The 114,338-nt window shown below is 38.9% G+C and overlaps 9 protein-coding genes across 22 annotated transcripts; 2 read left to right on the top strand and 7 right to left on the bottom strand.

The window, feature by feature from the left end:
- Positions 1 to 18,215: 18,215 nt before the first annotated feature.
- Positions 18,216 to 25,666, bottom strand: kcns3b (potassium voltage-gated channel, delayed-rectifier, subfamily S, member 3b). 3 transcript variants are annotated; one of them, XM_037751558.1, is made up of 4 exons: positions 25,636 to 25,666; positions 23,901 to 24,012; positions 20,836 to 21,107; positions 18,216 to 20,343 (listed from the first exon to the last, which is right to left on the bottom strand). In XM_037751558.1, the coding sequence occupies exon 4, from the start codon at positions 20,337 to 20,339 to the stop codon at positions 18,840 to 18,842; it is 1,500 nt and encodes a 499-aa protein (XP_037607486.1). In that variant the 5' UTR covers positions 20,340 to 20,343; positions 20,836 to 21,107; positions 23,901 to 24,012; positions 25,636 to 25,666; the 3' UTR covers positions 18,216 to 18,839. The 3 variants fall into 3 exon arrangements, with proteins under 3 accessions (XP_037607486.1, XP_037607485.1, XP_037607487.1); XM_037751557.1 differs by lacking the exon at positions 25,636 to 25,666 and having other exon boundaries at positions 23,901 to 24,038; XM_037751559.1 differs by lacking the exon at positions 25,636 to 25,666 and having other exon boundaries at positions 20,836 to 20,999; positions 23,901 to 24,036.
- On the top strand, positions 23,987 to 33,603 carry LOC119477470. The gene is made up of 21 exons (XM_037751556.1): positions 23,987 to 24,123; positions 24,201 to 24,259; positions 24,330 to 24,416; positions 24,491 to 24,612; positions 24,947 to 25,090; positions 26,218 to 26,313; positions 26,400 to 26,570; positions 26,831 to 26,933; positions 27,090 to 27,310; positions 28,617 to 28,773; positions 28,846 to 29,057; positions 29,144 to 29,258; positions 29,346 to 29,545; positions 29,946 to 30,060; positions 30,141 to 30,310; positions 30,389 to 30,483; positions 31,246 to 31,376; positions 32,501 to 32,690; positions 32,811 to 32,952; positions 33,033 to 33,129; positions 33,501 to 33,603. The coding sequence occupies exons 1-21, from the start codon at positions 24,101 to 24,103 to the stop codon at positions 33,569 to 33,571; spliced, it is 2,721 nt and encodes a 906-aa protein (XP_037607484.1). The 5' UTR covers positions 23,987 to 24,100; the 3' UTR covers positions 33,572 to 33,603.
- Positions 33,604 to 35,224: 1,621 nt separating this feature from the next.
- On the bottom strand, positions 35,225 to 42,603 carry zpax1 (zona pellucida protein AX 1). The gene is made up of 21 exons (XM_037751563.1): positions 42,448 to 42,603; positions 42,289 to 42,365; positions 42,115 to 42,210; positions 41,898 to 42,022; positions 40,415 to 40,558; positions 40,273 to 40,338; positions 40,022 to 40,186; positions 39,843 to 39,939; positions 39,552 to 39,769; positions 39,317 to 39,473; positions 39,034 to 39,242; positions 38,825 to 38,942; positions 38,030 to 38,229; positions 37,844 to 37,958; positions 37,595 to 37,764; positions 37,411 to 37,520; positions 37,194 to 37,324; positions 35,964 to 36,153; positions 35,624 to 35,765; positions 35,413 to 35,542; positions 35,225 to 35,324 (listed from the first exon to the last, which is right to left on the bottom strand). The coding sequence occupies exons 1-21, from the start codon at positions 42,465 to 42,467 to the stop codon at positions 35,227 to 35,229; spliced, it is 2,778 nt and encodes a 925-aa protein (XP_037607491.1). The 5' UTR covers positions 42,468 to 42,603; the 3' UTR covers positions 35,225 to 35,226.
- A 1,521-nt stretch (positions 42,604 to 44,124) lies between these two features.
- ttc32 (tetratricopeptide repeat domain 32) lies at positions 44,125 to 46,532 on the bottom strand. Its single transcript, XM_037751564.1, has 3 exons — positions 46,364 to 46,532; positions 45,972 to 46,138; positions 44,125 to 44,720 (listed from the first exon to the last, which is right to left on the bottom strand). Exons 1-3 carry the CDS (start codon positions 46,477 to 46,479, stop codon positions 44,593 to 44,595), a joined length of 411 nt encoding a protein of 136 aa, XP_037607492.1. The 5' UTR covers positions 46,480 to 46,532; the 3' UTR covers positions 44,125 to 44,592.
- A 5,629-nt stretch (positions 46,533 to 52,161) lies between these two features.
- On the bottom strand, positions 52,162 to 60,279 carry matn3a (matrilin 3a). Its single transcript, XM_037751037.1, has 6 exons — positions 60,053 to 60,279; positions 55,086 to 55,661; positions 53,620 to 53,745; positions 53,074 to 53,175; positions 52,828 to 52,901; positions 52,162 to 52,734 (listed from the first exon to the last, which is right to left on the bottom strand). Exons 1-5 carry the CDS (start codon positions 60,219 to 60,221, stop codon positions 52,846 to 52,848), a joined length of 1,029 nt encoding a protein of 342 aa, XP_037606965.1. The 5' UTR covers positions 60,222 to 60,279; the 3' UTR covers positions 52,162 to 52,734; positions 52,828 to 52,845.
- Positions 60,280 to 61,305: 1,026 nt separating this feature from the next.
- On the bottom strand, positions 61,306 to 72,056 carry laptm4a (lysosomal protein transmembrane 4 alpha). The gene is made up of 7 exons (XM_037751001.1): positions 71,792 to 72,056; positions 68,278 to 68,398; positions 65,817 to 65,893; positions 64,606 to 64,728; positions 64,020 to 64,115; positions 63,664 to 63,762; positions 61,306 to 62,247 (listed from the first exon to the last, which is right to left on the bottom strand). Exons 1-7 carry the CDS (start codon positions 71,918 to 71,920, stop codon positions 62,173 to 62,175), a joined length of 720 nt encoding a protein of 239 aa, XP_037606929.1. The 5' UTR covers positions 71,921 to 72,056; the 3' UTR covers positions 61,306 to 62,172.
- A 1,367-nt stretch (positions 72,057 to 73,423) lies between these two features.
- Positions 73,424 to 79,488, bottom strand: LOC119476583 (syndecan-3-like). The gene is made up of 5 exons (XM_037749969.1): positions 79,342 to 79,488; positions 77,806 to 77,890; positions 75,424 to 75,503; positions 75,228 to 75,324; positions 73,424 to 75,136 (listed from the first exon to the last, which is right to left on the bottom strand). Exons 1-5 carry the CDS (start codon positions 79,405 to 79,407, stop codon positions 75,036 to 75,038), a joined length of 429 nt encoding a protein of 142 aa, XP_037605897.1. The 5' UTR covers positions 79,408 to 79,488; the 3' UTR covers positions 73,424 to 75,035.
- A 1,118-nt stretch (positions 79,489 to 80,606) lies between these two features.
- Positions 80,607 to 105,878, bottom strand: pum2 (pumilio RNA-binding family member 2). 12 transcript variants are annotated; one of them, XM_037751014.1, is made up of 23 exons: positions 105,717 to 105,878; positions 101,568 to 101,931; positions 96,969 to 97,037; positions 95,844 to 95,949; positions 95,502 to 95,593; positions 95,242 to 95,414; positions 93,646 to 93,934; positions 93,424 to 93,517; positions 93,170 to 93,277; positions 92,882 to 93,027; positions 90,864 to 91,005; positions 89,818 to 89,958; positions 89,371 to 89,685; positions 89,048 to 89,275; positions 88,611 to 88,902; positions 88,377 to 88,506; positions 88,124 to 88,258; positions 87,875 to 88,012; positions 86,932 to 87,057; positions 86,603 to 86,674; positions 85,465 to 85,586; positions 84,301 to 84,493; positions 80,607 to 83,037 (listed from the first exon to the last, which is right to left on the bottom strand). In XM_037751014.1, the coding sequence occupies exons 2-23, from the start codon at positions 101,916 to 101,918 to the stop codon at positions 82,906 to 82,908; spliced, it is 3,594 nt and encodes a 1,197-aa protein (XP_037606942.1). In that variant the 5' UTR covers positions 101,919 to 101,931; positions 105,717 to 105,878; the 3' UTR covers positions 80,607 to 82,905. The 12 variants fall into 12 exon arrangements, with proteins under 12 accessions (XP_037606942.1, XP_037606934.1, XP_037606935.1 ...); XM_037751006.1 differs by having other exon boundaries at positions 95,502 to 95,689; positions 105,717 to 105,877; XM_037751007.1 differs by having other exon boundaries at positions 88,130 to 88,258; positions 95,502 to 95,689; positions 105,717 to 105,877.
- A 2,805-nt stretch (positions 105,879 to 108,683) lies between these two features.
- On the top strand, positions 108,684 to 113,921 carry LOC119477128 (rho-related GTP-binding protein RhoB-like). The gene is made up of 2 exons (XM_037751019.1): positions 108,684 to 109,633; positions 110,331 to 113,921. The coding sequence occupies exon 1, from the start codon at positions 108,959 to 108,961 to the stop codon at positions 109,547 to 109,549; it is 591 nt and encodes a 196-aa protein (XP_037606947.1). The 5' UTR covers positions 108,684 to 108,958; the 3' UTR covers positions 109,550 to 109,633; positions 110,331 to 113,921.
- The last annotated feature ends 417 nt before the right edge of the window (positions 113,922 to 114,338 follow it).

The following is a 114,338-nucleotide window of genomic DNA, read 5'->3' as shown; positions in this document are numbered from 1 at the left end:
ACTATTAAACTAGTAGTTTACGCTACAAGTATATAACTAATAGTATACTTATAAGTTACACTTGTAGTATAGTTCATATTATAGTTGCAGTACAAAATAAAACTTGGATGTAAACTAGTTGTGTACTCAAAGTTTACTACTCTTACATTTAAAATATACTTTTATAAACTAAAAAGTAGGCCAATTCAGTCCCAAGAATTATTGAAGTAGTATACTTACAAGTATACTACTAGTACAGTGATATTAGTACACTTATAAAGTATACTTGGGAATATACTTGAACTGTACTTAAGTTTGCTTCATAAAATAAACTTGAAGTATACTTCAGGGGAGAGGAGCATTCAATCATCTTGTTTAAGCTTAATAGTCCTGATCCTCGTATAATTAGCATCTGTTTGATATTGATTTCATATCGCAACGATTTCTTTCAGCGGTAAAAGGTCGTTAATGCAAATAAAACTGTGCAAATAAACGTGTCTGTTTGAATGTGTTAAACTCTCCGTCTTACCTCATTTTAAACAATATTTGTAGAGTAGAAAATATGATAAATCATCTAAAACAAACAAACGCTCCCCTGGACTCACAGCTAATGTACATAAACCACATCAGCATGTTTCCTTCAGCACCAGGACGTTCCCTTCAAACCCCTGAGCCAACGGTTTTTAAAGATTGGCCAACGTCCTGCTCCATCTCGCCGTGATCCATCACCAGATCTGATGGATACTGAATCCGTCATCCATCATAAAGTCATCAACATGCAGCCTTCTCCTCTCAGAGGGGAGGAGATGTGATGCTGGCTGCTCTGATTTATCTCTGTGATTCACTGTATTCTCTGCTCGCCCTGCGTTCGCCTGTCTCACCTACACCCGCCCTCCCCCCGACCACCGACCACCACCACCACCGCCACCGCCACCGCCACCATGATTAAACAGCCTTCCTGCATCCAGGCGTGATGGAGTGTCGGCCTACATCAGCCCTGGGACGTAAACTGGAGGATGGGTCCTGATTTGTTGAGATCAGGAATCCTTCAGCAGCGTGGCGTTGGGATCGATCCAGGCGTGCAGCCAGAGCGCCATTAGTGAACGAGCTGAGAGCTGCATGATGAGGAACCAGTTTCTCAGAGGGGTTTTCCTCAGTTTCACATCAGTCATTTAAGGATAAGTTTCAGCATTAAATCATACATTAATGATATGACATATATATAGGCAGGTTCTGAAATGAACTTGTGGCAACTATGCACTGAATGAAGGAATAATATCTTAGATCTGATGTCATTCAATGTTCAATATATTTTACGGAAAACACATTATATGCACGGTAAATTACAGTGTTCGAGTTACACCGTAGCTTCCAGGGAAGCCCTATTTTTCGGGGGGTGGAAGGTTACTGTACACTGTACTGTACTTTGTTATTGTAAGCTGCCCACCGGCTGCTAACAGGTAACGTTACTAACTCTCATCTTGTTGATTACAACACAGATTTGTTGTTCATATTGTCGCATTATCGGGTATGCATAATAGGTTGCATCCCCTCGGGTTAAATAGTAGCGTTATGCTTTTGAGCGCTTTTTTTCTCTTCACCATGGCTCCGGTCCCAAACAAACTGAAACATGATACAGCATGTGAATGCCGTTGCGTCATTTTGCATATGGAACTGTCGGAAGGCGACATCAATACAAAGCATCAAAACAGAGGAATCGATAGTCATGGAGGCATGAGATGCCAAGGAATCGGACAACTAGGAACCCGTTCTTTAATCCCATCACTAGCGTTTCCCTATCTGCCAAAGTGGTGGATGGCCTGACGATTTTATCCACCACTGTCAACAATTTACCCACATTTGGCGAGTGCCAATTTCAGACCCTGTATATAGGTATGTACATATATATTGCCCTTTTCACCTGTATTATTAAAGGGGAACATTACTCGTTTAGGAGCTTAAACTGCATTTTATCTCTGTCATGTGGGATCATAGACTGTAAATATTAAGAAGTGGATGTAGTCACCGTGTCGTTGCCCATTGGTTTGTAGACTGCAGTTTTGAAGGCATTTTGACCGTTGCCATCTTGTTTTTTTGCAGCCAGAAGTGACACGAGAGGATGGAGCTAAGTACAGCCGAACGCTGAATAAGACATTTTTAGGCGACAAAAATATTACAATTAACTTTCATGAAGTGAAAACACACTGTGAAAGGGTTAAAGTTGTAACAAGAAAACGGACCCGGACAACGCCGTGGTGGTGACCTGTCAATCACAAGGTAGCCCCGCCCAAAGCACACCCTGCTTTATGGTCTATCTGACTCTAAATGGGACCATAATATAGTAAATGAACATCATGCTGTATTGAAGAAGACTTAAAACTAGCGATTGAGACCATAAACTCATGTTTACAATGTTTACTGAGGTAATAAATCAAGTGAGAAGTAGGCTCATTTTCTCATAGACTTCTATACAATCAGACTTCTTTTTGCAACCAGAGGAGTCGCCCCCTGCTGGCTGTTAGAGAATGCAAGTTGAAGGCACTAAAGCATTGTAGACTCTGACTAAGACGTCCTTCCTGTTTCTCTGAAGGTTTCACGGTTCAGACGACATCTTTATTGTGACTGGAGGAGCGTCAATACATAAAACATGAAACGCCTCTTTCACAGAACACGATCCTGGCTCAGACGACAGTTTCTCACCTTACTTTTGGAAAATAAACGTCAGCGTTTCTCACATCACTTCAGTGTTTCAAGGACAACAACTTGAATTTATCAAGTTTACAACTTTACAGCACAACTTTTGTGTTTCCATCTAGTTTCTGTCTTGACTTTATCGGACTAAAATCAATAAAGCACACACAAAGTCCTAATTTGCAGTTTCCACCCATAATAGCAGAGAGTAATTTGACAGCAGTGATTTACTGACGGACCCACATTCTCCTCATAGCCCTGCTTCGTTTCTTCATTTGACACATTTATATGCAGAAATGAAGATGACACCACATAAATCTTCTTTTAGTTATGCTTCATTGTACGTTAAATCAATATGAACATTTTCTCTGGTGCCAGGGAACTGATCTAAATCAGACTTATTGTCTCCTGTAATGACCGCACAGAAAGCTGTTATTTCAGTCTCTGCTCAGCGGCCACGTTTAGCACCCGGCGTGTTATTAGACAAAGCGATCGCTCTGTCCGAGAGAGAGCTTTCTCTGTTTACATATTCAGGTAAATATGCTGTCGCTGTCCATTACACAGACACACTCTTGCTCAGCTCTCTGGGCTCTTATTTAAATTGGACTGACAACTCCAATAACGTCCATATCTGGGCTCCAACATAAACAATCGCGCTCATTGTCCGCAGCCACGAGGATTTTTGTGCTGTAACAGTGTATGGATTTTGGAAACATATTATGTCATACACTATTGATGTCATGAGGATGAAGTGGAGACTGTTCTGAGTAATCCTCCTCACACCGTCTTCAACTGAGCTGATTAAATGCATGAAGAAGTTCACTGAATAATAATAATAATATGCAGCAGTAGGTTGGTTGGTACTGCAATAAAACCATGAGGTTATATTCCTGCCAGCAAATATATAAAATCATGGGTGGAACATTGTCATCGCTGCCTGTCCTTGTGCATTTCAGTAGACTGTCTTCTGCATTTTATAGACCAGAGGAACTAAGATGAATTGATTAAATCAATCAAGAGAATGTAAATCAATAGTCTGCTGACTAAAATGAAGAAGTTAGTTGCTTCCATATTCAGGCTATATCTTCAGAAAATGCAGCATCCCCCAAATTAACTGATAAATCACTTCCCCCCCAAAATAACTTTATGGATCATCAGACCAGAGCAGCAGTCCAGGATGCTTCATTTTAAATGACATTACTGTTTTCAGTTATCTTATATTTAAAGGAGCAGTTTGCAGGATTTGGCGGCATCTAGTGGTGTGGTTGCAAATTGCAACCGACTGAATACCCCTCTGCTCACTCTTCCCTTTTCTAAGACTGCGGTAACGCCAAAGTTAAAGTGATAATAACGCGTTAACGCAAATTCATTTTAATGCTACTAATTTCTTTAACGCATTAACGCAACTTGCAATTTTAGGATTATAGCGGGCTCAGTTTTAAAGCTAGAGAGAAGATACTGGTATCATCTGAAACTAGACAAACTAATAAATCAATTGGTTCCAAGAAGAACGCTACAAAATTACACCAAATTTTGGCGAGGAAAAACTGTAATGGTCATTTTCAAAGGCGTCCCTTGACCTCTGACCTCCAGATATGTGAATGTAAATGGGTTCTATGGGTACCCACGAGTCTCCCCTTTACAGACATGCCCACTTTATGATAATCACATGCAGTTTGGAGCAAGTCATAGTCAAGTCAGCACACTGACACACTGACAGCTGTTGTTGCCTGTTGGGCTGCAGTTTGCCATGTTATGATTTGAGCATATGTTTTATGCTAAATGCAGTACCTGTGAGGGTTTCTGGACAATATTTGTCATTGTTTTGTGTTGTTAATTGATTTCCAATAATAAATATATACATACATTTGCATAAAGCAGCATATTTGTCCACTCCCATGTTGATAAGAGTATTAAATACTTGACAGATCTACCGTTAAGGTACATTTTGAACAGACAAAAACGTGCGATTAATTTGCGATCAAGTTGGTTTCACAAGCGTGTCGGAGAACTACGGTGGCCTTAACGTAAAAACGTGAATGTCTCTCTGTAGGGTCAGTGTTTGGTTTGTCTGAACAGGCGGACTCCATGAAGCGGACCTGCTCCCTATGTAGAGTTGAAGGGTTCATTCTAAGCTAACGAAAACACAATTATTCTTACTTTTAGGTGATGATACACGAATGAAAACATAGTTATGAATATTATATTCCATTTCTGCTGATAGATCCCCTGAAATGTTACACACTGGTCCTTTAAAGATAAAATCTCCTCAAATGAAACAAATAATAAATGCCCACAGGTAAACTAGATGTACTTTCACCTCTGCGAATAAGATTTGAAGCGTCATCAATCATCCGTGAAAAATATAATTCACAGATCAATTATCCAGGAGGTTATTTCAGGTTAATCAAAGCAATCACTGGGGCACAATGAGGCTCAGCAATACAGCAGCCAGTTACTCACTGAATTATGTCCTCAGAGCTTTGTTAAGTGCTTCTGGTATCAAAGTCGATTTCCATTTTAATGTTAGAATGACAACGTATAACAAACGCTGCTTGTGACTGATATAATACACTGAAGCCTGATATGGATGAAGACACTTTGAGAGCTCGTTGTGTCATAACAGTCAGCGAAGAACAACATAGAGAAAGAGCTGGAGACCAACCTGCCCCCAATCTTTGACATAAATGGAGACAACATTTCTCCAGGTTCACATTGTTACTGTGTGATTTATAGATTATCTTTATTTACTCAACGACAGAAGCATTTTTTGTGGCTTTTTTCACAAAATCCACACATCTGTCATCACTTTATCACATCCAGTGGTGGAATGTAACTACTCAAGTACTGTACTTAAGTACAATTTTGAGGTACTTAGCTGGAGTATTTACATTTTATGCGACTTTATACTTCTACTCCACTACATTTTGGAGGCAAATATTGTATTTTTCACTCCACTACATTATTACCTTACATTACACTACAGCTTTAGTTACTTGTTACTTTGCAGATTTAGATAATTAATACAAAAATATAAATCAAGTAATAAATTATGATGTATTGTTATAGGTTAAGCTACCCATACATGTATAAATTAATTAAAACCAGCTCTACCTTTACCAGCTGCAACATTAAAGCGATGAACACATTAATGCATGAATAATCATAAAATGAGGATTGGAGTTAAACAAAATAAATAAATAAATAATGTCGATAAAGGTCAACTAAAGGGATGTAAATATGGCCTTTTTTTTTTTGGTCTTTTTTTGGTCTGTAAAATAGAATAGATAATTGTGTAAGCGAATGTGTCTAAGTGTATATCTATATGTATGCGCGTGTGGATGTAGACATATGTATATACTGTATGTATATATATCTATATATGAGGTTGGTTGTATGTATATAAATATGAATATGTATGTATATGAATATTAACTTATCTCTTGACACTGCACTATTACAACGGGTAGTACTCTTATTTATTATTATTATTTTTTTTTATACAGTATATGTTGTTGCTGCTGTCTGTATGTCCCTTTTACAAGTAGGTGTATGTATTTAACCTTAAATTAAAAAATTAAAAAATTAAAAAATTAAAAAAAAAAATTTAAATATTAAAAAATTTAAAAATAAATAAATAAATAAATAAATAAATAAATAAATAAATAAATAAATAATCATAATCCAGTATTATAATATATGTGATTCTTTATAATGAGTACTTTTACTTTTGGTACTTTAAGTACGTTTTGATGATAATACTTTTGTACTTTTACTTAGTACGAGTACGATTTTGAATGCAGGACTTTTACTTATAACACACTGTAGTATTGCTTTTACTTAAAGGTTCTCAATATGATATTCAGAGCAGAGGGATTGCCTCCATGTGGCTCTCAACATGGCGACTGCTAGCAGCTAACGGCGCTAACAGCACAAACAGTGCAAACAATAGCAACAGTGCTGTCAGAGCTAACAGTGTTTACCTGAAGGGGAGCCGGAGGGTGGGCGTTACGCTTCTGCGACGATGCCGTGGGTCGGGCCAGCGCCATATAAGTGCAGTGGAGAGCGGCATGCACGCCGGCCCGACTATGTAAACAAAGCACAAAAAATCTCAGATTACAACACACACAGAGGGAGAGTGACTTCATTCTCTACTCAGGGAGACATTATTCTATTCTATTCTATTCTATATCTTTACATAGAAAATAGTTGTTTGATGCTATTTTAATGCTCTGGATATCATATAGAGAACCTTTAAGTACTGAGGATAGATAGATAGATAGATAGATCCTTTAATGTGTCTCTCCTTTTCCATTTTTAGAGCATTTCTGCGAGGACCGAGGGCAGTGGTCGTAACATCAGCATCATTCATATTAACTTTACAAGACGGACGTTACCATCAATCTGTTTAATCACATTCACGTTCCTTCTACAACTGCCAAAAACTCTCCACAGCCATCCTTCTAGAGACGCTGCAGTAGAGACAAAACACACAAGATCTCAATGAATCGAATTAGAAAGATTACACCGTGTTGCACAACAGTAACGAAATAGAATTCAACAGAGGTGCAGATTCTCATTGATTTTTAATTACTGACATTTATTGATGCTCTGAAAGGCTGAGTGGGCACAACTGTATTGCACATGCACTACATGGCACAGGCGGTTAACATCAGAGGACTGAAATCTGCAGTGGAGGTTAAAAAAAGGACATGCTGAAGTAACTTTCAGGTCCAGCCCTGATGGGGTTTATGGATGCATGAATGCATTTTATCATTATAGGCTAAAAGTAATTGAATCATACATCTAACTGCTGTAGGTAGACTCCAGAACACTGCGTTTGAATTTACTTTTTCACTCATGAATCAGGAGTGCAGCAGCTGCTTTTCAGGATTTAATGGTAAGAGCTTTTTTTATACAAAACTGAATGACCTCTAACGATCTGAGGGAAATTTTGTTAGTCCAGTTAGAGTCCAGTGGGACTTCAGCGGCCTCCCAGTACACTGATGTTGTCTACGCGAACCAAGAGTCAAAACATTTTTTAAATAGTCAAATGTAAACAACATTTTAGAAATGGAAAAGTAACCTATAGAGTCAGAAATCAAGAACATTTACAACAGTGGAATAAATTATTAAATACGAGGATCATAATTAAACAATAAGGATTTAGGAGTTAATCTCCTTTTTAGTATATGTTGATGAAGTATACGCACCATCATACCACTACCTTCTTTATTTAATTATTTAATTTTTTTCTTGTTTTGATTTTTTTTTTTATCCTTTAAATCATTTCTTTGTTTTTATTCCTGTTAATATTATTTTTTTACTTCTCTATTTTTCAAATTTGCTATTAATATTGCTTTTTCACTATAAAATATATAAACATTGTAGGAATGATATGAACAACATCATAAGTAAGCAAATGCAAATATATGTTAATCTGCACTTTTTCCATAAAATATAAAAACAAAAAAAGACATCAAACCAAAATTTACCTCAGAATTAACAGATTTTTTTTCTGCATAACAAGTACTTTTACTTTTGATACTTCAAGTTAATGCTGTTAATACTTTTATACTTTTCTTTAAGTAGGATTTTGAATGCAGGACTTTTACTTGTTGACTATTTTGTTGTATACTGTGAATGGTTATTTTGTTCTAGCATGTGGCATTTTTTTTAAGCTGTTTATATGTTATTAGATTTTTTTTGCTATAAAGTTACATTAAAACACCCCACTAGTATAACATTGTATAGTTTATCCCAGTATAGTTTTAAGTGCCTTAAACTTGCATTCTTTCTAACAGCCAGCAGGGGGCGACTCCTCTGAAGGTACCAATTATGCCAAAGTATGCATAATGCATGCAACAGTACGTACTTTGTAAGGGCAGCTGCAGTATGTACTAGAAGTAAAAAGAAAAAGTATGCGATTTGGAACGTGGCCCAAGATGGTGACGGACAATATGTCGAACTCGAGGCTTCAAAACAGCCGTCCACAAACCAACGGGTGACGTCACGGTGACTACGTCCACTTCTGATATACAGTCTATGGTTTTATCCAGTACTGTTTATACAAGTTCACACTTGTTTCCAGTAAAAACTTCTGTCTTTACTGGAAGTGTGTTTAACTCATGCAGCTACATGCACAGTGAGTATTTGAGTCTGTCCATGTGGTGCTTTGCAGAACATGTTTTTCATGTCTTTCCCCGGCCCATCCCTCTGCTCTTCATTCCCCCTCTCTCTCTCTCTTCTCATCCTCCCTTCCTCTGATTCATTAGCAGGACTCGGAGCCCTCCTGCCCTCTTTTACTGCCTCCATTAAATCCTTGCTCTCTCCATTGCAACTCTCCATGGATAGCGAGTGCGTCCGTTCATCATCCCGACTAAGAGCCACGGCCACGTCTACATTTTTCATCCTATCCACTTTATCGTTACTTAGGCCCAGCCCAGCTCAGCTCAGCTCAGCCCAGTTCAGCCCAGCTCAGCACTCTGTCACGCTGGGAACACATTAATGAAATGTAAATTAAATTCATATAATGCTTGTGAGCTGGTGATTAACACTAGGAGAGGTACAGTAAAGATATATCTTTACCTGCTTCAGAGAAAACTGAAATAAAATATATTTATTCATGAATACACACTGTTTGACTAAAGTAAATAACAAAGTGGGGCTACAGCTAATAACATGCCTCATAAACATTAATTGAGAAGGAGTTAATGTGCATTATTACCAAGTTAATTTAAACTGTTAGTGGTGGGAGACGAATAAAGCTTTAAAGTTAAATGCTGCTGGCGGGTCAGTCGTTATAAACTCACGCTGTGCAGCCGAACATTGTTCAAACTTCTAATTCTAGTGAAGATCCCAAAGTTTCCAAAGATACCAAACATGTCAGGCTGCACAAACATACAATAAATGATAAGTGCTTCTGTAGATGTGAGCACTACGGTGTCGCCTTACTGCTTGTATGCTGCGGTGTTTTAAGCTCTACAACAACCTTGCAGTATTTAGGCTGCAACCTCACGTAACCTGTCCAAACAAACTGGAATCGAATCTGCCTGCAGAGGCAAACACCACAGCGGTCCCAGAGGAGCGGACGCTGTGCTGGTGGTGAACTGGAGTCTTGTTGAGAGCAGAGGACTGAGGTCAGGTTATGTAGAGGCCCTCGGAGACGGATTCCAACACATGGGACGCTGGATTATCTGCTTATCTCGGCCTTCATAATTGCTGAGGGCATGACTGATAATGGTGGACAATAGGCATGGAGGGTAATTGAGATGCTTCGGTCTGCTCTTGTTCTTAATGGGATCGGTCACACTGCAGCGTCCAAGGTGAGGTGAAGGTCCAATATATATTATCTTTGTGTAACATTAAGATAAGTGGGTCAATGTGCTTTTCATCCAGGGGCGAGCCCACTGCGGGAGATAATAATGGAGAATGATTTAAAGTGGCTTCAGGAGGGGGTTTCCTGATGATGTAGTTGAGGCGAAAACCATGTAACGGCAACATTCCTGGTTTGATTCTGGCTGGGGGACATTTGATGAAATCTGCACTAGTTATAGAGGCTATATGTAAGAATCAGAAATCACTTGTTAACAGCGACACCTGTGGCCGTTAAGTCAACGACAGTCAGCGTCCTGTTGCTCGCGCTTGTGCTCGCACTACGTAGACGCAAGCCAGCATCGGTCAAAACAGCGAGGCGACACGATTGACAGCTAAAACCACAACATCACTCTATATTTGACCTGCTTGGCAGTAATGTTAGCCGACCAGACGAAGGTCTCTCCATGAATCCAAGGCCCGGCCGATATTGATCCTAGTTTTCCCCCCGACGTCGGTCACATTCCTGTTTTGTCAGAAGGGCTTCACGAGATATAACTTTGTTTTTTTGGTGCTTCCGTGGAGTTTGTGTTGGAGTCTGAGTTGTGGTGGGGGCTGGTCGTTTGTTGGTGTTAGCGGACTCTATTTGTAACCAAACGTTAGATATGGTTGCACACTGTTAGCCCTGTAGCTGAGCTGAAGAGAGTAAAGGCACTCGGAAGCGTGCATGACGTCACATGAGGCGGATAGAGGAAGCCCAGAAAGTCGCAGAAGGTCTAGTTTTTCAGGTTAATAAAAAACAATAAAAAAATGTTACATGTGTAAAAACTTACATACAGTTCCTTTAATAGGGGTGTAAATCACGAGTTTCATCACAACGATATATCAGATTTTTTGGGCAATGATACGATATTTGCTGATATCACAAAGTCTGCCACGATACGATTTAGATTTGATTCAACTCAGGGGTCTGCGATCGGTATGAGACAATAATTATATTTCCATTTAACACAATCAATTACATTCATATAAACTCACAAAAAGAAACTAAAATATGATTTGACAATATTATTACTTGGCTCTGTAGGAAGGAGGTAAGCTTGAACGGAAATGGTGACACAGACGTGCCATGGGATTTTTCAAAATAAAGGCGTATCTTAAAGATGATGTGTATTGAAGTTTTCATTTTGCATCGATGTTATTGGATCGTTGGTCATTGAATCGATATATATCGATCGATTGCTGTATCTTTACACCCCTACTTATTAATAAAACAAAAAAAAAGAAACCCCAAAAAGTTAAAAAAAAAGAAAACAGGTTCCAGAAGTATAATATGTCAATCTTATGTTAGATTCACATCTAACATAAAGAAACACACATAGACTCACCAAACACTGCTAACCATTTTATGCTGCCAATAGTTTTATGGACCCCACAAAAATGAACATTAAATAAATAAATACTGCATGTTTTTTACCTATTAATAAGCCACATCAAAGACACATTTCTATAAGTTTGGAATGGAAAATAAAGTTTTTCTGAATCTGAAATGAAATGAAGAGCAGGCGTGTTAAAGGACGACTACAGCGGCTCGTTCGTAATAAAAGTTAATAGAATTAATATGAAAAAGGGTTATGTGCCCGACTGAATTACAGCAGATTTATAGCATGCTGCCCAGCCAAAAACTCAACCTCTTCCAGAGTAATAAGAGATTATGGACGTGTATGATCATAATATCCATATAAAAACCTGCATGAGGGGGAAAAGCAGGACCCAAATATAAACAAAGTGGTTCCTTTGTTATATCTGACCAGAGCTGAAACCACACAGCTTCTGGTAATGGCCGAGTGAAAGTGATCTGGCTGTACTCTGCGGTGAGCTCTACCATGTAATGACTCCGGTCAAAACATTACAAATTATCTTATAAGCTAATGGAGATATTAAAAACGTTTCTCCCAGCTGGGGTCTCTTCACTCCTTTTGACTTTTTGACTGCAAGGAAAAACCAAAACGTTCGTCTTTTCTTCTTCTTTCCAGACAGGCGTCACAGAATCATGTTCCAGTGGACGTAGTCACTATGACGTCACCCTTTAGTTTGAAGCCTCGAGTTTGTTATTTTGGCTGCCACTATTTAGTTTTTTTGCAACCAGAAGTGACACGAGAGGGCGGAGCTAAGTATGTTTTTAGATGATGGACGGAAAAGATGACGGTCGAGATCTGTAGCGCGCTGACTTTGATCTTTAACGTCGGATGGCGGTGTGTCCGGCCTCCCTGGTCGAGCTTTTGCTGTGAGGTTTCCGCCCGGAGCCGCTCCGCCGTGCACACCGGCCATGACCGCTCGGTCCTCCTCATGGCGATTACCACATTAACGGTATGGTTCCTTTATAGCATTGGGTTTAAATTTGAAATATTGCCAATAGGCGCTTTTCGTTTTCGCTTCGACACCAAATCCTCCGCCATCGTCTCGTCCCGTGTGTGTTAAATCTGACTCCTGCTGCTCTGAGCTGAGACTCCGTACGGAGCAGACACTTTCACTTTCAGTTTGTAGCGTCCGTCGTCCTACTAGAAAGAGCGCTAGTCGTTGATCCCAATTTTCGTAGTGGCCAAACGGCAGTACTACAACTTCCGTGTCCGTCACGTGATGCCATTGGGCCCAAAATGACTTTTTCCCATAGACTTACATTTGGAAAGAGACGTCTTTAACTCAGCGGATAATTTTTTTTTTTAGGTAAATCATGTTCCCAGTACGAACACTTGAATAGTCCTTATTTAAATCATTAGGTCCTAAAAGTTGTAAAACGCACTAATAGCCAAATCCAGAGTTATTTCCTTTCCTCCGTTCATGTGAATGAGACCCAGACCGTGGCGACAGCGTGACGTTGGGACCTCGTGACCGAGCCATGTGACCGAGCGGACGCTACTTCGCCTGCTCTATGGGCCCAATGGATGCGGAGATCGTCGAAAGATCAGGGTACTTTTCCAGACGGAAAGTCAAGGCCATTTTTGCATCACGCGCCACTGAGACACTTTCATAGGAATAGGAAGAGAACAGGAGCCCGTCTCCAACGCTGTATCCAGTTCTCTTTATACATCCATGATTGATAACACAGCACTGATACGCCTAAATTAACTAAATGGGTTTTATTTTTGTAAAAAAAATAATGTAATGGATATGTTTTATAGAGGCTGATGCCCAGAAATGTAAGAAAATCCAGGCAGAGGGCTGCAGCGTCTCTGCAGATAGAGACACCGCCACACACTTCTAGTGCGTCATAAGTGATGATTGATAGGGATTATTTTTGTATTAGTCGATAAATTGTTTTATTTTCTACTCATTCTGCCTTTAACAACGTGGCTAAGTTTAAATGTAAGAGCTGGTTCCAGCAGATTTTCACACAACATAAACCCCCCTTTTCCATTTCTGCACATTCATCACCGCAGTGACCTTTTCCTTCTCCTGTGAGGTAGAGGGACAAACGCCGGCACAGACCCTGAGGCTTTATGTAATATACAAGTTCATACTCTGAAAACAAATGTCAGGTTTTTCATAGAAAGATTTATGTTTTCTCTTCAAAAAGTTGAAGTGCACCAGCCCGGCTGAGTCTGACGGGCTGACGTGTTGCAACTCTCTCTCATCTTTTCTCTGCAGTGACTTCTGTTTAACATTGAGACTCTGCAGAGGTATCCCCTCCTGACTCCACTGTAAGCTGAGAAACATCTCTGTCGGTATGCTGCGCACACACAACTCACTTCAAATCAGCATCAAAGCGGCCGGCGGTTACAAACAGAAATCTCAAAGAGAGAAGAAAAATAAATAAAAAGTATTGATTTGTTTTTACTAAACTGACCACAGTCTTTCTTTTGACAGGAGTTCGATTGTTTAGTGACGCCTTTTATCCCGGTGGTTTAATGCTCCAGTGCATCCAATCAGCTCGGATTAGGTCGTCATTTGACCCAGCAGAAGTATTATGGGAACCAACCTCAATGTAACAACGGTTGTTGATTCATTTAAAGAAAGCCTAAAGGGGAAGTTTGAAGCTCAACTCACCTTGTCAGCTCTGCAACGCTGACATTTGTGCTGACACACTCACTGTGACCTTTACAGGTAATGACTTTTTTTTTTGCTTTACATTAACAACACCGTTCCTCCCCCGTTCCTCCCCCGTTCCACCCCTCTCCATGCAATGTATATCATGTTGCCTTTATACATTAACTTAACCCTTTTTGAGTTAGTAAATTAAATATATAGTGACTTTATGACACTATCTATTACTCCCATTTTTGTTTATTGCAACCATAGACTGTAAAATGTAAAAAACTAAATTGTATTTTTAGTAGATGTAAATGTACCTTCCACTACTGACTGTAGCAACTATAAATAAATACCCTCATAAAACACCAAACTCTGTGTAAGTCAGATGAGAGACACCAGCTGCTGTGGGAAATACAAGACGCGCATCCTGACACAAGTTCAATAAGTGAATGCATTTCTGCTGGCGGCAAAGTGACGGGATATTGAAACCCACTTCTCCCTCTACAGAACCCACGAAGCCGGGAGTAATGGTGAGGAACGCACAACCATCATTATCCGACGCCGGCGGTGCTGCTGGACTGCTGCGATGGATTCTTCAACAAAAAACACTGAAACTCAAAGTAGAAATCAATTGATGTCTTTCTTCTATTAAACTCACATCCTGTACCCAACATGTGTTAGTATTCTCTCTTTACAGCTTTCCACATTGTTAAATTAGTCTTCTATTCTCACAGGGGTGTTCAATTATACTGATTTTAAAAACATCACGTAGGGCGAATCTGGATTTTATCCAATTGGCTGTGAAGTAAGCATGGAAGGCTGTCGTCACAGCGATGTGTTTGCCGTCAAACTGAACACACGTGGGTCAAGTGCAGGTTAACATTTCACCATCTTTGCTACGCTATGCCCAACAGAGTCACCGCAAAGTCACAAACTATGCAGATCTAGACTGAATATGATGGAAACTACCACAAAGAAAAAGAAATGCGACTACAACAAAGACTACTTATAAGCGGGTGAAACCGATGGAGGGTGATACACGGTTCACGTCGTGCGGCTCAAAAAGAGACGTGCCGATCTCTGGATGCATTCAGGCAAAGCACAGAGATGTTACAAGATAAGGGACAGAATAGAAATGCTTATTATTTAGGTTAAATAGACATGATATCAAAATGTGAAACTACCTCTCAGCCTTGTTAACGTGTCCCACATTCTCCCACACAAACACTCTCTTTGTCCCACATTTGGTTTGTTGGGATCTGGTCACCCTCACATCACTTAAAGTGCCAGTTATGCATCCATTATCATTTAATTGCACCCACAGTTCATTTTTATTCTTCTGTTTACACAATAAGCCAGCAATACCTCAAATATACATAAATATATCCCCTCATTATCTCCATTTATTTGTTATCGCAGTGGTTCACAACCCTTTTTGGTGTTTACACAAGCTTTGAGCAGCTCAACCAACGAGTGACTTTTCATTTTCAAGAGATGAAAATATTGACTTTTTTTTAAATGGCAAGAATTAGAGATAAATCAACATCATTTTGTAAAATAAAACACCATTTGTCAGATTTTTCTTTTGACAGAAATATTGACAAATATATCCAGTTTTATGTGTCATCATTTTCAAGTGTCATTATAGCAGCAGTAATGACCATCAGATGCATCAAATGTCATTTAATGGCGCCCATAGTTCATTTTTATATTATTAGATTATTATTCCAGTGGTTCACAACCTTTTAGGTGTTCAAACAAGCTTTGAGCAATTAAAAAAAAAGAGTGATTTTTAATTTTCAAGGGATGAAAAAATAGATTTTGTTGTTGTTGTTGTTTTAAAGAGCAGGAATTAGAGAAAAATCAACATCATTTTGTGTAATAAAACACCATTTGTCAGGTTTTTCTTGTGACAGAAATATATCCAGTTTAATTCAGCCACTGTCATGCATTGTATTGTATGTATTGTATGTGTAGCATGAACTGTGCAGTGTTTCTGTATGTATAATTATTATTGGAAATCAATGCTTCTCTGAATCAATACTGTGTGTTTGTCATTATGATAAACAAAGTGTTGATTAAGCAATATGCTAATAAACAGTGATGCACACCTGATAGACAACAGGAAGCCCAGAAACTCATTTACTAACAGATAATCAGAGTAATGGGCTTATTAGTTCTGGTTAGTTAGTCTTTAATTGAACCTCTTAAACTCCTCTAGTCAGGTTCACATTCACACAGGCTACTTTATGAACATTTTAACATAATTATCTCATTAGAAACGCTGTTTGGTCAATAAAAGTAAATAAAAAAGCGTTTTTATGCTGCTTGAGGTGTTTTTTGTTTTTGTCAAACAATAGTTGATGAGCTCAATGTGTTGTAGAAACACCTTTTTAACAGTTTAAATTCTGACATTTAACTCACATGACTCATCTTCTTATTGAATATCCCTGTAACGTGTGAAAGCTCGTGTTCGTCTGCAGACATCATGAAACATGAAACATGAACAATACCAGCTGAGATGAAAGAACTTCTTCTTCTACTGTGTTTATTGGTGTAGCCTACAGCGCCACCTTCTGACCAGACTGTGCAGTAGCTGGTGATGGGCGATACCAAACGGTTTTAATGCTATACAAATACTTTTTGTTATAATTTTAACGATACCGATTCTGGTAATTTTTTTAAATGGGTATGTGTCTCTTCAAAAATAATGGTTATGAAAAAAAAAAAGATAATTACATGCGGTGCCTTCGGTGGGGGTCGTGTTTACCGTGTTCACGAGAAGAGTCCATATGTACTACGAAGTATTAGGGCCACATTGAGGGGAAAAAAAAAAATCTGAGATTTCGAGAATAAAGTCATAATATAATGAGAAAAAAAGTCGTTATTTAATGAGAATAAAGTTATACTATTTAAAAAAAAAAAAAACTGTTGTAATATAACGAGAATAAAGTCATAACTTTACGAGAAAAAGGTCGTAATATTACGAGAATAAAGTCATAATATAACGAGAATAAAGTCATAACTTTATGAGAAAAAAAGTCGAAATATTATGAGAATAAAGTCATAACTTTACGAGAAAAAGGTCGTAATATTACGAGAATAAAGTCATAACTTTACAAGAAAAAATTTCGTAATATTATGAGAGTACAGTCGTAACTTAACGAGAATAAAGTCAATACTTTACGAGAAAAAAGTCCTAGTTTAATGAGAATAAAGTCATACTATTTCAAGAAAAAAAGTCGTAATATTACGAGAATTAAGTCATAATATAACGAGAATAAAGTCATAACTTTATGAGAAAAAAAGTCGAAATATTATGAGAATAAAGTCATAACTTTACGAGAAAAAATTTCGTAATATTATGAGTACAGTCGTAACTTAACGAGAATAAAGTCAATACTTTACGAGAAAAAAGTCCTAGTTTAATGAGAATAAAGTCATACTATTTCAAGAAAAAAAGTCGTAATATTACGAGAATTAAGTCATAACTTTACGAGGAAAAAAGTAATTTCCTCCTCCACAAAAGAGGCAATTTCCCCATCAGGTCTGTGTGGTTCTTTCTTTGGAATAAACGCAGTTTCTTGCACAACCTTTTGAGTTTTCACTTTCACGTTCCAGTCAGCTGTTTATTTGTGTTCCGCGTTCACAATGTTCAGTTTCATTTTCACTGTACAAACGTCATTAAGGTCATTTTAAGCCCAACCATGTAGTTCTTTCCTAAACCTAACTATAGTGGTTTTGTTGCCAAAAATAAAGTGACGCCAAGCTGGCAGGACAAAGCGGCCGTATGTGACGAGTTGGGATGAGAACGTGTTGCCCATTTACTATCATTTTAACATGTTTCATTTACTTTACTTAAATCCTAAAATAAACGTAGAGTGTTTCAGCTCTGAGAGTAGAAGCTTCCGGTCAGCTGCATGAACACCGCTGAATCCCCCGTAGAGAAAAGATCTTGAACATCTCTCGCTCTAGTAGGACAGCAGCTCATCCAACCGGAGATTATGACAGGCGACAGGAAATCAATGCTTTCAGGAGCAGAAAAGAGTGAAGAAGAAAGAAAGAAGTTTCCTCGGTGCATTTCACCACTGAAGAAAAGAAACCGTTGATGATTTCTATTTAGATTTTAGAGAAGTGAGGAACATATGGTGAGTGATTAGTATAATTTACTGTATGTCGTGTCACAAAGGAGGATTTCATCTGATTCACTGAGTTTTATTTCATGTCCATAGGAGTTTCCCCCCAGCATGCCAAAACTGTCCAAGAGAGAAGTTTCATAACAATAACCTGGTTTATCAGTGCTTGTGTGGCCTCTCTTGTTATATTGCATAATTCTACACATTACTCCTCTTTCAAAGATGCATTTATTTCTGTTCATGCAGACTGCGTAACATCAGTCAACTTAGAGATCTACAATACCATTTTGAGACATCAAACAGTGTTGTTTGTCATTCTAGACTTTCGCCGAAATCCTCAGTCTGAACTTTCAACGAGCAGACGAATCAATACAGGGCATTACTTTGAGAGAAAAGAAAACATTAACATTATGGCCTCCTACATGCATCATCGCCGTTTTCTCAAGCAGAAAATGGGCTTTCAAAACCTCCGAGCAAGGCTCAGATAATTCCCTTTAGAGTTCCCGGGGTTTTAGCAACGCCGTATATTTCACAAGCTATTCTCCCTTGTAGAAAAAAATAAATAAATAAATCGGTGCCACGATATTTCTCTGTCAAATTGCAGGAGGAAGACAACGCCGAGAGAGAGGCCGGGTCGGTGATGGAGCAGCCCTGAGAGGCATTAAACGGAGCGACACTCTCATTCTCTCATTTTGCAGCCCCATTTTCACAAGTGTCATTATCGTACACCTCTATATCCTGCAGACTGGAGGCGTCTGTGTCGTCCCCAGCGCTGCTCACACTGTTCCTGAAGGCGATGCTGCCTATAAAGGGATACACACTTCCTGTGAACAGGTCTCTGAGGTTATAATACGGGAGCTCTGGGTCTTGTCGTTCAGGTTTCGGGATGCACTGCGCCTCCAATGCTTTGTTTCTTTGGTAGTACTTTGAAAACTTATTGAAGATGATGGTGATGGGCAGAGCCACCACTAAGAGTCCACAGACGATACACAAGGTGGCCACTATCTTCCCCGCCAGCGTTACCGGGCAGGTGTCACCGTAACCGACCGTGGTCATGGTGATGGTGGCCCACCACCAGCCTGACGGGATGGTGTCCAACTCAGAGTTCTCCCCTTCCTTCTCCGCGAAGTAGATGAGGACGGAAAAGATGGAGATCCCCACCGAGAGGAAGAGGAGGAGCAGGCCCACCTCGTTGTAGCTGTGGCGGACGGTGGCGCCCAGCGCTCGCAAACCAATGGAGTGGCGAGCCAGTTTGAGGATTCGGAGAACCCTCATGAGGCGCAGGACCTGCACCACCTTTCCCACGTTTTCCAAGTCCTCGTTCTCCTCCGCCACCTCCTCGTCGGCGGTCTCCAGAGCCAACGTGGCGTAAAATGGCAAAATGGAGGCGATGTCGATGATGTTTAAAGGGTTGCCGAGGAACTTCTTGCAGGAGGGCGCGACAATCAGTCGGATGATGAACTCGGCGGAGAAGCCGGCGATGCAGATCTCCTCCAGGACGGCAAGGACGGGGTTCTCGATGGGTTTCTCGTTTTCGTCCACCTGCTGATAATCGGGCATGCTGTGGACGCACATGGCGATGATGGAGGTCAGCACCAAGCCGAGGGACGCCACGGCGATGATCTTCGAGCCTCTCGAGTGACCCGGATCCTCCAGCCGGAGCCAGACGTAGCTCCTCACTTCTGCACACCAGGCGCCCTTGAACTTGGCGAGGTCTTTATCGATAGCGGAGAGCTCCTCGAAGGACGAGTCAAAGCTCGGCTCCTGCTGGTCGTCGCTCCTGATGTCCCAGTCCCGGTCGTCGATGTACTCCTTCCTCTCGTGGTACCAGTAGCTGCAGCAGGGGCTCAGGTAGTGCTCCTGGATCCCCCAGTACTCGATCTCCTGGCTGAAAGAGAACACGCACACCTCCTCCATCATGTGGATGCGTCCCGTGTGGTAGAAGTTTAGCACGCAGAGGAAGACGCTGGGGTTCCTGTCGAAGTAGAACTCCTTCTTGGACGGGCTGTAGTCGTCGCACAGCTCCAGGATCGACGCCTCGTTCTGGCAGCATAGCAGGCGAGCGAGGCGCGTGTGCGGGAAGCGGAGCAGCATGTCCGGATCCACTTGGTGTTGAACCCCTCCCACGTTGAGATGGACCTGGTCCTCCTCATTCCCCCGCCGGTGGAGGATTTGCCCATACCCCATGGTCCTGATGAAACAAACAGAGTCATTAGAAATGACAGTTTAACAGATTGGTTTTACGCCCCACAAGCATGTGGAAGATTGTGGTACATTTCTGTGGAGGGATGTCTATCAAGACATATTTGATGCACTGTTTGTAGAGCACATTAGTCCTCTGGAGGAGAGAAGAAAAAAATCAATAGGCTACAACACACACAGGAAATGGTTTTGAGCTGGAGTGAGTGAAGAGGCGCGAGGTGCTGTCACTTCTTCCAGGGCTCAAGTACCACGATTATCACCAGGAGAATCAGATTACAGAGCGGACTATAGGAGACTAATTCAGAGGAAATGAGAGGCAACGAGTTGAACCCACGCAGCATTTCAAGCACTGTTTTCCTGCATGTTAGATGTTGTTTACGTGCACACTCAGGCATGAAACCAGGATTTGTTTTCCCCCCACCAAATCCTTTTTACAAATACTTTTAATTTGATTCAAACTGAATGTAAAGCTGAGACGTACCTGTATTTAGAGCCTTTCTTTCCATGAAAATAACTTTTATCCGGGTGGTTTACATTCTTGTAAAGTGCAGCAGATGGTGGGGTCGGTGGAGGGAGTGCTGGTGCTGCAGCTTCACGGACGGGACAAGAAGAGCTGGAGGCGGGACAGAGGAGGCAGTTTGTTCCCTTTTACAGGAAAACAGGGGAGGGGCGAGAGAGGAGGAGAGGAGAGGAGGAGGAGAGGAGGAGAGGAAAGGGAGGGAGGGAGGGAGAAGGACCGCACACATATAGGAACTGGAAAAAAAAACATGGTCGATTTTATGGCATTTTACTAATCATATCACGGTGTGCTTACAGCCTGTTATCCCTAAAGGAAGCCGTAGTTCTCTGAGGCCTATTTAATCTCTGAGATTGATCATAAGATTACAGGACTTTATTTTAACCCTCTGAAACCCACAATAGACCCGTTTTTGTCTTTTTAAGGGGGTCTTTAGGGGAAGATAGCAGGTTAAGAGTAGATGTCACATAGAAGTGGTGTACATCATCTGAAAGCTGGGAACCTGGAGATTAATTTGAGATGCAGCTCAGCACTGTGTGTCAAGTTGTTCTAGTCAGAAATTAATTAATGTATAAGAGTCTAGAACATGATGATTGAAGTATATGATGGTCATTCCCATGCTCTATTATGTCTCATAAGTTGTTGCAGCAATTTTTGGGTTGATACCATTTGTTTCACAGATTTGGTGCTAAATTTAACAATTTTTTACCACTCGAGAATTGATAAAAATGATCAAGAATCCCTCCAAAATACCACATTAAGACACCAAGACCTTGAGGAACACCATAGAAAAAGCCATGCTCAGATTTGGGATCAAAAGCTTTTGACATTTGGAGATTTCTGCAAGAATTGCATTTTTCGGCGATTCGATGACGAGCACTTCTGTTGTGTAAACTGCTCAGAAACCCCCTTATTGTCAACCTAGCTAGGAAAGCCATCCATCCTCTGAATGCTCTAGGTCTCTAGTTTGTGGTTGTAAAGTTTCATGAGGCTGTGATTATCCTAGAGGTCACCACAGGTCATTTTATACAGTGAGGTAAAAAAAAAGAAATGGTCTCACTACAATGAAATGGCTCCCATGGGGACTAACATCATCACACATGAATACAGTTGGGCTCATTCACAAGAGTCTCAGCTTTACAGTGATACCCAATTTATGTAATTCAAAGACTGTTTAGGGACCCCAGTATGCAAAAATATTGCATGTGATTATCATAAAGTGGGCATGTCTGTAAAGGGGAGACTCGTGGGTACCCACAGAACCCATTTTCATTCACATATCTGGAGGTCGGAGGTCAAGGGACCCCTTTGAAAATGGACATGACAGTTTTTCCTCGCCAAAATTTAATCCAAATGTGAAGCGTTATTTAACCTCCTTCATGACTAGCTGTCATGACATGTTTGGAACCGATGGATTCCTTTCTAGCTTCACATGATGTCAGTATCTTCCCTCCAGCTCTAAACCTGCTCCAGCCTCTTAAAGAGAGCACCTGCAGTCATTTTTTACACATGTTTAATGTTTCAACAGGCAGCTCAACCACAGCTGGTCTGCAGCAGCTGGAGGGAGTGAAGTCGAAGTAAAAAAATCACGCTGTGACATTTCGATCCTCTGTGAGAAAGCACTGCCGGCAGGCTAACTGCCAAAGCAGGCAGTTAACACTGTATTTGGCAGCAAAGGGGGGAAACTCAACATACCTTTATAGTGGCAGCAGATTAAAATAAAAAAAATGATTGGTTGTCGTTGCACTCTCAACAGTTTGATAATTTGTTATCTAAATGTGGAGAGTTTTTTCCATCTGTGTCACAGCCTGGCTGAGCTGAGCGGGTTTCTATCCATCATTTTATTACCTTAATAAAAACATTCTCAGTATCTCACAGATGTGCTGCTCATAGCATAAAACCAGCTCCTAAACACACCAACCCTGGCAGGGTGTTGTGGACTATCTAAGTCCTACTCCTAAAATGAATGTGGTGTTTTAACATCAGGGTTTAACACACATTTGTGCAACTTTCCTGTACATGGTTTGTTAAACCACTTGAACCCAAGACCCCCCTGCACCGGGCGGCAACCAGAGACATACTGTAGTTACCAAATCTCTATCTTTTTGAAGATATGAACGTTATATAGAGCTCCAGGGATGATGTATTGCATCATCAGTGTGCTGACTTGACTATGACTTGCCCCAAACTGCATGCGATTATCATAAAATGGGCATGTCTGTAAAGGGGAGACTCGTGGGTACCCAGAGAACCCATTTACATTCACTGATCTGGAGGTCAGAGGTCAAGGGACCCCTTTGAAAATGGCCATGACAATTTTTCCTCACCAACATTGATCGCAAGTTTGGAGCGTTATTTAGCCTCCTTTCTCGACAAGCTAGTTCAGAGGGTTGTAGCGGGCTCAGATTTAAAGCCAGTGAAGATACTGGCATCATATGAAACTAAAAAACATAAGGAATCCATCGGTACCAACCATGTCATACTAGCTTGTAGCAAAGGAGGTTAAATAACACTCCAGACTTTTGCTAAATCTTGGCCATTTTCAAAGGGGTCCCTTGACCTCTGACCTCCAGATATGTGAATGTAAATGGGTTCTATGGGTACCCACGAGTCTCCCCTTTACAGACATGCCCACTTTATGATAATCACATGCAGTTTGGGGCAAGTCATAGTCAAGTCAGCACACTGACACACTGACAGCTGTTGTTGCCTGTTGGGCTGCAGTTTGACATGTTATGATTTGAGCATATTGTTTTATGCTAAATGCAGTACCTGTGAGGGTTTCTGGACAATATCTGTCATTGTTTTGTGTTGTTAATTGATTTACAATAATAAATATATACATACATTTGCATAAAGCAGCATATTTGTCACCTCCCATGTTAAGAGGATTAAATACTTGACAAATCTCCCTTTAAGGTTCATTTTGAACAGATAAAAAATTTGCGTTTAATTCAATCAATTGATTAAAATATTTAAGGGATTAAGTGAGCTAGGTCAATCATCCTCTTTGCAGTGTTGAGACTCACCTCAGATCAGATTATCAGACTCTGGTCCACACCGTCCCAATCAGGCTGTAATAGAATCCACCTCTGTGGTTGTATTTGTTGAGCAGGAAACCTCCCTCAACCTGCCTGAAGCCTGGAGAGGGAATCCCACAAACACAAAGTTCATTAAAAAACTGCAAAAACAGGAACTCTACGGTCACCAGTTCCTCACCTCTTATATCATGGGTCGTTTAGTTGGATTGGGGTTCGTAGTTTTGTTCATTGCTTTCACAAATTTTGGATTTTTCTGGCTACTTTTAAAAACTATTCCCTCTCTTTCAGGTTGTTTATTCTCCTGATAGCAGCTGTAAACACAGAAGCTCAAAAGAAACCATCTATAAGTACGTTTTTGTCCATTTTTTTAATGTGATTTTAATCATGCAGTTTACTAATATAAATGTTTAATCCCAGATATCAACTCAAAATGCCTGGGCAACATCATGCGTGTGGATGTCGGTCCACTTGGAGGAAATCTTCTTGAAGTGTCTGCTGTCATCAGTAAGCTTTGACATTGTTGGACTTTCTCTCACTTTATTCTTTCTTCTAATTGTCCTCTCTTTCTCCCTCCTCAGATAACTCTGCGATCCTCCTCACACCAAGTTTAGCTTCTCAGTGTGGCTTCAGTTTGAAGATGGACCAGCTGGGCAACGCCGTGATTTATTCCTCACTTCAAAACTGTTTTGCTCAAAATGTGGTAAAAAAAAATAAAGACTGGAGATGTGATTTCTTTTTTTTTGCAGAGCGGCACCAGATGTGTTTGTTTTTGTTGGGCTGTCCTCCAAAGAAATTTGTAGTCGACTAACACTCTTTTAATCGACAGATGTGTCAAACTGAGTTTCTCCACAAAGAAGCACCACTTTAAATCTCGTGTTTACCAAAGATGTGCTCTTAAGTTTCTTGGAAATGAATCACTCGGCATGAAGAAAAGCATAGAAAAACAACTGATTGATTAAATAAATCTTAGTCGACTAAGAGGGGGGCAGCCCTAGTTTTTGATGTTGTCTTTATTTCCGTGTGTTTGTTTTTAGGGCGATGAATCATTCACAACTACATTAAATATCCGTCTACACGGGAACCGGATGGTTGAAGACGAGCTGTACCAGGTGGCTGAAACCTGCCGCCACACTGCCTGGGCCTCCAGGGAGATTATCTGTGATCGCAACTACATGGAGGCAAGTGAACGCAGCACCGGGGTCATGTTCCGGTCTCTATTATAATAATAACTTTATTTATAGAGCACCTTTTAAAAACAAGATTAGAAAGTGCTTTACAATAAAAGCATGATAAAAGTAATTAACATCCAGAACTTAAAACAAGATAAAATCATATAACAATGCACCATCAGTTAAGAAAAAGCCATAATATAGAAGTGAGTCTTAAGACGAGATTTAAAGGACGATCCTGAGTTTGCCCTGCCAGAGGATCTCAAGCATCGATCAGGCTCATACAGAGTCAGCAAATCACAGATATACTGTAGGCAGGAACCAGACCATTCAAGGCTTTAAAAACAAGCAGTCAAATCTTAAAATCAGTTCTTAAACTCACAAGTAACCAGTGAAGGGCAGCAAGGATTGATGTGATGTGATTGCTTCTCTTAGTACTTGTTAAAAGCCTGGCAGCAGCGTTTTGTATCAACTGCAGTCTTTGGATGTTCTGCCTGCTGATACTAGAATAAAGTGCATTGCAATAATCAAGTCTGGAGGAGATATACACTCACCGGCCACTTTATTAGGTACACCTTGCTAGTACCGGGTGTTCTTCTGCTGCTGTAGCCCATCTGCTTCAAGGTTGGACGTGTTGTGCGTTCAGAGATGGTATTCTGCATACCTTGGTTGTAACGAGTGGTTATTTGAGTTACTGTTGCCTTTCTATCATCTCCAACCACTCTGCCCATTCTCCTCTGACCTCTGACATCAACAAGGCATTTCCGTCCACACAACTGCAACTCACTGGATGTTTTCTCTTGTTCGGACCATTCTCTGTAAACCCTAGAGATGGTTGTGCGTGAAAATCCCAGTAGATCAGCAGTTTTTGAAATACTCAGACCAGCCCGTCTGGCACCAACAACCATGCCACGTTCAAACTCACTTAAATCCCCTTTCTTCCCCATTCTGATGCTCGGTTTGAACTTCAGCAAGTCGTCTTCACCACGTCTAGATGACGTAATGCATTGAGTTGCTGCCATGTGATTGGCTGATTAGCTATTTGTGTTAGCAAGCAATTGGCGTGCCTAATAAAGTGTTCGGTGAGTGTATATACATGTATGATAATTGGCTTTATGTTCTGGCCTCATTTCTAGGTGTCTGTGAGGAAAGCAGCTCCAGATGATTACGTCCTTCCTCAACATCCCATCTCAGAGCAAATTAAGTTTGGTGATCCTCGCCGAGCTGCCGAGGTCAGATGAGCTAACTGAGCCCTTTTTATTTAATAATCTGTGAAGATATTTTTCTGTATTTAACGTCTTGATATTTTGCATCACAGAAACAGCCGATAGACGCAGGACTCACAATCACAAGACTGGTGTTCTTCACTCCGGAGGAGAGGATGATGAAGGTGACGGAGGCCCAGAGGAGTGGTTACGGGATCACAAACACTCCCACGAGGCTGGTTCTGAGAAGCCCGAAGACTTCACCTGAAACGTACACCCAGAATGTAAGTGGGATAACTCACTACTTGCTTACACTTGCTGCTGGGAGGCTATTGGATTTAGAATAAATAAAGTAATCACACTGCCTTTTAAATGGATTACTTTGTCTGAAATCCAGTTGGCACAGTTAAATACAATAGTAGGCTACTTTATTTGATTTATATCCTCCATTATGTTGAATTACCTGCTTCCTTAGGAGGTTTGTTACAACAGTATGCATTAAATGGACTAAACATAGCATTTATATACACATCTCACCCCTCAGGTAGCAGGCGTTCCCATGACGGTGCTCAAAACCTCGACAATATTTGAAAAGAAGTGGCTGACGACTCACATCGATGCAGGAGCTGCGTGCCCAATACTGGAGGGTAAGTTTAGAGATCTATAGGCAGGGCCACAGCTACCACTCAGCTCATGTCTTTAGTGTTTTCTCTGGGAATTTGGAGCTCTTGCTGTTGGAAATTTACACATTTACTACCGTTAAATGTGTCCCTGTTGGGTCTTTCCTTATTTTTTGTGTACAGGAAGTGTTTCCTTCACGCCAGACTTGATCAGCTGGTTCCTGCCGAGGCACGTCGACCCTCTGATTTCCTCCCAACAGTTCAAACTGTTGGAGGTTCACGTGGGCGTCGACGGCGAGAGGCTGGACGCCGCGGAGATGGCTGCCAGACGATACTCCCTGTCTGTCACCGACTTACACGTCGTCGTTGAAATTCCTGTTGGGGCCGTCGGAGGTCACTTTAAGGTCACATTTACTTTTATTTATATATGAATGAAGGAGGTTTTCATTATTGACATGCATACAACTATGTCCAGCCTGCATGGGCTTACAATCAGTGGTGTAGTGGAGGGTATATTGAGTATACCCGCGTCTTTTTCTGGCGGTTTACAGTATACCCTATCAGCCAAAAAGCCACTGGAATATATAGGACAATATACCCACTTCCTCCTCGGTAACCTATAGGCTACCATCTATGTGCACCCACCTCATCACCGACCACGACACCGCTGCATACAAGATATCGTAAATTCAAAAAAGCCCGACTCATGGATACATTTTCAAAAATACTACAAACTCCAAAAATAAACAGGACAGTTTCAAAAACTTTCAGATTTGCAGACCTTCAATTTCTACAACTAAAATCATACATTTCTGATATAGTAGTGGAGAAATCAACGTAAATACTCCATAATTAAATAGTCCATCTTGACGTCTTTTTCAGGCTTTTGAGACTACGTTAAAGAAGCAAACAACCGCTCCAATTTTTCATTAGTGCACCAGAATATTTCAGTGTTTTTGTCGAGCCATTTCATGGAAAAATAACCCGCCTTAAATCATCTTAGTACGTACAGTACAAAAGATAATAAGACTTACTTTCCACTTCTCCCAAATTACACAGCTCTTGTGAATATGTTTGGCTTCTAGTTGAGCACGATTCAGGCCCAAATTTGTTTAATATGCATATATGTCCTTTTAATTTGGGTTACTGAAAAAACATTCTCATCCCAGCTCCTCATATACTGATAATTTTTCAGTCGCGGTAAACACTTGCTTATAATGTTATGAATCAAACAAAAACTCTTGCGTAGGTTTAGGCAACAAAACCACTTAGTTAGGTTTAAAACTACCACGTTTGTACAGAGCAAATGTGACTTGATGTTGTGAACACAGGACACGAACGAACAGCTGATTGTAAAGTGAAACTTAACGCACGGGACATGAACAGCGGTCTCCTGGATGAAAGCCCTGAGTTTGTTGGACCCATCCACCTCTCCTCCCGCCCGCCCTCCGTCTTTTCGCTTTTTAAACTACATCACCACGCTCGCGGCACACTTTCCCTGAGCGTTTACTGTTGCCGCGGATGGGTTTACATTGTAGTTAATGGGATGCCCGGTGCATTTCATATGTACAGTCGCTAAAGGGTGCCTTGTGTGGCGGTATCGAACGCCAATGGCCGTGACAAAGCGTCGTTATTTGACGCCCTGGGAATGAGAACATGAAGATAATGTTTTTGTGAGACGACCTGACGGAGGATGTTTGATTGTTGCAGAGTCATGTTGAGGACGGTCAGTACCTCACTACGTATACGATAGAGCCGATGCTCGAGTTGCTCTGGACTGAAGATGCCACTCACGAGGACACGAGATACAAAGTCCTCCTCCCCGTCACGACGCCGTTACTCTCTCAACCTCCTCAACTTATCGACAGTAAGTCTTATTATTTTGGTTCTCTGTGTTTTTTAAATATTTTGCCTTCATTCCTCTTTATTTTCGTCACAGACTCTGTTCTCGAGGAGCAGATATTTAAGGTGCTGCTCGGGCCCTTCGGCTCTGACGTGGCTCTAATGAACATCACCTTCCCCTCGGAGGTTTTGTCCGTGGCGGACTGCCACGTCAGAGGCTTTAACGTCCTGGAGCACGCGTCCCCAGACAGCAGCTCGAAGGTCTTCACACTTGAAGTGCCCTTCACGGACCGTGTTGTACTGCAAATGGTGAGCTTTACTCTCAACTTGGGAAATGAAATGCAAAAAAATAAACTGTGTTTTGTTTTAATCTCCGTCTCTGTATTTCCCAACAGAAAGAAACGGGGATTACAGTCTACTCTCTTCATCTGACCTTTGGTTTGCTGGTGCTGCCAGAGTTCGCTCCATTTTCTCACACTGCTCATCTGGAGGCTAGAATAGTAGACATTGGTCTGTACTGGTGGATAATGATGGATTCATTCATAACAAAATGGGCAAACTTCTGTCATCATTTGTATTTTTTTTTTCTCTCTGCAGTTCCTCCCTCCGTCTCTGGTGGCTGCGATCATCAGAACTACTATATCCTGGTGAAATACGGGACCCCCGGCTTCAGCTTTCAGACTGTAGTGGGACAACGAACGTTGACCTCAAGTCTGGCTCAGCAGTACGGCTTCAAGGACAACGGGACACACTTCAGTTTTACAGTCCCGTTTAATGCCCCTGATGTTGTGATCGCGGTACGATCAGAATCTGATCTTTTTTAAAGGAACAGTGTGTAACATTTCAGGGGATCTATATATATATTCAAGCTCCTCCGTTCACTTGTATTTGTTTACAGGCCAGTCTTGCCTGGTCCAATATGGTACCCATGTTGACGTACGATCCAGGAGTCAATGCGGCGTCTATGTATACAATATATGTCTATGGTTACCTCAGTCTTGGAAAGGGAAGAGTGAGAGGAGAGGTACTCAGCTGGTTGCAATCTGCAACCACACCACTAGATACCACCAAATCCTACACACTGTCCCTTTTAACCGAAGTAATAAATGTGCAGGGGTTTATCTTGGTGACGTTTATTATAGAGATTATCCTCCTCCATTAACTTTTTTTAATATTTTATTTCTGACAACTTGTCAGGCTGTTGAGTCGTCGTCCATCAGGAGCCGACTCGATGTGGCTCTGAGGAATCCGGAGACCAACAAAAATATCAAAGAATTCTCCGTGACCTGCAAATTCTTCTCAAAACTGACCGGTTAGTTTGAGAAAATAACATTTATAATGTCGGACAAAAACACCCAACACATACTGATGATTGATCCTCCTCTCTTTCAGAGTGTTTCTCTAATGGAACCATTACGGCTCTGGCTATGAAGCTGGAGTCGGTTCCCGGTCTGAACACCAGTCAGCTCACCCTCAGAGACCCCAGCTGTGGTCCGTCCTACAGCAACGACCGCTACGCTTATTTCGTTTTCACTGGGAGCTCCTGTGGGACGACCAGAAAGGTAGCACGCTGCTGAATACTTCCCTGGTTGCAGACTGTTAACACTGAAACCTGAAACATTTCCTTTACTTTGTTGTAGTTTTTGCCGAACATGATGCTGTATGAAAATGAAATCTCTCTGCCAGATGAACTTGTGTTGAAAAGGGAATCAAAGACGGACGATCCGGAGTATGAGTGAGTGTCTTAGAACTTAAAAACACATCGAGCTGAAAGGAGTCAGTCGTTAAACAATTAATCTCTTGTCAATTCATCTTCTAAGTCATTTTTCAAGCAAAGTGCCAAATATTCCCTCATCCTCAGCGTCTCTAATGTGAGCTAAGATGATGAAGATAAATCAAGATGTCACTTTGGACATTTTTTCACCATTTTGTGACATTTTATAGACAAAAACTATAAATCCACCCGATTCCACTGTTATCAGTGTTTTTTTGCCTAAACTTAAAGAAGCCTTTTGGTTTGTGTTCGTAAACATGACGTTTCATTCAGTTTTACAGGTTAGAAAGTGTTGCTTTTAAGTTTCACTTTCACTTTTATAACGTAGAAGATGTAGTAGGCCCCTATTGACCCACATCTATGGGGCTTATAGCGACTGATAACGCCTATTTAATGGCCTGACGACAAATGTCGGCAGATTAATTGGTAATAAAAATTGTTATTTGCAGCCCTAAAAGCACACGTATGTCACTAAATTTCAAACGAATTACAGTTACTTTAGTAGAAGCTGCACATGCAACAGACTTAAAACATATGGATGGATATTAAATAAAGTGTAATCCATTTTTTAAAATGTAAACGGGTACCATCACAGATGTCAAACAGGGTCAATAGCAAAACAGAAGACTTATGTTTTGTGAAATGGTTATTTTTTAACACTTTCTCTACCACTACACTGACTAATTTAAGTCTTATTTCATGGGTTGTCCCTTTATTTTTCAGGCTAAAGGTTTGTTGTTATTTTGACATCAACACAAACCGCACTGTGGCCTTCAACACCAGACCTCGCCGGAGTGAACCGTACGCTGAGAATGCACGAGGCGAGCTGCAAGTAGAAATGAGACTTGCTTTGGGTAAGAAAAGTTCTGAATGTACTGTATTCTCATTATGTTTCTCAACATTATGAATGCTTTTGAGCCATAAAATCACAGTCTCAAAGCCAGAAACTGGGGAAAACACGGAGAGCTTTATAGATAATGAAAAGAGACATGGACCAGATTGTCATTAACCTGCACAACGGAGGCTTTTAGGGTTTGTCGTGTAACTGCCGTGGTCCTAAAGTGGTGAACTAGTGGCGTCCTCTAAAGTCAGGAGGCAATCCCACAGATTGGATCTGGAGCTAATCGAGCTGGTCAAAGTAATTGGACTACTGACGAAGTTAATTGATGCTTCTTTAAACCTCATCTTCTTAATGACCAAATTGGCAAGTGGAACGATGAGGACGATCAAGTTAAATTTACTCACTCATCTGTATTTTACACCTGGAGGTTCTGTGTATGTACAGGCCGTTTCTATTAGAATGATTAGTTGTCAACTATTACATTAATCCCCACTATGTTGCTAATTGATTAGTTGGTTTGAGTGCATTTATTTTAAGAAAAGAAAGGCTAATTTCTCTGATTGCAGCTTCTTAAATGTGAATATTTTCTGGTTTCTTTCCTCCTCTATGACAGTAAACTGAATATCTTTGAGTTGTGGACAAAATAAGACATCTGAGGATGTCATCTTGGGCTTTGGGAAACACTGATCTACATTTTATAGACCAAACAACTAATCGATTAATAGAGAAAATAAACAAAAGATTAATCAACAATGACAATAATCATTAGTTGGAGAACCAATTCCTGTCTGAAATAATAATAACAAGTAAGAGGTAATGTAATGTATGTGTAATCTATTACATAGCTACTTACTGAAGAAATCAATAATTTGATACAAAAACAGTCTGCCAGAGTCCAACATTAGAACTGCGCCCATAGCAACGGTCTGTTATACCTAGCAACGGATTGTTATACGTAGCAACGGTCTGTTATCCATAGCAACAGCCTGTTATCCATAGCAAAGGTCTGTTATACATATCAACGGTCCGCTATAAAGAAATAACGGACCGCAGAACGCCATGATTGACCAATCAGAATCGAGTATTCAACAAAGCCGTGTAATAATTTAGGTTACCACATTTCGTCTCTTCACTTAGACGACTCCTACAGCGCCTTTCACAGAGTTGAGGATTATCCCGTCGTAAAGTACCTACAACAGCCGGTGTACTTTGAGGTGGAGCTGATGAGGTTTAGAAACCCAGAAGTATCACTGGAGCTGGTGTCCTGCTGGGCGACGCTGGAGGACGACAGGAAGTCCCTCCCCAGATGGGACCTCATCATTAACGGGTAACCTCTTAATCTTGGCCTGCTGGGACGTTGGCAAACTAAAACATGGGCATTTCTCTCTTTATGCAGATTTGGACATCTTTACCCAATTTTAAACTGTATTTGTATTTATTTGGTCAGCTGTGCGAACCCAAAGGACCCGCACCAGGTGATCTTCCATCCTGTTCTACCTGATGTCAGAGTTCAGCATCCTTCTAACTTCAAGCGCTTTGAGGTGCCGATGTTTGCCTTCGCCAAAGACAAAGATAACTTGAGTCGCCAGGTAACTAAAGCTATAAGAATAAATACTCTGCTGCTCCTTTTATTAATCACAATAACCATAAATGTGTTAATGTCTTGTAGGTGTTTGTCCACTGTGACGTGGAGGTCTGTGACGCCAGAAATCCAGTGGGTAGAGCGTGTAATGTGCAGTGTTCAAACCAGGACGACAGGATAAAAGGTTTGACCTCTCACACACTGATATCATGTAAGCGATAACGTACAGCGAGGTGGTCATTGTTGCGAAATAAACCCTTCGCGTCGGGTCTTGCATCGCCCTGTTGGGGTTTATTTCACAATAATGACCCGCTAGCTGTACATTATCCTGCTTATTACATGCCTACTTACTTAAGAAATCAATAATTTGACACAAACGGTCCGCCAGAGTCCGACATCCGAACTGCATCCATAGCAACGGTTTGTTATACATAGCAATGGTTTGTTATAAAGAAATGATAAACTGTAGAACACCGTGATTAATCAATCATAATTGTTGTTCTCCGATTGGGGAAACGTGTTTAATCTAATCTAGTGTCTGTTTTTCTTTCACAGGTCAAAAACGTGCCGTTTCAGATGGCCACAGTTTCAAACACGTGTCATCAGGACCCATACTTATAAACTAATAAAATCCTAATACATTTTTTTAAAGAACTCACACTTGCATCGTTTTCTTGGAAATATAACCCTAGATATATTTTTGTTTTTCCAGCTGCAACTGTCTTTTTATGGTTAGGATGAACTAAAAACTTGCTCTGTTGCCTCGAGTGTTAGTTGAAGACGCCTCTGTGTGTGTCTGAACATTAATCTAGATTAATCTGAATGAACGGGTACAAAGTGGATTCATTTCAGTGGATTCTTTTAAAGACTCACCTGTTCAGACAGGTTTGAGTAGCCTGTATGTACCAGGCTTGCATTTGTGTACTTTTCTCTATGCATTGTTTTATTTAGTCATTCATTAATCACATGGCCTCATTTTTATGAGTTATTTCTTGTATGTTTTGCATAATAATCTTTTAAAGCACTTTGATGCATGTCTGTGAAAAGTGCTATATAAAAATACATTTCACTTACAAACAAATGACAGCAGATGACTGTCTCAGTAACTACATACATGACTAAAAGTCAAACAAGATGCAGCTGAAAATAGTCTATATGCTTTAGATAAACGTTGAGGAATTCCTGCAACACACAGCTAGCTGATCAATTTAGAATAATGACAATGGTGGGTTTGTTTTTGTTCTTTAAACATGCGGTCGGTCACAATGTTTCAGGGTTGTAACGTATCGATTGGACTCAAACCTGGAGGAAGGTGTTCTATACTGAGCAACACTTCAGACATTAGGCAGAAAACCAGGAGAGTTTTATGCAAATGTTTGTTCCGTGGAATAAAATCATCACTGCATCTGTTCTAAAGTGCTCCTGCTTTGCTTCAGTTAACTTGAGTTGGTTATTTCCTAACAATCAACACTGTTTAGAGATTACTTGTTATAAATGAAAATGTATTAGTGTGCAAAATGTGTATGCTAATTTTGGACTTCCGGCAGGACTTTACTTTACATGAAACCACATTTCAGAGTCAAAGTGCATGGGACATTTTAGTTTAGCTCAAGAAGGCAAACTGTAGGTCAAATCTCCTTTAAAAAAAAAAAAAAACACCTCCAAAATTAGTTTAAAGTTATATAAAAGACGGCACATGGGCCACTACAGGGAATCGATGTCATAGCAACAGTCTAAATAAACAATTCCTTCATGCAGCTCCCAAGTGAATTTTTCTGCAGCCAATCTGCAATCTCCCAAAAAAGGAGCAGGAATGCCATTATAGTTATTTATCATTATAGTGTTTATTTTACTCCATTTTGTTTATTCAACATTTTATTGCTGATCATTCTGTTATTCTATTTTAATACAATCTGCTTATTTTGTGTAGTTTCATAATTGTTATTTATTCATCTTTTATTATCTTAAATACCCATCTTTTATTGTTTTCTTATTCAATGAACTTTGATATTGGTTGTTTTGGTGTGCATTAGTCTCTAAATCCATTTCTAACATTCTACATTTTTGTCAATCATCTGTACAGCACTTTGAATTGTATTCAACTTGTTTGAAAGGTGTTATATAAATAAAGTTTGATATTGCAGACGTCAAGTATACTAAAATATCACAGCAGTAACTACAGTATGATCTGTGTAATGCAGGTTGGAAAGCAAAGGATGGATTCAAAGCTTTTATACCAAAAGGATCTTTAAGGTAAAGAAAAGATTCTGGACAAGAAGTTCTAAGAAATGTGTTTATTGGAGGTTTGATCAGCTGTTAATAGAAGAATAGGCCCCGTGGAGATCCGCCTCTGGAGGGTGGAGTCTGGACTTCTTCGCTCTGGAAACAAGTATAGGTCACCAACTGCACATGTAGATTTAATGACGTAACAAAGTTTGTCTAGACTTATAAATGTGGTCGCACTTACCCCGTTTTACTCCTTTTATCCCTTGATGTCTGGAGTTACTCAGGTCTGCAGGTTGCACACACTGACCTCTGCAGGAACCGTCCGCTTGGCTGTTTGTGTCACAAATCACTGCGTCACAGTGGACGTAAATCTGTGGACGGACAGAAGGAGTCATCACGCTGGGCTACATGCAGCTGTACCGCGTCATTTGGATGTACGGGTCCCGTTTTACCTCGTCTTTCAGAACCTCATCCTCTTTAGTGAAGGTGAACATCTTCATGGAGAAGCGTTTGACGTGAGACGGGACTAAAACTCTGGCGTCGCTCACGACAGGATGGAACATCGTCACGTAGCGGTCGTCACGATTCTCACAGCTAGTGGAGGAACAAAACATTAAAACTTTGAATGCATTATAGCAGCCTTTAAACTCATGAAATATGGAAGTATTTCTGAACAACAATCTCATTCAACAGGACAATAAAAAACATTTAAATCTAGTGGAAGTAAACCTCATTTTTGAGATTGCTTTCTATAAACTGAAGGTGGTAATTTGTTTTATGCTGTCCCATTACCTGTCCACAATGATGTCCCAGCTGGGCAGAGACGTCCGGTCTTCATGAAGCGTGGCCCAACAGTTCTCCACGATGAGCTCCAACTGTGGGTCAGTAGACTCCATCAGCTCCACCTCAAAATACAGAGGCTGCCGAAGATATTTCACTACGGGATAATCTTCTGCTTGGTAGAAGAGATCGTAGACTGAATCTGGAGGAGAAGAGACATTTGTGTATTAATGCGTTTTGTATGCAAAAAAACAAAAATAAGACGAGGCGTGTTGCAGGAATGAGAGCTAAAAAACAGAAATGAGTTAGCATTTCTGCACTTCCGGTTCCCTCGTCTCCAAGTCAGAGGGTTTTTAGTAAGGATGCACCATTTATCGGCTGAACATCTTTCGCTTCGTTGACTGAAATCGGTAAATAAGGGGACATTCACCGATGGCAGGGGCTGATTTGTATGTGTTGTCTTGCATTCATTTTGTGCTAAATGTTGCGTTAGCTGCTGAATTAATAACATTCAATTTAAGTTTCACAAAATGTTTTTTGTTGGGCTATGAAACTACTGAAAAAAAAAATTCCTCTCATTGAGTAGGTAGTTGTAAACAAGCTGAAGGGGCTTTTGAAGCAGTTAAAGGTTATATTAAAGCTTGTTTCATAAATTTGTACTCAGTCAAGATATGAATGAAGGGCTGAATGACCGTTCAGTTATTTTTTTATAATGAAGCTGTCTTTGTTTCCCTGCACCAAAGGGGCAATAAATAAAAACATCTGTATCGGTTAATTTTTATTTTAAACATCGGTACATAATTTTGCAACCGGAGCATCCCTAGTTTTTAGTTGGTGGTCTGTGGTTAATGCAAGTTTGAGATTAACGTTTTGTTCTACCACACAATACGTCAGTTAATATCCCACTCGTGAATTTTGAAGCTTTTACATGGTAGGCGGTTGCTAAATGTAAAAGTGGTGGTGATGTGAAGTCATGTGACTGTGGTGTAGTTCGTTCATAGCCCAACATTAACTTTTTACTTCTGGCGATTGCATTTACACTCTTATCGTTAATTTGTGGAGATTATCTTGCTGAACAAAACGTGTAAGTATCATAAACGTTTCTTTGCCACAGAGATTATTTTCTGCAGTAATCCAAAACCTAATGGAAAAATCCCATTGGCTTTTTGTCAAGGGAACCAGGGCGATGATAACTTCCTGGTTGGTCAGCAGCACTCCATATTTAGCAAAACTCAGCCTTACCGTGGGCGAGCCTCATCTGCACCATCAGCTGCCCTGAACCGATCTCTGCTGACGGGTCATAGCGTCTTTGTTTAGAGCTGAACGCAACAGTCTGAGTCTCATTGACCACATAGAAGCAGGAAACCGTTTGCCTATAGAAGAGAAAAACAAACATTGAAGGCGTTAAACCTCAAATCACTCGAAGCTACAGGATAAAAGATTGGACGAGTCCTTCTACCTGTACTCAGGATCAATCGGTGACGTGTAAGCGACTCCTTTGTTGTCGCTGTAGTCGTTGTTGTAATACAGGCGAATCTCATTTTCATACAGCATGTAGTGCTCAAAGAACTAGAAACAAACAAAGACCGGAGGCGTTAAAACATTTAACAAAAGCACTTTTCTAGATTGAAGCTTACGCTTACTGTTCTGGTGGTCCCACAGGAGTCAACGCTGAAGGAGAAATAAGCGAAGCGGTCGTCGCTGAACGTCGGTTTGCAGGTCTGGTCCCTTAGAGTCAGCCTGCTGGGGATGAGGTTGACCAGCGACTCCACCTTCACAGCCACAGCGCTCATCGTTCCATTGGGGTAGCACTCTGAAGGTAGAGGAGGTGATGGATGAAGAGAACATGTCCTTCTAATAAACAGAGCAGCAGAACAATGTTAACGTCTTACTGGTGGTTGCTAAGGGGAAGTTGCAGGCGAGGTAGAGATCAGCCAGCACCCAGTTGTTGTTGGGATCCAACAGAAGCAGGTCAACTCGGGCTCGGATCGAATCAGCCGTGATCAGCTGTGGAGACAGAACGTGAAGTCATCCAGCGCTGATTATTTACGGAGACATTTGGTGGTTTCCCGACAAACCTCGAACGCTGCGTCTTTGGTGGCGTGCGACATTACGAGGCTGAAGTGTGTGCCGTTTTCCTGGACATGGTACTCCTCGGCCATCTCGGGCGTCAGCTCTTGAGGTCCAACGAAGGTCTGGAAGTTGCGGCCTTGACTCCCGAAGGTCACGCTGATGTAAAACTGGTTCTGGTCGCAGGTGCCAGTGACGGTGGGCAGCACTAAAAAGCAGAGAAAACTGTAGCTTTTCCTCCCATATGTTTGAGGTGGGGTAGTCTTGTTCCCTTTTGTATGAAAAGGTTAAATTCATCGAGATTTAAATAAAGGTTGAAAAAAAAAAAAAATTGTTGCATCTTCAAATTGCAATTAGGACAAAGTGCAGGACACTTTGTTAGATAATACAATGTATTATACGGACACTTTTCAGAGCAGCTGTGACTCAGAAGTAGAGCGGGGTTGTCCACCAATCGGAAGGTCGGCGGTTCGATGTCCACATCTCAAAGTGTCCTTGAGCAAGACACTTAACCCCAAATTGCTCCCGAAGGCTGAGCCATCGGTGTGTGAATGAGTATTTAGATCAGATCCTGATGAGCAGGCGGCACCTTGCGTGACAGCCTCTGAACGGCTGAATGCTGACATGTCGTCTAAAGTGCTTTGAGTGGTCTGAAGACTAGAAAGTCGATGTATGAATGCAAGTACATTTACCATTTTCATGCATGGGGATGTGAAGGTCATGGGGACAGTAAAGGCACCGTTTCAGCAGAACGGCCCCATAAACGAGATTTATTGTCAAAAGCAAAATCCAGATGATCTCACCGACATCCTGCAGAGACGCCTGCAGCTCCGCTGGGTGGGCGAACGGAGTCTCTTCAGGCAGGATGACGAACCCAAAGACCACAGGGAGGAAGTAGGTCGTAACCAAACGTTCAGGATTCTGTAGATTTATAAAAAATAAAAAAAAAGCTTAGTCACGTCACAGAAAACACGTCAGAGCAAACGAGCCGGTACCGAGTGACATCACATACATGTTTGAGGACGACGTCGTCATCGAAGGGCACTTGTAGAGAGAAGCTCTTGGTTCCGTTGGAGAAGCCGTGCTCCTGGATGGTGAAGCCTCTGGCTTTGCTCTCCTCCACAGTGAGAACACCGGTGGGGAAGGTGATGTTCCTCAGCTCCACATCCTGAAGGAAGGAACCCACGAGAACGCTGAACACCCGGGCCTCTGGGATGCTATCTGAGAACAGGAAGTGGCAGGTTTATAACTTTTATCTCCATGAGTTATACATCTGAAAGTAAAATGGGACTTACTGTCTTGGACGTGTGGAGGTCGAGGCATTAGCGGCGTGGTGATGGGGAACAGAACCTTGTATCTGGTCTCATCCTGCGTGTCATCGACCCTCCACAGCACCTCCAGCATGGGCTCCACGACGTAGGTGAAGTGGTACTGGTAATCTGGGGCATGGCTCTGCAAGTTATTCATGACGTTTTAATAAAACATGCAAATGGGACCGGTTACATCTTGCATTTCTAATCTTCCCCCGACCTTGTAGTAACCATCGGGCGAGCCCACTGGGATCTCCGTGACGATGTGGAAGTCCGTGGTGGACAGCCTGTACCCCCGCGCGGCCATCTGAGACCCGTCCAGCCTCCGCCCGTTGATGCCCATGTGCATTTCTAGGATTTTAAAGCTGCCGTCGACCAGCGGGGTCACGCGGCGAGGTACGTACCAAGAGATCACGTCGCTGGTGAAGAGGACGCCACCTGATAAAGGATAACTTTGTTGGCATAACTGTGCAACAACTTAATGAAATCCACTTGATAGAGTGAGACTCACCTGTGGGACAAGCAGCCGCCAAGTTGACCACAGTCAGACCGTGTGGGGCCTTGTAGTAAGCGCTCACCCTGAACACCTCCATGGGGACGCCACCCACCTAAGAGAGGTCAAAGATGCCATTTATAAAAAAAAGGGAGGAGAATGAATAAAGAGTGGAGATGTGGTTGTGTGTTGCTTACATCCTCTGAATAAGTCTCTGCTGTGTTGTACGGGCTTCGCACAACCAGACGGCTCGAGGTCGTCATGGCGCCGTAGCCGGCTTGCTCGGCCTCCCTCAGCACCATGACGACTGGTTCTGGGGTGTAAAAGGTCATCTTCCAGATACTGTGAGCTCCACCAGACGCCTATAAAAAGGAAGGAAGAAAATCTATTGAATGGGATGCCAAATTATGCAATGGGTGAAATCAAGTCAACTGTATTAACGGCATACGTCAGGAACGGAGTTCTCCGTCTGTCCCTTCGCTTCAGCATCAGGTGTAGCCATGTGATGCGACACCTTAAACAGAAAGTAGTGGTTTCATAATTTGTTACCAAACACACAGAAGTAGAACGATCGATGTAAAGTGACTCACTTCCATGTAGTTCCTGTCGCAGAGAATCTCTCTGGAGGCCCACCGAGCGTAGCTGCACGTCTGCGTCACATCGTGACTGACCACGTCTGATGGACTGTGGCCGTACAGTCGGAGTTTCAAGCCAACGTTAAATGTTGCATCTTCCTACAAATTAAGCAACAAAAAAAATGCATGAAGACAGGAGTATTTTGGCATTAATGGAGTCAACGGAGCTGAAATGAAGCACAATTTGTTTATGCAAAAACTACAAACAGTCTCAAAATGCAAAGTTAATTAAAGTATATTTGTCCATTACTAGTAAAAATCTCATAACAGACCGACTTTACTGTCTTTCAGAGGTTGTAGTAGCTAGAGTGAAGATACTGGTATCATATGAAACTAGAATACATCAGTACCAACCATGTCATGTTAAATAATGCTACAAAGTTGGGCTAAATTTTGGTGAGGAAAAGTTGCCATGGCCATTTTCAAAGAGCTCCCCTTGACCTCTGACCTCAAGATATGTGAATGAAAATGGGTTCTCACTGTGTGGAAGTGACTGGGATCATTCTTTTATGTGTAGGACATCAGGCTTGACTTAATCATTGTTTTCCTAACTTTGTAAAACAAAATGCAGCAAATAAACTAGGGCTGCACCTATCGATTATTTTTATTGTCGATTATTTTCTAAATGAATCGATTAGTTGTTTGGTCTATAAAATATCAGAAAATGGTGAAAAATGTGTTTCCCAAAGCCCAAGATGACATCCTCAAATGTCTCGTTTTGTCCACAAAACAAAGATATTCAGTTTACTGTCAGAGGAGTAAAGAAACCAGAAAATATTCACATTTAAGAAGCTGGAATCAGAGAATTTTTGGATTTTTTTTTTTTAAATTTTCAAATCTGTTATCAAAATAGTTGCCGATTAATCGTTTAAATTGATAAATACATAAATTTACTGAATTCATTCTAATTTAATTATTAAAATAATAAATCCTGCACCAGCAACTTGGTAAAAAAACCTTCAAAATTAAGTGTGAACCTTTTAAATGCAGCAACAAATTGGTCAAAAATTAAACAGGAAATCAAATTAGAGTAAATCATGTAAATGGTATATAAACATAGAATTGAACTGAATAGATTGGCCTCATTGTCACCGATATCAGTATCAGAGCATCCCTAGTTTCATACACATCTAAAAGCAGAAGATCCCGTCAGATTAGGTGTCCATGATGTGAAAAAGTTTGTGAACCACCGTCCTGTGAGATGTGCGTCTACAGAGGGTGGTGAAAAGCAGATAACTGCAGAATGACGACACAGATTGGAGGTTTGATTTAAGGTTTCAGGGAAGCACATAAAAATGGGAACGACTGTCTGCCTGTTTGATCAGTCTCCGGAGAATAAATTAAGGGGATCGTACTGAGTGCTTTCTCACTGGAAAGAAAAAAAAAAAAAAAAAAAAAAAAAAAAAAAAAATCACAGTAAAATCCAGAGAAAACATACTTTGTTGTCCACATAGCAGCCCATCAGAGACGTGTAGATCCTGGTGTTGCCCCACGGGTCAGACTCCATGCTGTATCCACACTGAGCAGCCAGGCTGGGTGTTAACACAACATGCTGCGTGCCATCTGGGAGAGGAAACAGAAAGACAAACATGACAGGGATGTCTTCTCCCAGTGATGAACCAACCGTGCTCATCATTAGCTGATTTTATACTCACTGACAGCCTCCACCTCCAGCTGGTTTCCCACTGCTAGAGCCTTGTCCAACGACAGCCTCATGAGATTACCAACACAGTCTGACCTTAAACCACTGCCTGGTGAAAGAAAAAGGCTTGTGAGGAAGAGAGTAAACTTGAAAAAAAAGAAGTGATTTCATGTGAATGAAGGCTTACTTGACTGCAAATTAGGCTTCATATTTGGCCTTGCTTGACCCAAGAGGATTACTGCAGCCATCAAGCTCCATAACAAACTAAAAACACACAATGTAGAGATGTTAAAATGAGCAGCAAGAAGTCTTTAAGATGAAAAAAAGAAACAGGATATAAACGTACATGTTGTCAAGCATCTGCATGTTGCAGTCTGAGCGCAGCCAAACAAAAAAAACTACAGAATCAGCCCCAGCACACCCCCGACAAGAAACCAACTCTGACTGCTTTCCTGAGCCGTCACCAGCTGGGTTATATATCAATCAGTGCCAAAGCACAGCTGAGGAGCATTAGTGATTCTGCACCCAGCTCACATGCAGTGGGAGAGCTCGATATATGCCTCTGTTTCTCATGAATAGACAGGAAAATGTGTACAAGTGAAGGATAAATACACATTAATCAGCAGTGTGATAAAATATAATTTATTGTTCACTCTTTACAAACATATATACATTTGTGTTTGGTATCATAAATATATATATTTTTAATTATTCAAGAAATCCAAAGTGTCAAAAAAAGGAGGACTTTCCTTAAAACCATACTTAAAGGGGACCTATTATGCTTATCTATTATGTTCTATCGTTATTGTGCATGTAAAAGGTCTGAAAAGTTACAAAGCCCAAAGTCCACGCCAAAGGGAGTTAAACCCGTTCCCAACGTCCCCTGAGGCCTTCAGCCCTGACCCCTCAGGGACTTGACTGACATCACCTGGTAAATAGCGTGGAGTGTGAGAGGTTAAAGGGGCTTGACATTGTAAATATATTAATGGGACAGCACTTTGCTGCGACATATCACGTTACCTTGACGACGCCAATTGTGGGTTTTTATTTTACGTTTTTTACCGTCTGATTTTAACGTCCTCCAGGCTCTTATCTTACGAGACGAGAGGTAACTGTCAAAAAATCTATTTACTTGTTTTTGTCAAACTCCATTAATCAAAATGAAAAGAACTGGTTGATGACTAAACCATCAATGTGTGTAATATCGTCTAATGCTGCATTCCTCTGATTTCATGTGTTTTTATGTATCATCTTAAATCCTTAATGTTTCTGTGTAAATTTAAATATACCTGGCTGAACACCCATGTTCCGTCCTCTTTGTTTACCTTTTTTTTCCCCACCTTCAGGCTTCCCCTGGTAACCCTGTGTTCAACATCACAATGTTATGAATTGTGGGTAATTCCCCTCAGGCAAAGTCTGCAGAAATGAGGACTTACAAAAAGTGTTCATAAAGGGCACAAAATGTCTGCAGAGAGAGCGTTCAAAAACTTGACGATTTGACAGTGGGACAGCTCTAAACCCTCGCAGACTTTGCGAAAACGCGCCTCAGAGTCTCTGAGTCTGTGAGTGTGGACGTTTGGATTGGGCCTTACCCTACCCCCCTTTCTTCTGTAACATGGTGATGTCACCAAGTAACACATCTGCACAATACCACCTAGTTTGGCACGCAGTAAAACAAAGCTAGTTAGAGCTGGAGTAAAGTCTGGAGAGTTTGGTTCGGTTGACAAATCAGAGCAGACTGGGCTTTTCAGGAGCTCAAACAGAGCGTTTCAGACAGAGGGTGAAAAGAGGTGCTGCAGAACAGCCGGTATGAGTAAAATCCAGCATTTTTTTAACATTAAAGCATGAAAACATGTTCTAATAGAAACCCAAAATACAAGTATGCACCTGAAAATGAGCACAACAGGTCCTCTTTAAAACACAAAACAAGTCTTTCCTCTGCAGCTGACGGACTCCTCCTTATTACTGTACACCAACAATTGATTATGGTTTGTTTTTAGTTACAAACGCTCATCTCAGTGTCTTCAAGAAGGTGCACTAACATTTATTACTGACAGTAAAAACCCAAGCTCATCGTTTTACCTGCTGCGCCCGGGTCGATTAGTCTGCGCTGTCCACTCACAGACTTACACAATGATATGCTTTCATTTAGGAGGCCGTTACAACTGGAAGAGCCTCGAGTTAGTGCAGAAGAAGGATCTATCAATGCTCTGCTTACATAAAAAATCCATTGAAGCGTTGCGTCTGATCCAGCGGGATGTCTTCTTCCTGTCATGTGTTCAAATGTTTGATTCTCAGAAGGTTGCTTTATGTTGCTCACTTTTAGGTTTATCTTCATGCTCACATCTCTAAATATACTGTTCATCTTCAGATCAAATGACATCTTCATTTGTTATATGACAACTGTACAGAAATGTAAGAAAATTGACGACACATATTTTATTTTTCCACCGGATTTCAGGATGTATGTACTCTGTAGTTTATGGAACAGTCAGTATCCTCTGTTTATCTTGTGCTGCTGGTCCAGAAGGGTCTGTTGCAGGCTCACTTTGGCATCTTCAAAATCTGGATTGAGCTTTAACGCTTGCTGGAAGTCCCTCTTGGCATCGTCATAAAAACCTGTAAGATAATAAAAAATGTACATACATAATCAGTTTATGATTTGTAGTGTGCTGCCTAGCTGGCTTGTTCGGAGTCAGCAGTTTTATTTACTGGGCAGCATTAGTGCTATGAGCGAGTCCACAGCTCCATCTGGTGTTTTAAAGAAGAACAACACAACAAACTGACTCCACACACACATACAGCATCAACCCACATAATGTTGTCATCATGCCATATAGCCTACAGTAGGTTAATACTGAAACTATTGTCCATCTGTTCTGGAAATGTACCCGTAAACTGTGGAAAGATATTTGTAGGTTTATCTTGGAAACAAATTATGTGTGAATTTTAACTTCTACTGGAAATTTTTTTTTTTTTTTTTTAAGGTTCAACACAATTTAATAAAGTTTTTTGTAAGCAATCTCATTATCATTGTTGCAAAGTTTTACATTCATAAATGTAAATTTGCAAGAGCAAAACCTGACTTTAGTGTTTTCAAGAAAGAAATGGAACAATATATATTAAGACAAAGGTGAGACTGTGCTCCCAATTTAATGTTTTTACTTAAATTACTATTTATTTATTTATTTATATTGACCCCTGGCATGTTTTATGTTACTTGATTTTATTGAATTTTATTTTTATTAATTTTTATCCCATCATTTCCTTTAAATGTATTTAGGGCTGTCAAAGTTTTTTTTTATATCAGTATAAATACTTTTACATTATATATTATATAAAAGTATATATATTTTATATTATATATTTTTTATATATGTATGAAACAATAATAATATAAAACTTATTATAAAAATCTTAATTGAAAGTAAATAAACATACAACATGAAGTTAAAATGATATGTATTTACAATCAAAATATAATGTAGTAAATTAATAAAATAATTAAATAAATAAAGTAAATTAAGGTGAAATAAATAAAATAATAATTAAACTGAAATTTAATTTACTATAAATTCCTCCTTGAATACATTTTTATTTCACTTTGGACTTTTTTTTTAATTATTTTGTCCAAAAAGGACAAAATATTGAAACACATCATACATTTTACATTTATTTTGAAGCAGAGCAAAAGTCACTCATGTTGCTCTGTCAAGCTTAATGATGATTATGATGATTATGATGATGATGATGTACTTTTGATAATAAAGTGCCTTTATTACTATATATATATATATATATATATTATATATATTCATATATATATATATATATTATATATATATATATATATATTATGTATATTCTTACCCAGTCTATAGTGGATGAGTCCTCTGTTGTAGAAAGGGGTTTCAAACCGGATGTCAGTCTGTATGGCGGAAGTGAAGTCCTCTACTGCTTCATGGAAATCAACCCGGAAGTACTTTATCTGTCCGCGGTTGTTGTAAGCTGTCGCCAAATTACCAGCTTCACATCCTCTGTGGACATAAAACACCGTTAACGTTTAATAATATAACAATTAATGCAACTAAATGACACCAAACAGAAAGAAACAGAGTTAACGTTAGCTAACAGTTACTAGTCACAGATATTTGACAGGGGACAGAATACGGTGTAACACAACAGAATATTATGTAACACCAGCTCGACTACAGTAGCTGACAGTTAGCTCGTTTTATCTCTAAAAAGGAAACAAACAGTACCTGGACTGTGAGCAGGACGAGATAAACTTCGTGTACAGTTCTTCTGCCTGTTTGAAGTTCTGTTTTTTATACTCAGAGTGAGCATATTGAAGTATTTGGTGATTATCTTCCTCCATCGGTTGAAGCTGTCAAGGTTTGTTGTGGTTTTCTAAATCCGGATATGACGTCACTCAAGATAACGTCCAATCATGTTTTAGTGCGTCTCAAGTGGGCGTGGCTTGTATGTATATATAATAATACAATAAAAATACAATTTACAAAAACAAATATACAAAAAAAATATATAAAATATAAAAACATAAAAAACATAAAAATATATAAAAAAAATAAAAAATATAAAAAATATAAAAATAAAAAATATATAAAAAATATATATATATATACAAAAAAATATGAAAACAAATACAATAAAAATACAATATTAAATATATTAATATATACATATATATTAATATATTAAATATATTAATATATACATATATATTAATATATTTAATATTGTAAAGGAAATATTGTTTTTCCCTTTTGCATTTCATACAACATTTCACTTTGGTTTTACCTACTTATATTATATATTATTAATACTCTATATTTATATGCTAATATTAATTTTAAAATAAAATATTAACACAGATGCATCTTTTGCTATATATATAATTTCAAATTTTTCGTTAAATTTATAAATGTATTTATACTATTCGATCTATAACTTTATTTATAAATTTAATATAATGTTTAATATAACATTTGATATAATATATAATATAACATTTTATAAAATATAAAATGTATAACTTTATTTATAATATTCGATTTATAACTTTATTTATAAGTGTAATATAACATTTAATACAAAATTTTATATAATATAAAATTTTATAAAATATAAAATTTATAATTTTATAATTTAAAATTTAAAACTTTATTTATAATAGATTTATAAATGTATTGTGTTATACATTTTTCGTTAAATTTATAACAATAACCAGTATGCTGGCTTTTATTAATATGTTGTACACCACTTGTTGCTATATATATATAATATATTATTTTTTTTTATTTTTACAATGTATATATGTATTTTGCTACATATAATGAGCATCTTTGGATTTTTTTCATTATTATTTAAGATAGTGAGTTTTCATATCGGATGGAAAGGTTGGTTGACCTATTGTGCAAGTAAAAAGATGGACAATGGATGGATATTTCCCGTTAGATAACCCAAAATAATATGTGGTGATTGAAATCTCAGAACCATAAAATCATAAATCAGTTCTCCACTGAGGATTGCTGATTTGTGATGTTTAAATCAAAGGTTTTTTTTTGTAACAGCAGGTGGCAGACTTGACTCATATCTCACTGAAACAAGGCAGTGAAGTCAGTCAGTGGCTCACTATGTGGATTCATATTATCCTAATGATGTAGCAGTGGGGGTGTTTCATTTCAACGCAGAGAATGTGACCCTCACAGCCTCAAACATCTGTCCCACCAGTCTCAGGACAGTGTGGACACTCGCTGCAGTAAATACACAACAAGGAGGCAACCCATAAGCAAACTGGTGAGAGATTCTCAGGCCATCTCGCAGGTGAAGAAGTCAACTGCCTCGGTGAAAAATGACACCTTAAGGAAGCAGAGGTCGCTCAGTAGCCGTGCACTTCCCTTTGACGGCCCATTAATCTCCAGACTGTGTGGACGAGTTAAAACACATCAAACGGAGACAAGTTTGACCCAGAGGCCGCTGGCTGTTGACACTGCTGAGAAAATGGCAATAACACGCAAACCTGTGGAAATGTAGGTTAGCTGTAGGCCATTACATCACATAAATCACAGAGTTTCTGTACCCCAAAAACCAAGAAGTCCCCAACAAAAAGACGTTTATTCAAATGTGCTATTAGTAAACTTCTTTTGAACCTAAAATAAGAGTATATGCTTTCAGATTACTTTTTATTTATTTATTTATTTGTTTACTTTGTAAGTTGAAGTGCAATACACGATTACTTTTTATGTACTTATCAGAGATAAACTCAACAAAATACTTGTCTTATACTAACAAGTATACAGAAAGGTCCAAGTATACTTGGCTTATACTGAAAAGTATATTTGGCTAAGTACTATAAGTTCACTTAAAGAAATTCTTACAAGTATACTTGCAGTAAAAACTATTAAACTAGTAGTTTACTGAGAGTATACTTTAAAGTGTACTTTCATAAACAAAAACAATATAGTTATATACAAGTATATAACTAGTAAGCTAACAGTATAAGTTCACCTGTAGTATAGTTCATATTATAGTTGCAGTGCAAAATACATCTTGGATGTGAACTGTGTGCCAATTTAGTCCCAAGAAGTATTGAAGAGGTGCACTTACAAGTATACTTATTGCATAAATTATACTTGGGAATAAACTTAAAGTATACTTAAGTTTACTTCATGAAATAAACTTGAAGTATACTTCAAAAACTGAGGAAGTAGACGTCTCAGAATTCATTAATAACGAGACTCAAGTGTTTTTTCTTGCTTTCAAATGTAACAGGATTACCTGGTTTCTCTGTGTTCGTCATTAGAGGTCAGATTTGTTTATTAGAGGTCACCTAAAACTCCACGGAGCCATGGAAAGTCTTGTTTTGGGTTTATTTTGGCAGCCTGCACACCTGAAGCAAAGACTGTCAGCTCTTCTGGCTCTTGGTCCTAAATGTTGCTGTTTGCTGAGAGAATTAACACAAAGTATAAAAGTCCACTTTGGTCTGGCAGAACTGGGACACACATCCATCACACTCACCTTCATCCTCTTCACTGACGGACACACAGCGCCACCACACTGCTCTGTTATCACTACACTTCACTACTCTCAACCTGTCTCAACCAGAGACTATATGTCAGTGTCAGTTTGGTTCACCCACATTACACTTTAAAAACAGAATCAATGATTTATTTGTTACAGTAAGAAGATAATTCCTGCTACATCTGTTCTCTGTTTGATTTGGAGGTCCACTCATGAGCTTTTTCCAGAGCTTTCAACCACATTTAGTTCAATAGATGGAGTTGGTGATTACAGTACTATTTCCAAGATCAAAAAAGGACTCAATACTCATTAAAAACATACTTGAAACAGAATATTTACATTTTCTATTTTTATTTAAAAAAAATTGCGGACCAAAACCACCGGTCTGGGACTGTTTTATTATTATTATTATTATTATTATTATTATTATTATTATTATTGTTATTGTTGTTGTTATTATTATTATTATTATTATTGTTATTATTATTATTGTTATCATTATTATTATTATTATCATTATTATTATTATTATTATTATTATTATTATTATTATTATTATTAGCTACCGCAGGATATTGTTTAGAAGTATTTATAAAACAGCAGAAGTACAAGTACAAGAACAAAAACAAAAAAGAAAAAGAGGAAGAAGAGAGAGAGAGAAATAGATTGTGGGTTATTTTGTTATTTTGAGTTTTCGTATTGAGATGTTGTAGAGAGGAATCAGCTCTGGATGAACTGCTGTTAAAAAGGTGTTATTGAATGGAGTCCTTTACGGTTGATGTGAGCTTTTATTTTAAATATTTTAAAGTCTATATTTGTCAGGCTCTTAATTTTCTCTGGAGACAAATTTATCTTTTTATTCTTAACAAAAATATGTTGTAATTATTTGCAAGTGAAACAAACTGCAAACAAACCAGGGCATTTAAAAATCAATAAGATATTTTCAATACAATTATTCAAAGTACATACAGTGACAGGTTTCTTTGGAGCTCATGTTTGCGCCAAAATGAATGCAGTAAAATATATATTTTATCTGCTTTACTAAACACAGTCATTTTGTTTTATCTCTTTTCTCATGATGTTGTACATTTTGATAATATATTAGCAATGTATTAGTGTCAAAATATCATAAGTATTCAATCATTAGAAGCTTCATATTTAGTGTACAAAAAATGTATTAATGTCATAATGTCCTACAGCGAAGGAATAATAAACGTTAAAGCCACAAGTTCACTGGTATTCCCCTTTTTTTTGTCCAACCAAATATGTTTATTTTAAACATCCTCAGTCCGTTTCTCAGCGTAGACATTAGTGAGGATTGTTAGATTGTTCATTGTAAAGCGTTACAGGGGGGGAAACATATGAAATGTGTCCTTTATGACCCTTAAAAAACACAATTATCAGTGAAACAAAACTCTGTTAAACTGTTTTGAGAAAACTCAAGTTTGTCTTCTGGACAGCGACGCTCTGCAGCGAACTTTATGTGTCTCTTCCACCTCTCAGAGGCGTGTGAGTCTCATTCATCTTCCTCTGAAACAGCGGCGGGCTCACCTCCCTGACCGCCCGTGTGTGTGGTGACCATGAAAGCCATGAAATATCGAACAAACATAAAACAGCTGTCTGGTTAGAGGACGGCAGGAGCGGATCCAAACCAGACTAGAGGTAAACGTTGGCATGTTTACTCTCTGACGGAGCAGACAGAGGAGCTCTGTTGTCAGCGCTGGTTCAGGCAAACAGGCCGACTCCGTCCAGAGGTCACACGATGACCTCCGTCTGTTGTCGTTTTGGCAACGCTGAAGGTGTAAAAAACACATGATGGTGATACAAAACCAGATGGTGGTGTAGGAAAGCTGTTAAAATGATTAATGTCCAAACTAAGTTATCAATTTAATCAAAATAAAAGCTCTGCTCAGTCATGTGGAGATTATAATCCATCTTTATTTAGTATGTTTAGTGACTGAATGTGTGTTTCAGAGTAAAAAGGGTTCGGGGTTAAAGGAAGTGATCTTCCTCTGACCTCCGACCTCCGACCTCCGAGCGCTTTGACTGTTTTTGTGAAGTAAATTATAACACATTGTTAATAGAAATGTCAGAGCTCAACCATCATGTTTACCTTTCTATATTGACACAGAAATACATACATGTGCCATGAAATGTACAGTTATATAAGAGAGACGGATATAATGGCTCTTTTGTATTAACACAAACATGTTTTATTCATGCCAAATACTTCATAATACAGACTGAAATACCTCCGTTAAGTTTTCATAAAGATACAATGTGGGATTTATCATAATCATATTTTTTTATTGGAGGGAATTTATTAAGAGAATTTGACTTGAATTATTAGAACTCATCATAAATCAAAATAATGTTTTTGTCCTCACAAGAAAATGCATGTTTTAAATGCTTGATAGTAGTTAATGTAATAATACTGCAATACTGTCATTTCTTATTTTTATATTTAACACACTTAATAGATTCCACTGTTCAGCATTTTTTATTTTATTTTTTGCACTGTGATTATATGCTATATATATATATCTTAATGAAAATATTTGTATATATTTAATATTTCTGATATTCTCATCTTCTTATTTTTAATTTTAGTACTTATATTTCTTTACATATATTTTGTTTATATTGTAGTATGTTACATACTCCTTTATTTCTATTTTCTTACATTCCTTATGTTTAAACGATAGCAACTGTAACACTCCAATACTATATATATATATATATATATATATAAATATATATTTATATATATAAATAAATAAATATATATATATATATAAATATAATATATATATATAAATATATATATATTATACTTTATTGATCCCCGGGGAAATTAACCAATTGAAATTTATCCTGTGTGCTAAGCACTATGACACTATGTACAATATACAGTCAAAATAAAAGTAGAGTAGAGTGCTACGTAAAATATACAATAATAGAAAAATAGAAAGAAAGAGCTTAAGAACTCAAAAAGACAACAGAGTGCACAACAACCTCCTTTGTTATTATTTTATTTGTCAGCTTGGTTACATTTATAATTCTTAGCAAACATTATAAATCTCATAACATTCACAGACTCAGGAGATTAACATTTTATCATCCATAACACATGATACAACTTGTAATAATAGTTAAACTGCTGTAACAGATTATATAATAAAGAAAATATGCAAAAATATCTAATATAGGAAACATTTTACTGGTAAATTTTTCAATTAAAATCTGTTACTGATTAAATCCAATTTGACATTTTCATAAAAAATACTATATACAATATGCAACTTTGTACAAACAGAATGTAAAACACACTTAATACAGTACAGGAGAAACAATGGAAATAATACTTGTTTTCTCTGGTTATTATACATTAGCTTATAAAATAAAGTAGCTTTAACTGCGGTTTCAAACATAGCGTTTAATGCCCATATTCAACAGTAGATATTTAACAGTAACTTGAGGGATGTTGGTTTATGAGTCACAGCTTCACTCCATCTGTGGTTGAAGTCCAGCAGTTGTGGACGACAGGAAGGACATGTCCATGTCCAGGAAGTAAAGCGGTGAGCTGTCTCTGCAGAACGTAAATAAACTAAAGGTCAAACCGTGAGATGAGTGGGAGGCTTTTTACTACAAATCACCTCCAGAAAAACACAGCTGTCAATACCTACCGCTGCGTCCAGCTTTAAACACGGCCCACCGTGTTCTCCAGACGCTCCATCCTCCCAGACACATCGGCCAGTGAACTCAGTCAAGGAAACTCATTTACAGGCTCAATTAAATGATGAAAACATATACAAGACAAATTATATTACAGTAACAACACCAGCAGGGAGAAATAACGAGCAGAGAAACGTGCTGCCGGGAGAGTTTATAATAAAACGTCTCCCATCTGAAACAACAGGAAGGATATGTTTGGCGGTGAGCAGCTGGATGGCGGCCTGCGTCTGCTTCTGGAAAGCCAGCCTGGCTTCACATTTACACGGATCCTCCACCACCACCACCGCCTTCACCTCTTCACCGGGAGAAAGAAAAATACCCATCAGTGTAACAGTAGAGTCATGTAGAGAGTGAAACACACAATACCACCATCTCTCTCTCACACTTTTTACAACTAGGCTGAACAAAGCACACTTTCTAAAATATTCTACAATATTAATTTACCATTTTGCCAAAACAATAATGCAATTATAGTGAATAAATTCTATAATATTACCCGATAATTGTCCAACAACATATGCTACAATCATCAGTGAATTATAGAGTCAGGAATTATGCACCAGTTGGTTGCGATGTTGTGAAGCTCTGCTTAAAGACATTCTGCACATTGCTTTTAAAGCTCTTACACATATATACTTTTAGCAGCATTAAAGGGATAGTTTAATATCTATAATATAGATTTAATTTCACAGCAAAAAGTCACATTTGCTGCAGGAATCCACACACAGTATGTTCTTACGTTTCAGGGAACATGTTTTCTTGTCCGCATTCAAGATATAAGCGTCCCGGCACTGGCAGTAAAACGAGGCATTGCTGTTGACACATACGTGTTCGCAGTCATGTCCCATGGCACACGGGTCCAGACCTGGAACAAGCCGGGATTAAAGGGATGGCCAGGGATGGTACAGTTTCATGTGCTAGCAGACAGTATACTACAGGTAGGTGATGGGTAAGGTAGTGTTCTGCAGATTGCAAAAATCTAATGTTGACAGAAAGAAGTAAAATAAACTATTTTTTACAGCTATTTCGGATTGACTTTTTTGCTTTTACGAGTTAAAAAAATGATATTCTTGTGTGTTTGTACTTGACCACAAAACTTCAATCCGTTCATACACCTTCACCACATCTCAGCCAAGGTCATTTGCGAACTGCTCAGGTTCACTGTGTGTTGGACAACCCAGGTAAAATCACAGAACCCTGAAGTACGACAGTAATCACAGTTACATGGACAAATAACTTCAGAAGTACCAGGAGGGACATCAGACAGTAACATCAGACAGGAACACAAGGAAACATTTACAGCAGAACCGCATTTGTCCAAATCTTTGAAGTTAAAATCTAACAATTCAAATTAATTATGTTTCTGATTAGTGACATTTGTGAAAATTTAAAAACAATTGGTACTTTTTGGAATTCATATGCACCCAGACAAGTGCAATATGTGGTTATTTCATTTCAGAATAAATCCAAATCATATTTAAATGTGCAGCGTGTACGATCTGGCGGTATCTAGCGGTGAGGTGAGGAGAATTGTACGAACTGAAGCCTCTCTCGTGTGCCAAGCGGGTGTTGGAGAGCTACGGTGGCCGACGTGATAACGCAAACGGTGCGTAGAGTGTGTGTGTACGTGGGAAGTGAGTGGTGAAGCAAGAGAGAGAGAGTGGTGGCAACGAGAGTGACTGACGTTATCGACTCCGGCCCAAGTAGAAAAAGTGGTTTGTCCGTTCTGGGCTACTGTAGAAACATGTATTGTTGCATTAGTTTGGACGCCGTCTTCTCCAGATTGGTTTGAAAAAGTGAGGTTCTACTGTGCATTTAAATTATTTTAAATAAATACGGATACATTCAGAGCACCACAATGATGCCTTGACTGCAAACAATTTACTAAAGATCACCATATATATAAACAGTTTTTGCTTTTAAAAAAAGAAGCTGAAAGTTTCAGGCTTTGCGGCCCAAAAACTTTACTCTGGTTTAATGTGGCGACTACAAGCAGGTTCTAGTGCCGACATCTGCAGTCCACGTGGGGGTTCAGAGCATCTGGTGTCTTTCCTCGTGATTTCAGAGTTTAGAACTCAACACTAACACAGTAAATGATCCATAACGTGCAGTAAACCCCCGTAGACTGAAGGTGCCCCTTACTGAGGAACTAGAACCGGGGTTAGTGGTGGGATAGAAAGGGTCTCGCAGGTGTCTTCGTCCTACCGCACAGCGTCTGCCTGAACTTGGAGGTGAGCTTCTCGATAACGCCGTAGGTCTCCACGTAGAACACGTGGTCCTCCAGAGGGATGCTCGCCATCAGCTGCAGGGAGCGCATGTCGGCCCGGTCCACCCCGACGGCGTAGATCTCTATGCCCGAGGCCCGAGCCGTGGCGGACACCTCCTCCACCTGGTCCTGGGGCCTTCCGTCCGTCACGATGATGGCCACCTTGGTGATCTTCCTGGAGCGAGGCCGGGCTCCGGACTGCTCGGTGAAGGCCTCGTTCACCGCCGTCTTGATGGCGAGGCCCGTCATGGTGCCGGCCGCCAGGGGCTCGATGCGGGAGATGGCTTTCTTCATGTCGGGCTTGTTGAAGTGGCTCTTGAGGAAGAACTCGATCTTGACCGTGCTGGCGTAGTTGACCACGGCCACCCTGGTGACGTCAGAGCCGACGTCCAGCGTGTCGACCATGTCGGCCAGGAATATCTTGACCTTCTCGAACTCGCCGGGGCGCACGCTGCGAGAGCTGTCGATGATAAAGACCAGGTCCATGGTGCGGCTCCCGCACTGGGAGTCTGTCTCTGGTGATCAACCAAACCACGGCACCGTTAACAACCCAGTTCATCACTCAGAGACACGCTCAGGCGTGTTGGTTAAACGTCACAGTGACAACAAAACACAGGACACGTTGGGATACACAACACTCGTTCCCATGGCAACAAAAGGAAACGGTTGTGCATCACTGAAGTGGTAAAACTGATGAAATGATGAAGTATGAAATAAAACATATTATATCATTTCAGTGTTTCAACAATCCATCAGAGACTCATCACAGGACGGATCCTTTCATTTCATTCCCCTGAATGAAAATGATGCTCGATGTCCAGACACATAAGACAGTAATGAGACAGTGTTAGGGGACCTGCCTGTCCAAACACAAACACACATATACTAAACACATATTTCTGCAGTTTAGCGTCAGATCCTCGGTGCTTTTTCAAAGCAAAAATACTGACTCTGCTTTTACACTGAGCAAAAAATATAAACGCTTTTGTTTTTGCTCCCATTTTCACGAGTTGAAATAAAAGATTGAAGTCTTTTTTCTCTGCTCACAAAAGTCTTATTTCTCTCTGTGTAATAATGATGCTGTTTAATCAGTGTCTTGATATGCCAGACCTGTTGGTGCAACTGCTCACTAACACGGATTTAAACAAAATTTGTGGACAAAATTTGAGAGGAATAAGCCTTTTGTGTGCATGGAAGAAGTCTTTTATTTGAACTTGTGAAAAATGAGAGCAAAAACAAAAGTGTTGTATTTATATTTTTTTGTTCAGTGTGTATATGGAAAAGAAAGACACCCATTCTAGCTCTTATTTTAAACCTCAAATACATATTTAAGAAATGGCCTGCTTTTTTCTTTTAGCTTTAAGTTTACAGACATCTTAGTCGTGGTCATAAATTCAAATATAGCTGCAGAAGTAAAAAGAAATGGCAAATTCAGTCTGTTTAGAAGGCTACTTATTTTATCTCCTACCACTAATATATATATATATATATATATATATATATTTAAATTCAACTGTATCACTTTTAAATTAATCTGCTTTAAAGGAATAGTTCGGGAACTTATTTGCTTTCTTGCTGAGAGTGAGATGAAAAGATCAACACCACTCTTACTGTCTGTACATATGAAGCTGCAGCCGGCAGCCGCTCCAACACAAAGACTGGAGACACGTCATTCATTTACAATAATCACATATGACACGCAAAAAACAGAACGAGAGGCATGAGAGAGATTGAACTTCTCCATTTAAAACAACTAGGCTAGATTCCCCGTTTTTTTGAATGCCTGATATAAAGGCAGCGTTTCCACATGAAGTTGATTTGGATGAAATGTTGTTTAGCGGTGCAGGTAGGTGGATGTTGTTACCTGTGGACAGAGCTGGGCTAGCTGTTTCCAGTCTTTATGCTAAGCTAAGCTAACAGTCCGCTGACAGTAGCCTTATATTTAAAGGGACAGTGTGTAGGATTTGGTGGCATCTAGTGGTGTGGTTGCAGATTGCAACCAACTGAGTACCCCTCCGCTCACTCCTCTCTTTCCAAGACTGCGGTAACGTGAGCCACCGAGCGCAAAACCGTGGTAACGCCGTTCACCTCTCTCAGATGTCATCCTTACCGTAATAACACGACTTTAGGAGCAACGGAAGTCAGACGGCAGCTGGCGGTACCGCGGTTTTGCCCTCTGCGGCTCATGTTTCCGTGTCGGAGAACTGCGGTGGCCTTCAGGTAACGTAAAAACGTGACAGTCTCTCTCTAGAGCCAGAGGTTGGTTTGTCCGTTCTGGGCTATTGTAGAAACATGGCGGACTCTGTGAAGAGAAACCCGCTACCTATGTAGATATGAAGGACTCATTCTAAGCTAACTGATTATACACTAATGAAAACATAGTTGTGAATATTATATTCCAGAGTGGTATCGACCTTCTCGTCTCATACTCAGCAAGAAAAAGAATAAGCTTCACAAAATGTTGAATTATTCCTTTAACTAAAATGACCTCTGTGATGTTTAAGTGGAGTTTCTATTATAATATCTTTAATAACCAAACAGATCTGACCTGGAAAGCATTGAGGGTTTGGGTTGGAAAGCCAATTCTACCTGTCTCCACAGGACTGACGCTGGTGATGGAGCCGCTTTGGGTACTGACCGGTAGCGTCACCGGAGCGCTGGTCTCCACCGGCGGCTCAGCGGTCACCACCACTGGCAGGACGGGCGTCACCGGAGCCACTGTAGTCGCCGGCAGAGTCGGCAGCACCGCTGGCTCTGGTAGAGCTGGAGGGGCGGTAGGGAGGTGCACCACTGTCGGTACTGTTGGGTCTGACTTTGTTGGGCATGGACCTTTCAGTGTGTGAGGGAATGGGCCTTTGAGCCCGTGGTGGGGATGGTGAGCTACCGGTGGAGACAGACCTTTGTATATGTGGTGCATTTGTGGCCCTTTGACTCTGTGGTGATAGGGCGGCACGGGGGCCGAGGGCCTGTGGTAAGTCAGCGGAGGAGACAGAGGAAGAGGTCGGTACAGTACCGGTGGAGGGATCCATGGTGGCTGGTAGTGGTAGTGATACCCTCCTCTATACGTGTAGTCACTGCTGTGAACTACAGAAGTGATAGAGAACATTAGTAGGGTGAAAGTACAGGAAAGCTGTGTAAAGTACGTTAAATATACAACAACAGACAAACAGAGACATTATTAGTTGAAGCGTGAGTGTTAAATTCAGACATCTGGGATGTTTACAACAAGCTGCAGTTATTTATCATGTACTTGTGAAACACCCAGTCGACAATTATACATGTCATGCATGTTGTTAAACTGCTGGTTACATTACATTTAGGAATATTTTATTTTCTTTTTACAAAAATTACAATTTTAAAATGTAATCTGCAAAAAATAACAATTTACATTATAAAATAATTTTAATATTTTTTATGTAAATAACTCCTAACTGGTCACGAGAGATTCAAAACATCTAATGTGAAATGTAATGTCAAGTACTATACTTAAGTACAGTATTAAGGTACTTTGGTACTAGTTTGTGCTACTACTACATCTGAGAGGGAAATATTGTACTTCTTACTCCACTACATTAATTTGACAGCTATAGTTAAAATATAAAATTTTAAACGCAAAATCAATGATGACCAACTACTGCATTAAAATACTGCAAATAATCTGATATACTTTATAATAATACTACACTCATAGAGGCTATTTTTCTGCATAAATAAAATACCTGCTGATAATAATAAACTTCTGTACTTTTACTGAAGTACAATTTTGAATGCAGGAGTTTTAATTGTAAAAGTGTTTTTCAGGTGTGGAAGAAGTATTCAGATCTTGTACTTTGGTAAAAGTTGCAAAACAAAAATGTAAAAAATACTCACTCTAGTTATTAGTTACTTTGCAAAATAACATTTTTACACACAAAAACAATAACAACCAAATACTACATTAAAATACTGCTTAGAAATACTGCGAATAATCTGATATACTGTATAATAATACGACACTAATAGGGATAATTTAAAAAGTAACTTTTTGCTGATAATTTTACCGAAGTAAGTGTCTTCATTTGAAACCAGTAACCACAGCTGTCAAAGAAACTAGTGGAGTAAAAAGTACAATATCTCTGAAATGTAATGAAGTATAAGTATAAAGTAACGCAGGCCTACAAGTACCTCACATTTGTACTTGAAGTAAAAAAAAAAGGCTAAATGTAGTTAATTGGTTTTAATACTACTATCCCTTACAAAGAAAGAAGTTTATTCAAGTGTGCTATTAGTATACTTCTTTAAACTTAAAATAAGAGAGTATACTTTCAGTTTACTTTTTATGTACTTATTAGAGATATACTTAACAAAATTATACTTTTCATACTGAAAAGTTTATGAAAAAGTATATTTGGCTAAGTACTATAAGTTCACTTAAAGAAAACACTTACAAGTATACTTGCAGTAAAAACTATTAGAGAGTATACTTTAAAGTGTACTTTCATAAACTACAAAGTGGGCTACAAGTATAGAACTAGTAAACTAAAAGTATACATATAAATTCACTTGTAGTTCACATTATAGTTGCAGTACAAAATACAACTAGTTGTGTACTTAAAGTTTACTACTCTTACATTTAAAGTATATTTTTATAAACTAAAAGTGGGACAATTTAGTCCTGAGAAGTATTAAAGTAGTACACTTACAAGTATACTACTAGTACATTGATATTAGTATACTTATTACATAAAGTATACTTGAACTATACTTAAGTTTACTTCATAAAATAAACTTATTTTCTGTAAGGGATATTTCTACGTTTACTTAAATGAAATAAGATATACGTCTTCCACCAGTACTACGTATAATAGTACTATCATAGTACTTTCAGTAACAAAGTATTTTGGAGAGAAGTCTGAGTAGAACTCACTGGCTGGGTTCAGGGTCCTGAACGGAGGTCTTCCGTTGGTTCTGGTCTGAGCGAAGCTCTGAGCGGCGAGCAGCTGAGGAGCCGTCTCACTGAGGTGATGGTATGTGGCCAGAACATCAGCCAGCAGCAGCGAGACGCAGGACAGGACGCTCCAGAGGACAGACTTCATCGTTATCTGCAGGCTGAGTCCTCCGCTGGTCTGTCCGGGGCTCCGTCTCAGTCTCAGAGGGTCCTGCTCGGCTCAGCGGGGGTCTGACCGCCTCCACGGTCCGACACGTCAAACTCTCTGCCCAATCCAGAGGTGGGACGTGACCTCCGGGTCAACGTGAAGGACGGTATGGAGGACGGTATAGAAAACAACTCAAATATTATCTGTCCTGATCTGCACAATGTGGAGGAGACTTATAACGGTCCCGCTTATATCCATATATGTGTTTTCACCTCTACAAATCCAATCTGCTTCAGAATCAGCCAGCATTTCACTGATTTTTACGCATTTTATAGGTCAGGATTCCTTCAAATGCACTTTACACTGCCAAAAGAAGATTTATTTTCTTCTCCCTGCTCTTTTCGGTCATGAAATGTGTAAATAGAGTTGTGTTTTCATTGTGAATCTTTTTTCTTTATTGTGCACTAGCATAAGCGGAACAAATACAAATGATATGAACTAATTTGACTTGTCATATTTGAATTATTAAGTGAACAATTTAATAATACTTATATATACATTTTTATTTATTTTTATTTTGTTGTCTTGCACACCGCCAGGAAATTTATTGAACCAAAAATAGTCAAATTAAAACAAATATTAAGTCTAAAAATACTGAAATCAGCTTATAAAATTTGCAATCACAGAATGTAAACTGTTCCAAGTAATTAAACCCAAACAAATTCACTACAGAAATAAATTAATAAAGTTTGTGATAAGGAGTTAAAGGTTATCAGAAGTTATGGATGAGCTTGTAATATAGTTCAAGTAACACTTGGCGATCTTCTATTTCTATCAGTTAAAGGTCCCATATCCCGCTCATTTTCAGACACTTGTATTTTATCTAAAAAAAATAAAATATTTTTTAGCAATGCATTGTATTTAATAAGCTTATCATATGCTTTTCTTTAAAATGTAAAATCTTAATTTGTAACCACAGCTGTCAAATAAAGGAGTGGAGTTCTGACAGCTGTTTGCCATTAATCTTTCTTTTGAATTTACTTCAGCATGTGTGACGTGAACAAAAGAGTCATGGAGATCTAAATGTTCTGAAACGTTTATTGAAGTCAAATGTATTTCCACTAGGATAAAATCATATTACCAGTAAAGAAATGGGGGGGCGGGGGGGAGGCTGTTGATAAGCATGCAACTACTAATGTTCACAAGACTAGCCGTTTGCTCCAGATGTCGGGTGAGAAAGAAGCAGAGGAAATGATCCATCATCAGAGCCCTCTGCTCTCTTTCTCTCAGTCTGTCTCTCAGTCTCAGCTGGAAACTCTTCACTAGCGAGTGATGAAATGTCAGGAGGGGGGGGGGGGTGAACTGAACCACAGCAAAGCTAAATAAATAACAGACGAAAAAGTGCTACAGACTCCAGATGGAATAGTCTAGATCTTAATAATTAGGGGGGAAAAGTAACACAATAATCCAACAATAAGAGCTATAATAAGTGGATTGTCATCATTTTTTTTTTTACACTTCATATATCAATCTATATATAGGATGGTGCTGGATCGATGAGCATTTCAAGCAATTTAATTTTCACATGTATCCCTTTACTAAGACATAAAAAAGGCCAGAAGGGGGAGGGAGGGTGGGCTGGTAGCTTCCAGTGCTTTTCAAACATCACATTCACTCATTCATCTCAGTCAGATTTCAGTCTTTCCCACCTTTCTCTCTCTCCTCTCTCTCTCTATCTCTCACCTCTAGGATGCTCTATAGACGCTCTGTAGGACTACAGAGGGGGGTGGGGGGTTGAACAAAACAAGTCAGTGGCCTTACACATACACAGAAGGGGTGAAAGGGTTAGTGAGGGAAGGTAGGAATGCATATGGTGGTGTGTGCATGTGTTTGTGTGTGTATATGTGTGTATATGTGTGTGTGCATGTGTTTTGGCAACAAGGGCTGGTGTTTAGGCGGGCATGTAAGGGGGAGGTGGCTCCTTCTCCGGCATCTTCATTGCCATCTCATAAGTTGGCAGGATGTACTGATGGAGAAAGAAAGAAACAACATAAAGGCCAGTAGGTATACTGCTGTGCTGTGGAGGCAGCTGTATGATAAGAACACATGTCACGTGTGCTATATTGGAGTCCAAGACAATCGTATCGTATAAATTAGGGCTGTCAAAGTTAACGCGATAATAACGCATTAATGCAACATGCGCTTTTTAGGTTGTAGCAGCTCGGTTTTTAAGCTAGAGTGAAGATACTGGTATCATATGAAACTACAAGCCTAAAGAATCCATTGTCCATGTATATCATACAATCCATGTCATACTAGCTTGTCAGTAAGGAGGCTAAAGAACGCTCCAAACTTGTGCTAAATTCTGGTGAGGAAAAACTGTCATGGCCATTTTCAAAGGGGTCCCTTGACCTCTGACCTCCAGATGTGTGAATGTAAATGGGTTCTATGGGTACCCACGAGTCTCCCCTTTACAGACATGCCCACTTTATGATAATCACATGCAGTTTGGGGCAAGTCATAGTCAAGTCAGCACACTGACACACTGACAGCTGTTGTTGTCTGTTGGGCTGCAGTTTGCCATGTTATGATTGGAGCATATTGTTTAATGCTAAATGCAGTACCTGTGAGGGTTTCTGGACAATATCTGTCATTGTTTTGTGTTGTTAATTGATTTAAAATAATAATAATATATGCATACATTTGCATAAAGCAGCATATTTGTCCACTCTCATGTTGATAAGAGGATTAAATACTTGACAAATCTCCCTTTAAGGTACATTCTGAACAGATAAAACATGTGTGATTAATTTGCGATTAATGGTGATTAAATAAAGATTGACAGCCCTAGGATAAATATTTACAAAATAATATATAACATTAAAGGTTCAACATAAAACAGTGATGTTTCTGAGCAAAGAACTACAGGACGGAGTCCAGAACAAATTTCCGTACGGGGACATTAAAAGTATATCTTATGATTAATCGATTAGTCAGTCGAATATGTCTGCAACCATTTCGATTAATTGTCAGGAGTAATTTTCTGAGCAGAAAAGGAGAAAATGAACTAGTTTTAGCTTCTCAAATGTGAATGTTTGCTGGTTTTCTTTTGCCTCTGTTAGTAAATGTGTTGGTTTTCAGGCTTTGGGAAATTGTGATAGACATTTAAAAAAATATTAAACATTAACTGATGAATTGACAAAATAAAATAATTATTTTTGGTAAAAAACGTAATCTTAATTTGTGTATTTCTAAATGTAGCTGTACCCCTGACATGGTAAATAACTCTTATGAACAGACACTGTCCTCTTGTGTGTGGGCGGCACGCCACCTGCTGGCTTAACGTAAGCATTACATACGGCTGCATCTGATAGTGTGTTTTTGTGACTACTCATGAAATCCATAACGGTCAATCAGAGATGAACTCAGGAGGGTTTCATACCTGGGGAGGAGTCTCGAAGGCCGGGTAGACAGCGATCTCTGGCATGTTCCTGTTGTTGATGTACTTGTAGCAGTTCCACACACAGTTGATCAGGTACGACTGGAGAGCAAAGATAAGATTGTGAATTTTATGGTCAATAAACACTTTCATCCCCTCACCTTGTTAAACCACAATGTCTCTTTAATGTAAATAGGACAACCACGTCTTACCTCTTTACTGAATCCACAGACATGAAATCAATATACATTTTCTCATCTTACCGTATTAGATCAGTTTGCTTTAGAATGATATGTATTAAATGAACCAACACGCTGAATAAAGCAGATTTAACTGTGAATAATAACCAATAACTTCACCTTGAGGATGATGAGGAAGGCGAAGAAGACAAGCACGAAGAGCAGCAGGCAGCTGGAGTCCAGAGAGAGGAGGTTATCCTTGTACGGGAAATCCGGCTGAGGACGAGGAGAACAGACGTCAGATAATCAATAAGACCTTTTTTTACACTTATTCAGCTCGCATCACCGTCAACGCTACCACACAATCCATAGAAAACAGCAACCTTACAAGATCTTGAGGCATTTTGTAACAGTAAAATAATATAGGTGCGTCAGTATATAATAAAAAAATGAGATCAAGTAGTTTTTTAAATGTTTCTATTTGATCTTTCCTGAAGAAATTACACAAAATACAATGAATGCAATGTAAACAGACGAGTTTATCCGTTGACGGTTTCCCACATTTTTCTCCTGTTTCTATGAACGTGGAATCAAATGTCAACAGTCTCCTCTCCACATCGCCCAGCCCTAGTTATAAACACTGTATTCTGTTGTCAGGATACTTTGTTGTAAAATAAACATGGGAGCGGTGGTACGATTGAGTCATAATGTCAACAGGATCAGACTGTGTGAGACTGGTGAGTCTTGTGAGACTGGTGGCACTGACCAGCTGGTCCAGGTAGTCCTTGATCCTGGGTAGGTAGGTGAGAGAGCTGATGGCCACCAGGCAGCTCAGAGCAAAGTCAAACAGCTGGTAGCAGAAAAACGGGATGAGCCAACCGTCACGATGCTGAGGGGAACGAAAAGTCACGTTATGAACAAAGTCATCAATTAGACGGATCCTGAAAGGACCATGTTGCATTTTTTCCAACCTTCTCCGCACACTTGTCTTAAATTAACATCCAGTATCCAGCAGGTAGGCTCTACTGCCCTTTACACATTCAACAGATGAGGATGCATTCACAGCCTGAGCACAGTCACAAACACTACAGTTTGTGACAGTCTGTTCTATTTCTGATTTTAAACTTGGTTTTCTCGGCTTAAATTAAAGTTTTCCTGGATTGAGAACATGTTCCCTTCGGGCTCAGGCTGTGGCTGCATCCTCAGACGTGGTTTGGGGTAGATGAAAAGAGCCTGACTACAGAGACAGGGAGTGCTGACATGGCTCTCCCTGTAACAAACACATAGAGAAGATTCAAAATCAGCAAATTGGTCCTTTAACTGGGTCACTTTACATGAACCTCTACAGGCATTTTTCTATGAAAGAACAGTTTACTCCTACTTCACTCTCCATTCCTACATTACGTAGCAAAGTACTGAACATCTTTGGTGTATTATGATCACGGTTCAATACATTGAGGGTATTTAATCGGGACACTACAGCTCTGCACCGCCACAACTGTATTGGAGAAAAGGGTTTCTACTGCGGTCGTCTGGGAGCGTGTACTTGCAAAGCTAGACCACAACTCTTGCACAGACTGCCGGCATGCACGGCCTGCAGACGTGTGTCACGCTTTATCTGTGCAGGCATCCCAACTAGCAGCTTTTATGCGGGGCCACGTCAAAAAGGCTGTCAAACCTGTCAGTCCTGATGCCATCAGGCAGGCCTGTGAGGTGAAGATGACAGGCAGTGAGAACATAGCACTGAACGCTACACTCCCACTGAAGCAGGATCCTTTTCAACATCCGGCTAAAATGTACTGGAGTAAAAAACAACAACTTACCTCTTAACTCTGGTGCTATTATTATACAACTTGAAAGCAATGTTTTTTTTTATGCATGCACATTCTGGGATTACATATTAGCATAAGAAACCATGACAGCGCTTTAAATTGAAGTGTCAAAAGAGAATTAAAAATATCCACGGGGCAGACTTACAGTAATGGCTCCATACACCATCATGGCACTGATAGTGAGCATCAGCAGAGAGATGGCAAATCCAACGCAGGCATTCTCTGTAGCAGGAAAAAGTGAGAATAAATTAATTATTGACCAAATACAGGGATTTATTACAATTACATTTCGCCATAATCATTAATGTATATATCAGTGAGTGTGGGTGGAGGTATGTTCGCCTGCTCTCTTTGAAGCAGCGGTGATTTACATCGAGTGTAAGTGAACCGTCTCCAGGGCTTCTTCTCTTTCCAGCTAACTGTGTTTTAAAGGCCAGCTCTGGGGAGCATTAAACCTCTCCCTCTCAGCAGCGGAGTGACGGTAAATACACAATGAAACTCAGCCTGGGATAATTAAAAGGGCTGCCTTTCATATCCTCTTCTCTCTCCATCACTCAGTCTCTCGCTTCCTCAAACTCCTTCTGCCTGTTGCACTGAAGAAACGATGCTGGTGAGAAAGCTGCTGCAGCAATGCGGTCTGGAGACGTTTCTTTGTTATTCAGCAGCAGAGCAACTTGAATATTTATGTACGAAACTGTCAGAGGACTGTCTGTCCGGAGCTTCAATTAAAGTTATAGAAAACTAAATTTCGCTTTTGTTTTTTGCTTTGACACCAAATCTTCCGCCATCGTTTTGTCTGTCAAATCTGTCTTGTCCCGTTTGTGTTGGAAATCTGACTCCTGCTGCTCTGAGCGGAGGAGACACTTTCACTTTCGGTGTGTGCCCGACCACAGTGTAACAACGACTACCTCAGCAAGCCTAACTGCAGCCAGAGAATATTTGTCATTTTGTAGATACAAATACGACTTAATCCAAAGTAAAAACCAGAGACCATTGTCACAGGTTATCTCTATATTAGTTAAATAACTTTTAAACATGGCCTGGAATAAAATGAGTGCAGCCTGATGAAGCAGCATTAATACGCTAACATTGCCTCTGCGGGCTGTGGACAACCTCCACTGCTCCGTGTGCTGGCATGTCCCTGCTGTGGGAAGGTCAACCCACCACGGTTGTTTCCCCGTCCTCTCCTGCTGAGTCACCGTTTCAGAAAAATGAAGAGGCCTTCGCCGAGCCAAATCAACAACACAACCGCCAGCTAGAGAGAGAAAGCACCCTGGTAGTCCTGCCAGCCCTGTCCCTGGCACACATAAATACAAACACCTTGGACGAACAGAAATCCTTGAGGAAATACGAAGGAACGACACCGCACCAATAACAACACTCAGACAACATGAGCACAGCACAGCAGTGCTCTGTTGTCCTCGTTAGTTGTTTTGTTTTACAGTCAGTGGGGAGTTGAGCTCCCTGTGAAAGATGAATCACATGTTCAACCTCGGCGTAACAGCAGCTCATCTGTTAGCAGCTAAACACGTCTAAATCAGTGATGTTTCAGTCGGCAGGTCTTCTTCACCCGAACACAGTGGAATTAAAAGGCCTACTATGACAGAATGTGTTTGATGTAGGGGAGTAACGATTCATCTACTACATCGATGAATCGATTTACATTCCTACGATCCAACTACATCGATAGGTATTCGGCAAGTTGTCCTTCACGGGGGACGTATATCGATCTAAAATTGATTTGCAAGGTAAATAATCAATTGTATCGATACTAAGAATTTGCACCTTGTATTAAAGCACCACAAACTTTATATGGAAGTATGTCTTAGCACTTTTAATAGTAAAGAAATGTTCTCTCCCTGTGTATGACGTCATCGACATGCGCCAGCAGAAAGACGACAACAAAACAAAGGATGGCGAGGAAGAGCTAGACGAGCGAGACATTTTCAAGCCACATTTGAGGTCCAGCGTGTGGAAACATTTTGGCTTTGGCAAAAAAGGGAGATGTCCTTGATAAATCTCTCGCAGTTTGTAGAATATGCAAAGACGCCATACACTTTATTTTTTCTTAAATATTATTGCTCTACTGTTTATACTGAAAATGAGAACAGAAGCAGCAGGTTAAACCACTGTTCATTTAACTTGAATAGAAGTTGGTTTATTTTCTTTTCTGTTAAATATTGCACCGCCTTGTATCTTGAGAACTGAAGCAGCGGGTCCTGAAGTTGCACTTTTTTATTATTTTCAAATAAAAGGTGTATGTATTTGCCATTAATCGTTGTGTTTACTTGTTTATATCCATAATTAATTTATCCCTGATTCCCTTACAAGAAAAGCTTTGAGGAATCCTGACCTGCACCGTCCAGTATCCAGCTATCTATTTCACAGTCACACTGATTGAATTTTTGGCAAAAAAAAAAGTTACTGTATTGATTCAGATGAGCCAAATATCGCCATTGAATGGTATCTGAACCATGGAAAGTGCGTATCATTGCACAAACGTATTGTTACACCCTTAGTTTGATGTGTAAATGCTTAACTTAAAAAACTGTCTACATGTCTTTATAAAGCAGTTTGTTAGCCCACATGTCGATTTCACTGCTTACCAGACATCCTGTCGGAGGCAAAGTAATGGTCGATGACCTCGTACTGCAAGTCAATAGTGGGCACGTTCTCCGGGTGGGTCACAGCTACAGTCAGCAGGATGCCCATCAACAGATTGACGACCTGAGGAGAGGAAGGAGGAAACAGAAAGAAGGTTTTTAAAAGAACTCTAGCAGTACTTCTGCACGTCTTAACACATAACGCTTATAAATTGTTTATCCTTTAGTTAACATAATTCATATTGTGGGGAAGTCAACTTGCCAAGACGTGGATGAGATAGCAACATTACAGTGAACAATTTATCACCCTTTTTTTGGTCAAGTTTACTTTATCATCATGTGTATGTTCTATTTTTCGGCAACTCCAGAAGACATGTGCATGATTTGCGTCAGTATGGCCACATTGTCTCCAGCATGTTTGTTGCGTTAGAATTTGCTTGCTTTGTAAATGTATTTTCATAATAAAGTAAATAATAAAACAAAAATCACAATGGCTGGCACTATGCACATAACCAAGAGATTCAAGATTCACTTTATTATCATTTCACTGAGTATTTGCATACACAGAAGGAAACGAAATATTGTCTCTCCCAGCTCCCGTCAGTGCATTAAAAAGGATAGAATAAAGAAGTATTAAAATTAACATACCTAAAAATAACAATAAAAAAATAAAATAAGTAAATGTTTCAGACACAATTTCACCCAATTTGCAGTCATACACCCCATTTGTAGTTGTGTTTAGCAGCAGAGAAAAGTGCATTTATGTCCATAGTAAAGTGCTGATTGCATTACTTTTCCAAAAATTGTCTTTGACATGTAACTAGCTTTAAAAACTGTTTCTGTGTTAATGCTGGGGGGTTGGATGTGAGTGTGTGTATGTGGGGAGGGGACAGTCCATTTACTGTCTTTACGTCCCCTGACCTCTCATCTCTAACTGTAACACTATATATGGTTGTTGTATGAGATTTTCAGTTTCCGTGTGTTGCATCAGTTTTTGAGAGTGCTAAATCATGTGATAGCAGTGATTTCATGGAAATTCAGAGGAACATGGCTCATGTGTTTTACGTGAGTCAAGTACTGTCCAGATGGCCAAAAAAAACTCAGAGGATTTCAAAACACAACCAAAACCAGGAACATCTGTTAAATGACGTGATGAAACGAGAGGGGATTAATTCAGCTGTGAGTTAAATGAGTGAGTGCTGTAAAATGTGTCGAGGGCAGAACGATAGCTAACGTTAGCAAAAAGTGAACCATTTACTACAGAAATACAGTTCTTTGATTTTAACTACACATGTAATCAAAATGACCTCATGTAACATAAATAAGATTAAAACAAGAGTCCCCTTTTAGCAAATTATGTTACTGTGCAGGGTCTGAAATTAAGTTTTTTCCTCACCTGCCACTGTGGTAGGTCACTGAACATTTCTACCGGCCACTCAATTTATTTGTCTGCCACTCCTGAAATCTACGTAGAACGCTTTAGAATAGTAAACACCGAGTCAGTGGTACCAGACACTAGAAATATGGAATATATTATGTAACCTTAATCTAATCCCTGACTATTTTTAACTCAGGAATTGCCTTTTGAAAATAATATTTTTCTTAATATAAGGAAGTCCTATCTGCCATGGTGGTAGACAGGGTGACGTGATATATAGGTATTGGCAATAACTATGATAATATTGTATAAATAATTCAACGCCTCTTAAATAATTTTATATATACAGTTATGTTTACAAACTCTCTCTACCTCCCTACACTTGGGTGTACTGTAATTAATTTGCCAAAAAAAAATAAACAAAACGCACAATAAACAAAGTTAAAGAAGAATTTGATTGGCAGCTTTTTTATTTTTTTATTTTCTATAGATATCTGAATAATACCATTATCATAAATTATATTGTGTTGTGAAAATCTGATATTGTGTCATCCTGAGTGGCAGGGGACCTGGAATTCTTACCTGCCACAGCCAACATTTACCCTGTATTTGGCAGGTGCTAATTAGTGTGAATGCTGGAAGCTTTCACAACATATGTTATTCTACAGTTTATTTTGTATTTTTCGTCAGACCACTTTTTTTGCAACGCAACTCGTTCCACATTTTTCAACATAGAAACTCCATTCAAATGATGACACATGATGGCTATTACTTTTCTCATTCATAACTTTCATATTTTCAGAATTATTAACCATAATTCATCATTGTAATGAATGGAAGACATGTCCAGAATTTAAACATTTTCAAGCATTTTCAAAACTTCACTGCTCATTCATACTTTCACCTAGAAACTCCATTCAAACTGCAAAATGTTCCACATCTTCCGTAGATGCTGGCTTTTATTCAACTTTCATTCATCTCATTTGTACTTTTTTAATATTTAACTTTGTTTGAAGCTTGGTAAAATTCCCCTTTTTGTATGTTAACAGGAAACTAGGGATTCACCTAGTTTTGTCAAAATAAAAGCCCCAGAAGGTAACAGGGAATTCAGAACTATCTATTTATAACGCTTCAGCTGCTTTTCATGCAATTACAACTGTTATTTACTGATTCATAATCTTGCAATGCAGTTTCGTGTCAGCTATTCAAAAACCTTAAAATGTTCCACATCTTTCATACACTATTGGTATTATTCAACTCTTCAATGATTCCATTCCCACTTTTCCATCTATTCCTACTACTTCATCTTCTTCTCACAACATTTAAGCCAGCATTACAGCTCTTCAGCAACCAGCATTCACACAACCAGCATTCACAGCATTCACACAACCAGCATTCACAGCATTCACACAACCAGCATTCACAGCATTCACACAACCAGCATTCACAGCATTCACACAACCAGCATTCACAGCATTGACACAACCAGCATTCACAGCATTCACAGCATTGACACAACCAGCATTCACAGCATTCACACAACCAGCATTCACAGCATTCACACAACCAGCATTCACAGCATTCACACAACCAGCATTCACAGCATTCACAGCATTGACACAACCAGCATTCACAGCATTCGCCTTTTCTGGTTTCATTCCTTCATAGTCCAGCTGGTTAACATGTGACAGCCTTTACGTTAGCATGTTACTCAACCTAACGTGAAGTGTCACATCTTTTAAACCTTCAGAACTCACTCAGGTGCTGTTCAACAACATTAATCTGCTATTTGTTGTCTTTGTAACAGTTTAATAACAGCATTTTCAAAGGTTGAGTGAGTTGTATTGACAGAAATGCTTTAAGTTAGCTTGTCCAGCTACCTAGCCCTAAGTGACAGGATGCTAATGCTAGTTAACGTCAACACGACATCTAATTAACTGTTAAATTGTGTTAAAAGTGGCGCGTAGCTAACATTAGAGTTACTAACAACACTCATAATAAGTGTAGTGATGTATTCTGGTTGATATTCATTATGTAACGAGCTACTAAAGAGAACTAAACACAGTTTATCAGCAGTGCTAGTTAGCTTAGCATTAGCTTAGCATTAGCATCAGCCCTTCCGTCCTCCATGCTACGCACCATGTACCACGTCCCCAGGATGATGGTCCCTGTCCGGACATGACAGCAGCCGCAGCACCTGGTGGTGTACAGTCTGTCTCGACTCGGTTTAAAGTGATGCATGTCCTCCACGAGGGTGGGAAGAAACATCTGGATAGCTGGACGAGGAGGAGAGAGGTCTGAGGTCTGCTCAGCATCAACAGACAGTCAGGAGGAGAACAGACAGACGGACACCGAGGAGGAACCGAGGAGGAACGCCCACCGCCCACCACTTCCCCTGCTGACAGCTGTGCGGGGACACGCCGGGGATGAAAACAAACGCTCTGAAAGGGGCCGGAAAAGGCGGGGCTTAAGAGGGTTTAACTTTGACTGACAGGAGTTTTAAACCAATGGGCGTGAAGGAATTCAGAGCACAACCAATAGGATTCAGGCAATGTTGGAGCTAGGTTGATGAAAATTTCTCAATAAATACAATATGTAGCATATACTATTATATAATATATATGATATGTGAATAATATAGAGACATCTTTGGCATATATATATATGCCAAAGATGTCTCTATATTACCTGAAAATTATCTTTAATTTATGTCATGTTTTTTTAAATTTATTTAACTTGTTTATTATTTCACATCATATATATATATATATATATATACTTATTTATTATTATTATTATCTATGTGTATATATATATATATATATATATATAAACACATATCATATATATACACACACATATCATATATATATACACATATCATATATATTCACATCTCATATATCATATATATATGATATATATATATATAAATATATGATATGAAATAATAAATAAGTATATATATATATATGATATGAAATAATAAATAAGTTAAATAAATTTGAAAAAAAGAAAAAAAAAAATATATATATATATATATATGCCAAAGATGTCTCTATATTACTTGAAAATTATCTTTATTTATGTCATGTTTTTTTCAAATGTATTTACTTATTTTTAAAGTTTTATTGTCCGTATAAATGTCTTATGTCAATTGTGATATCTGCTCAGTTTTGAGGATAATAACTTTGTTATTGTAATGATTTTTGCCTCATGGTTTGTAAATTCATCTTGTGAATACAATTTTGAATAAATAAATAAATAATATGTAGCATAACAAAAAAATGGTCCACTTAAACTAGGATTTCAATGATCGCAGGGCAAGGTTGGATTATGGGATTACCAATTGGGGTACCAGATATTCAGGAGGACCGGTGGGGCAATTAGTTTATGGTAATTGCATTATTTCCAAATGTTTGTTTAATACTGCTAAAGCACATTATAAGGCAACACTTTGCATAATTGACCCAATCTTAAGACTCAATCTTACAGAGGGGCTAAGAGTTAAAACCTTGTGTTAAGCTTCTTATTAGTTCCCTTTATTTTCTGTTTACATGTTGCATTTTTTACTAAATCACATTACTGCCATGTTTTTAATAATTACTAACTAATACATACATACACAATGCACAAACAGGTGCCGTGTCAGTAGCGAACCACAGCTCATCATTACCCTGCATGTACATAATATCCTCTCATTGTCATACGTAAATTTAAACAAATTATATGCTCTCATTATATGCTCATAAAACAAACAAAAAAAACACATTGATGATTAAAAGTTCTAAATTTATTAACAATTATGTAATACAAAAATATCATTTCATGGTAAATATCTAGACGAGATTATTGTAGCAGCTGATCATCATTACGTAATCATTGTCATTTACATTTAATAAACACCCTCAAATGAGTTTCCCCATAGATACATACTTCATTCATACCTTATATCACATGGATTATTTAGCTACCTGTACTGTAATGAGGGATGACACTGAGGTTTCCCTATTTAACAGTGGATCAAGTATTTCTGGTACAACCTGTGAAAAAAAGCTATCAAGCATTTTCTGTATAAACAGTTCTCGTAAAGTGACTCTAGGTCTTATTTTTTTTAATTTAGATGCTAAAAGTGAAAAGTGTGTGCACAGAAGCACAGAAAGCTGCCACTTTCAAAACAATAACAGCAGCAAAGTGTATTATACATGGTTGATAATTAATCACATATTGCATCTATGACCATCTTCTTTCAACTGTACACACAACAAGTCAAATAAGATCATAATATATATACACCTGCTGACTGCAAAAACTGAAAGTTAAACTTTAGCAGCAAAACATCAGTGTCCTCAACTGCCAGGTTTCCACCTAAATGTAGTATTTACATAGTATTTTGTATAGTATTTACTGATGCACGCTGGCAGAGGAGGAAAATGAAAGTGTCTTTCTCCACAGTAAATCATCTATTGAGTGTTCGATGGTTATTTATTTGTGCTTTAGAACAAAACTGCTGTGAAATAATCAGAAAATAGTTGCTGTCTCCTTCTTCTAACGTTCTCTCTCTCTTATTCTCTCTGTCTTTTTTTTTAACGAGTCAGGAGGCCGACGACAGAGTCTAACGTTACTTTTAATGTTATCAAACAGGGATAAATGTTCTCCCCTCATCCTAAAATGGTCCTAAATCTATACTAGAGTATTTCCTTGTTTATGAATGAAGCGCTACAGTTGAAGTTCCACCAATCAGCGACAATCATCCCTGCAAACTCCACCTTGAAAGTTCCTGTACTTTCAGAAGTACTACCCCCCAACCAGGGCCTGTTTGGGGGATAAAATGTCCCCGGAACTTAATGTAAACCCTGGTCCCTGCGGTCTAAATGCAATGAGTTCCTTAAAAGGTTCCTATAGTTCCAGGGGAAAGTTCCTGTAGTGGAAACGGGGCTAATGTTACCTACTAAGTGTGTACAAAAAAGCATTCTCAAATCTTTGTTAAAGACAGTAAATAAAGACAATTCTACATATTCTATCAAAAAAAAATGGACATGGAATGTTAATTTATGTTGCTGTTGTATATATTCACTGTTATTTATTGTTTATTTTATTTTTTATTTTTTACCATTTTTTAAATTTAAATAAAATGTAAAATAAGTTTATTCAATTCAATAAATATAAATAAATTATGAATGAACAACTGCAGGTGCATTTGAATTAAGTGCAAGAAAAAACAGTTTTCGCAATTTGTGGGTTACCTTCTAGACACGACCACAGACACTGGCCTGGCAGCATCACTTTAGATCACAAACATTGGTGTTAAAGTTTGAAATTAAACAAAAGCTTCTTCCGTGTTGTGTCGGTGATAATCTCAGTCTGAAGCCCTCGTCTGGCCCTAAACGTATCCTACATTATCTTTCTTCTGCCAGGTGTAGATTAATAGTCCTGCCAGAGCAATTGCAAGCGCCGCTCCTACTACTCCTCCTGCAACAACAGCTGGAGACATAAATCATAAATCACTGAGTTAGAGTACAAACACACAGCGTAGCACTCTGTCAGATTCAGTGTACCAAATACTGCAAAGTACCTGCAAAGATTTCTTTCCTCTCCAGGAAACTCTTGCTGTTTGCCACAACGATGAATCCTGATTTGCCGTCTTTGTCAAAGTTCAGGACCGAAGAATCCTGAAGACGAAAGCAGGAACAAAATTTTTATTTCCCGTTCTGCCGTGTATCGACAGTAAAAGGTGAAGAAACAGTGAGACTCATGAAAAACAAGCGTACATGGAAAGTGTTCTTGGTTCCTGAGTTTGCTGTAATAATTCGGACATCTTTGCTGTTGGGCTGATCCTTTTTCATTCCACCTGGTGAGACAGAGAGAGTCAGGTATACTGTGTGTGAGTCTGGGAATAAATCTGGCATGCAACAGATGTTAGGGTGACCAGATCCCAACAAGCCACATGTGGGACAATGTGGGACACGTTACCAAGGCTGAGAGGTAGTCTACAATTTTAATATAATATCTATCTAACCTAAATAATATAAGCATTTATATTCTGCCTCTTATCTTGTAATATCTCTATGTTTTGTCTGAATGCATCCACAGATCGGCACGTCTCTTTATGAGCTGCACGACAAGAACTGTCGCTTCATGTCATATTCCCCCCCTTGTGAAACTGAAAAAATAACTTCACAAAAAACTCTGAGAATACACCTTCCACTGGCTTATAAATACTTATAAGTAGTTTCACAGTCTTTGTTGTAGTTTCTCTTCCTTTTCTTTGTGCTAGTTTCCATCATATTCTGACTAAATTGACTAAAACTGATTAAGAAGGTTGGCTCTGTTACTGGCTGCAAACCTGACACCTGTGGAGAGGAGGACACTGAACAAACTGTTATCAATTATGGATAATTCTGACCAACCTCTCCACCACCTTGCACATCTACATTTGTACATTTACTACCTCAATTATTTTTTATTAAAGAACTAAACATAGTATCTTGCACACTTTGCTAATGTTTATAGTGTCTTGCACACTTTGCTAATGTTTATAGCATCTAGCACACTTGCTAATTGTATTTTGCACACTTTGCTAATGTTTATAGTATCTTGCACACTTTGCTAATGTTTATAGTATCTAGCACACTTGCTAATAGTATCTAGCACACTTGCTAATAGTGTCTTGCACACTTGCTAATGTTTATAGTATCTTGCACACTTGCTAATAGTATCTTGCACACTTGCTGATGTTTATAGTATTTGCACACTTGCTAATAGTGTCTTGCACACTTGCTAATGTTTATAGCATCTTGCACACTTGCTAATAGTATCTTGCACACTTGCTAATGTTTATAGCATCTTGCACACTTGCTAATAGTGTCTTGCACACTTGCTAATGTTTATAGCATCTTGCACACTTGCTAATAGTATCTTGCACACTTGCTAATGTTTATAGCATCTTGCACACTTGCTAATAGTGTCTTGCACACTTGCTAATGTTTATAGTAACTTGCACACTTGCTAATAGTATCTTGCACACTTGCTAATGTTTATAGCATCTTGCACACTTTGCTAATGTTTGTAGTAACTTGCACACTTTGCTAATGTTTATAGCATCTTGCACACTTTGCTAATGTTTATAGTAACTTGCACACTTTGCTAATGTTTATAGCATCTTGCACACTTTGCTAATGTTTGTAGTAACTTGCACACTTTGCTAATGTTTATAGCATCTTGCACACTTTGCTAATGTTTGTAGTAACTTGCACACTTTGCTAATGTTTATAGCATCTTGCACACTTTGCTAATGTTTATAGTAACTTGCACACTTTGCTAGTAGTATCTTGCACATTTGCTAATGTTTATAGCATCTTGCACACTTTCTAATGTTTGTAGTAACTTGCACATTTTGCTAATGTTTATAGCATCTTGCACACTTTGCTTATGTTTACAGTATCTTGCACACTTGCTAATAGTATCTAGCACACTTGCTAATAGTATCTTGCACACTTGGTAATGTTTATAGTATCTTGCACACTTTGCTTATGTTTATAGTATATTGCACACTTGCTAATAGTATCTTGCACACTTGGTAATGTTTATAGCATCTTGCACACTTTGCTAATGTTTATAGTATATTGCACACTTGCTAATAGTATCTAGCACACTTGCTAATAGTATCTTGCACACTTTGCTAATGTTTATAGTATCTTGCACACTTTGCTAATGTTTATAGTATCTTGCACACTTTGCTAATGTTTATAGCGTCTTGCACACTTTGCTAATGTTTATAGTATCTTGCACACTTGCTAATGTTTATAGCATCTTGCACATTTTGCTAATGTTTACAGTGGGTTATTCTATGGTTACAATATAGATTTTTTTATGCTAGTTATAGTAGACGGGTATATTTATTGTGTATTCCAATATTCTTAATATTTTGTATTCTATGGATATATTTATCCAGTGTTGACATGTACCTTTATGTAGGCTACTGTTTCTGTACATTGCTTGGATAACCTGTTAAAAATGTGGGACATTGTCTCAATATGTGGGACAAGGGATAAAGATGCTGTGCAGTCCCTAGTAAGTAAAGTGGGACACCTGGTCACCCTAATCAGATACAGTGTTGGTGGATTATAAACCAGTTTATTGTGCAGCATTACCTTGTTCTGACAAGTCCCCTGAACCAGAACCAGAACTGTCCAGTTCAGATCCTGAAGCCTCCAGGTCCTCAGGAGGGCCACGAAACTAAATCCATGGAGAAAAATGGGATGAGGATGTTTAAACACCACCACAATACTGTTTCCTGTCTTATTATCAGACATATACAGTATACAGTATATAGAAATGAAGGAAGCCTGTAAAAGCTTATTTCCTTAAGAGGATAACAAAGAAATGAATCATGACTCAGATACAAAGTCCCAGTGTAGCAACACAATCTCTTACGCACACTGTGGCTGACGAACCCATAATGACGCAACTCTTATCACCAATAAAGTGTAATAAGTAAAGAATACAGCTGGAATTAAATGATAAAGTCACTCCACCCATTTGGTAAACATGATAAACTATGGACATAGACTCTCTTTATCTACTGAATGCTGAGTGTGTGTGGAGGAAGACAACGAGTTGATTAATCGATACGTCAAATGACAGAAAATTAACTGTCAACAATTTTTATAATAAATTTAAGTAACTTCAGCTGGTTATACTTTCACTGATGTACTTTATTAATAATAATAATAATAATAATAATAATAATAATAATAATGATCTTTATTTATAAAGCACCTTTCAAAACACAGTTACAAAGTGCTTTACAATATAAAACACAAGGAGAATAAAATGTACTAAAAGCCAATAACTAAACTTTGAGTGCAGTACTTTTACTTGTAATAGAGCAGCTACTGTATATTTTATATTTTGGTGTTTCTACTTTGAATACCACCAGTGTCAAATGGGCCTATAATTAAAGATATTTAATGGTGGAACTATTAAATATCTGTACAATAGATATGAAATTATTTTTAACTCTCTGCGTATAGATATAAATATACAGTAACTCCACCTCTATATATCATTTATTCTTTATAATAACCTTATACGGCATTTTTATATAATATTTCATCAGTATGCAACTTAAACTCTTATTCATGAGAATATAACATGTCTATCCTTTGCACCTTAACTACAATCTGTATATATATATATGTCTATTTATATTCACCATATATATCCTCATTTGGTTAGATGCAAAACTGCATTTCGTTGTACTTGTACTTTGTGCAATGACAATAAAGTTGAATCTAATCTAATGTAATTTTTCTGCACTATTAATATAAATAATTCCAACTAAAAGCCCCAAATGCCACGAGGTGATTTCAGTACAAGAGGTGTTAAACCCACAAACAGGAAGTGTCTTCTGTTGACTCACACTTGGTTTTGATTTATATCTTCAATTTTATCTAACTAATGTTATTAAAATACAATATGCAAATGAGCATGAACAACACATTCGACTACATAAAACTATAAAAATGAAGGTTTCTAATAAAAAGCCCCAACAGACAGTAAGATGAAGATAAACACACCTTGGTGCTATAAATATATCTGTGACTGTAACACCAGGAAGTCAGGAAGGTGAGCAGCAGCAGCAGATTTTAAACATGAAAGTGTTAAAATGAGAGAAACAGACTCACCGACACACTGACAGAATTAATTAATAATAAAGTTAAAAACAAACAGGCCGTCAGAGAGTTCCTCATGTTTCACTGGAGCTGGTGTTCAGGTTATTTTGTCCTCTTCCTCCTCAGCAGGTGTTGAAGCTCGAGCTGCTACCGTGCTGATCGAAGCCCCGCCCACCAATAAAACACGCTCAACTAGGAACATTAGATGTGTTTACTGACACACCTGGAGACAACATTCAACCTCACACCTTGTTATACAGAATGACAGTATTACTATTGTTGCTTAAACGTGTTAGCAGTACTTTAATGCTGTGACAGGTCAAGGTGGAGCTATTAACTATTATTATTATTATTATTATCATTATTATTATTGTTATTATTATTTACTATTATTATTATTATTATTAATATCATCATTATTAGTGTTAATATTATATTATTAGTATTATCATTATTATTTACTATTATTACCATTATTATTATTATCATTATTATTTACTATTATTATTATCATTATTATCGTTGTTGTTATTATTATTATTATCATCATCATCATTATTATTATTATTATCAATATTATTATTATCATTATTATTATTATTATTATCATCATTATTATCACCATTATTACTATTATTATTATTATTTACTATTATTACCATTATTATTATTATCATTATTATTATTATTATTATCATCATTATTATCACCATTATTATTATTATTATTATTATTATTTACTATTATTACCATTATTATCATTATTATTATTATCATTATCATTATTACCATTATTATTATTATTTACTATTATTACCATTATTATCGTTATTATTATTATTGTTATTATTATCATCATTATTACTATTATTATCAATTATTATCATTATCATTATTGTTATTAAAATTATATTATCATCATTATTATCATCATTATTATCATTATTATCACCATTATTATTATTATTATCATTATCATTGTTGTTAATATTATTATATTATATATTATATTATTAAATTACACTTTGTTTTCTTGGACAAAAGTTGGTACTTTTACTCAAGTTCACAGATGTAGAGTGACCCTTTCATTTTCTTGGACACATTAGATTGTAATGAGTAGCTCGTGCTTCTGAAAATTAAAAAGGCTGTTGGTACCGATGGATTCATTTTTCTAGTTTCATATGATATCTGTAGCTTCACTCTTGCTTTAACCTACTGGAGCCTCTGAAAGTCTGTAAAGTCGGTCATCAGGAAACCAAAAAGCACAACAATGCGGGTCAAATGTTAGAAGAACAGTTTAATCATACATAGTCACAATTCTGCTTCCAAAAATGAGTTTGTTTTCTTCATCTAACATCTGGAAATGTACATAAGGCCACCTGAAAATGTACATGACTTTGACAGTGTGACAAAACTCATATGTTCATATTTATATAATTGACAATATTTTACATTGCTTTTGCTTACAAGGTAGAAGCTGTTCCAAAATACAGCACTCTTCTGTACAAAAATAATTCTTGTCGTATCCTGTGAAGTTTCCATGGTAGCAGAGAGGACTAAATGCAGCCTCGGTTTTTAGTACAGAGTGTTTTTTTTCTCTTTTTCTTCTTTTTAAACTGTCACACTTCAGAAAAGACTAACAGTGTTAGATGTTACAGCTCCGGTACAAATAGAGGCCGGCCTTTCCCATAACAGATTTAAAAACAAAAAACCATGCCAGATTGTGAAGCCATAAAGTTCTTTTTTTTTTCCTTTAAAATAACACTTGATCAAATAAAACTGTATACATTATATTCAAGGGGGAAAGGAGTGATGAATATACACACATCAAAATGCACATTTTGCCTTTTTCTCCCCAAAAAAGTGTAAAAGACATCCCATTTACAGCATAAACGTTTACAAATGTACAACTGTACAGACGAAATAAAAGCATCACTACAAATTTTAGAGCAAGGCCTGTCAAACACCACGACTAGACATTTTTTTTTCTCAATTAAACTAATAATCTTACACTTATTAACTGCACATATACTACATGTATTCTACAATTATTCATATGAAGCAAAGAAGCCGTCACTACGAGCGTTACAGGGTGAATTGTATAGCCTTTCGATGGCCCCACCGGCCTCCACCGATGCACTTGCATACCCAACCAAATGAGAAAGTTTAAAAAACAAAAACAGAACCATTTAATAAAAAAAAAAAGGTTCTTCCGGCATCCCTTTCTTCAACTCATCCCACTACTTCTAGTTCATTTCACGTCAGATGTACAAAGCTGGGATGAGCTCCACTTCACAACATTTTTTTTTTTTGACGTTCAGGCGGTGGGGGTCCCATCGGCGCTGCAAAGCCCCACCCCTCCCCCATTTAAACCCCAAAAGCAACAATTTACACGTACATAAAGATCGCTAAACTACGTCTACGCAAGAGATGATTATTCAGTACATAAAGATACCGTTTCTAGGGCAGTGTTCATCTCAAAGTACAAGACAGATAAGATGTTACACAAAACATGATAAAGAAAAGAAATCATTCCAAGGATTAAAACCTGTCACAGCATGCCAACACGTACCCCGCTCCCACCCCCGCTATCCCCACAAAAAAGCCCCCCATAACTACGGTCATATCATGTTAAGATTACACGCCCGCTGTACAACCAAACCTCTGCTTCTATAAGTTAATGGTAGCTTTTATATTTTGCATAAACTGCTGAGTGATCGCCTGGATGAGGGCTCAGTGGATGCAGCAGCTCAGGTTGGTCATGTTTAGTACCGAAACTGTTCAGATAATTACATCTACAAGCCGCTGGGGTAAACACCCCCCCCTCTCAATGAGCCTGGAAAAGGAGGCAAGAATAAGCCACCACTGGAAAAACAACCACCCTAGACCAAAGCACCAATCCCCCCCACAAAGCCAAGCTGGGTGGTGACCGTGGCACAGGACACATCACTGTATGTGAAAACTAATCCATCAGCTGCTTTGGCATGGTGGGAAAACACGTCTACTGTGTGTGCATGGGAGAATATACAAATATAATATTTAATCGCCTAGACTTGATTAGAACGGCTGACATAATAAGTCTGGTTACAAAAAAACAAGTTTCTTTTAAAAGGATCACTCAAGTTTAGCCTTATAAAATCACTTGCTGGTGTTAATTGAATTGGAAATTTCAGCAATTGTTTTTTTTTTTTCTACAGAGAATTTACAAGGTAAAAAACTAAATGTACAATATGAAAACCAGTCAAATACATCAATTACATCATTAACAGTGGGCTTGTGCTTTACCCAGGAAAAAAGAAAAAAATGGGCCTGCTGACTGTGCGTCCCCCCCCCCCCTGGAGGGGCCACGCTTGGGGGGGCCGGCGCCAGGGGTGGCAGAGCGGCAGGGGTCAGTTGTCACAGCGTTCTTAGGTGAAGTTGTCCTTTTTTTTTTTGGTAATTCCCCCCCAAAAAATGGGATAACAGAGGGTGTCAAAGGCCCTATGGCTAAGGAGCATCTCTCACAGAACAAAGGGGGGTTTGGGGCTCCTCCTCCACCTCTTCTTCTTCTTCAGGGGACCCAGGATGTCGACGGGACTACATGAGGCCGTTCGTGGGGCCGCCGATGGGGCCCAGTTCAGAGCCGCTCTTCATGTAGTACTTCTCCAGCTTGGCCAGAATGTGCTTCCCGTACGTGTACTTGCGTAAAGTGGCAATGTGAGGCCGGATCTGAGGAGAAGGAGAGAGAGGGGGCAAAGGTCAGAACATTCAAAAGTAGATCGCAAATGATTCGTCGATTAGTTGATCGAAAACAATTTAAGTAATTTCTGAAGCAAAAACATTGGTTTCAGCTTCAAAATGTCTATAATGTCCTTTATGATAGTAAATTAACATTTTAAGGTTTTGGACTGCTGGTCAGTCAAAAACAAGACATTTGGACACCTTGGCGTCTCAAAATTGATGGGCATTTCTCAGATTCCTTACACTTTATAGACAATTAATTGACCAATCAAGAAAATAATAATTGTTAGTTGCCCTAACTCAAAGTCAACGAGGTTCCTTAGGTATTCAAATCCAAACATTGAAATTTTGGTCAAATTACGTACTGTATGTTTTAGCATCAAAATGCTATTCTCCCTTCAAGTCCTTCTAAAAACCTTTTCCCACATGACCTGACGTAGGTTTCTGCATGATGACACTGCTACATGTACAGTATATATACACATCCTTATAGTCAGTATATTAACATTACATACAGTAACTTAGATGGTTAGTAATAACCGATCGAGGCAGCGGTAGACCGGCAGCAACCGCTGTGTTATACGAGGTAAAATTACTGTTTTTGTGAATGGAGTCTGGTGGCTTTGAAGACAGCGATATGACTTCAGTTGCCCGTCAGAAAGGGCTGTCTGTCGGCGAGTTAAAGCGATGAAAATATTCTAAATATAGCGTACACTTAGACTGATATTGATTTTTTTTTAAGTGGCTAAAATAAGCTTTTCTGCTCCCGTCCACAGCTGCTTTACCTCGTCGTCAGACAGCCCTTTCTGGTGGAGAACCGAAGCTGTTATATCGCCCTCTTCAAAGCCACCAGACTACAGTCACAAAAGCTGTAACTTTACCTCGAACAACGTGCGAGTATACATACAGCCTCACTTCAAAAAATACAAACTAACCCTTTCAGTTATTTCCAAACTTAGCGCATCTATCTGTGACTCAGATAATGCTATAGCATTCACATTATTCATGACCTTATTGATTAGCTTTGATTAGCTTACTTTGGTAAACTACATCACTGCTTTTTGTAACGGCTGAGTGGAGGATACAGATGTATTTAATCATTGGTATTGGTACACTGTATTTATGGAGAAACAAGTATAATTTTGTTCAGACTGTTTTGCACTCTCTTACTAGCTGTGCACTCTGTTAATGTACATATAAACCATCTAATTCCATATCAGCGTGATCACACGGATTCAGAGGTTTACCAACCTTGTGCATGATGATTTTGCGCTGAGCAGGTTCTGCCATGTCGATCATTCTTTGGACGACGTAGTTGGCGTACTGGTCCTTCATCATGGTGTACAGGGCGCTGTGGGGCCCGTCCTTCTGGCAGCACACTTCATCGATGAGCAGAGCTCTCTCTGCACGCGAAGAGTGGATCACACACTTCTCCACGACATTACTGAAGGAAACATACAGAGAGAGAGAAAAGCTTCTATTATCAATTCATAATGGAGCTGAAGCAGTAGGCCTGTTGGATTGATGTTTTCAAATTGCACCAGTGGGATCGCCGGCGATATTGACATGTTCTATGCCCTTTATACACTTTTACAATTTAATTAATTAATGTTTATTTCTGATTTATGAACAACTTGACACAGTGCTGAGCAGCATCTCAAATTAATCTTCAGGTTTCCAGCTTTCAGATGATGTACACCACTTCTATGTGACATCTACAGAAGACCCCCTGTACCCCCCCCTAAAGAAGGACAAAACCAGCTCTATTGTGTGTCTCAGAGGGTTAAGAACATGAAAGAAAACGTGTATATGTGTCTTTCAGGATCGTCAACTCGCTCAGTTTTCAATGTTTTTTTCTCGTGAATTTAAGACTATTATCACGCAAATGTTTGAGTTTTTTGTCGGAAATTTCCCACTTTAATCTCAGATAAGTTTTTTCACGTAAATTACTGACTATTATCACGGAAATTTGTGAGTTTTTTTCTCGTAAATGTGCCACTTTAATCTCAGATAATATCAGAGTTTTTTCCTCGTAAATTTTAAACTTCATTATCTCGTAAATTTGTGATTTTTTCTCATAAATTTGCCACTTTAATCTCAGATAATATCAGTTTTTTTTCTCATAAATTTATAACTTTAATCCCGGAAAGTTTTTGTTTTTTCTCTGAATATTACCACCCTCCCCAGGCTCCTATTTTTTTTTTAATACCTACAATGGCACCAAAACACCGTCGTACATTTTTCATGTTGAAAATGAAATGATTTGATATTGATTAGGTTGCACTGTGCTCAGTTAAATAAAACTATGTACAGGTTTATGAAACATCTGAGGTCTGACAGTGAAAAGTTGAATACGTTGTCACTGTCAGGTAGCGTCTTCATCTCTGTCACTACATTAAATCAGACTCAACTCACCTTGCAAATTTGTGTTGGCTGAGGACGAGAACCTTCCCGCGAACCTCTGCAACTATCTTGCTCTTATCTTCCGGTCTGCCGTGCTCCAGAACATGCTGAATGACGTAGTTACCGTACTGATCCTGTAGGAGGCAGACCAGGTGTGAGCTCGAGGTAGAATAACCATCTCAACATTGATTAATAATCACAAAAAAAAAGGATCCGTGCGACTCCGATTAATGCTCATGCACTACGTTTCACCATTGGTCTCAATTGGTGTGAGATAATCATGCATCTCTACGGTGACAGGAAGACGAATGAGTGACACCCCCATTTGTGGTCCTTACAAAAAAAAAACAAAAAAAAAAAAAAAAAAACTTTACGTCATCACTGCGGAAGGTCAGACAGAACAGATGCTGCTGGTTTGGACTCAACCAGCAGCATCGTTGCTCCTTCAGAAATGGGTGATAGACAGTTATGGGTGTAATTTTAGTGTTGACAAGATGGGAGACAAGAACTCACCTGACCAAGCAACAAATAACACCACTCTGAATCGATCTGGTTAAAGTAGTAATTTGTTTGGTAGGTAATGTGACCCCCACCTTTAATTTGGTAGTATTTGCCTTCAAATCCATTTCCTGTCAATCTGTTTTAACAAGAACTGTCAGGATTATGCTCCTGAACTTCAAGTGTTTAAATGATTTACTTATGAACACTTTGGTCATACAGGTCCTCATGGTAATTAGGTGATCACCTAATTACTATGAAATTTGCGGGGCTGTAAAATGTTACCGAACACTTTAGTTGTCCAGAGAGGTTCAAACTCTCTGGAAGCTTCAATCAAAACAATTAACAGTGAAATCAAGAAGATGAAAACAGAAAAACAGATTGATCAGGAGATGAATTTAGGCAAAAGAGAGGGATCATCAGACAGCAGTGTGTCTTGTGAATCCTCTGTGGCATAAAGCAAGAAGAGGGGGAAAAGGCGAGAGAGAGGCGGCTCAGTGGGTTAGGAGAAGGCCTGTAGTTGGAAGTCGGGAGCTGGAGAGCTATCTAAATGTTAAATTACATTGTTTACACAAGAAAAGATTAAAAAAAAAAAGGGAAAGAGGAAGGGGAGCACAGGGACATCCGCGAGAGAGAGGCAAATTGCTCTGACCTTGAACAGTGCATCGCGGGACACTGTATAATATGTTTTGGGTGTCATCTCCAATGATACGCCTTGATATTTCTAGATGGAATAAGTGAAGGGGGGGCAGGGTGGATGTTTAAATAATCACATACGTCAGATGTAATGATACAAATACAGTCATCCTTACACTTTAACACTTAGCGCACCACAACTACACAGGAAACAATGACAAGCTGAAAAAATAATGAAATGCTCAAACATGAAGGAGACATGCAAATACATGTGACAAGCACACGTTTCAACGATGATCCGTCACATCTAAAAAAACAAACAGTGTAGGAGACAGATGTGCTCACCTGGCCCAGCTGTTCAGAGTGCTGATGCAGCTCCTCCAGGATGGGCAGAGTCTGCTCCTGGGTGCAGTGCTCCAAAATCCTTTGGATGACTCTGCAGCCGTAGGGGTGTGTGGAGAGCACAAACACCTGCGGAAGGAAGTAACAATAAAAGCTGATCAATATTCAGGTAATTTCACAAAAATGCAGCATTAGGGCTGTATCGAATAGGCTGGGACCGTCACCTATCTCCGGATTCGATACTAGGGTGCCGATTCGACTAGACATGGGAAAAAGTCAATCATACTCTTCTATAGACTTTTACTTTGGAAAATATCTAAATTAATACATTAAAATGTTTGATTTTCAGCATGTATGTAGTCAGAGATGTCCTGAAGTCAAATATATCAGTCATCGTCAGGAATTATTTATTACATTTCCCTCACAAATTAGTGGTATTTTCTTTTTAATTTATAAAAAGGGACATGTCATGTTTTATACTTCTGGTGAATATAATCCAATCAATCTTATTTCTATATATGTATTTTGTATATACAGTTCTCTTTGTTACCTCTGCCAAGGCCGAAGGCCTAGGAAGGAGGTTTTGTTTTCACCGGCATTGGTTTGGAGGTTAACTCCAAAAGTCCGCGATAGATTTGTAACCTGCCTTTTTTCGGGGGTCTGCGCTCTCCGAGTGCACTTCTAGTTAACACCTTATTTTGGAAACCAGACGTAGACGTAACTTCTCCAAGTCCGTCTCTAGCTCTCCCGTCAGCTCCGTCCTTTTACACATCCATGGTCAGCTCCATCGGGGCCGTTTGAATGCACTTAACATAAATGTCAGTATATGGGTGCTACATATCAAATCAGCACCCAAGTATCGTGATAGTATCGAATCGGGAGATGGGTGTATCATCCCAAAAAAAGGGCAATGACTGGCAGCTGCTGCTCATGATAATAAACCCACCTGTCCTTGGAAGGCATCAATGATGAACTGTAGGGCCTGAGGCTGGACACACTCGATACACTTCTGCACCACATGGTTGCCATTCTGGTCCTTGACACACTTCAACACGTGGCCGTCCAGCTCGCGGACTATGTCGCTCTGAAGTGAAGAAATCAGGGAATGGGGGTGGGGGGGGCGTAATTGTAACGGATGTCACTGTGTTGACAGAACAGCAAAAACATTGTTAAAAAGAAGTATAATCGCACTTACAATTACCTGCTGGTCTGAGGAGATGGACTCCAGGGCTTTCTGGATGACCCTGCAACCATACATCTGCAAAGCCAGGGGGAGGACGTGTCCACGGATTCGTGTTGCCAAAGCCAACTTCTGGTCTGCACTTCCAAACTGCACCACACAAAACACAATGTCTATTACACGCACGCTACAGGAAACTCTGTAGTCTAGTAAATATGTGTGTGTGGTTACGGAAAAGACACCTAGTTAAACTTTAAACAGTCCCAACCTCAAAGAACTTCTGGATGACATAGTTCCCAAATACATCAGTCATCAGTTGGTACGCCGCCTGCAGAATCTCTCCAAACACCATCTGCCTCTCAGCTGGAGTGGCCCTCTCCAGCTTCTGCTGGATGAATCTGGACGGACGGGAACAAAAGAGTGGAGATGAAAAGGAATTTGTCAGATTTTGGTACACCAACGCAACGCACTCCCTACGGTTGAAAAAGCATCTCTCAACCACCTGGATCCGTGCTGGTCCTGAGAGAACTCCACCATGTGTCCCGGCAGGTCACGGAGTTGGAGGTTTGGGAAGCGGTTGTTCCTGAAGTCTTCCAGCAGGCGGCTGCGTCCGGACGGCATGACGTCGGAGCGACTGTAGCGGGGCCGAGACGGAGGGAACAGCTGGCTGCTGGAGTTGAAGAGACTGGACGTCCCCCCGGCGCTCCGGTACTTGGCCTCAGCTCCAGGCGCCGCGGAAATGTAACGCCCGCTGCCATTCGTCAGGCCACCTAGGATTAGAGAATGACCAGATACTGTTGTATGTGAGATGTTTTTTTTGTCTCTGGGACTGTAAAGTGACACTGAATTTTTTTTTTTTAAACTACTGGGTGTAAAATATCCTCTTTGATCAACTATGTTTAAGTGAATCATTCCCAATTCCATGAATATGAGGCTCACCTAGGTGAAGGCTGGAAGAGGATCCATGAGAGGAGGGCAGAGAAGGTGGAGGAGTGAGTGGAGAGTGACCTGGTGTGAGGCCGATGGGGCTGGGTGAAGAGGAGTAACCCAGGCTGTTGTAAAAGGGCTGGCCGATGGGAGTTAAACTGCTGCCACCGCGTTTGTATAGATCAGAACTTGCCAGCAGGGAGTCCCTGCGAGATACGCTGCTACTGGTTGGGCTGGATACTGAAAGAAAAACAACAATAATAGAAAACCAGAGTGAGACAACTAAAAGTAAAGTTTCGTTAGCGTTTCGTGTAGCTCGTGGCTAAGTCACTGACCAGAGGAGCCAAAGCCTCCGAGAGCAGAGCCCAGGCCAACGCCGAGGGAGCTGCCGGTATTGCTGAAGCCCAGAGAGTTTTGTTGCTGCTGCGCAGCAGAGGTGTGAGAGAAGAGCGAGCTGCTCTGAGACGTGTTCGGGACCGAACCAGAGCCGTAAAACGAGCTGGAGGGCAGTCCGCTGCTGGGCGGGGGAGCCTGCTGCTGCTGCTGCTGCTGCTGCTGCTGTTGCTGCTGCTGTTGCTGAGGCATGGAGCGGTACAGCCCGTTGCCTGGACCAGACATGTTGTTACCGGAGCCAGACGCCGACACCGCAGCTGGTGGTGGAAAGAGGAGAGTGTGAGGGGTAGTAGGAAAACTCAGAATGACCCTGATTGTTATTAACTGAGTAAGAACAGGAAGGAGTGGATCCACATATTGAAAAATATGACAAGTGGACTAGTACGTACCAGCTTGTGCTGCTGCAGGGTTGATGAGGAGAGGGGTCTGGACGAGACGAACTGGCCCACCTAGACCAGCTCGGGCACCAGGACCCATCACCAGGGCCCCGTTCTGGTCATAATAGGCTGCAGGGGCCAACACCTGATAACCTGGACAGATGAGGAACATAAAAAAAAGGAGTCAGCAATTATGGATTACTACAAATAAAACAATTTTACTCAACAACAAGTGAGGTGTTTCTAGTGTCAGAACAATGACTAAAAGTTAGGGCTGTCAATCGATTGAAATATTTAATCACAATTAATCACATGATTGTCCAGTTAATCGCAAATTATTCCCACATTTTTTATCTGTTCAAAATGTACCTTAAAGTATTTAATACTCTTATCAACATGGGAGTGGGCAAATATGCTGCTTTATGCAAATGTATGTATATATTTATTATTGGAAATCAATTAACACAAAACAATGACAGATATTGTCTAGAAACCCTCACAGGTACTGCATTTAGCATAACAAAATATGCTCAAATCGTATCATGGCAAACTGCAGCCCAACAGGCAACAACAGCTGTCAGTGTGCTGACTTGACTATGACTTGCCCCAAACTGCATGTGATTATCATAAAGTGGGCATGTCTGTAAAGGGGAGACTCGTGGGTACCCACAGAACCCATTTACATTCACATATGTTGAGGTCAGAGGTCAAGGGACCCCTTTGAAAATGGACTTGACAGTTTTTCCTCGCCAAAAGTTAGCGCAAGTTTGGAGTTATTTAACCTCCTTCACAACAAGCTAGTATGACATGGTTGGTACCGATGGATTCATTAGGTTTCTAGTTTCATATGATGCCGGTACCTTCCCGCTAGCTTTACAACTGAGCGTGTTACAAACTAAAACGTGCGTCATTATTGCGTTAACCTCGACAGCCCTACTAAAAATGTTTGTATTACTACAAAACATACTTAAAAGAACAGTTCAAATGACAACATTGAGCAGTGAAGATAAATGTGTCTTTGGCTATATCGTAGTAGTTGTATGAAGGGGTCTACCAACCAGACATTCCTGCGTACGCCAGTGCCGGGTTCGCGGCGGCTGCTGCAGCGAGAGATTCCTGCTGACTCTGTTGGCCTTGCCCAGGTGTGAGAGGTCGCTGGTTGTTTCCTGTGCGCATCACCTGGAGGAGAAGGTAAGGAGACTGTCGCACCCATTGAAAGCTTTCTAACATATTCTGCATTGAAGTGCCTGAAAACTTTTTGAGCATTAATATATTACATTCAATATTATACATATTAAATAAAGACTAAATGAGGAACAGTCAAAGTAAAAGTTAAGCTAATCTGCTAGGTTGGTGCACAGACCCCCCACCCACTTTAAACACAGTCAAAATACATATACATCAAAACACAAAACAGTTCTACAGTTGAGTTATTGTGTGTTTATGTCGGACCCAATAGGCCTCAGTCACAGCAGCCATTTTGACACGTCACTGCAGGTAAACACAAGTGTAATTAACAACCTTAATTATGGCCCTGGCATTGTGTATGCTAGTTCACTGGAACAGCTGCGACAACAAATAGAACGGGACCATAATTAATTTCATTAATCTTTTTACTCTGCAATTACACGTCAAAATGGCTGCTGTGAGAAAGGGCTTATTGCTCAGAGCAAAAAAGCTACATTTTGGGTCCTTTAAAGCTTCCAATCAGTCATATTTAGCATTTGAGATCCTGCTCTTCGCATACATTATAGACAGTTTATCTGAAATGCATCCCTAAGCACAATACTGACGATGTCAGACGCAGCGGGCAACTCTGCCTCAATAGTAAAGAGCATTTTCTCCATTTGATCCCTTTTAAAATGTCACTTAAACAAAATTAAAGAAACAGACACCCATAAATCTGACTATTAAAATAGACAGCCAGTCTGAAGGTATTTCCATATTACATACTGTGATATGTGCAGCCATGTGGCCATGAACATCATAGTTCCATCTGTACATGGTTGTTCTCTTCACTGTGAAATTATTTAATCAGTGCTTGATGTCTTGAGTGTATTTTTAAAGTCATAAAATAAACCAGACTTGAATTTGTCTGCCCACATTAGCTTTGAGTTGTGTTTATGAAATGCATGCAATTTATCGTTCAAGACAGACTTTTCACAATGAGCCCTGCTATTCAGAGCCACCTTAAAACCAAGTTCACACTGCACGACCTTCAAAGTCGTCAGATCGCAGTACTGTTCACAATACACAACTTGTCTTGTAATCAGGAGTCTTTAAGTCGTCGTGGTTTTCATGCTTCGTGACATGTAAGGGATAATTTACAGCGAGCCAGTCTTTGTGTGAAATAAACTCTGATGCGAACCCCTTGAGGGGTACTACTTAAGAAATCAATAATTTGACACAAAAACTGTCAGCCAGAGTGCCGAGATCAGAACTGCGTGCATGGCAACGGTTTGTTAAACATAGCAACGGTCTGCTATAAAGAAATAACAGACCGTAGAACGCCGTGATTGACCAATCAGTAACGAGTATTCAACAAAGCCGTGTAATAAACTACTAGATCTTTCACCAGGAGGAGTCACCAATGAGGTTTCCAAGCTACGTTTTATCACAAAAAACATGCGAGAAATAGACGGTAAATGCGCTCTCATTGGCTGTAGCTTGTGGTCGGAGTCCTCGACAGGTCCAGATATTTAGAAAGGCAATCCAGGCACGCTCAAAATATAAAACAAGTGGCAACGAGGAAGGGAAAATATTGAAAAGCCTTTATTGTAGTGACTAAATCATTTAAAAAGCCAACATGTTTCGACCACTGCAGGTCTTCGTCAGGGCTTAAAAAACAAAAAAAGAGTCCAGATAAGTAGCATGCTAGATATCTGGAATGTGTCGGCAAGGCATCGGCGAGCCTCTCGGCTTACGTCTTTGAACAGTTCACACGTGACGCTCGAGCACCGATGTGCGAGCGGCAAGCCAATGCCGATTTGCCTCTGATGTTGGGGCAAAAAGTCGTGTAGTGTGAACTAGGCATTATGAAACACATCATCAAAATCAAAAGCACAACACTTCGTACCTGTTGTTGGCCCGGCCCTGGTCCCTGATTGGATGCTTGTTGATTAGCTGAGTGATTGGCAGTTGATGCAGCCTGTTGCTGGAAAAGGTTAGCCGGGTACACGCCCCAGGGAACGCCGTAGTACTGAGGTGGAACCACTGTGGGGCCTGAGGGAAACATTTTGATGTTATATACACATCTTGTGATAAAGATAGTACTTTTTATCTAAACTTGCAACAGCATTGTGTATCAAAAATTAGCTTTAACTGACGAGAACAAGAAGGGATAAAAATGTGCGTATATGTTCACCTGCAAGCGAGGCTGCTGCTGCCAGCCCGGCGGCAGTGTAGGGGTCGGTTCCAGGGGGCCCAGCGTTGATGATGTAAGGGTTTGGCACAAACGCAGGAGCAAGGCCAGCTGGGTAATGTGAGGAACCGTAATGTAATTCATATTTCAATATCAAATCTCATTCAAATGACTATTCAACTGTTAAAAACTGATCTCTAGAGTAGTTAAACGGCACACTGTGCTACACACTGAGTGAGACAAACGGCACCACTTACCGAGATGCTGCTGCTGGGCTGCAGCTAGCGCGTACTGTTGTTGCTGAGCTGCAGAGAGCTGTTGAACAGTCAGGGCGTTAGATCTCTGGAACAACTGGAAAAAACAAAACTAGAATTAGCGCCTCCTGGTTGTATCTCTATCGGCCATGGCTGTCACCGGTGCGGCGACATAAAACAGATCACAATCCTCTTAGAGTTCGATCTCTTTGTTTTTCAACAAACCTGCTGCTGTGAGTTGTAGTCAAACAGTCCTACTGGAGTCCCCGAGGAGTCCACCTGGATCTGGTTCCCAGCATAGTCGAACTGGAGGGACTCCACGCCGCCTTGCTGCTCCATACCCCCCATATTCTGGGCTTCCTGGTTCTGGAAGTCCTCGGGCTTGTTTTGGGCGGGGTTGTGTTGTTGGAGGACATGTTGGTGGTGCTGCGCCATCATCTCCATACCCGTCTGACTGGGACCCATTCTCTCCACAGCCTCGGTGGGGGAAGCTTGGCGGCTTCCAGGGGTTGGACTGGGAAAGTAAAGATGCCATTTTTAGCACAAAACTTGGCCTCAGACAGGAAGCCTAGCAACGTTAATGAGGCCTTCACATTGTTATTCACTCACTCATCTGGACAATTGCATTATTTTTAGGCTTCATTGCAATGCTCAAATTTGCCAAAACATTAGAGCAACTTTACTGTTATATTAGCTTTGGGCATTCTGACGAGAGGATTATCTAAAACACAGGCTGCAGAAGAGGTTGGAAGTTACAGCTCAGTCTCAATTTAAAACCACCATGGTTATAAAGTATAAAACAATAGATAGCCGTTCATCTTATGTTATGGTAAACAGGGTTCCTACACATTTTACATTTCAAAATTCCATACTTTTTCCAGACTCAAATTTTCAGTCTTGGTAGATTTTTCAGACCACATTTGACTTTGTGACTCGGGGAGGATGCTGTGACAAGATTTTACACAAAGTTTGCATCCAACTTTCTTTTCCCATTTGAAATTGTTAACCAACCAGGCTTTGTATTTGGGATTGTCAAGCTAACCCCTCAGAAAACTTGCATTTACTCATTGTGGCCGTTCGGTCCACAGCCCTACACAGAAAGTTGGACGAGGTCCCACTGTCAAACATCTTGCACTTGGGGACAGAGCTGTTTTGCCAGCTTTGCCCAGGCCAGGCGCATGCACTTCTGTCGCTCTAGGCGAAAAACAATTATGTTGCTCCTCTATTAGCAACAGGGACAGAAATCCATTCTGGGATTTTTTCCTACTGGCACTCGCATAAACGGCCTCTCCATCTCAGAGCCGAAAAAAATTTGGGCAGTAATTTTAACACCAATACAGTTTTTGTGGTATAAAGAGAGTCGGATGATACTGAAGATCTTCAAGACACTTCATGGTGATCATTTTGTATAAGAACGTCGCCACTGCACTGAATCAAAACAAGACCAGCCAGCTGGAACATTAGTCACAGTTCGTCATGTTCACGATAAAAATGACTGACCAATCAGATTTCATCAAAAACGGCCCAGTCTGACAGGCAGCGTTTCGCTCTGTGCCGTCAGCCTGCAGTTACTGCTATTGGTTACTGTTAATCTTGTTATTTTGCTCAAAATGACTAGTTGGCCCATATTTCGCCGCCAAAGTGTCGCCCTAGGCAATTGCCTAGTTCGCCTATATGACCGCGTCGGCCCTTGCTGTAACGTACAGGTGCAGAGGCAGCTCTTTTTATCCATACTTTCTTTTCCCATACTTATCAAGACCTGGAAATTATTAAAATCAAATTCCATACTGCGTAGGAGCTCTGGGTAAAAGGAAAACCTACTTGAAATCTTTGCAGTCTCTGTCCATGCCGTTTAGTAGACCTCTTCCGTTGGCTTTAGCGGGATCGTTCTCATCTCCCACCTTCATCTCTGGGCTCTTGTCCTCTTCAAAGGGGGACACTTTCTCTTGGACATCAATCTTCTCTCTCCCATCTTGGTCGACATCTCCTCCACCCTGTATTCATAAAACAGATTAGGTAAGATTACGTGCCGCCCTTGAGAATAAGTGTTGAGATAGAAGTGAGACAGAAGCTCAACTCACATAGCCACCGTTCCTGTAGCGTCCATCCATCTTGTCACCCGGAGAGGAGCTCAGGACATACTCCACCATGCTCACCCCGAGGCCTCCACCTTCTGAGCGAGGTGAAAGCACAGAATTGGCATCACCATTCCCATGGAAACTCTGGCCTGGTCGCCGCTGCACCATGATCGGCTGAGACACTGAATGATCTGAATGAAGAGCCGTGAGCAAATATCTAAATAGTTGTGTACATAAACTATAGCTGGGTAAACAACACCCAGTCAGATTTTATAATGAATTTTTCATTTTGAAGAAAGAAAAGCTACAGTACATGAGAATAACAAAGATATAGGAGCCACTCACGAGGTGATCCCCATGCGTTGTCCCTCCACTCCTCTCCCAGAAGCATTCCTTTCCTTCCATCCTTGTTCAGCTCGTCAGAATCCCAGAGTTTTTTTGCTGGCAGAAGCTACAAATAAATTGGACATATTGTTTACGCATCTGTAAGATCATTGCATATCTAAAACATTAGCTACTATCAACAACCATAGCTTATTTAAAATGTGATGTTTAGTGGTTAGGTTACAAATTTTAAGTTTTTACTGTAGTCTTGGTCGGCTTAACACTTTCTCTTAGACATACTTCATCAAAAATCTTTCTTTGAGTGTGAACTATAGACTTGAGGTGGCTGTAGAGATCCTAGTTCGCTCCTTCAAGGAGAACACTTTATAGCATTTTTATCCTTAATGATTGCCAGTAGGGCTGCAACTAACGATTGTCCTCGTCGATTAATATGTCGATTATTTTTTTCAATTAATCGATTAGTTGTTTGGTCTTTAAATCGTCAGAAAATGATGAAAAATGTCGATCAGTTTTTCTCAAAGCCCAAGATAACCTCCTCAAATGTCTTGTTTTGTCCACAACTCAAAGATATTCAGTTTACTGACAGAGGAGTAAAGAAACCAGAAAATATTCACATTTAAGAAGCTGGAATCAGAAGATTTTGAACTTTTTTCTTTAAAAAAAAAGAAAAAAAAGAAAAGACAAACCGATTACTCCATTATTAAAATAGTTGGTGATTAATTTAATAGTTTACATCTAATGGTTGCAGCTCTACTTGCAACTACTGCAGTTATAGTGTATGTTTATAACCAAATACATTCACTCACCCCTACACTATAATCCACTTCACCACTGCCCATGTGTATGCTCAAATGCAAACTACATGCACTCATTTTGTCAAATGTGCAAGCATGAGTTGGTTTCTGAGTTGGTTTCTCTCTGTTTGAGCCGCTGTCTCCTGCTCTTCCATTGGTCACAAGATCTGCTCTGACCTACTGTAGGTTAATCTGATCTACGTTAAGGAGCGAACTACAGATGTCTTACTGCTGTCTTTCAAGCCTAGACAGGATGAGTGTGTCATAGAGATTTTCATTTTGATTTAATGCTGCACTGTAATGGAGAAAAAGACGGATGTTAGCCTCTTACCTCTCCCATGCCCCTCGACTCCAAAGCCAGAGCTTGGAAGTCGTAGTTCATTTCATCCTGAGCACGGACCTGAGGCAAAGCAAGAAAAAACGGACTGTAAAAAGAAAGAAGCTAAAAGCACCAAAGACATTAAAAGATATTACATTCATTCCACTCACTGCAGAGCAGAACAAACTAAACTGTTTTCTTTGATTTTTGTTCCAATTTTACCCTGAAAATATTTTGGTTCTATGAAATAAAAAAGCCAACAGCAAAATATAACCTTACAGGTGAATTACAAAAGGCCTCCCCAGCTAGGGCTGCACGATTATGACCAAAATGATAATCATAATAATTGAGATTATCACAGTTTTAGGAAAAAACATTTGCATTGCACTTTCACATTTAAATAAATAGAGCAGTGCTTCCACTTCCATGTTGAGCTACATTCTTGCTAAAAAATATTTGCCTCAAAATAAGACTGGTCCTTATTCACAGTGCATCAAAATAATTGTACCAAAACTTTTTACCCAAAATCAACAGAGCCCTGCTTCCATTTTCTCAATGTGCTACATTCCTGAAAATGAACAAACTTTCACATAAAAAGGACTTAAAAAAGGTTCTTCTTCACCTGAATTTAGTGCATTTTCTATGAGCAGAGCATTTTAAACATCAATATCGCAGTTGGTCATGCTCATTTAATTGTGATTAATATTTGATTCATTGTGCATCCCTACTCTGTCCACAAAAGCTTGTTCTTCAACAAAAACACAACAATTTGTTTTTGAAAAAAACGAAAATAAGAAAAGAAGAATCCTCTGGGTCAACATCTGTTTTTGCTTTGAAATGTGTAATTCTAAATGTGTAATTAGCTATTCATAAGTTATCCTAATCACCAGAGTACAACTCTGTTTAGAAGGATTTTCATTCAATGGATGAGTCATTTGATCATTTCCTGTACGGAAACAGGTGTTAAAAGGTTACAAACACATGAAACATTAGAATCACAGCACTATAACAAAACAGCGATGCTGCACCCACTTTCTTTTCCCTCTGGTCTTTCCTGATTGTGTGTGCATAAGAAAAGTAGGGGTGTCACATACAAAACTTCACTCTGGCGTGCCCCGTGGGCCTTTTGTCATCTCAAATGGAGATCTTTGGCATCAAACACTACAGGTGACACCATACAAATATCTTAAGGACAAAAAGAAAACCGCACTAATGTGAGAATAACCCGGATAGTATCTGCTGTAAACAACACAAAGAGAAAAAAGGTGACCCGACAAGAACATCTTTCTTTTCATTGGGCTGAATAATAACTAGGGCTGCACGATTATGGCCAAAATGATAATCCCGATTATTTTGATCAATATTGAGATCACGATTATTCATAGATTTTAGGGACAAAACATTTTTATTGCAAATTCACATTTAAATAAACAGATCGCTGCTTTCACTTCCATGTTGTGCTACATTACAACCATCAAATTCTAAATGTTATTCTTTTACTTTGTTATCTATAATGATTATTAGCATAAAAAACACACAATTCAAATGATTAGGAAATAAATTATTATTATTGATAAAAAAATTACAATTACAAGCTGTTGAGAGGTAGTGTTAGGAAGTTAAACAGGTCATAATTCACTCTCTAGCATCTATTTTATGTTGCTGTGAAAACATCTCCTTCAAACAACTGGATTTATTCAAGTTTCTCGCCAAAACTCCATTTTACAAGATTACATTTGAACGCATCATGACAGCACTATAATTTACCATCGGCCAGTACTCATTTTACTGTGTAGAGCTTGAACGCACCATAAGCACAGTGTAGCGTGTAGTTCCGTGCTGTCGGCAGACGAATGAATTACAATATAAAAAGTGTCTGATTAAATTAGTTATTCCGAATGTTTTAAGGTTGTTCCTACACAGCTTATTTTGGACTTGCAGTTGTGACAAACTGTAGCTTTATGCCTTCTTCACTGAGCTGAAGAACTACCATATTGACAATATGTTGTGTGTGTGTGACGTTACCGACTGTGGCGACGTAAAACCATCATGTGGCTAAAAAAAGCCGGATATATTATATGAGACAGCTGAAAACGTCCGGCTTCGATCGGCTGCTGATTGTCGGTGCATCTCTAGCTGTTTAGTTTAGGAAGCACTTGATTTATGCAGAAGAGTTGTCTATTATAAGCGGAGCATTTAAAACGTCAATATCACAGTCGATTATGTTCATTTAATTGTGGGAAGACAAAAATTGTGATCGAGATTAATATTTTATTAATTGTGCAGCCCTAGTAATAACCCAATCCACTGTATGTATGCATGGGGGGCTGTTGTACAAAGGTCTCAGACATGCATAGGAAATGAGGACCATTGCCCAGTTAATGGATTGAGACAGACACAATTAGGCTATGTGTCTCAATAATTACAGTGTTGGCCACAAACACATTTTGCATAAATTAAATGAAGATTTTTAAAGAGAGGGAAAGGAACACAAAAAACAACAAAAACATCTTTTAAACTTATTATTTGTGGTGCCTGATGGATTGGTCACCTTATCGGTATATATAGATGAGACGAAGCCCCTGAAACCAGCCCAGTCTGGTAGAAGCTCAATATACCTACATGACGTTGCCTCCTTTTACATTTCCAACTTGCAATTCTAGAACATTGTATGTATGCCCAACCCTTGTAGGGCAATTATTAAGTATTAAGTTGGCTACCGACATCATTATGTTCTATCATAATGTACTTTCCCTTTGTACTCCCATAACCCAAACCCATGCAGGTTAGGTGAGGTGGGTGTGTCGCTACAGGCACCAATAAGATCAAGTCTAATCCAGAAAGTCCACTTTGTGCAACAAATCTATAAAACTGAAAAGACTCTTCAGATGCCAAAACACTGCACGGCAGTATGATAATGCAAGACTAGGATATTACAAGTCTGGCCGGTTATCTCAGCGACAATCACTCTCCTGCTGTGCCAACGCACTCAGTGGCCAAAGCACGAGTCTCACACCATTTGTCTGCTGCAAATGAGGAGGCTGCGTTTGTATAAAAAGCAGTGCTATTACCGTCTTAACACACCGAAGTCTATCTATTAGGGCTGAAACAATACACCTATCTCCAGATTCAATACTATCACGAAACTTGGGTGCCGAGTCGATATGTATTGTGATTTTAAAGTACTGCGATTCTACAAGTACTGCGATTCGATATTATGTTTTTTGTTAACTTTTTTAACACTAGACCATGGGGAAAAATTGAAAAAAAAAGTCAAACTTTGGAAAATATCTAATGATACACCTATCTCCTGATACAATACTATCACGAAACTTGGGTGCCGATTCGATATGCATTGCGATTTTAAAGTATTGCGAATCGATATTACGATTTATTGCAATTTTTGTTAACTTCTTTTTAACACTAAACCATGGGGAAAGTTGAATCATACACTTCTAGGGACTTTTACTTTGGAAAATATCTAAATTAATACAGTAAAATTTTTTGATTTTCAGCATGTATGTAGTCAGAGATGTCCTGAAGTCAAATATATCAGTCATTGTCAGGAATTATTTATTACATTTTTTCCAGCAACCCAGAAATCAAAGAATAAAGACATTTCCCTCACAAATTAATGGTATTTTCTTTTTAATTTATAATTGACATGTAATGTTTTATACTTCTAGTGAATATAATCCAATCAATCTTATATCCATTTATGTATTTCGTACAGTATATACAGTTCCTTTTGTTAACACCTTGTTTTGAAAACCGGACGTAGTTCCACGTGTCTACTTCCTCTAACTTCTACAAGGTGGTCTCTAGCTCTCTCGTCAGGTCCGTTCTCTTTATACATCCATGGTCAGCTCCTTCGGGGCCGTTTGAATGCATTTAACATAAATGTCAGTATATGGGTCCTCTACAGTTGTAGCGTCGGCCCATTTGACCACGAAGATGAGTGACGGCCGGCTTGACCGCACTTTACTGCAATAAGAAAACATTTCCTGTCCATGACAGAGTTAGCATGCAGCTTTAGCCGTGATGTCTAGCTCTGCTTTTCCTGCAATGTGTGAAACCCAAAGTGTTTCCATACTTTGCCGGATGTGTAGTGTTTACCACTTTGGATTTAAAATGTGAGGGTGCAGGCCGTATCCAAGCGGACCCTCTGCCGTTTTCTACTTTCTCGTTTCGGCTCGCGGCGGCCGGATGCTGTTTGTTTTGGTTGACGGATACGGAACAGATTTGATGCACCCCACAGCATTAAGCTTTACCAACAAAAGCCAAACTCCAACCTCAATAAAACATGCAAAGAAGAACACGTGGAATATGTGACCTGGTGTCAGTTGTGTGACTAACAGAGTCTTATTGTTTGGGCTGCACATCACATTATGTGTCCAAATTCTGACACAGCAAGATGCTACAGAGTCCACTGACAAGTTATCCAGTGGAATTTACACCCTATACTACCTTTCACAAAGTATAATACAATAGGTGTAAGTATTGATACAATATTCAGTGAAATTTGTAGCCTTAGTCGATACAAAATACTGCTGTCTGTCCTTCTAACCTGCACTAAATCAAATAATATTACAAAGACTGATGATCACTTACCTGATCAACATGATTGGCATCACCAGTTGGCCAGCGATGCTTGCTGGGTGTGCAACTTCCAAGCTGCTCTCCGGGCTGCCTCTGAAAGAAGTATCCGACTGTGGCGTCATCCTGAGAACGTCCACTTAGCGGAGGCTGCGGGGTACCCGGGTTGGGGATGACTACCCGGTCCATGCCTTGTAAATGTGAGACTCCAGGAGCCTGTCCAGCTACCCCAACTGAGGCTAAGGGCCCTCCAACGTGAACTCTGACACCTCCAGTCTCAGGAGCGCCATTTGCATGCAGCATCCCACCTCTTGTCTCCTGCCAGGCCACGTCATTCATACCTAGGATGCTGCATGGAACGCTCATTCCACGGGAAAGCCTACACGAGACAAAATGTACAAACACATGAGTATCATGTTGACATGAATGCAGTCTTGTTACATCACCCTTTTGTGCTGTTATGCATAATAGAATATAATTGACTCCCAGTCTAGCAGAGACAACTGCCTGACGCAACTTAGTCAGATATATGGTTTAAGTGACTTTCTATCAAAATAATAATAGGGATGGGAGGAAAATAATCGATTCACCTATGTATCGCGATTTTGAAATATATTTTTTTAATGCCAGAATCAATATATTTGCTCCATTTGAGTCTATGTGGAGGCAGAAAGAAGTTACTATCCGTTCCGTATCCGTCAACCAAAACAAAACGCGGCCAGCCGCAACGATTGTAGAATCGCAGTACTTAAAAATCGCAATACATATTGACTCGGCACCCAATTATCGTGATAGTATTTAATCAGGAGATGGGTGTGTCGTCCCAGCCCTAATAGATAGACTTCGGTGTGTTAAGACGGTAATAGCACTGCTTTTTAAAACAAACGCAGCCTCCTCATTTGCAGCAGACAAATGGTGTGAGCGCTAGAGACAGACTTGGCGAAGTTAGAGGAAGTATACACGTGTGACTATGTCCAGTTTTCAAAATAAGGTGTTAACAAAGGGAACTGTATATACAAAATACATATATGGAAATAAGATTGATTGGATTATACTCACCAGACGTATAAAACATTAAATGTCCCTTATAAATTAAAAAGAAAATACCACTAATTTGTGGGGAAAATTTATTTTTGGGCTGCTGGAAAAAAAATTAATAAATAATGCCTGATAAGGATGATATATTTGACTTCAAGACATCTATGACTACATACATGCTGAAAATCAAACATTTTTACTGGATTCATTTAGATATTTTCCAAACTAAAAGTCCCTAGAAGTGTATGATTTTATTTCCCCCAATGGTCTAGTGTTAAAGTTAACAAAAATTGCAATAAATCGTAATATCGAATCGCAATACTTTAAAAATCGCAATACATATTGAATTGGCACAAGTATTGTGATAGTCTTGTATCAGGAGATAGGGTGTCTCGTACCAGCCCTACAATATAAAGTCAATGTAGCACCCATTTTAACGTGAAAGTTGTGTTACTGTATTCTGGTAATAGGCTAATGAAAGCTGTAAAATGTGGGCTTTATCCTTGACTCCTATGTGAAGCCCTGAGACAAACCAACTTTTAATGTAGACTTCAGGAAAAGGATGGACCCAAAATAATACCAATTCATGCATGCAACTTAAATGTCTTCCCCGGGACATGACTAATTCCTGACAATGACAGATATATTTGACTTCAGGACATCTGACTACATACATGCTGAAAATCAAAAAATGTTACTGCATTAATTTTGAGATTTTCCAAACTAAAAGTCCCTAGAAGTGTATGATTTAACTTCCCCCCATGGTTTAGTGTTAAAAAAAAGTTAACAAATTGCAATAAATCATAATATAAAATCGCAATACTTTAAAAAAAAAAAATCGCAATACATATCGAACCACCACCCAAGTATTGTGATAGTATTGCATCAGGAGATAGGGTGTCTCGTAACAGCCCTACAATATAAAGTCAATGTAGCACCCATTTTAACATGACAGTGGTGTTACTGTATTCTGGTAATAGGCTAATGAATAAAATACAACATGTGGGCTTAATCCATGACTCCTATGTGAAGCCCTGAGACAAACCAACTTCTAATGTAGACTTCAGGAAAAGGATGCACCCGAAAGAATACTAATACACGCATGCAACTTAAATTTCTTCTCCGGGACAGGTCTAATTCCTGAAAATGACGGATATATTTGACTTCAGGACATCTCTGACTACATACATGCTGAAAATCAAACACTTTTACTGTATTAATTTAAATATTTTCCAAAGTAAAAGTCCCTAGAAGTGTATGATTCAACTTTCTCCATGATCTAGTGTTAAAAAAGTTGCAAAAAAATTGCAATAATATCCAATGACAATACTTTAAAATCGCAATACATATCAAATTGTCACCCAAGTATTGTGATAGTATTAAATCAAGAGATAAGTGTGTCGTCCCATCCATACAATATAAAGTCAATATAGCACCCATTTTAACGTGACAGTTGTGTTACTGTATCCTGGTTACAGGCTAATGAAAGCTGTAAAATACAACATGTGGGCTTTATCCTTGACTCCCATGTGAAGCCCTGAGGCAAACCAACTTTTAATGTAGACTTCAGGAAAAGCATACACCCAAAAGAACACCAATACATGCATGCAACTTAAATTTCCTTCCTGGGACATGACTAATTCCTGAGTTTCTAGCTTCATGCCATGGCTGCAGAAACGTTAGTTAGCTTTGCTCCTGAATGAGCCAAATTTAATTGCACGTGTTGCTCAACATCAGGGCATTAGCGTCAAAATGGGAAGTCTACCTTTGCCTTGTTGCTCATTTACTGAACGAGCAATGCAAGAACAAAACAAGTGAATGACAAGCATGTTAATGGCTTACATCCCATGAATGCTAGCTGGTTAGCCTACAGTGTTAGCTGGTTAACATTAATGTAACATTACCAATGATTAAAAACAGGAAACGATCACATAATACGGATTTTATTTTAGTCACAACGAGAGCTGCAGCTGGTTTTAATAAATATATAACTGGCTACAACAATAAAGCCAACATTTGTTGTGCTCGTTGTGGCGTGCTAACCTTTCAGCTAGCAAGCTAACGTAGCTAACCTAGCATGCTAACGAAGCTAACCTAGCCGTTTGCTAATAAGCTAAGCTAACTTAACGGCTTTAAATGCGTCAATTATTGTTTTTAAATAGGTAATCGCGAACAGTTTGTACCTTTTGTTGTTTTGATTAACATCCAATCATTTATTGGCAACAAGCGGATATTGAATTTATTGTTAGCATAAATGTGAATTAGCATTAGCTAGCATGCTAACGTAGCCGTTGCTAACAAACAAGCTAACTTTACGGCTTTAAATGCATAAATGATTGTTTTTAAATAGTTAATAACTAGCAGTTTGTACTCGTACTGCACATCTCTGTTTGTTTTATTAACATCCAGTCATGTAGTACAACTAGAAGATATTTAATGTATTGTTAGCATTAGCTAGTAATGCTAACAATGCTAACCTAGCAAGCTAACGAAGCTAATCTAGCCGTTGCTAAAAAGCAAGCTAACTTAACGGCGTAATTTAGTTTTTAAATGGTTAATAACGAACAGTTTGTACTCGTATTGCACATATGTTTGTTTTATTAACATCCATAATAAACACAGATATTGAATTTATTTTTAGCATTATTGTGAATTAGCATTAGCTAGCATGCTAACAATGCTAATAAGCTAGCATGCTAACAATGCTAATAAGCTAGCATGCTAGCCGCAGCGGGCCTGCTCTGTTTATTATTGGTTTGGCGACGCGAGACATCAAAGTTACATTTAGTGAATTTGCAATTGTTTTGCAGTAAGATAGTGGGCTTCATAGTAAGCTTATTTTATTAGTTTTCAAATGTTGCATTGATTGAATAAAACCCCCAAACATGGCTAATGTGGATGCTAACTGCTCAGTTGTTGTTGAAGCTAAAACACATGAAGCAACAACATGGCTCCGCTGCGAGCATCCAAACAGAGACAGACACAGAGACAGAGACACGGAGACACGGAGACTACAGGGGCCTGGACCGCTAAACAAAAGAGGAAACACTCTCAGCTCAGCAGCGGGTATATCTCCGTCTCTTTGTTTCATAAGATGAGATATAAAGCGCAGATAAAGCTACTCACGCGTTGTGGTGTGGAGAGAGGGTCGATGCTCGTTGCTCGCCGTCAACCAGATTCTATATTGTTTAGTTTCCTTTGGCCAGAGAGCGGTGATTTAGTGAAGGCTCGGTAGTCAGAGCTCAGAGTTCCACTAGCGCTGGAGCCCCCTCCCTGTAAATAGCGTGAACTACGTAGACATGCGTACAACAATGAGAATATCAGACTTACCCTAACGTAGCTTCTGTGCACCTAAATTGTAAAACTAAATAAAAGAAGAAAAAAAAATAGAGTAAAACTAGATAAAATATATTTTTAAAATAAAAGAAAAAATAAAGAAAAAATACGATAGAACTAGATAAAAGAAATACAAAATGCAGTAATACTAGATACAATCTGAATATCAGCCTCCCCCTAACGTACCTTTTGTGCACCATGTGACCGTAACATGCTGTAAAATTGAAAATAAAAATATTTTTTTAAATTTTTATTTTAACCATAAATAGGAAGGAAATCACAAAATAATAATAATTGGAAGACACTTTTTTATTTTGTTCCCAGGATATAAATACTAACTACTCTACTTTAAAGTAGATAAAATAAATAAAAATAATTTAGTAAAACTATACTTTACTATAGTAAAAAATACAGTAAAATTAGATAAAAGAAATAAAAACATGCAGCAAAACTAGATAAAAGAAATAAAAAATACAGTAAAACTAGATAAAAGAAATAAAAAATACAGTAAAACTAGATAAAAGAAATAAAAAATACAGTAAAACTAGATAAAAGAAATAAAAAATACAGTAAAACTAGATACAAGAAATAAAAAATACAGTAAAACTAGATAAAGTAAATAAAAAATACAGTAAAACTAGATACAAGAAATAAAAAATACAGTAAAACTAGATAAAACATTGTTTTAAACAAATGCAGTAAAACTACATAAAAACAATTACAGTAAAACTAGATAAAAGAAATAAACATAAATAAAAAATGCACTAAAACTAGACAAAAGAAATAAAAATATACAGTAAAAGTAGATAAAATAAATTAAAAAAATACGGTAAAACTAGAAAAAATAGATTAAAAAAATACAGTAAAGCTAGATAAAAGAAATAAAAAATACAGTAAAACTAGACAAAAAAAAATAAAAAAAAATACAGTAAAACTATAAAAGAAATAAAAATACGGTAAAACTAGATAAAAGAAATAAACTCAAATTAAAAAATACAAAACAAATTAGACAAAATAAATACACATAAATAGAAAATACAGTAAAACCAGACAAAATAAATAAACATAAATAAGAAATACAGTAAAACTAGATAAAAGAAATAAAAAATACAGTAAAACTAGATAAAAGAAATAAAAATACAGTAAAACTAGAAGGAAATAAACATTAATTTAAAATATAGTAAAAGTAGATAAAGGAAATGAAATAATACAGTAAAACAAGAAAAAAAGAAATATTAGATAAAAGAAAGTTTTCAAATGTTTATATTACTCTACTTTAAACTAGATAAAAGAAATAAAACATGTAGTAAAACTAGAAAAAAATAATATTATAAATATTAGATAAAAGAAAATTTACAAATCTCTATATAAATACCAACTACTCTACTTTAAACTAGATACAAGAAATAAAAAAAATACAGTAAAACTAGAAAAAATAAATATTATAAATATTAGATAAAAGAAAGTTTTCAAATGTCTATATTATTCTACTTTAAACTAGATAAAATAAATAAAAAAATACAGTAAAAGTAGATAAAAGAAATAAAAAAATACAGTAAAACTAGATAAAGGAAATAAAAAACACAGTGAAGCTAGATAAAAGAAATATTAGAAATATTAGATAAAAGAAAGTTTTCAATTGTTTATATTACTCTACTTTAAACTAGAAAAAAAGAAATAAAAAATACAGTAAAATTAGATAAAAGAAATATTAGATAAAAGAAAATGTACAAATCTCTATATAAATACCAACTACTCTACTTTAAACTAGATAAAATAAATAACAAATACAGTAAAACTAGATAAAATAAATGAAAAATACAGTAAAACTAGATAAAGGAAATAAAAAATACAGTACAACTAGATAAAATAAAAAAAATACAGTAAAACTAGATAAAATATATATTTTCTAAAATGCAGTAAAACTAGATAAAATAAAAAAAATATACAGTAAAATTAAATAAAATAAATAAGAAAACAGTAAAACTAGATAAAATAAATAAAAAAAACAGTAAAACTAGATAAAAGAAATAACAAATATAGTAAAACTAGATCAACTAAATAAAGAAATACAGTAAAAGTAGATAAAGGAAATACAAAATACAGTAAAACAAGAAAAAATAAATAATAAAATACAGTAAAAGTAGATAAAAGAAATAAACATAAATAAAAATACAGTAAAACTAGAGAAAAGAAATATTAGAAATATCAGATAAAAGAAAATATACAAATCTCTATATAAATACCAACTGCTCTATTTTAAACTAAATAAAATAAATCAAAAATACAGACAAAAGTAGATAAAAGAAATAAAAATACAGTACAACTAGATCAAGTTTTTTTTTTATTTTCAAGTTTTGAAAATGTACAAATCCCTATATAAATACCAACTACTCTACTTTAAACTAGATAAATAAAATTTAAAAAAAAATACAGACAAAAAACAAATAAAAAATACAATAAAAGTAGAAAAAAATAATAAAAATACAGTAAAAGTATAAAAAATAAATAGAAATACAGTAAAAGTAGAAAAAATAAATAAAAATACAGACAAAGTAGATAAAAGAAATAAAAATACAGTAAAACTAGATAAAGTTTTTTTTTGTTTTCAAGTTTTGAAAATGTACAAATCCCTATATAAATACTAACTACTCTATTTTAAACTAGATAAAAGAAATACAAAAAGCAGTAAAACAGAAGTGGAGAATTGTAAAGAACTACATCACGATGCAGTGATATTTGTCTCATTTTGGGCTGATCCTGGTCGGGTGTGTCCTCGTGTCCATGTCCCTCCTCTCTCCACTTCCTATTGGACTGCTATATTTAGGAAAGCAGCCTGCTCTTTATAAAGAGACCAGAGCAGCTGGAGGGTTACTGTTAATGATCTGGAGGAGGTGGTCGACGGGACGAGGCTGGGTTCAGACTATAAAGGACGGTATAAAGGACAGGAGGACGGAAGGACAGTATAAAGGACAGGAGGAGAGAAGGACAGCTGTGTTTTTAGAGATCAGAGACAGGTCGGAGGATAGATAATGACGGACATCCGGAAGAAGCTGGTGGTGGTCGGAGACGGCGCCTGTGGGAAGACATGTCTCCTGATTGTCTTCAGTAAGGACGAGTTCCCGGAGGTCTACGTCCCCACTGTCTTCGAGACATACGTGGCGGACATCGAGGTGGACAACAAGCAGGTCCTTCTGGCTCTGTGGGACACCGCGGGACAGGAGGACTACGACCGGCTGCGTCCTCTGTCCTACCCGGACACTGACGTCATCGTTATGTGCTTCTCCGTGGACAGCCCGGACAGCCTGTCCAACATCCCGGAGAAGTGGGTCCCCGAGGTGAAACACTTCTGTCCCAACGTGCCCATCGTCCTGGTGGCCAACAAGAAGGATCTGCGCGGCGACGAGGCGGTGAGGACAGAGCTGTCCAGACTGAAGCAGGAGCCGCTGAAGACAGAGGACGGACACAGCATGGCGGCGCGGATCGGAGCCTACCAGTACCTGGAGTGTTCAGCCAAGACCAAGGAGGGCATCTGGGAGGTGTTCGAGACCGCCACCAGGGCCAGTCTGCAGAAGAGGAAAGTCCAGTCTGGAGGGTGTCTCAAATGTTGTGTTCTGATGTGAAGACACCATGGAGAGCTGGAGCTGTCTGGAGAAGCTTTACGCACAGCTTTACGCACAGCTGGACATGTTTTACGCGCAGTGGAGGTGGGTTTGGATACTCCCTTGTTGCAAAAACGAAATTACTGCAAAACACAAAAGTGAACACACTTGATGGATCATCTGATATCTGGGTGTGTGTGAGAGAGAGACGAACTGGTTACAGCATGTCCTCTGTGGGTCACATGTCTGTCTGACAGGTGGAGGGGTGAAAAGGACAATGTGGACTTTCCAAAAAAGGTCCAAGCCCAAGTTTTAAAATTGCTCACTTTTATTTGTGTTTGCATATATATAGGGCACTGCCTTACTGCCAAGGTTTATAATAAGCAAAATCATCCTTTTTTTAATTTTTTTTTTTACCTTTAGTCATTTATCTAGTTTTACTGTATTTTTTATTTCTTTAATCCAGTTTTACTGTATTTTTTATTTTATCTAGTTTTACTGTATTTTTTTTAATTTCTTTTATCTAGTTTAAAGTAGAGTAGTTAGTATGTATATGTTCACTGAGAGCAATGCTCTTTTTCAGGAATGCCCCGAAACTAAACAAAAATAAATAAAAAACAAATACAGTAAAACTAAAAGAAATTAAAAACACAATAAAACTAGATACAAAATAAAAATACTGTAAAACTAGACAAAATAAATAAATACACTCAAACTAGATAAAGGAAATAAAAAATACAGTAAAACAGCAGAAAACAAAATGACTGCAAATCTTTTTTTTTTTTACCTTTTATTTATTCAGGAATGCCCTGATCACATTCACACCTGGAGGCTGCCCAGTAAAACCACAGTCTGATCTGCTGGTCACTGAGCTGCTCCACTGGAGCAGTTGGGGATAAGTGCCTTGCTCAAGGGAACATCAGTGGTGGTAATGAGGGAGGGGTATTTTCACTTTCCCCACCCAGATTTATCCGCGGGATTGAACCGGCGATCTTCCGGTCTCAAGCTCGCTTCTCTAACCTTTAGGCCACCACTGCCATTTGACCTCTGATATCGGGGTGTCTGTCTGACAGGTGGAGGGGGTGAAAAGGACAATGTGGACATGTCCTCTCCAAAAACGGTCATGCTTACGAGCCCAAGGTTTAAAATTGCTCACTTTTTTTGTGTTTGCATATATAGGGCACTGCCTTATTGCCAAGGTTTATAATAAGCAAAGCAGTTAACAAATAATTATTTATGTCCACTTTGTATTGTAAAATTGCACATGCAGTATCTGGACACTTAGAAGAAGTTGGGAGTCGTGGGTTTGGATACTCCGTTATTATCACACGACCTTGCTCCAAGCAAAAACGAAATGACTGCAAAACAAGATGTTTTTTGAACACACTTGAAGGATCATCTGATATCTGATGTGTGTGTGTGAGAGAGAGAAACGAACTGGTTACAGCATGCCCTCTGTGGGTCACATGTCTGTCTAACAGGTGGAGGGGGTGAAAAGGACAATGTGGACAAGTCCTTTCCAAAAAAGGTCCTGCTTACGAGCCCAAGGTTTAAAATTGCTCACTTTTTTTGTGTTTGCATATATAGGGCACTGTCTTACTGCCAAGGTTTATAATAAGCAAAGCAGTTAACAAATAATTATTTATGTCCACTTTGTATTGTAAACAAAAAAAGAGTTTGTGAAATTGCACATCTGGACACTTAGAAGAAGTTGGGAGTCAAAGGATGCTCATCACGGTGTTCTGTATAGTTTTCTTCTGATGTTTTACGCCATTTTTTTGAATAAAGACACAGCATATACAGTTAAATAATAAATCTCAGGTTTGTTAGTTGGAACCAAAAAGTATGTTTTCAACTCCACACTAAAATAGTTTTTATGCAACAGGCCATTAAAAGGTCTAATAAGAGATTGGCCAGCCAGCCTTGAAAAGGGGCAAACCATGTTGTCCAGTTTTGTTACAGTTAAATGTACAAACAGTTCCTGCTTCTATACCAGAAATGTTGTGCTTTTGCTGGTGGCTACAATAACTCCAATAAAGAGGTGCTTTTTGATCACAAAACGATGCAATAAAAAGCTGCACAAACACATTATAGCCTGAAAATAATCCGAGGAGGGGATGATTTGTCCTCACATCTCACCTGAAACTAAATCATCTGAAGCACCTACAGTAAACCTCACCGGGGCTGCACAATATATCACGGAAAATATTAATTAAAAACCAATACTGTGTTTTTGAGAATCAATACAGCATCTCAAAACATAATATCGCAATACTTTCTTACACCCCTATGTGATAAGCGATAACATTGTTGATATTACTTGCGATAAATAAACAGATATTAAAGTTTACTCAGTTGTGCTTCTTTCAGTATTCTGCTATAAAATAACAAATTCTTTGTTGAATTGAAAAACTGAAAGGAAATTATTTTATTGAACAAAAAAGGCACCAATAAACAAAAACAAAAAATTAGTAATCACATTTTAAAGTGCTGTTTTCTACTGAAACTCTCTTTCAACTAACTAAACAGAATCCTACAATATCGCAGTCTTTCACGATGTGTTTATCGCGCAAGTTGACATAATAATAATAAACGATATATTGTGCAGCCCTAAATCTCTCCATGTTTCTGAAATCTAGCCGTCTCAACACATATCTCCAAACACTTTGAAAGACCTGTTGGACATTTTCTATTTAGCTACGGCTTCATTTCCCAGTTCATATTTCCGAGAGCAGATGGAGCATGTGAGACGGTTTAAGCATGTGAGCGCTTCGCTCAGTGATTTTTTTAGAAAGTGTCATGAAAAGAAAGTCTGTGTCCAAGCTCTGTGAGCCAGCAGCACATGATGCATATGAGTGTGGCTATTAAAACAAACATGATGGAATTGTATCATTATGTTATGTTATTAAAAACCACAATCGTATAATAATTACATAAACAAAAGGGTATCCTTTTGATTAAAACACTAGATAAGTGTGTTTACAGCTGAATTATGATAGAGAAACACATCTTAATGTCTTCCATTATGACCGTGAATGTACCTCAGACTTATTTGGTCGAACATATTGTTTGAAGTTAATAACAGAAATCAACATATTGGAGCAATTTTCCCACACTTGTGTGATGAACTCTCGTTTGATCTCCACAGGGGTGTAAGAAAATATTGAGTATTGTGATATGTTGTGTGATTCTGTATCGATCCTCAAAAACACATTTTTAATTAATAGTTTACATGCAAAGATGAACTCAGTCAATACTTTATTTCATTTGCAAAGAGATGCTTTGAGAAGTTTAGTTCCTACAGTGTGTGGAGAGCAACAATTTGGCCAAAACAGCAACAACACACTAACAGATTCTATCATCAACAACAAGAGTCCCGACCAAAATTAACGGAAATCTCTCGTGATCAAACGTGAACAAACATGGCGGACGACGGGCGGGAAGAATTAGTGATGTTAAGTTTTTACTTTGTACTGAAAATTCACGAAGGATGGATGGATGAAGTCATGGAGACGCGTTAAATAAACACTTGTGTGACCTCCATCTTACTACTACTTTATGCTTCACGTTTTGCATCAGCTCGTGCATTAGCCGCGGCCACCGTGGCGGTGGTTGTTCTTCCTTCATCAGTCAGCTTGGTTCTCTATTGGCGGTTTCCCACGTGACTGCGTCATCGGCTGTCCTCGGGGGTTCCCCACACACAACAGGAGATCAAATCGTAAATATTAGTATTTACGATTTGAAATCGGAGCAGCCAAAATCAGCTTAATTCTCATGTAGTGTGTAACCGGCATTATTTACACGATGGTGGGAGTACCTGTTTAGATGACAGCTATGAATTACAGAGGGTGTTGCAACACTGGGAATCCTGAGGGAAAACCCAGAGTTACTCACTTTAAACGTAATTCCTCTGTGGTTCATTAAACATTAAACTATGTCGATAAAGTTAAAAAAGTAGCATCTTTTTTATAAATCCAACCAGAGTTACAACCGACGGTGTAAAAGTCACATTCCTCCTGGCCTTCTGTTGCTGGGCTTTGTGCTGACTTACGGGACAGGAATGCATTGTGCTGGACCGGTTCACTTTCCCACAGCGGCCCCCCTCGTGTGCCTCTGATTTCCAGTGTTGTGAGCTTATTATTCACCGATCAGACACAGCAGTTATTTCACTCTTGAAGAATTAAACTATGGAGAAGAAGAAGGAAAATGCTGAAAATGTGCCAAACGTATTTGTTTGTAAGAGTTTATCAACTTATGACCACGTTAATGTAATGAAATGGGTTTGAATGGAACAATGGACATTTTTTTGTGAGGAAAAACAATCCAGAATGTAAAAGGAACAAGCGGTACTGTTTTGGGAAAGTCAATAAAAGAATCAATGTGTGTCACCATCTCTACTCTTCCATTCTTTTGCCTCATTTTCTAACACTGAAGAGAAATACTGAATGTGGTGTTGCAGAAGTTCAACATCTTTGGAGGAAAAATAATATATTTATTATATTATAATTATAATATATTTATTGACAATCAGATGTTGCTATATTTTGTAAATGACATCATCCATGTATTTGTGATTTTGTTTCTGTTTTTGGTAGGATGATATAGGTTTTATGATCAGTTATGGAAAGTACAGTTTTGAGGTACTTATACTTCACTTAAGTATTTCCATTTTCTTTTAATTTTGTATAACTTTATACGTTTTTTCAACAGAGTTACACACATTCCAACAAACTCACAACCCTCCACCCTCCCCAGACACCCAAAGAGTAAACTAAATGGAGATAATAACAACAAATAAATGAACAAATAG

The sequence above is a fragment of the Sebastes umbrosus genome, chromosome 18 (genome assembly GCF_015220745.1).
Source record: "Sebastes umbrosus isolate fSebUmb1 chromosome 18, fSebUmb1.pri, whole genome shotgun sequence".
In the NCBI taxonomy this organism is placed as follows: Eukaryota; Metazoa; Chordata; class Actinopteri; order Perciformes; family Sebastidae; genus Sebastes; species Sebastes umbrosus.
Note: the sequence above shows the minus strand (reverse complement) of the source record. Positions and strands in the feature narration are given on the sequence as shown.

Bases quoted from the DNA above. Each gene is read 5' to 3' on its own strand.
- zpax1 (XM_037751563.1), bottom strand. From the start codon at position 42,467: ATGCAGATGCTTGACAACAT. The intron at 42,366-42,447 runs GTACGTTTATAT...GTGTGTTTTTAG, and splicing joins ATGCAGATGCTTGACAACAT to TTTGTTATGGAGCTTGATGG. The intron at 40,187-40,272 runs GTATGCCGTTAA...TCCTTTTTATAG, and splicing joins CGGAGAACTCCGTTCCTGAC to GCGTCTGGTGGAGCTCACAG.
- ttc32 (XM_037751564.1), bottom strand. From the start codon at position 46,479: ATGGAGGAAGATAATCACCAAATACTTCAATATGCTCACTCTGAGTAT. The intron at 46,139-46,363 runs GTACTGTTTGTT...TTATGTCCACAG, and splicing joins TCGTCCTGCTCACAGTCCAG to AGGATGTGAAGCTGGTAATT. The intron at 44,721-45,971 runs GTAAGAATATAC...ATTATCTTACAG, and splicing joins ACTCATCCACTATAGACTGG to GTTTTTATGACGATGCCAAG.
- LOC119477470 (XM_037751556.1), top strand. From the start codon at position 24,101: ATGGGTCGTTTAGTTGGATTGGG. The intron at 24,613-24,946 runs GTAAAAAAAAAT...GTTTGTTTTTAG, and splicing joins ACTGTTTTGCTCAAAATGTG to GGCGATGAATCATTCACAAC. The intron at 30,061-30,140 runs GTTAGTTTGAGA...CCTCTCTTTCAG, and splicing joins ATTCTTCTCAAAACTGACCG to AGTGTTTCTCTAATGGAACC.
- LOC119476583 (XM_037749969.1), bottom strand. From the start codon at position 79,407: ATGAGGAACTCTCTGACGGCCTGTTTGTTTTTAACTTTATTATTAATT. The intron at 77,891-79,341 runs GTGAGTCTGTTT...CCATGGATTTAG, and splicing joins TTAATTCTGTCAGTGTGTCG to TTTCGTGGCCCTCCTGAGGA. The intron at 75,137-75,227 runs GTACTTTGCAGT...TTATGTCTCCAG, and splicing joins GAGGAAAGAAATCTTTGCAG to CTGTTGTTGCAGGAGGAGTA.
- pum2 (XM_037751006.1), bottom strand. From the start codon at position 101,918: ATGAGCGTTCCATGCAGCATCCTAGGTATGAATGACGTGGCCTGGCAG. The intron at 95,690-95,843 runs GTGAGTGGCTCC...CTCTTCATTCAG, and splicing joins CAACGCATGGGGATCACCTC to ATCATTCAGTGTCTCAGCCG. The intron at 89,959-90,863 runs GTTGGTAGACCC...TCATCTGTCCAG, and splicing joins GGCGTACGCAGGAATGTCTG to GTTATCAGGTGTTGGCCCCT.
- laptm4a (XM_037751001.1), bottom strand. From the start codon at position 71,920: ATGTTTCTTCCCACCCTCGTGGAGGACATGCATCACTTTAAACCGAGT. The intron at 68,399-71,791 runs GTGCGTAGCATG...TCCTCTCCTCAG, and splicing joins TCCTGGGGACGTGGTACATG to GTCGTCAATCTGTTGATGGG. The intron at 62,248-63,663 runs GTATGAAACCCT...TTTCTCCATCAG, and splicing joins CCTTCGAGACTCCTCCCCAG to TACATCCTGCCAACTTATGA.
- LOC119477128 (XM_037751019.1), top strand. From the start codon at position 108,959: ATGACGGACATCCGGAAGAAGCTGGTGGTGGTCGGAGACGGCGCCTGT.
- matn3a (XM_037751037.1), bottom strand. From the start codon at position 60,221: ATGAAGTCTGTCCTCTGGAGCGTCCTGTCCTGCGTCTCGCTGCTGCTG. The intron at 53,746-55,085 runs GTAGGACGAAGA...GGCTTGTTCCAG, and splicing joins GTTCAGGCAGACGCTGTGCG to GTCTGGACCCGTGTGCCATG. The intron at 53,176-53,619 runs GTAAGAACATAC...CTCCCGGTGAAG, and splicing joins GAAAACATGTTCCCTGAAAC to AGGTGAAGGCGGTGGTGGTG.
- kcns3b (XM_037751558.1), bottom strand. From the start codon at position 20,339: ATGGGGTATGGGCAAATCCTCCACCGGCGGGGGAATGAGGAGGACCAG.